Below are 144,179 nucleotides of genomic sequence, written 5' to 3' on the forward strand. Positions count from 1 at the left end.
TTAAATGATGAACATTGGATTATGGCTATGCAAGAAGAATTGAATCAATTTGAGAGAAGTAAAGTATGTACATTAGTTGAAAGACCTGGTAATAAATCTACTGTAGGTACTAGATGGGTATTTAGAAATAATCTTGATGAAAGTGGTAATATAGTGAGGAACAAGGCTAGACTTGTTGCTCAAGGCTATACTCAAGAAGAAGGCATAGACTATGATGAAACATACGCTCCCATAGCTAGGATGGAAGTAATTAGAATTTTATTAGCATTTGCATGTTTCAATGAATTTAAATTATATCAAATGTATGTTAAAAGTGCATGTTTAAATGGTTTTAGAAAAGAAAAAGTGTATGTGGAACAACCTCCAGGTTTTGAAGATTCAAAATTTCCAAATCATGTTTTTAAATTGACAAAAGCGTTGTATGGTTTAAAACAAGCTCCTAGAGCTTGTTTTGAAAGATTGTCAAATGTTTTAATTGAAAAAGGTTTTTCAAAAGGGAAGGTAGACACTACATTATTTTTAAAGAGAAAAGGTAAATATATATTAGTAGTTCAAATTTATTTTGATGATATAATATTTGGTTCTACTAATGATGTTCTTTGCCAAGAATTTTCTAAGCTAATGCAGAGTGAATTTGAGATGAGCATGATGGGGGAGCTCTTATTTTTCTTGGGACTCCAAATCAAGTAAAGAAAAGATGGAATATTCATAAATCAAGAAAAATACATCAAATATATGCTGATAATGTTTGGACTGGAAAATGGAAAACCTCATGCCACTCCAATGAGCTCTTCTAAAAAGCTTGACAAAGATGAAGGAGGTAAATGTGTGGATGTTAAATTGTATAGGTCAATGATTGGATCTTTACTTTATCTAACGCAAGTAGACCGGACATTATGTTTAGTGTTTGCTTATGTGCTAGATTTCAATCATGTCCTAAGGAATCACATTTACTAGCCATTAAGAGAATATTTAGATACCTTAAGGGCACTCCTAGTTTAGGACTTTGGTATCCTAGAGATTCTAGCTTTAGCTTGCATGCTTTCTCTGATGCGGATTATGGAGGATGTAAAATAGACATAAAAAACACCTCCGGTACTTATCAATTCCTAGGAAATATAATGATTTCATGGCTTTTTAAGAAACAAAATTGTGTTGCATTATCTACCACTGAAGCGGAATACATTTCAGCCGGTAGTTATTGTGCGTAAGTTTTATGGATGAAACACAACTTTTAGATTATGGAATTGAAGTTAGTACCATACCTATCAAGTGTGACAATACTAGTTTTATTTATCTCACTAAAAATCCCATCCAACACTCTAGAACTAAGCACATTGAAATTAGACATCATTTCATTAGAGATCATGTCACAAAAGGAGATATAGTTCTAGAATATGTTGATACTTTGCATCAATTAGAGGATATTTTTACAAAACCTTTATATAAAGAGATATTATGGACACATAGAAGAAAATTAGGTTTAACTAACCTACCTTGACTTAGTGTTTAACATAATTTTAGCACTTTTAATTAGTTTTTGAAAAATTCTTATAAAAATAATATTTTTAATTGCATTCCTTGCTAATAGTTAGGGGGAGTTTATGATTTTTAGTGAAATTTAACTGTATGTTCAAATAAATGATGGATTTGATTGAACATTGTTAACTTTCGATATATGAGTTGCCAATATCACTAGAGCTGATTAATTTAGCATTTTGAATAATTAAAAACGGATTTTAACATTTTTATGTGCAATGCATCGATACACTATGATAGTGTACCGATGCATCCCTTGAATATGCATCGATACACTATGAAAGTGCACCGATGCAGTCCTTGAATGTGCATCGATACACTCTGCAGTATACCGATACACACATCAAGTTTTAGGCTTATAATCCCTAAAATTTGTTATTTTGCCAAAACCCAAAACAAACACTCTCACCCGCCGTACGCCTCCTCTCATCCCCTAATTTCCATTCTTGTTTAAATCAACAAAATCTAGTTGGAATCTTTTTGTTTTTTAACTCCTAAACCTGCTACTATCAACAAATTCGTGCAAACAACATCACATTCTCACACAATCCGAATTTTCAAGGTAATATTTCAAAAACCCCTGTTTTATTGATTTTTGGACTTAGAACTAGATTTGATTAGTTCTAGGTTGAACTATATATCGGGCATTGATTATATGATGTTTCTAAACTAGATTCTTCAACCAATTTCATCAAAAACACAAGATTTTATCAAATTTTAAAAATTTTGAAAAAAAAAATATTTTTTATTTAAAAATTGTTGTTTTTTATTTAATTATGTTGTTTTGAAAACTCCATATTGATTTTCAAACATAGTTTTTCAAACATAGTTTTCAAAATTGCCCATTAGGATTTATTTTAGAGAACCTTGAAATATTGAGGACTCATTTGAGTTTTGGGATTGATATTGTTGCATACATATATTTTAAAATTACAGGTATCTATCCTATTTTGATTTCTTGAACCATGTCTCACTCTAAACGCCCTAGGACGTCATCTAGTCGTTCAAACCAAAACCGACCTCCTATTCACCTCCACCTCAAAATCCAAATCCAAACAACCCGAATATGACCATTTTAAACTCATGTTTTAATGTGTCTGGTCGTAGACAAGATCTCTACCATACATAATTCTTTTGAGTCATATAAAATCTGGGAAGAGCGTATTCCCTCTATGTAAGAAATGGTTGATATAAATTTTCAATATCTTCATACCCTTACATCCAGAAAATTTGATAAACTCTTTCACCTTAAACCGATTTTCTATCACCAATTAGTCCGCATTTTCTATTCTAATGCGGTGTGTGTCCAAAACGAGCGTTGAACTAAAACCATAGGAATTCGATCCTATATTATAGGTCAATACATTTATATTGACTCCGACACTATTGCTAACACCTTTGGACTAGACAATGAAGGTTTAGATAACGAGAAAGAGATGGTGGCTATGCCTTATAAAGCCAAAGCTAGTGCTAGTACCTTAAGGACTTTTCACGAGCAGTTCCTTCACTTGATCATCTCTTGGTAGTTTAGACAATCCGAAGGTAGATTTTTTACGCTTATAGTACTAGACCTTTGGTGGATTCATTGTATCCAACATGAGAAGAAAATAAATTTTCCACATATCATTTTCGGTGAATTAGTAGATACCGTAAACACTGTCCCATCCAAAAATGTAGAAACTTTAGCTTACGGTTATCTCCTTGGTAATTTGTTTATCAAAATCGATCTTAGGGTCTCGCTTGATATTCCCATCCCTCTCAAGAACCCTATTAATTTCACATCTTTAAAGAAATCAGGATGGACCGGAGACAAGGATAATTGGGTTCGATCCGCCAAGAAAACACCGGGAGCTAGCTCTTCATGAGCTCCTCCGGCACCGGCAGCTGATGATGATCCAGAACTTCAAGAACTATTTCAAGATATAGACGATTATGTACCCGAAGACAAGCCGACATAGCAAGAGGATCAACTGCCTCCATACTTTCAATCATTTTTGGAGTCATTTGATCTGAGGTTTGCATTCATAGAGTCCCATTTAACTTCTATGGGGGCTCAACAATTGGAAATTCAATGGGAGATGCGCTCAAACAATAAAGCTATGAATGAACTATTAAATACGCTTACACTCGAGATGCGAGCACATTATCCTCCTCCTCCCGATCCACCTATGGATGATTAGACCTTGCCTTGCTTTGTTTTCTTGGATTGAACTTAGGATTTATTGTTAAAACATTTTGGATGTTTTTGGATTGATATATTTTGGGTGTTTGAATGTTTGAATTTGATATGGATGTTTGGAAATGTTTGAACTTGAATGCTTATATATATATATATATATATATATATTTGATTTGGTTGAATTTTTAATTTGAATTTAATGTTTTATTAGTTTTTGCATCATTTACATATTAGTTGATATATGACAATTACTATTGCAAATTATTTATGAATATTGATTTATGAAACTAATGGCTAATCTTTCTCTTATTTGTGATCTTAGCAGCTTAAGCTTTCAATTTTAAATATCAATTGGCTAATTTTCTTATAAACTTGTTTAAAAATGTTTTATGTAGTCTTTTTTATTTAACAAAAGGGAGAGAATAAAGTAAGGGGGAGTAATTTCAAAAATTGATGAAATAAAGTAAGGGGGAGTAATTTCAAAAATTGATGATTTCAAAAATGATTTTCAAAGAAATCTTAAAATTACTTTAATGTTTTGTTATATCAAAAAGGGGGAGATTGTTAAAAACATTCTGATGTTTCGATATAACAAATTAAGTGTTATTGAATTTTAAGATTGTGTAATCAGTTTTTTGAAGTATATTCGATTAAATTATTTGAATATCAAAAATATTACTCCAAGTTTTTTAAAGGTCATTTTTAATCCCTACTTAAGTGTAAAATTGTGTTTGAAACTTAAAATATTTTTGAAACAATTTTTACAAAGTATTTCGAACCATAATCGAGCCAAAAATCAATTTTACAAAGGGATGTATCGATACATTATTGGATATATCGATGCACTCCTTATTTTATTGAAACATCGAATGCATTTTATGTACCGATGCACAGACCATGCATCGATACACTCCTGGCTCTTTTGAAACATCGAATGTAATTAGTGTACCGATGCACCCCAAGTGAACTGATGCACTAGGTCAACTAATGGTCGAAATATTTGAATTTTACACATAGTTTACCGATACACCCTTGAGAGTGTACTGATGCACCTACGCTCCGAACCGAATTTTTAAATGATAATTATACCATAACGGCTCCATTGACTTCACCAATGATCCGCAACGTTCAGAAGTGATTCAAGGACTATATAAACAAGTTCTGAAGCCATTGATCAACAAGAATTGTGATAGAAACAAAGAGAAAGCCTTAAACATCAAGTTTGAGCAATTCAAGCCAATTTTCATTCAATTTTCATTTTTGCTTTCAAGAACACACTTGTACTCAATTGTATTCAATCTTGAGTGTTCTTTCTTTGTTATAGAATTGTGCAAACATATTACCTAGTGAGGTTTTTCTGTAAGTTTGCGAAATTTGTATTCTTCTCTTTGGGAGAGAGTGTTCTCAAGAATTTGGGGTATAATTCTTGAGGGAGTTGTAAGGTTACTCTTTGTCCTCAAAAGAAAGAACAAATTAGTGAATTTGTTGGAAAATCCTTAGTGTGGATAGCTAAGGTAGTGGACGTAGACTTTGGTTGAGAAAGTCAAACCACTCTAAATCGCTGTGCAAATATTTTCAATTTTCTGCAAAAGCTTCCACCAAAATTTTAATTGCCAATTCACCCCCTCTTGACTATTTCGTCGATCGATTAACTTAACACTACTTCATTTTCTTATACTTTTTCCTGTTAAAAGTTTGACATGTATTTACAAAAAACACTCTTTACATTTATATAAATAAAAAGTGGTATTGTTAACACTCTTTTGTAAGCATCCTACTTTAAAATTAAAAACATGTAGTTTAACTTGAAAAATAAGAGATCACCATGTATTATTGTGCAAAATGTTTTGGAAAAGCGTAGGTGTTCTGAAGCTAACAATGGTTTTAGCATGAGACTTACATGATGATGGCTATAAGAAATTAAAACCTTGGGCTACATAAGAAGTTTCAACAAGTTGAGGATAATCCAAGACGTTAGTCACTGATAAAGCAAATGGTCATTAATATTGTCTGGTTTCAAGAAAGGAAAAACAATATCATATTCAACCAAATTATATGTGATCAGGATTGTCTGTTGGGGTGAACTAGTGGTGATTTTTGTGCCCAATATTTGATTGAATCATAAGGCAGTCAATAAGATAGGGTTCTCTTATGAAGATGAAAATATACTAAAAGTTACATCATTACATACATGTTAGGCATTAATAGGATCATGCCATTCATAAAATGCATGATAAAGATAAATGCAATTGAATACTTACAGGTCTTCCAAAAGAAAGTTCAAGGTTAAAGATGTTGAAACCACGATAAAAGTAACTAGTTCAAAGTCCCCAAAAGGGAGAGGTTCAACTAACACCCAGGTCAAGACAAATTCCCTTATTTGGTGGCTACGAGACAAGTTTCCATAAGATTAATCGGTTTTCAAAGATTCTCTTGAATTACAAACCTTCAGATTTGATTTTCTTGAAGACAAGAGAAGTAAATCAAACTCAATTCAATCTTCCCTTAAACGTAGTGGAGTGAATCAATGTTTTCATATCTGATCTACCCTGAAGAGCAACGGAGTAGATCCCTTTTTCAGATTTGATCTTCCTTGAGAAGCAGTTGAAGAAATCTGGCTAGATTCAATCTTCCCTGAAGAGCAGTAAAATGAATCAATGTTTTAGATCTAAAGAGCAACAAAGCAGATTCCTTTTACATATTTGATCTTCCCTGAGGAGCAGTGGAACAAATATGGCTCGATTCAATTTTCCCTGAAGAGCAGTGAAGTGAATCAACATTTCCAGATCTGATCTACCCTGAAGAGCATAATATATCTCTTTTTAGATTTGATCTTCAAGAAAAAAATCTCTCTTGAAATGTTGTTCATTTCCAGTCTCATTTGAGACAATATCAAATATCAAAGTACAGATTCGACCGGACGAAATTTCATCTTTGTCTTTGCCTTATTCTTGTTAACACGGGAATGGGAAAAGATGGGTAGCGGTGGACATTTGTTTTTGCCCGATTCTTTTATTTACCTATTTTTTTTTTTTTATGTTATTATTATTATTGCAAACCAAATTATAAGTCCAAATTGGGCCCAAAGATAATTCAAGGGCCAATAGGCCCAAACCCTATCCCAACAAAGCAAAACCAGTAGGGTTTTCAACCCTAAGGTTTTCAACCGCCACTGTTCCAGCCACCGATTCTCATCATATGACAGTCGTCGTTTCAACTACCGATCATCATCTATAGTAAAACAAATAAAATATATATCATTTACTAAACCAAATCACCAAATCCCATTAAAAAGGGGATTAAATCCCAAAAATCTGGAATGATTAAGGATCGAGTTGAAGTCATCATTCCCCTTAGTTCTAGGTTCCCCAAACATGCAAAGGAAGAAAATATAACATAGAATGAGGAACTATTTCGAGGGGGAGAAAAAAATAAGAAAAAACGGTGATAAAAATTCATTTTTCAAAAAAAAATGATGAGAAAAAGAGAGATTAGAACCGAAACGAAAAAAAAAGAAAAAGTAATAACTTTTACCTGTGGAACCCAAAGATACTTGCATAACCGGAGGAAATCAAATCAAAAAGCTTTAAGGTAGTCTATTTTGTGTTATTTTATGGTAAGGGTTTTGAGTCGAGTTTGAGGCTAGGTAGTTTAGAGGTTTGAAAAGTTGGTTTTTAGGGAGCAAGTAGAGGGTGATTAGACCCTCATCAACCCCTCGCCAGAGATTTGAAGAGAGACGACCAATAAGAAGTTCATTTTCTGTCTCGGTTGGAAAAGAAGAAAAAGAAGAAGTGAGAAAAAAAATGGCTGAGATGAAAAATGAAAGGGGTTAGGTTTTTTTTAAAGTTAAAAATGGTACTTAAACCCTCCAAAACGATGTCGTTTTGGCATTCTAGGGCAATATGTGGGTTATGAAATAGGCTATTCACGCAGGGGGTCTAATTCTTTGTAATATTTTGTTCTGGTCACTATATGGAGTTTTTATTTATTTATTTATGTTTTGAGCTTTTAATTTTAATTGGTTTATATTTTGATCACTATTCTAATTAATATTATTTGTTTTTGTTTATTTACGTGTTTGGTTCTTACTCGAGGTTATTATGTTTCTGATTTTAGCCTTTTATTTCAATCGTGTTACAATTTGGTCACTTTAAGTTATTTGCTTTTTCTTATTTTAATTTCTTGCTTGTAATTTTGAATACTTTCATTTTGGTCTCATTGGCTTATTAATTGTGCTTCTGTTTCTTTTAATTTCTGGTTTGTTATTTTAAATACTTTTATTCTAGTCCCAAATATTTATGGTTTATTTTTATTTCCTAGTTTTTGTATGTTATGTTATTTACATTTAGATCCCTATCCTTGCCATATTTGTTATTTTACCTTTAAAGTTTCAATTTCTTTTTATTTATTTAATCATAAAACTATACATTTGATTTATATACTATTTCATAAACTTATTATATTATGCATATTTATATGATTTTAGTATAACATGTTTATATATATATATATATATATATATATATATATATATTATATATATACATATATTTACATTTATACTAAAATACATACTATGTTATAATACTTGTATTTCTGATTTACTGTGTGTGTAATATTTTTAAATTTACATAAATTACTTGTATATGATAAAAGTTATATTTATGTTGTTTTAAATTTTTATTCTATTTACGTAATATACTAAGGTAATGTATAAGTTAATTTTTATTACATATTTTATGTATAGGTTTATTCTTAAGTATTATATATTATTATATCTATGCGATGCATATACATACAAAGTTTAGGTTTTAATTTAAATTAAATTGCATGATATCCTCATAAGCGCTACTTGACTCGAATCAAAATAATTTGATTAAGAGTAATATCCGTTCATTGTAGGATTATTGTGAAGTGATTGTCTTAACTTATAAGAAAGTTGCTTTCGATAATTTCAAAATAAAAGTGTATCCCATTAAGTGAAACAAATAAAATTGATTACATTTAAAATTTGGGATTGAGAAAAAAATTATGTTCTTTTAATTAAATTCACCAAGAAAAGATTGTTAGATCGGATCTAAGGTCTAGTCTCGATGTATTTAAATAATTGAGCATCCTTATTCTCATTAAAGGTTGGTAAATAATTAATTAATCGTATTTGTTTGATATATGTTTTTAATTTTCGTTTTATTTTATGTGTGTTTTAATATGGTTTCAAAATTAAATCGCATTCGAATTAAGAATGAATTTTAGGATGAAATAGTAATATTTCTTTATTTTGATTGGAGTAAGAAATGATTGCTTTAAGGCATGAGAGGTTGTTTCTTCTCGATATAAAATCATTAAATATTTCCTTTTTCCCTCCTAAAATTTGTTTCATTTTATTTTATTGTTATTTACGCATTTAAAGTTGGAATTAATAATGAACTTTAGGATGAAATTGTATATTTTTTTTTATTTCGATTGAAGTAAGAATTGACTTCTTTAAGGCATTCGAGGTCGGTTCTTCTCGATAGGAAATAATTAAATATCATCGTGTTTCATCCTAAAATTCAAAGAATATTATTTGCATTAGATCTTAAATTAAATTAAACTTGAATTCGTAAATTTCATTGCGAAGACAACTAATTAATCAACTAGGTATCGATTTAGGGCGCTGTGGGAGTGCTAATCCTTCCCCATGCATAACCTATAACACCCCCGACCCGTACCCGACCCGGATACGACTCTGAGGTGTCACATTGACTTTTGATATCACTTTGACTATTTTAAAAAGTGACTAAAATTTTTCTTTCACTTTTATTTGACAAAGAAAAATGAAAACTTAATAATATATTAGAGCATCTACAATTTAAAACATTTTTAGTAAATACCAACAACATTTCAAATAACAAAAGCATATACAATTCACATTTTACTGATCTGATAGTCTTCACAGGTATGATGTCCTATCTTTGCTTAAGCGACTTACTCCTTGAAGCTCTTTGAACCTACGTGTGAAAACAATCACACGCTAAGTCTATGACTTAGTGAGGCAATACTGAGTATAATAACATAATAAAACAATTACGTAAATGTATATAAAAGAATCATGAACTACTATAACAACATATTGTTCATAACTTATAACATACACCGTTACTCATTGATTAATTTATATACCTTTTATACTTGCTTATACAATTCTTTGAAACATTTCGTATAAAACCAATAGACATTTCATTAACATTTTATACTGTTACTCATTGTTCAAATTATATCAAGTGTGTTTTATTAGCCCAATGTATATTGCTGAGAACTCAAGGTATGCGAGTACATTGAGGTTGTGCATAAATGCAATCACCACTACTCATATAATTTGCACCGAAGTGCCATATAGATTTTTCCCGAAGGACCACGTAGAATTTGTCCCGAAGACCACATAGAATTGTCTCGAAGGACCACATAGATTTGTCCCGAATGACCGCGTATAACCCTCGACTATTGGCATGCCAACTATACCCCTAATTCTCATAAAATATACTTTGGGCTTTAGTTTTATAATTAGTTTTAAATACTTTATTTTAGTGTCTTTTGTCCACATAAAACATTTGCACTTTTATTATTCAAGTATATTTTATTCACATAAAGGATTTACGCATAGCATTCCTTTTAACATTTTTCACTTAACCTTTATATTCCATAAAACATATCCACTTAGCACATATTCACATAACATTTCACGTAAAACATTGTCAAATAGCATTATCAAATTTTATTATTTATTCACATTCAAACAATTACTCATAGTATTTCATTTCAAATAGCATTATTCAATATTTTCATTTAATCACATATAACATACATTCATAGTGACATAATTATTTCATGTTATTTATCGTTATTCAACTTATCCATTTATTTATATAGAGCATATTCACATAGAAAATCTTCACATATACTCATAGTATTTCATTTTGTTAAAAAACATTTGAGGTTGGCTCATCACAAGCCGTCCTCCAATCATAAATAAATTAAGTAAAAACACTCACCTTTGCCTCACTTAAGCCTCAAACAACTCCTTCTCTCTTTCACTTTAATTTTAACCTCATAGTATCGATATTTCACTTATTTCTCTTCAAATTTTACCCAAACTTCACTTAAATCTCTTACTTTTAACTCCATTCATACCTTTAAACTTATTTACACTTATTACCACTAATTTATATCCATTAAAACCCTTTACAACCCTAATTCTCCATAAAACTCTTGAAACTAAAAATCATACCGATTTTTCAAACATGATATCAATCATTTCTAACACTTAAAATTTCTTATTTACACCTATGACAAGTCAAATATGCTTTTAACAACAACAACAAAACCCAATTCCCATATGTATAGGGTAAGGGGGAGGTAGGGTAGTAGGCTGCCCCCAACGCCAGGTTGAGAATACCTTCTGTGGAAGACCTCCGACAGTCAGAAAATTAAAAATATAGATAAAATGTAATGCATGTATAAATAATTACATAAATACATAGCTAAACAATATCCATATGCAGTCATTAATATCATATGTGCTTCTGTAATGGGGAGTAATCCCTGCAAAATAATCCCTGTGAAAGAATCTCTGCATATAGACAGAAACATAAGACCCGGCTAAATTTAACAGAGGAAACATGACGAGAATGACGAGAATGATACACAGAAGTCAACGATAGCAAGCCCAGTTCTAATCTTTCATAAATACCAATAACAGAAAAGTATAAGAAGTAAAAGTCATGGAAATTACTACAAATGCATTAAAAGAAGACAGAGATGATACACCCTATAGATGTGACCCACATTACTCGACTACCCTAGTCACAAGCCTCCATAATTTCCTATCATAGGTCATGTCTTCGGTAAGGCCTAAATCCATCAAATCAGATCTCAAGCAGTCTTCCCACTTCTGCCTTGGTCGTCCTTTCCTTCTGGCACCGTCGACTGTAATCGACTCTACCCTCCTGACCGCATCCGACGGTAGTCGCCTAAGGATATGCCCAAACCACCGTAGTCTTCCCTCCCTCAATTTTTCGGAAACAGACACCACCCCCAAGGACATCCTAATAGTAGAGTTTGTCGTCATATCCCACAGAGTCCTACCACATGTCCATCGAAGCATTCTCATTTCTGCGTACTCTATCCTCCTTACGTGATCCTTCTTGGTTGCCCAACATTCTGATCCATACAACAGCGCTGGTCTTATTGCCATTCTATAAAATTTTCCCTTAAGTTTTAGAGGCACCTTCTTGTCACACAAAACTCCAGTAGCGGCCCTCCACTTTAGCCATCCCGCCTTTATACGGTGTGTAACGTCATCATCTACACCCCCATCTTTATGTATCATAGACCCTAAGTACTTGAAACAATCCTTTGAGGGAAGAACGTGTCCTTCTATGCATACTTCTACATCTTCATCGTTTTGGTTCCCATTGAAGTTTGAACATAAATACTCTGTCTTTTCAATATTGATCCTTAAACCTTTTTCTTCCAAAGCAGTCTTCCAGGTAGCCAGTCTACTATTCAACTCAGATTTTGTTTCAGCAACTAGGACAATGTCGTCAGCGAAAAGCATACACCAAGGTACACCGTCTGGTGTCGCACAATAGATGTCGTCCATAATCAAGGCGAAGATGTAAGGGCTAAGAGCCGACCCCTGGTGGAGTCCGATTTCCACCGGGAAAGCCTCGGTGTCGCCAACTGTAGTCCTGACGTAAGTAGTAGATCTACAGTACATATCACGAATCGCCCGGATATAAGCAGTTGGGATCCTTCTCGTTTCCAAAGTATTCCAGATCGTATCGCGGGGAACGCTATCATAAGCCTTCTCAAGGTCAATGAACGCCATGTGAAGATCTCTCGACTTTTCCCTATATTTCTCCATAAGCCGTCGAAGTAGATGAATTGCCTCAGTGGTAGACCTGCTTGGCATAAAGCCAAATTGGTTTTCTGAAACCCTAGTAACTTGTCTCAACCTAGCCTCTATCACCCTTTCCCATAGCTTCATGGTATGGCTGAGTAGTTTAATACCTCTGTAGTTACCACAACGTTGGGGATCTCCTTTATTTTTATAGATTGGTATCACCGTAGACTCTCTCCATTCCTCTGGCATCTTGGCAGTCTCTAAAATAATATTAAAGATGTTAGTCAACCACTTAACTCCCTCTTCTCCTAGGGCTAACCACATAGTGATAGGAATTTGATCAGGACCGACAGCTTTCTCCCTTCCCATCTTTTTAAGAGCCATTTTGACTTCCTCAAACCCAATCCGACTTGTAGGGCAGTCATTGGCCGTAGTATGATGGTCGCCTGACCCATCAACGATATTATCTCTACATGGAGAGGCACCGTCATTAAATAAGCCAAAGAAGTAACTACCCCAAACCCTCTTAATATCATGATCTTTCGTTAAAAGAACACCATTGTTGTCCTTAATAAACCTAATGTTACCTAGATCCTTTTTCCTAATCTCCCTAGATTTTGCAAGTCTGAAGATGCCATTTTGTCCTTCCTTGGTGTCTAATCTCTTGTACATTACCTCATATGCCTTATCCTTTGCTTTAGCTACCGTTTTCTTGGCTTCCCGCTTTGCCTCCTGGTATCTTTGTTTAGCTCTCGACCTTTCTTCGTCATCATTGCATTGTAGAAACTCCTTGAAGCAAGTTTGTTTTTTCTTCACCTTAGTTTGGACTTCGTCGTTCCACCACCACAATTCTTTATGTTCCTTGGCCTTCCTCGTCGACAACCCAAGGGTGTTTTTGCCCACCTCTCTGATGGAATTTGCCATATTTTTCCATAACATATCTGTGTTATTTGAGTTTGTAGTTTCAAAACCTTCCAACTCATCTTTAAGCTTTATTAAGCTTCTATATTACCCAAAGAACCAAACCAAATTCAAAATTCAAGAAACAACTAACTTCCATTAACTCCCTTAGCCATGGAAGCATACGGTGGAAGAGAAGAAGAGAAAACCAAAGCTTCGAGACTTTTCCTTTCTTTCTTTTTTCCTATTTATCACATGTTATATAGCCTTTAATAATAAATTTTAAATTCATTCATGTTAAAAGACCTATTTTCCCTTCCATTCTTCCATCTTTGCTAATAAGTCCTAAACACAAATTCCAAAAATCAGTCCTTAAACTTTTCAATTTATTCAAATTAAACTGCCAAATTTTAAATCCTTACATTTCAATCACTGACACGATGTTTGGGGTATTACATAACCGACTCCCAAACTCAAAGTTTTGGTAACACAGATCATAAATTTGTTGTTTTAGTTAAAATTAATATTTTTATTAAAATGAAAAATACGTTTTTGGGTGCCCCATCACACCCTAATCAAATATTGGTGGGGATTCATCGAACCATGTTTTATTATTAAAAGGTCACCAAATTATTTGAGACGGAATCTTTTAAAAATCACTTAAAAAAATAAATTTGTGTATTTCTAAGAAAAATCGTTTCGACATTCATATGCCAATTGCCAAACCATTTTTCATATTATTATGTGTTCAATGAGTTAAAAACTAATCATTGTGTTAAAAACATTTAAACTTCACCATTCAAAATGATTTTCGTTTTTTCCCATTCCACCTTAATGATTGTCATTAGATCATTCCAAAGTGTTCCCTTTTGTTTCAAACATATTCAAGTGGTTTCCTTTTAACTTTTTTTTTAATTTCCCTTTTTATGTTTCCTGTTGTTCTCCATTCGATTTATTCTCTCGTGCGGAAATTATCTGATATTGTCGAACTTTACATACGAGATTTAATAGGACGATACATATCAATTAAAATATGTTTTAAAATAAAAAATAATAATTAAATGAATTATTAAACCATCTCTTAATAATGTTTGTAAAATTAAAAGTACAAAAATTATCGAATAATCCGTGGACATCTAAATTAAAAGTTATAATTTTTGTATAAACGATAATGTGAGAGCAAGGAATCTAGGGGTAGCACATAGGAACAACATAGCTGATGTACTACGCAAATTTTACCAGGAGACATTTGGACTTCATTATAAGATTTTTTTTTCCTTTTACAATATTTAAGAATTTCGACTACATCCATGTAATTGACTTAGTAGCCACACGTTTTATGGAAAATGAATTCAGAAAATAATATATTGGAGTTTTTGCTTTAATGATAGAAGAATAAATAATTGAAACATATAAAGTTAATATGCCAAAATTAGCTTTGTACGTAAATTTGTTAAAATATAGTTTCTTTTTATATTGTTTTGTGAGGGGACGGGAAAAATTATTCAGAATTTAAATTTTAATATTAATTATAATTAAAATGATGTTTTTTATAGGGTAAAGTGCATAAAGGGTCCCCAACTATAAGGTACTGCTTTATTAAGTCTCCGACTATTAAAAATTATAGAATGATCTTCTAACTATAGAATGTTACTTTGTTATGTCCCTCAACTATTAAAAGTTACAAAATGATCACCGACTATTCATTATGTTTCAAATCCGTCATTTTCTATTAAGAAATGAAAATATTTTTGGAAGAAAGATTAATATTATTAAATTGATATAGTTGTAATATCATAGTTCTTTTTTTGTAATATTATTAAATTATATATATATATATATAGTATTACAAAGAGGTGAAAGATCAAAAGTTTAAATTTTTAAAAAAATACACACAAAATTGAAATTCAATTAAAAGTTATTTAAAAATGATCAAGTATCATGAATGAAGTTGTATCATTGGTTAAAAGAATAATTATTATCGTTAGAGACCTCAAATTTGATTACCATAAATTGTAAGGTTGTTTGAACTTTATTCAAATAATTTTAATCCAAATCAACATAAATCCAACAATTTAATTAAAGTCCACTAAAAGTTTAAAAATAACATTCAAAATTTCAAATTATTTTAAAAATATTAATTTATACTCGAACGAAGTTAAATGTAAAAATTATAAACTATTTTTTTGTAAATATAATTTTTTAAATTAATGTCATATCATTCCTTCAACGATAACTAATTACAATTATTTAAAAACAAATAACAACAAATGATGATGAAGTGCTCATTTATTATATAACTTTAAAAAAGTTTAATATAAAAATAATTTAAAAAAATTTATGATTACTTTTAAACTTTATCCTACAATTATTTATGTTAAGGTTCGTACATGGATTAGACCTTCATTAGATGTGGCCTTTGATGTTTTATTTGACGTCGTCATAGCACATTTAGAGGTCTAAATATAAATTAGAATATGGGTAAAATATGCCCCTCCATGTATTCTTTCTTATAAAAAAATTAAAGTGTATTTTGTCTATCAAATTTTCACCGAAGCTGTAACCTCTTTACCTGATCTATAAGAAATAGGTCGAATCTAAAGAGTTCAATTGAAATATTTTCCCTCATGAAAAACGTGTTCGTTCCAAAACTTAAAAATTTAACGTTGCAATAAAGAAACAATTCCACAATCCAATATTTCATAGTTTTACTGGAATAAAATATTCGAGAAAAATCCAATATATAAACACCGATAATAATTATTCTTAAAACATGCAAAAATAGTATGAAATAATTATAATGATCAAGTTCCAAATTACTTAAATAAAATAATACCGGTAATAATAATAAAATAATAATAATAATAATAATCAGAAATGAGAAATCCAATTAAAGTTTCATACTGAATGAAATAGTCTTAATTTGAAAAACGTAGTAACACTCCAAGTATCGGGTCGCCTAAAAACGAGTATTTGAAAAAGAACTAGAAGGGTGTGATATGTTAGATATAACATTGTTCACCATATAAGTAGTGACGCCAAATCTTTAAAGTAAACACTACTGCAACCAACTCCAAATTATGAGTAGGATAATTTTTTTCATGAGTTTTGAGTCGTCGAGAAGCATATTCTACTCCCTTCCCTTCTTGCATTAATACACACCTCAAACCATTATAAGATGCATCACTATGTACCACAAAATCTTTTCCAGATTTTGGTTGTACCAAAACAGGATCTTTTGTTAATATATTCTTTAGTTTTTCAAAATTTTCCTGACATTTATCTGTCCAAACAATGACACATCCTTTCTCTATAGCTTAGTAATTGGAGCAACGATTATTGAAAAGTCTTTCATGAATTGCCAATAATAACTAGCTAATCCCAAGAAACTTCTCACCTCAGAAACATTCTTATGAGTTTTCCACTCAATCATTGCTTGAACTTTTTATCCCTTTGGCTGAAACTATATATCTAAGGAAAACTACTTCAGACAACCAAAATTTACACTTTGATAGCTTTGTATATACTTTATTTTCTCTGAGGATTTGAAGAACTATTCGAAGATAAGTATCATGATCCTTTTTGGTTTTAGAATAAACTAATATAACATCAATGAATATCACCACAAATTGATCTAATATGGTTGAAATACCTGATTCATTGGATCCATAAGAGCTGCTGGTGCATTCTTAAGCCAAAATGGCATTACTATGAACTCATAATGCTCGTATCTAGTTCTGAAAGTTGTATTTGATATATCCTCTTCTTTGATATTCAATTAATGATACCCCAATCAAAGATCAATTTTAGAAAATATTGTTTCTCCTATAATTTGATCAAAGAGATTATCAATCTTAGGTAAAGGATATTTATTCTTCATTATCACTTTACTAAGTTGACAATAATCCACACATAATCTCATTGATTCGTCTTTCTTTTTCACAAACATAACTTGGGTTTCCCAAGGTGATATAATAGTCGTACAAAATCTCGGTCTAATAATTCTTGTAATTGAGCCTTCAATTCTCTAAGTTTTGTAGAAGCCATCCTATAAGGTTCCATTGATATTAATTTCGTTCTAGGAAACACATCAATATCAAATTCCACTTCTCAATCTGGAGGTAATCCCGACAATTCATCTGGGAATACATTTGGAAATTTTCGTACCATTGGTATATCCCCCATATTTATCTTTGTTTCCCTAGTATTTACCATATGAGATAAATATGCTTCACACCCATGTGATAATAACTTTCTAATAGTTGCATCTGATATCACATTGCTCAGATCATTCGACCTTTCTCTTACTAATATTATTTCTAAGCCATTTGTTCCGTTTAAGATTTTCAACCTACATTTAACTGTAGCATCATATGCCAATAACCAATCTATTCTTAGAATGACTTCAAACTCCTGGAATGGGAATTCCATAAGAACAACTGGTACTTCAACTTCTTGAATCTATATAGGACATTTTTTGTATATTCGACTTACTTTGATAGTTTTTCCTATTGGATTAATAGCAACTACCTCACTATAAATTAGTTCTACTAGAATTTTTTTTAAGTATTATTTTAGAACTAATATAAAAATGTGTAGATCCTGGATCAATCAATACAATCTCTAGATCATCTCGATCAATAGTAGTCTTGATATTATATACTTGAGCAATAGTCTTGCCTTCCAGATTAGATGCTACCTTAGATGCTCCTTATTTGCCACTTTTGTTACCTCTACCTTTATGAGGTGCTGCCATTAATTGATATGGGTGAAGTCTTGGATAATTCTTTCTAAAATGACTAGCTTGGCCGTAATGATAGCATGTTCCTTCAGCGAACCAGCACTGACCAGAATGTTTCTTTCCACTGTGTTAGCATTTCATAATAGGACGAAATCCCAAACCTCGAGTACATACATTAGCAATATGAGCCTAGTTTGACTTTCCTCTTAAAAATCCTTTTATAATTGAAGATGCTGACATTTCAAGATTTTTCTGTGTAAATCCTTTAATGTGTTTGAAAGATGGCGCAGTAAAAGAACTCCCAGGCATTTTACTTAACTAAGCCTTTTTCTTTTCTTTTTCTTCGAGGTATACTTTTTCCATGGCCTTTGTTCGATTAACAGCTCTTGAAAAGCATTAAAATTGTGAGAAATCAATATCCTTTCATATTGATCTTTTAACCTAACAATGAACCTTTCAACTCCAGATTTTCGGTTGAGAGGAACTCTAGTGCAAATCGACTAAGCCTGTTTAACTCACATTCATATTCATAGATCGATCTGTCAGACTGCTTCAAGTTTAGGAACTGATGTATCATTTCATCAATGAACACGTCTCCGATATATTTTTCTTTGAATTTTTTCAAAATGAATTCCCACGTAATTTTCTATAGAGGAACTTGTACAGTGATTATATTCCACCACACACTAGCTTGCTCTATCAATAGTGATATGACTCCTTAACTTTCCTTGATCATCACAAGGACTCTTAATATAATTTTTATATCATTCAACCAGTAATCAGCAACAATCGAATTTGCATCGATATTGCCCCAAAATTTTGGAGCTTTCATTTTCCTCAATTTCTTTGGAACTGATATTGGTGCTCAACGATTTATGATAGCATCCAATGCATGTAGAAATAAACCTCGATCTTGTACAGACATATTTTACTGATCTTGAGCAGTTACTCTACTTTCTGCTAAGTTAGAGGCAGATTTTAATTTACCTTATTACTCTCATTCTGTGCAGGAGTATCATGCTTAGTTATCTTACGAGATTCCTGATGATCTGGCATTTGTATATAGTTACAATCATCTAACATTAGTAAGGAGTAACTTTACTAAATAATAGGCATCATAGTATATATATATATATAATTTTCAGTAATTATTACATCTTAGTGGCATGTATATAATCTCGACTCATTACAGACTCAGTTCATGTCCGAAATCGACTAAACTTGTAGCTCTGATACCAATAAATGTAACACCCTTACCTTATTCAATTCCTAAATACGAGTCAGAATAGCACAAACTGAATTACTAACATTAACTAATAACCATTTATCCAAATATTACTCATTACCACATATTCTAATATAAGTTCAATCACCATTAAATAATTAATCAATTTATCTTGCAAAATTACTTTCTATTTATTTATAATCAAACTAAATTCAATTTCAGACAACTTAGTAGTTCATAACTAATAAACAAAAATATGACTACCTAAATTCAACCTTAACCAGTTTTTCCATTTTTATTCTATTGTTTATCGGATATTATATCTGTAATTCATTTAACCATTTTCAACACTAACATAACTATACATCATTCAATTTAATAACATAAACTAGTTTATAAACTATTACAACTAAGTCTAAACTAGTTTATGATCATTCATTATTAACATATACATGCCAACTAGTAAAATCAAAATACATCAAACAGATGTAATTACTAATACTGTAGGTATACTCCTAGATAGATAGGATGTCAAGTACTCCTTACTTCAATTTCTTTTTTTAAATCCGTATGAAAATCATCACACGAGAAGTATAAACTTAGTGAGATAATCAAAGTAATAGTCAATGCAATACAACACATAAATATAACTAAATAACAATACTCAATGCATTATGATCACTTTACTTGTATTTCATTCATTTTACCATATGTTAACATAATATAAACTAGATATAAAATTTCTTACTAATATAATTTCCATTCATTCCAAAAGTTCATAAGCTTATTCACCTATTTATCATTTATTAACCTATAAATCATGGCCAAAATATAACCCTAAGAGAACCTTGGGTATACGAGTCAAAATACAGACCGAAGTGATAATACACATAAGGTCATTCCTACCATATGCACTAAGTGTCCTTTATATACACTACAGTGCTAAATCAAATATGCAACCTATTGTTGGACTCTATGGCATGCCAATTATACCAATTCCCTCAACGACATACTTGGGTATATAGTCTATATTTATTTCGTCCATGGCAATGTATATCAACACAATTCAACATTGGGCAGTTCATATCCAAAATAACATTCATGAAACAATATCATATATAAACTAGTGATCAATGCATTTTATATTAACATTTGACATATTTATAACATGTCAAATATATGATAAATGACATAAATATCATGCCAATATAAACAAGGTAGACTCATCACAAGTCTTCCTAATGATGAATAAACATCCATGTATCACGTTATGTATACATTGCACTCACCTTGACAATTTTTATACAAGTCAAAATATAGGCCTCAATAAGCTTTAAGCTAGATCATTTTCCTTTCCTTAGTTGCTAGTTTGATTTTAGTTTTGATTGATATCTATAAATACATCGAACATATAACACAAATAATCAAAAGCGCATGTTAGAATCCATTCATGCGCATATAGTGTAGGAAAAAATTATAAAATTTATTCCAATGCAACATTGTAATTACAATGTTTCCTACACTTCATTTCCACCTTAACTTACTTGAATGCACATTTAAAACCCAATTCCACCTTAAGCCCTTATTTTCTCCTTTTAGGCTTTAAGTACTAATCATATAAATTTCACATTTCAATTCTAAATCCAATGATTTAATCACCAAATAAATCCTTGAAAGATAACAAATATCATAAATAAGTCCCTTGAAATTTTCCACTTTTTTTCTTAAGAAACCTATATGACCGAATATAATCCATCACCATCCAGTGTGATTTCAAGCTCCAAACAACACATTTAAGCATGTATTGAATTCTCTTCCATAAGCTTCATTAATTTCAAGTTTAGAATATAATTCCTAAACTTTTCCTGAAGTGTCATTTTGGTCACTATTAGGATTCATCCATTTTTCCTCATTTTAAAGCTTTAATAAACATTCTAAGATATACAACACAATGTTCTTATCATATCTAATAGAAAAATCAATTCAAAACATAAACCCCTTAACTCTTCATCTTTTTTTGAATTGATCCATCAAGAAAAACTAATAGTTTTTTTTTCATAATTTAAAGCATTAAATCAACGTCACAAGACCTCTTTCATCATTTTCGATCCTTGAAACATCAAATTCCATCATCCCCTTCATACACTCTTTTAAAAATTTATGGTTACAAGCAAGAACAACAAGAACAAATGGTACCAAATGAAAAAGAATTCAATAGAGAATAAAAATGTATTTCATGCCTTAAGCTTAAAACCAAGAAAAAAGCAAATAAAGTGGAGAAAATCTTGAATTTTCCTTTATTTTATTTTAGTATTTTTTGGATTTTTATAAACTTAATGAATTTAAAATTCATTTTAATCCAAAATGACTACTTTACCCTTAAGATCCAAAGTTCCTAATCATTTTAAATGTCAAATTTATTATCCAAGGATTGAAATTAAACCATGAAGTTAGTAGTTATGAACTTTGCCCTTGTAAAGTTCCAAAATTATAATCTTGTCCTTTTTAATCCAATGACTAAGATTTAACATGGAAATCAACTTAAATCCAATTATCCAAATTAAATCTTATCATTTTAAAACATGGAAAAGAAAATTTTTCCCATGCCCTATCATATAAAATAGTTTCCTGCTTTTTTTATTCGATTCAATTATCCAAAGTTTCCTCGAAGTTTCACCCTTTAAAGCTTTTAACACAAACTTCGTACTAAAAATCCGAGTGACACCAAAAACGTTACTATAGAGGGTAACTATTCATTTAAGTGACAAAAATATATACTCTTGAAAATTACCATTTACTCCCTAAACCTTCTTAATTTTTATTCTTTAGCCACCAAACTTTCATTTTATTCATTTTGGTCACTAACCAAAATTTTGGGGTATTACACCTGTAGAGTTGCTTATGCTTCTCTAATCGTAATCGATTGTCGAACCAAAATACCCAAATACTTAGACCCACCATTCTTGTTAAAGTTTTATTAAATTTATTTAAAATCGTTTTTCAAGGTATTCGACCTACCCAACCCAAAAGTCGATAGCGACTCCAAACATTTTTAAACACTTCTAAATGTTTTCTATTTTCTTATTTATGACTCCCAAAATACCCTTTTTTGATAAAAAGGTCACTTGAAGGGGTTTTTTCCCATTACCCCAGGCGGCTAAATTAATTGGCCCAATAAGCAATCCAAATTTATTTTATAATATACGAAAAATGCTACAGTGCAACACAAACTTGCCACGTCAACATGATTAGACGTGACGAGTTTTATGGAAAAAAAAAATTAATGGTCTCATGTACATGGGCCCCACGTGGGTCAATATTATAATATATTTCTAGAGGCATCACATCGACATAATGAGTTTTTTAGAAAGTTAAATTTTTAATATTTAAAATTCAATACTTATTTTAAAAATTAAAATAAATTTAAAAACTAGAGAACTCATCACATCAAGGTGATGAGTTTCTTTTAATTTTAAAAAAAAAACTAGACTTTTATAGCTGTTGTGCCACAGGCAGCTGCAACAGTCAAATTTCAACGGTTAAGGAAAAATTCGTCGCTTTGAGTTGATTAGTTCGGTAGGATTTTTGAAAAGTATAGTCGTTTATAGTCATTGGGTTTGGGGTTTTAAGATTTTTATCTGTATTGTTTAAAAAATTGAGAAAAAAATCATATTTTTTGAAGAATTTTCGAAAAATGTGTACTCGAGATGAAATATTACGCCTTGATGTTATCTATATTTCTTCAGTTGAACTTGTTCGGAAGAAGAACGAGGCATTCATTAAAGAGGAATGACACTAATAGATATGCATCAACGGATTAATATATATCTACAATAATTCAGGTTGTATACAACCACATTTCTGCGTGGTTTTAAGGTGAACCCGACATTGATTTCAGTTGTAATTAAACGTTAGAGGCCCAAGATGTATATTTTCCATTTTTCGAGTGGTGAAGTTACGATTAATTTGTAAAAATGGCGCTTACCAACTCAGTGTTTCGGTTATTGGTGTGGCACTAGTGAGGCATAATGATTTCAACTGATTCACTATTGTTCATGCAGTTTTCAGAAAGATGCAACCACTAGAGATCTTAGATGGGTACTGGATACGAATCCCATGGTTGTAGTTCAAATTTAATGTGACATAATGACTCTATCGAGGAGGAGGTTATATTTGCAACCCAAACATATATTCTCTAATTGATTGGAAGGATATTGTTACCAGATAAATATGATAATTTTAAAAACATTTAGTATCTTCCAATATTGTTCGTAACACTAGTTGGGGCTCAACTATTTTGACATTTTATAACAGGAACTTTACAAGGCTACAATCTTCGAAAGGGGGTAAAAAATCGATGTTGCATGTTGTCTAGTCTTGCTATAGTCTTGGGCGTGGTACTGATTACCCTTTTTGATACCAATTAAATCAGCCCCCATTGAGTTTCCTTTTGCTAAAAGGTGATTTTATAACTTTAATTTTTTTGTAAATTTTTAAATTTATTTATCCTTTTTTTTAAATTTTATTTATCATATTATTTAGATGGAGACATAAAATTATCGAGACCAAGTTGTCAGGTGCAAATAAAATTGATATACAAATGAGGATTAATATCGTTGGTTGAAATGTGGTAAATTAATAACTTTTATATTATTTTTTATAATAATTTTTTTATTTATGCTAACTTTTATAATTAATGTTTATAGTTTTCTTGGATTCCATATTGTGACGATGAGATCCAACGATTACTCCCACTGGGATTTTCTGAAGGGTTGGATTTGTGGTGTGCCATTACTTCTTCGCTAAACTTTGCAATTGTCGATATGCACGTCGTATATCGAGTGTTGCAACTGTTTCCATCTCATCAACCAATTCTTACGCAAATATTTGATATGGACATGGAAACATAAAGATAATTGGTCGCGGAAGCATGCTATATATATATATTTAATAATGGAATGGTCGACATTTATATGTCCCCATGCATTTCGAAATTACAGTTGTTGACCTTGATTTCGACATTTCTATCTACCTCCAAAATTATGAAGCAAATAGGAAATCAGTTTTAACAACACCGGAAGAGTGGGAACATGTAATTCCCAAAAATTTTGACTAAAATTTTGACTACTAATCAAAATGAAATTTTTGAATGTTTAGTGGCCAAAGTATAAATTTAGGAAAACTCATGGACCAAAGTGGTAATTTTCTCATAAAGAAATTTTATCTCATAAATGAATAGTTTACCCTTGAGAAGTATATATATTTGTTTTCCATATTTTGACCTGAAGTTTGTATTAAAAGTTATAAAGCGATAAATTTTGGTAAAATATTCGGATAATCGGATCGAATCAAAAATTCAGGAAATTTTGAAGGAGGAAATTAAAATGTTAAAAAATGTCATTTTCATATTTTTAATTGGTGAAATTTAACATGGATTAATGGATTTAAATTGATTTTCCATGTTAAACAGAGATTATTGTATTATAGTGACTAGATTGTAAATTCGGGAAAATACAAGGAAAAAGTTGTAAAGAATGGATATTTTTGTTCATAATTGACTTTTATGGTGTAAGATATAATGTGAAAAGGATGATGTCATGATAATGGCATGGTAGTAATTATCATGAATTTTTAATGGTAAAATGGTCTTTTAGCATAAAATGAAATTTTAATTTATTTTAATTAGTTTTAAGAAAAGTTTATCGTGATTTTTTTGATGGAAAAATCAAGAAATTTTCTCTTCTTTCTCCTCCAAACCGTGGTCTCCATAACTAAGGTAAGAAAAAATATATTTCTCATTTTAAGACATTTTGTTAGGTTTTTGGATTAAGCTGTGAAATAGAGAATTAATCTATATCAAATTTTTTATCATTTGGTATAAAAATTTCATTGTTTTCTTGCTTGAATCATTTTATTGGTTATCAGGGTGGATGAAGAACAAGTTGGATTTTAATGATTTAAGGTTGTATTTTGATTTAGTAGATGATGTTGAGTTGTTTCCAAGCATGTGTGATGAATAAAATCAATTGGAAAAACATGTATAAGGTTTTGGCTAAGGCTAGGGTTTGAAGGAAAAATTGATTTTGGATTGAATATGATATGGAAATAATTGAGATTGCAAGGGAAAGATGCTTAGAAGATGAATTCTTGTTTGAATCAAGTTGAAAATAAGCTAGATACACTTTATTATATTTGACCATGAAGAAAAAATTAGGGAAAATATTAAAAATTTCCCCTAATATTATAAATGGTATCATAATGATTCTATATGCTTTGAAATGTGATTTGGACCAAATTGGAAAATTTTGAAAGTATAGGGGTCTATTTGCATATTTTGAAAAAATTTGGTTTGATCTGTACTTGTTCAATAGTTGTTTTACTTTTTTGGAATTTAATGTTAGAATGTTGAATTTGATGTTATAATGTGAAATTGAACCATTTTGGAAAGTTGGAAAAGTTTGAGGACCAAATTGAAAATATAAAAAGTTGTGAATTTAAGTGAAAATTTTGTAATTGTTGAGGTATTATGATGGAATTAAATGGTGGAATTTTTTATTAGGTTAATTGAAGTGAAATGGCAAAAAGGACCATTTTGAAATAAATTTGAAAAGTTAGGGTGAATTCTAAAAGAATTCATTTCATTGGTAAGAATGTGAAATTGAGATGAATATGGGGGATTAGTGAATGAATGTGGATAGTAGAGGATTGAAATTGTATTTTTTAAAGTATTAAAATAAGTATTGAAAATGTGAAATGGAGTTTACTTCGAATATGCATTAATTACATAATTAGCAATTTTTATATTAATATACGCCTATTATGTTAGTGTAGATACTAACATATGCTTTTAATTTTATATGTTCATAAATTATATTCGTGTAGATTTTACTTAAGCTCATGAGATGAGTAAGCTTAAAGTAAGGAAAAGTACGAAAATAAGGCATATACTGAAAATAGGGGTTTACCAGTGAAGCATTACTAGGTGAGTGTATTCATTACATCAGAATTAGGCTATAGCGGCATTATTAACAACATTTTGAGGTAAACGCCACTAAATTTAAACATATTACGACGTTTATAGTCAAAACTCCACAAAATAGTAACATTAACGATGTTTTTAAATAAACGCCACTAAAAACTCATTCGTTAGTGGCGTTTTTGAGACAAACGCCGCTAAAGACTCATGAGTTAGTGCAATTTTTTAGAAAAATGCTACAAGAGATTAAATATATAGTTGCATTTTTTTATAAACGCCACAAGTGTTGAGTCTTGTATAGTCCCATACTCTTTAGAGTCATTTTTTATAAATGCTGCTATAACTCATTCTTAGTGGTGTTTTTGAGACAAACGCCGTTAAAGACTAATGCGTTAGTGGTGTTTTTTTATAAACGCCGCTATAACTCATTCTTAGTGGTGTTTTTTAGACTAACGCCGCTAAAGACTCATGTGTTAGTGGCATTTTTCTAAAAATGTCATAATAGATTAAATATATAATGGCATTTTTTTTAAAACACCACAAGTGTTGAGTCTTGTATCGTCCCATGCCCTTTAGTGGTTTTTTTTAATAAATGTGCGTTTCAATGCCTTACTGGCGTTTGTTTTTACAAACAATACGCAGTTTGAGTCTTATCTCTCAGACCGTTTAACCCTTTTTCATTTTTCCCCTTTATTTTCTGAAAGGTTTCCTGCCGCTCTCATGCCATTGTTGCTCTGCCTAGCGATTACTGCTCTACTGCCACCGTTTCCCAGTTAAGTCCAAAGCAACCATTGAATCAAATAGTTCTGATCATTATCACCTTTGGTATTCAAACAGACTCTTATGCTGCTCTGCTCTGCTGCCGACGGTCTCTTCTTCTACTACGAGGGGAGCTTTCGTGAAGCGAAAGAGGGTAAAATTACTGACGCTGCCGGTAAAACCATCACATCCTTTCTCGCTTGGTATATAAATAAATTTCCTCGAAATCTCTCTCTATTTGAGGTTAGTGGCTTCTTCTTCCTCGAATTTTTTGTTTAATCCTTTTTTATTCAATTGAAATAGTTTCATAATTGTCATAACTTGACTCTGCTTCGATCGATCTTTGAAACCAAGTATATTTACTATTTCTGTTGATTCTACGAATGTTTCCTGTTTAAATAATCCAAGTATAGCGTTGCCCCTTTTTTGTTTCTCCTTTTTTACTTTCTTTGTGAAATTCCAATTCTCAACCATTAAAATAGCTTCAATGTGTTCAACGTAATGCCAACTAAATGGAATGTACTTTATATTTAATTGAAACAGATAGTATTTCAATTAAAGATTGTAATTGGGAATGTTTCTTGCTTTCTTCACTGATATAAAACATGCCTTTGATAGCTATAGATATTATTTTTAAGAACCTGTAAAATTTGTATCCTACATATGCACATGGACTTTATGGTTTCTACTTAATATCTATTTAACTTCATTAAATTTATAAGTGACTCCTAATTTTCGGATTCAGATTTATTTGGTAATACAATGGCTTTTGCTTATAAGGGGAACGAGACTATTTAATAAAATTTTAGTTTTGAGTCAATTGCTTTTGTGGTTAATAAATGCTGATAGTTAAATTATTTCATGTAGTTGATGAAACAGATCGGCTGCTCAGAGAATCATACCAATCTTCGTTGCCAATTGTACTTCAGTTGACTCAATCTAATGATGAAAGCCTCTTTCCTCTCGCTAATTCGTTTTTTCATCTACCTTTGGTTCCTTAAAAACCATAAGGAGATTGTAAGTTCTATGCTCATAATCATTTCTCAAAACCAGGAAGAGCTTATGGATTGTTACGGAGTGGTGGTTGATTGATTTTGCCTTAAGATTTCTTAGGTTAAAGCTTTGTTTATTATAGTAAACATTGATGAACGACTTTATATTTCAGTTGGATGTTCGTAAACTTTTATTTATAAATTTTTATGTATTTTTACTGAACTGGAATCGTAATTATATTTCAAGGTTGTTATTCGATATTGTTACAGGTTAAATTTGGGTAATAAAAAATAGGAAAAAATCATAGAAAATTAGTTGTGATTAGTGGCGTTTTAGAATGAAAAATGTCACAAATAGAGTACAAAAATTAGCGGCATTTTGTACAAAAACGTCGCTTCACAACCATATTATTGCGGCATTTGTATTAGAAATGCCACTATAAAATTTGACATGTTGCAGCGTTTGGATAAAATATGTCGCTATAGAGCTAGACCAGGTGTGGTTTTATATAAAAATGGCTACATAACCTGACTAGTTGTGACGTTTGTATAAAAAGGGCGCTATAGAACCTGACCTGTTGCAGCGTTTGTATAAAAAACGTCATTATAGAACATGACCTGTTGCAACGTTTGTATTAAAAAACGTCGCTATAGAACCTAACCTGTTGTGGCGTTTGTGAAAGTAAAACACCACTAACGTTTGCAGTGCCAGTTTGGCCTGCGTTGTTTTAAGATGGGGGTAGTTTTAGTGGCGCTTTAAAACACTGCTATAGAACAAAAAAACCCTCTATAGACCTAATTTGCTGTAATGATTATTGTTTTTATGATATCGTATATGATATGAGAATGTCTTGCGATAAGCCAACCTCGAATGATTTGGAAAGAAAAGAATTTAAATTATACTATGATTTATTTTTATATTGTTTACAAAAATGATATTCAGATGATTTAAGTATAGATTATTCAATACATTTTTATATGATATTTTATTTAATAGTATTTGAATAGTTTCTAAAAATAGTTCCAAAATGATTATATGGTATAAGATATTGAAAGTATTTTATACGATATCTAATATATGGTTTTGGATGATTTCGGGTATTAGTTGCCTAACGCACTTTTATATGATATTTGGATATAATAGTATATATGAATACATTGGATATATGAATGACATATGATTTTGATGTAAAAGCCTATTGTATTTGCATTGAGAGTCGTACGTACAATTAACATGCCATGAAGTAGAGTGATTACTGATTACAAATTACTGAACTGGTACCTTGGGGTACATTACATATGGCACTGTTGGTGCAAGTTATAAGAGGCACTTTCGAGTGCATATTCCTAATGAGGCACTTTCGAGTGCAATTGATATATGATGGCACATGGAGTGGATATTGCACACATTCGTCTGACTCACGTACCTTGTATTCTCATCTAACGTACATTCGACTATACTTATATGAAATTGAAAAGTACAAGTTATTTGATTTAGATGAAAATAAATGGTTCACTATGTGTGATGATTCTGGAATGATATGTCTTTATTGTGATAAATAGCCTATACATGTTATATGGTTTGGAAAAATGCTAAAGTTTTTCTGAATACATTGATTTGACACTATATGCCTTATGCATATATGTGAAAGGATGGTTTTATAAGTTACTATTACCGTATAAGGAAAAAGGTTTGAAGTATCAATTTTATATATTTTTATATGACAGTGGTAGCACTTTAGTTATGTATAATCTTTTCATAGTTTAAAATATCTTACCTTAGTTTATATGGCCCACTATATGCCTTATGCATATATGTGAAAGGATGGTTTTATAAGTTACTATTACCGTATAAGGAAAAAGGTTTGAATTATCAATTTTATATATTTTTATATGACAGTGGTAGCACTTTAGTTATGTATAATCTTTTCATAGTTTAAAATATCTTACCTTAGTTTATATGGCCCCCTAGTGAAATTTTAGCGTGCAATTGTTTTACGAGTAGGTAAAGGAAATCAAACGGATTAAGGAGTGTGGTTTGGCATTAGTTTTGAAGATCGTACCAGCTCAACAGTATCAATATGTTATTTTATAATGTTTTGACTTTTCTAGTTGGCATGTATATTATTTGAGTGTTATGTTACTCTAATATGATAGTTATAAGTTGGTTTCTAAACTATTAAATAGACCGACTAAATATGGATACTACTTGGCATAATTAATAGATGCATGAACAATAGTTTCCTAGTTTATGTTTTAAATACTAACAATATGGATTTTATAGTAAACAGTTTTTAGGCAGTTTTACTCTTATTATAAAACAGTACCAAACTGTTGCATTGCTGCTTAAAAATAAGTTTTGAAATAAATGATAAAATATTAATTTTTGATTTTTAGTAATTAAATATTTTAGTGATTGAAATAAATTTGACGATTTTAAAAGAAACAAAATTTTACTGAGTTTTCATATAAGAAATGATTTACAAATATTGTGTAACATCTCTAACTTGTATTCGGGATCGAATACGGGAAAGGGGTGTCACATTTATTGGTATCAAAGTTGCAGGTTTAGCCGATTCTCAGCCTAAACCAAAGTTATTTTATGTTGAAAAGTGTATACATTTCAATAGGATGACAAAATTATTGATCTAGTGTGAGCGTATATATGATTTGATTGATGCCCTCCTTACTAATTTATTTTGAAATGTGTTTATATTAGATGTCAAAAATGGAAGGATCGCCTCCAGCAATAGATTAGGAGTTTCCTGATGAAACTGATAGTAAAAGTAGTGACTTTGATAATAACTCTCATGCTTAGCTTGAATATTGTGACGAGCTGGCATGACAAAAAGTGTTAATTCTAGTATTAGTTTTGGAAAATGTTAAGAAGTAGGTTGCATTTGAGTGAAGTACATGGAAAAAGACTTTAGCACATCCTCGTAGAAAGAAATTAATGACGTGAAAGTTTTTTTCTCCATCTTGTGGAATAAATGTTCCATCTCATAACGATAAGGAACATGTTAAACTACTTATCTCTTTGAAGAACAAAAATATTATAATTGAAAAGTTTACTTTTATGTCTCAAGACTGTGAAGAAGATCCTGAGATCATTACAAATACGTTTATCTTTTTGATAAACTTGTATTTGTTTTGACTGAGTCTAATTCTGCACATTTGTATATAAGTACTAAGTAATTAAAAAAAGATGTATTACATTGGAGCTTATTTCTAGTTATATAGTGATGATTACTCCTCTAGACCGGAGAGCAATAGTTAGTTGAGAGTATATAAATTTTCCTGTTAAGGATACAAGAAATTTAGTTTTGGTAAACTTGATAGAGTTTCCTTTTTGAAGAATTTCAGATAATAGTAGTTTTTATAAAGGTAAATCCCTTATCCAAGATCATTTTTGTTGTTCTAGCTAAGAAATTATTATTATAAGGTTGACATATTTTCTTTGGTGGATACTTGATTATTTTGGGATTAAGTGGGAAGATATTATGAAATTTGGATATTTTTTTGGATGAGCCACTAGGATTAGAGGAAGAGTTATAGTAGAAGTATTTCTTGGTACCATGTTTATTTCTAAGGTTTGTATTGAATAGTTTTGACTGAGTTCAAAGAATTAAAGATACAGTTATAAGAATTATAAGATTGGAATTTTATCAGATCAAGTGTGTTACTTTAAGGCGTATCAGTGTTGTTAGTGAAAAAGAATGACAGATCTTTGTGATCACTCATAAATTATGTTCAGCTGAATAATGTGTTGGTGAAAAATAAGTGTATTCTTTCAAAGATCGACAACCTTTTTGATTAATAAAGGTACAACGGTGTTTACTAAGATCGATCTTCAATATGGTTATTATCAGTTAAAGATAAAAAAAGAAGATATTACTAACAATTTTTAGAATTTGATACAGCCACTATGAGTTGTGGTGATGTCGTTTAGATTAATGAATGCCTTTGTAGTATAATTGGATTTGATGAATTGGGTATTTAAGTTGTACCTCAATTAGTTTGTTATAGTATGTATAGATGACATTTGGATCTATTATAAGACAAGGCATGATCATAACAAGCGCATTGTAACACCTTAAACCAGATTGGGCCTAAAGTGCCATACTAGGTGGGCGAGGTAACTCATGATCCTCAAAACATATTCATTTTATTTTCAAATGTATTAAATGGTATCATAATAAAACATGGATAATTGTTATAAAACATTTTACAAAATCGGAGCTCTGTGATGCATGATTTAAATCAAAATAATACACTTGAAGTTTACAACTCAAACACATAATTAAGGTTCTATTAATACACATGCCCAATAAAGCTACAATACAATACTCTGTAGAGATGTTGGACGTCCTACGGCGACGGTGCTCTACAAACTGCTCAAGCTATGGACCTGGTAACGATAAACATCCGAAGGTTGAGCTTACAAAGCTCAACAGTATAATCACTAATCCAGAGTAGCATAAGAATTTCATAAACTAAAGCATGCTAGAGACATAGTACTAAGTAGTAGGTACAAGCAAGATTCTAATAAGTGCTACCCACGTACAGTCCTCCAGTTCTATCCCTCGAATCTACATCTCATGTTTCCCTTAGTCTTTGCTAAGGGCCCTTCCATGAGTATACAAGTACTAAGTCTCTAACCTCATTATTATCTTATAATGAATCACCATCTCAAACACAATGACAATACCTAATATCACAGAGACGTTGGTACTATCACTCAACAATAAGTAAGCATCATGGTGTAGCTCGGGGTCACATAGCATCACGAAACTCACACTTCTATGTACCTTAGGAAAACCTGGGTCACACAGCATCAACATCTCCCAAGTATCTCGAGCGAGGTCCATGTCACATAGCATCGGCACCTACAAATAACTTAGGCTAGGTCCGGGTCATATAGCATCGGTGCCCTGTCTGGCTAGTCTACTCCTCTTGAGTACTCGGAATGTTTCTGGGTCACATAGCATCAATACCACGTTCAACTAGTGACTAAAGTGCATCTTACACTGACTTGGATATATCCATATATCCTATGCACACAAGACGACCGTCTTACTACTAAAGTAACTCGGGTGTCCTCACCGTTTCTCGAGCTGCACACAAGGGCACAAGTCTTATGGAATTTTACCTCATAAGGCTCTTTTGGTTATCACACAATTATTATTATCTCATTATTATTATAAGGCTTTCATCTAGAGCTACGCCTTAACACGCGTCAACTGATGCCACACTACAGCAGGTGAAGTAGCTTGATCACTCGTTAATGAACTTATTGAAGTCAGTTGAGGTCATATCCCCTTCACCCAAGACTATATTTCTCGTCCTCTCTCCTAGGATGTTATGGGATTGATATTAATACTTATAGGGTATTTTACTCATTTATACCTCCGGAGAGGTCTCTAAGTATTTCATAATTTTCCGATGATTATGGTGCTTGCAGTACACTGGCTGATTCACTGGTTAGATCAATACCTGACTCGGGCTCGTTACTGGTAACAATACTCCTAATGCTCTTATCATACTTCTCCCAATACCCCTTGAAGTAGTGGAACAACTTATCCATTTTTTGTTTACTGACATTCTCAAAGCACCATGCTCTTCGTCGATACTGAATCTGACATGTTTATCATACCGCTCGTCGGGTATATCATGTATTGATCCTCAATCCCAACTATTTGTATACATTCTCGATTGAAGATAATTTAGTGTATTACGCTTAATATGGTTACACCTAATGTAACCAACTCTTACTAGTGTTTTAGGTATGTTTAGTCATTTATGTCCCTCACAGACAAAGTCTTACTAATACGGATCACCCTTATAACTTACGAACCATAAACGGGTCAAAAGAGCATTCAACAACACTTAGGACCTTTAATGAATCCAATTCAATCCTTTTCCATCGAGCAACATAGAGAAAGGATCAATCCTTTCTTTTGACGGATCGATCATTTTCTCCAAGGGATCAATCCTTTCTCCTGAGGGATCGATCATTTTGAAAAGCGATCGACCCCTTTGGTCTAGAAATTGATCCTTTTTCTAGAAATAACTTGCTTAAGCTCGAGAATCACTCAAAAATCACCCCAAATGACATGGTTGGTTTCTAAACTTATTCAAAAGCTTTAGTAGGTTATTTATGGTCATTATGCAATACTAAAACATGATATTAACACCTAAAATGTGATTTGGTTGAGAAATTAAAGAGAAACCCTAAAATGGTCAATCATCCAAATCTTAAAAAGCACCAAGAATTTATGAAACTTTAATACTCCAAAGGATTAGAAATACACTACCTTGATGCTTGAATCTCGAAATGAACCTCATTTGGCCAGAAATCACCCTCCTTAAGGCTTGGATGGAGAAAACCCCTCATTTTCATGCAAACAAAAACCAAAGCTTGAATCTTCTAAAAAAATAAGATTGCTAGGTGTTTATTAGGACGAGATGAAGCAAGAAATAGGTTCAAGATCTTACCTTGAAGCTATAGTCACTTAAAAGCGATCAAGGGATAATAAATGAAGAAGAATAATAATGAAGAGAAAAGAAATGGGAATTAAACTCATAGCTGAGACCCTTAAAAACCCTTAACAATATCTTCCAAGAACAACAATGGTCTAATTACACTTTAGGTCCTTCATAATTTGTCCCATATTCAAAAATATTTTTTTATTACTACTTGGGCCCCAAAGCTAACCCAATTAAGCCCAATAACTTAATTTGTAATTTCACATGGTCTATTTACCTCTCGGGTAAACCTAAAAATACTAACCTGTAATTTGGGGTGTTACAACTCTCCCTCCTTAAAAGAAATTTCGTCTTCGAAATTTACTCGGTCCATATAATGACACAACCTTAGGTCAAACACTTAAGAACTTCACAGTGCTTAAACCTTATTAAAATAAATTTTCAAAGAAGAAGTCCCCACAATCTGACATGTAATTCAACTTGCAAATCAATCTATGATTTTTCTGAAAGCGTTACCAACACTGGACTTCACACGAAACCTTTAAGAAAGCACGACGCTAAAGAAATCATATTCTTGCTATCTGACAATGTACTCTCGGAAAGTTCCACAAGGATGACACTGCTCTAAGATTCACTGCTATCACCAAATTCATTTTCTGGTTAACCTTACTTAATCGAGTTAACTCGTTACATAACCCAATAACCTTTTTTTACTTGCTTAACATAGTCAACTCAACGTGCAATACCTTAAGATCTTATGACACTTGCCAACACTGTCTCAATATTGACTACTGAAGATACGACGGTAATCCTCGATTTACATCAATCTCTATGCTTTCACTGTGCAACTTTGGTTCACTGCGCAACTATAATACCTGACTGTTTCTCACATATCTTGAGACTCACATATTTAATGTTCACCTGATCGAGCATCTAAGGCACTCAAACTGAAAATCGACCACTTATCGAGCAGAATTAACGACATTTGACTCTCCTAGAGAGCACACATCACAAAGCAGAGATTTCACAAGGCTGAACTCTGACTTAGGGGTTTTGAGATTCTATATCTTGCATACGCTAATACTTATCATCGTTGAGTTAAACGATGACAACTAACGCTAGTCATACAATGCTTAACGAACTTGGTTTTCTATAACCCAAGGTACCCAAAATATGCGGCACTAAGCAACTTTGCATGCTATTGAGTGTGATACATAGCTCACGCTCACATACTACGCAAGGAAGCTATTGTCGAGTCTTGTCTCACTTAGTTAACTCACTTACCGATCGTGCACAAATGCACACTGACAAAATAAGAGGAAATCTTGAAACTACTTTATCGAAACATATACTTGACTAACTTACTCCTCGAGGGTACTTGGGGCATCTGCACCCAGTTAACAACCAAAGTGCTCTAGCATTGACTGAGACATATCCTGATGTTTCTAACAATAAACAACTGACATACTGATTAGAGCAACTTGGTATACTTAACTCTCATGGAGATCTTTATCTCCAATGCTAAACTTGGGATTTTGAATTTTTTTTCACAGGTCGATCACCCGAACTATCAAAGAATATCTGACATAACATTGCTCATTCTGCTAAGGCAGACCCACTCAACACATGTGTCCTCATTCTAAGATCCTCCTCACGAATACTTTTCTTACTTAGTTCACTGGTCACCACAAAAGAATGCGTACACATATGCTTACTAAAGTAACACGAAAACCTGAGACATCTGAAAACATAGCTGGCATCTCATCTGCGTCATCAACATCTTGACCCTACTCCTCTGCTATATGACGAGCAGGATCAAACCAAGTCGAACCAAAAACAGGTTGAATCACTGCTATACTCTCTTGTTCGAGCATAGAACCAACGCCAACCGAACTAGGATAGTCTTTCACCATATATTCCAAGGATCCATATCTATAGCACTTCTTAAAAAGCTTGAAGCACATCCCTTAATGATTTTTTCCATAATGCTCACACTCTGGATACCTCAAAACTCTATCACAACCACCAAAGTTCACTAAGGATGGGAAGTTGGCAGTCTCTTACGGGATTCTACACCTGCACTCTGACTTGGTTGGAGTAACAAAGCTGATGTCACTCTCCTCTACTCTCGTAGACCTTGGGTTCTCTCAGTCATTGACTGAAATCGGTCTACTAGCACAAGTCCTCATACTCGGGCTACCTGATTCACCAAACCAACTCTTCCTCATGGCTTGCACCCTCTCCATGGCCTTAACCTACCGTGACAACTCTGAAAATACTCTAGGTGAGTCCATTGCCAACTACTAATAGACATCGAATCAGAATCCCTCAACAAACCTCTTTCACTTCAAGGACTCAATCTCAGCTAACTTTGGGGTGTAATGGATTAACTAGAGGAAACTTCTCTAATACTAAAAAACTCAACTATCCCCCTGAACCAACTGAGAGAACTACATCCTCAAACCATCTATATCTGCTACATTGGCATATTTGCCTCTAAATTTCTCTATGAGTTGATTTCATGTAGGCAACCTTGGATGTAGAGCTATCTCTTTGGTCTCTTAGAAATCAATAGCATCACCCTTGAGTAAAACGATGATGCACTCTAACTTACCTTCCGGTGTAAGGTGCAGCTGACTCAAAGTACTTATGGTCTCCCTCAACCACTAATCAATCAAAATCAGATCATCGACGCATGAACTGTAAAAGTCAATGTGTTATACCCCCCTCAGTATCTCTAATAAAGATTCTATCAGCACTAACATACGTTGGGTGGTCGACTTAACAATTTCTGCTATAGGAATAACGTCCATTATCTCCCTGAGAGTGAAGGTCAAACCTCTGAAAAAGGTCGCCTTAGTGACTCCTGCGCTTAATGAGACCTTATGGTCCTCTGCTCTAGGCAATAACTCCTTGTTAATGTTATTGGGATGAGAGGCTTGGCTCTCCATCCTATCCTCGAGACCATGCTTGGAACTATCAACCGTTATAGGTTTCTATAACATATACTTAGAAAGTGAGGCACTATCAGGATTACAAACTTATACAAGTACGTTGAGCACCTAATGGCATGTATTCATTGACACCTTAGTAAAACCAACCACTGAGTCCTAAGACTAACTCAACATAATGCTCTAATACCACTAAATATAACACCCTAAACCCGATTGGGCCTAAAGTACCACAATGGGCTACCGAGACAACCCCTAATCCTCAAAACCTATTCATTTTATTTTTAAATTTATTGAATGGTATCATAAAAAACATGGATAATTTTTATAAAACAATTTACAAAGTCGAAACTTCGTAACGCATGATTTAAATAAAAATAATACATCTTGAACTTTACAACTCAAATATACAAGTAAGGTTCTATGAATACACATGACCATTAAAGTTGCAGTACAATACTCTGTTAGAGATGCTTGAAGTCCTACGATGGCGGTGCTCCACGAACTGCTCAAGCTACGGACCTTCCAACGAAAATAATTCGAAGGCTGAGCTTACAAAGCTCAGCGGTATAATCGCTAATCTAGAGCGGCATAAGAATTTCATAAACTGAAGCATGCTAGAGACATAGTACTAAGTAGTAGGTACAAGCATGATTCCAATCAGTGCTACCCACATACAATCCTCCAGTTATATCCCTCGAATTTATGATTCATGCTTCCCTTAGTCTTCTCTAAGGCCCCCATGAGTATAAAAGTACTAAGTCTCTAAACTCATTACCATCCTATAATGCATAACCATGCCAAACACAATAATAGTACCCGAAGTCATAGAGAAACTAGTACTATTGCTTAGCAATAAGTAAGCATCATGGTGTAGCTCGGGGTCACATAACATCACGTAACTCACACCTTTGTTTGCTTAATACAGGTACATTGGGTAGACCCTGGTCACATAGCATCGGTACCTCCCAACACCTTAGGCTAGGTCTGGGTCGTATAGCATCGGTACCTTGCCTGGATAGTCTACTCCTATTGATTACTTGGAACGTGTCTGGGTCACATAGCATCAGTACCACGTTCAACTAGCGACCAAAGTTCATCTTGCACTGACTTAGATATATCTAGATATCCTATGCACACAAGACGACCATCCTACTGCTAAAGTGAGTCGGGTGTCCTCCTCGTTTCCCAAGTTGCATGCATGGGCATAAGTCTTACGAATCTTACCTAATAAGGCTCTTATGGTTATTACACAATTATTTTTATCTCATAACAATTATTATAATGCTCTCATCTAGAGCTACGCCTTAACACATATCAACTGATGCAACACTGTAGCAGGCTAAGTAGCTCGATCACTCGCTAATCAACTTATTGAAGTAAAGTGAGGTCATATCCCCTTCACCTGAGACTATCCCGCTCGTCCTTTCGCCTTGGACGTTATGGGAGGGTTATTAATACTTATACGGTATTTTACTCATTTCTACCTCCAAAGAGGTCTCTAAGTGTTTCACAATTTCTCGGTGATTATGGTACTTGCAGTACACTGACTGATTCATTGGTTAGCCCGATACCTGACTCGAGTTCGTTACTGGGTAACAACACTCCTAATGCTCTTATCATACTTCTACCAATACCCCTTAAAGTAGTGGAACGACTTATCCATTTTTAGTTCACTAATGTTCTCGAAGCACCACTCTCTTCGTCGATACTGAATATCATATGTTTATCGTACTGCTCATTGGGTATCTCATGTACTGATCCTCAATCCCAACTATCCGTATATGTCCTTGATTGAAGATAATTTAATGTATTATGCTTAATATAGTTACACCAGATGTAACCTATTCCTACGAGTGTTTTTAGGTATGTTTGGTCATTTATGTCCCTCATGAACTAAGTCTTACTAATATGTATCATCCTTAGATCTTACGGACCTTAAACGGGTCAAAAAAACATTCAACAACACTTAGAACCTTTAATGAATGAAATTCCATCCTTTTCCATTAAGCTAAACAAAGAAGGGATCGGTCATTTCTTTCGAGGGATCGATCATTTGGAAAAGGGATCGATCCTTTCTCCCGAGGTATCGATCTTTTTTCTGGGAATGACTTCCTCAAGCTCGGGAATCGCTTAAAAATCACCCCAAATGACATGGGTTGGTTTCTAAACTTATTCAAAAGCTTAAGTAGGTTATTTAGGGTGATTAGGCATCATTAAAAACATGATATTAACATCTAAAATGTGATTTGGTTGATAAATTAAAGATGAACCCTAAAATGCTCAATCATCCAAATCTTATCAAACACAAAAAATTTATGGAATTTTAATACTCCAAAAGTTTAGAAATACACTACCTTGATGCTTAAATCCCGAAATGAACCTCATTTAGTTAGAAATCACCATCCTCAAAGCTTAGATTGAGAAAACCCATATTTTTCATGCAAACAAAACCCAAAGCTTGAATCTTCTAAAAAAATAAGATTGCTAGGGGTTTATTAGGATGAGATGAAACAAAAAAAAGGTTCAAGATCTTACCTTGAAGATATAATCACTTAAAGTATATGAAGGGGGAAGAAATCAAGAACAAGAATGAAGAGAAGATAATTGGGAATCAAACCCAAACCTGAGACCCTTTAAAACTCTCAACAATATATTAAAAAAAATGTTCTAATTACACTTTAGGTCCTTCATAGTTTATCCCTTATTCAAAAATCTCTTTTTTATGACTAATTGGGTCCCAAAGCCAACCCAATTAACACCAACAACTTAATTTGTAATTTCATATGGTCTACTTACCTCTTGGGTAAACCCAAAACTACTAACCCTTAATTTGGGGTATTACACGCATTGTACTTCAAATCCTGTGGAATAAAAAGCTATAGCTTAAATCATCAAAGTTCAAATTTTAATTAATTGAAGTTGTTTTCCTTAGTCATGTGATTTCCTTAGAAGAGATAAAAGTTGATGTCGATAAAGTACATGCTATAGTGGAGTGGAAAATTTCTAAAAATGTTTTCGAAGCTTGGAATTTCTTGAGAATTATTGGATATCATCAAAAGTTTGTGAAGAACTTCTTGATGATTTCCTTCCAATCGATCAAGTTACTAGGAAAAGATGTGTCATTTATTTGGATTGATAAGTACTAAGACATCTTTGAGATGTTAAAGGAGATTTTGATAGAAGCTTTAGTGCTAGTATAATTAGAAACTAGAGAAGATTATGTGGATTTTAACGACGTAAAGTGTTTCATAATGATTTAGGATATGTGCTTATGCAAAAGGAAAAAGTGATAGTTTATGTTTTGAGACAACTTAAGACACATTAGAGGAATTTTCTTACTCATGATATGGAATTAGTAGTGGGGGTACTTGCTTTACAGATATAACATCACTAATTTGGTGAGCGGTGCTACATCTATATTGATTACAAAAGTCAAAAGTTTCTATTTATTTGACCCAAAAAGAGTAGAATTTGGGACAAATAAGGTAGATCAAGCTTCCTAAAAGTCAAGTTATGGTTATTAACTACCATCCATGATTGGTTAACATGGTAAATGTTATGTCAAGCCAAAAGGCCTTTCCAACAATAAGAGTTCTAAATATTTGATTATCAATAAAGGAAGATGGTCCATTAATTGCCAAATTAAAGTTGGAGTATACATTATTGGATCAAATCAAGGGTTCTCAAAGAAAGGATAAAAAGCATAGGTTAAGGTTCAAGAAGGTATGAAAAGGCAAAAACAAATATTTTAAAGATTAAGTTAAATGGACATTTTTACTACTAAAGATAGGTTTATATTCTAAATGACGAGGAATTAAAGAAATATATTCTCTCCGAGTCATATTACAATTATGTGATTATGTATTCCAGTGAAAACAAGATGTATCACGACTTCAAGTGTCGATAATGGTAGTCAAGTATGAAAAGAATTATAACTGAGTTGCTTCTAGATTCTTGACATATCACTAAGTAAAAATAGAATATTAAGTGTTGTCTGGATTTTTTTTTTTTTGCAATCTTATGTTGTATTTTTTTTGAGCAGTTTGGAACCTCAAAAGGTAGATGATATCTAAGAATTGTGAGAACATTTCTTCAGAATAAAGTTTAGCTCTACTGAGACTCTAGATCTAATCCTCAAATATAGTTATTAGATATTCGAAGGTGAATTATTCCTCCTAGTTAAATGTTAAGTCGATAAGGGCATACTTTAAATGAATTCATTGGTAACGTTATTGTTGTGGAAATCATTTTTTGGAAATGGAAATGAGTTATGATAGCTTTTGCAATAAGGTTACCTTTGATACCCAACAAGAAAGTTTCAATTTGGGTGATAGTTGATAGGTTAACCAAGTTAATGTACCCCATTTAAGTTTGAATTAATTACTTTATGGACAAGTATTTTGAATTATATATTAAAAAGATAATTCTATTACATGAAGTGTTGGTCTCGACAGTATCTGACAGAGATCCAAACTTCACTTCAAGATTTTGGAAATCGTTGCACAAAACTTTGGGTACTCAATTCAACTTTAGCACAATTTTTCATCCTTAGATTGAAGGAAATTAGAGCAGACTATTCAGATTTTAGAAAATATGTTAAGGGAATGTGTGTGATTGAATTCAAAGGATTATGGAAAAATATTTTCCTTTAGCAGAATTTTCTTATAATAACATTTATCAAGCAAGTGTAAGATAAGTTGATATGAAACCTTATATAGACGAAACTTTTGAATATCATTAAATTAGTTTGAGCTTAAGGATCGAATCGTAGTTAGCCCTGATTGATTAAAGAGATGGAAGATAAAGTAAATATTATTCAAGATAATCTCAAGATAGTTATCATTTGACAGAAGTCTTATTCAAATTTGAAAAGAAAATAGATGAAATACCAAGTTGGTGATAAAATGTTTCTCAAAGTACCATATTAGGAAAAAATATTACAAGTTGAACAAAAAGGGAAACCGAGATTGAGAATTATTATTTCATATGAGATCATCAAAAGAGTTGGTTCAAAGGCTTATTAGCTAGTATTGGTTCAAAAGCTTATTAGCTAGTATTACCCCGAAAATGGATAATATTTATAATGTTTTTATGTATTGATGCTTAGAAAGTATTGATTAGATCCTTCACATCTTATTGCATCAGAGGAAATTGAGATTCAAATGGATTTGATATACGAAGAAAAATTAGTAAAGATTTTTAGCACATGAAGTCAAAGGATTAAGAATAAGATAATTCCACTTGTTAAAGTTTATTGTGGCAAAACACAAGGTCAATGAAACTATCTTGAAAAGAGAAGAAAATATGAGGAAGTAGTTTCCTCATCATTTTGAATTATATATGCGTTGAAAATTTGAGGAAAAAATTTCTTAAGGGGGAGAATTGCAATACCCCAAAATTTTAACTAGTGACCAAAATACAAATTTTTGAAAGTTTAGTGGCTAAAGTATAAATTTAGGGACCAAAATGGTAATTTTCCCAAAATTAAATTTTATCCCATAAATGACTAGTTTAACCTTGAGAATGGCATCTATGTGTTTTTAAAGTTTTGACCCGAAGTTTGAATTAAAAGTTATAAATCAATAAACTTTGGTAAAATATTCAGATAATCGGATCGAATAAAAAATTCAGGAAATTTTGAAGGATGACATTAAAAGGTTAGAAATGTCATTTAAATATTTTTAGTTGATGAAATTTAACATGGATTGTTGGATTTAAATTGATTTTCCATGTTAAACATAGATTATTGGATTATAGTGACTAGATTGTAAATTCTAGAAAACTACAAGGACAAAGTTGGAAAGAATGGATATTTTGGTTCATATTTGACTTTGATGATGTAATATATGAGTAAGAATGATGATGTCATGATAATGGCATGGTAGTAATTATCATGAATTTTTAATGGTAAAATGGTCTTTTAGCATAAATGAATTTTTAATTCATTTTAATTAGTTTTAAGAAAAATGTATCATGATATTTTGATGGAAAAATCAAGAAATTTGCTCTTCCTCCTCTAAATCGTGACCTCCATAGCTAAGGTAAGAAAAAAATTATTGTTCATTTTTAAGCCATTTTGTTATGTTTTTGGACTAAGATGTGAAATAGACAATTAATCTACATCAAATTCTCTATCATTTGGTATAAAAATTTCATGGTTTTCTTGCTTCCATCATTGGTTTGGTTATTAGGGTGGATGAAGAACAAGTTGAATTTTAATGATTTAAGGTTGGATTTTGATTTAGTAGATGTTCTTGAGTTGTTTCCATGCATGTGTGATGAATAAAATCAATTGGAAATATATGTATAAGGTTTTGACTAAGGCTATGGTTTGAAGAAAAGATTGATTTTGGATTAAATATGATATAAAAATAATTGAGATTGCATGGGAATGATGTTTAGAAGATGAATTCATGTTTGAATCAAGTTGAAAATAAAGCTAGATACACTTTATTATATTCGACCATGAAGAAAAAAATTGGGAAAATATTGAAAATTTTCCCTAAGCCTAAAAATGGTATTAATTCTAGATGCTTTGAAATGTGATTTGGACCAAAGTAGAAAATTGTAAAAGTATAGGGACGTATTTGCATTTTTTGAAATATTATGGTGTTGATTTTCAATTGTTAACTAACTGTTGCACTATGCTGGAATTTAATGTTAGAATGTTGAATTTAATGTTAGAATGTGAAATTGAACCATTTTGGAAAGTTGGTAAAGTTTGAAGACCAAATTGCAAATATGAACAAGTTGTGAAGTGAAATGGCAAAAAAGACCATTTTGAAATAATTTGGAAAAGTTAAAGTGAATTCTAAAAGAATTCATTTCATTAGCCAAGAATGTGAAATTGAGATGAATATGAGGATTAGTGGATGAATGTGGATAGTAGGAGGATTGAAATTGTATTTTTTAAGTATTAAAGTAAGCATTGAAAATACAAAATGGAGTTTACATCGAATATGCATTAATTGCATAATTAGCAATTTTTATGTTAATATATGCCTATTATGTTAGTGTAGATACTAACATATGCTTTGAATTTTATACGTTGGTAAATTATATTCGTGTAGATTGTACTTAAGATTGTGAGAATAATAAGTTTAAAGCTAAGGAAAAGTACGAGAATAAGGCTTATACAAAAAAAATAGAGGTTCACTAGTAAGGCATTACCAAGTGAGTGTATTATTGTTTTTATACTATCGTTTATGATATGATGACTGCTTGAGATGAGCCAACCTCGAATGATTTGGAAAGAAAAGTATTTACATTATATTATGATTTATTTTTATATTGTTTACAAAACGATATTCAGATGATTTAAGTATAGATTACTCAATACATTTTTATATGATATTTTATTTAATAATATTTGAATATTTTCTAAAAATGGTTTCGAAATGATTATATTGTGTGAGCTATTCAAAGTATTTTATATGATATCTGATATATGGTTATGGATGATTTTGGGTATGAACTACCCAACACACTTTTATATGATATTTGGATATGATAGTATATATTAATACATTGGATATATGAATGAAACATGATTATGATGTAAAACCCCATTGTATGTGCATTGAGAGTCGTAGGTACAATTGGTATGGCATGAGGTGGAGTGGTTACTGATTACTAATTACTGAACTGGTTTGAAAAAAAGCTAAAGTTTTTTCTGAATACACTGATTTGGCATTATATGCCTTATGTATATATGTGAAAGAATGATTTTATAGGTTACAATTACCATATAAGGAAGAAGGTTTAAATTATCAGCTTTATATATTTTTTATACGACAGTGAAAACTCTTTGGTTACGTATAATCCTTTCATAGTTTAAAATGTTATATCTTACTTTATATGTCTCACTGAGTGAAAACTTAGCGTGCAATTGTTCCACGTGTAGGTAAGGGAAATCGAACGAATTAAGAAGTGTGGTTTGGCATCACTTTTGAAGATCGTACCAGCTCCCAATATCATTATGTTATTTTATAATGTTTTGACTTTTTTAGTTGGCATGTATATTATTCGAGTGTTAAGTTACTTTGATAAGATAGTTATAAGTCAATTAGTAAACTATTAAATATACCGACTAAATATGGACACTACCAGGTATAATTAGTAGATGCATGAACAATAGTTTCCTAAGTTATGTTTTAAATACTAACTGTAACACCCTCAGACCGATACGGATAACCCGATCCGATATAGAGTGTCACATTAGGGCCACCGGAGCGACCCACCGTAAAAATCTCAGAAAATTTAAAACTTTTATTAAAACATATAACCCATAATTGTTTTATCAGCATTCAGAAATAAAAACAGATTTTCAGACTCGTAAATAAAACAAAATACAATTACATGCCCCCTAATCACATGTACCATACTCTGCAAACAACGCCGGAAGAACTCCCTTATTGATATCAATAGTTGCACTGGTACAATTCTTTTAACCTGCAATGGTGAGTAATAGAGTGAGCTTCGGAAAGCTCAGTAATACAGAACAACCTGATGATGCTAAAGGACATGCAGATAAATGGAAAACCATAATTTCCTTATTTAATCAAACATATACCAGTTACGGAATAATCTGGGGTTCCATTAGTAGTTCATCAAGTAGATGTCATGAATCTCAGTTCATAAGAAACCTTTCATACTATCACGCTTTCATGAAGTCGAATAAGATGTCTAGTGTGTTCCAACAGTACGATAAAATCATGATAGGTACACTAAACAAATAATATCTCAGTAAAATTTTATAGTGGTTTAAAAACCCATCGTATAAAGAGTTAACCTAAGGGAACATCTTAGGGCCTGAGAGCCTACCCAAGAAAGTTTTGGGGCCATGAGGCCTACCTAAGAACACATCTTAGGGCCGCGGGGCCTACCCAAAAATAATCTCAAGGCCGTAGAGCCTACCTAAGAGTCACGTTAGGTCAATAAAATTTTCCAACTTGATCAGAGCTGTACTTTACAAATCAGTATCTCCAAGATACAATTTATACCGTGATACAAATCCATAAGCCATCACCATTAAGTCGGTGCATACATAAAACAATAACCATAGATTTCTGTGTACCTTATTTTAAAACAGATAAAACAATTATGTAGTACATAGGGAACACACTAGAGGATCCAAGTATTTTTAAAGGCCATTGTAGTTATCAGTATGGATAACACGAAACTTATGTAATTTGATCAGATTCCAGGAACGAGATCATATTGGAGAGAATCAATTACTAACTGATCTAATCAGCCATTTAATGTTGATACCTTAGAATTCCAATATGATTTATGTGCATCAGGAAAGTCATCATGAACCTTTATACCGAATGAATTTTAGATTCAGATTTATGGAGAGTGATTTCATTACTCAACCAATCTGGGTATCCAGATTCCTTTGCATCTGAGTTACTTGTACGAATCAGATATGACCGGAGTGATTTGAGCTGATAAAGGAGAAACGAATATTTTGGGCAATTACTATCCATGACAATCGATCGGATTACTGAACAACTTGAGCTGAACAACTCTCAGAACTGGTGTCTGTCGACCGGTCAAGCACTTCCTGGTATTCACTCTATAATACCAACAATTCTTGTCCATAAATCATTTCAGAATCATCGCTAAATATACCTTAAGGAATCGAACAAGCATCCTTATAATCTTTATTTTCTTTCCACATTACAACAATATCAAGAATTAATTACGTATTTGATTCTTAGTTCATATCCATAGAGACCGTACATCATACAAGTTTATTATATTTACAGACTCATCCAATTACTTACTAAATTCTCCGTCATTAAGGTTCGTTGGTTCTTTTAGCAATTAATGTTATCCCGGTTACTTCAAAGTTTTCCAGAGAAATTCAAACACTTATGAGTTTCGGATACACGTACTTTCGTTCAGTTCACTTTGGTCATATACTAAAATCATTTTGGTATTCGTGATTGATTTATCTCACAAATATTCATTTCTTAATATCGAATGCACTCTAGCTTTGAGCTGAGCTGAGTATTTCCATAATTATCATCAATCCCAACTTGAGAATACGAACTAGCATTCAAGTGGTACTTATGCCATTCAAGTATTGATATAACACTAGCATTGTTTGACCGGCTTAAGTTGCGTTTCATAACTTCAAATAGTAGTACAACATCCATGTTTATTTGGATTCCTTAATTAATCCAACATCTACTTAATCTAGGTCATAAGGGTATTTTGGTCATTTTGATGCTCAATGTTTTTTTCCATTCATTTCAAAGCTTGAGGATGTCCATTCATTCCTTGGCTTGGTGATATTCTTGAGTCATTTCCATTACAGGGGTATTTTGGTCATTTTATAGATTCAGTGTATTTCTATCATTTCCTTCCATTATGTCTTATTATTTTATTCCAATTTATCATCTATTTCAGTCCCTTCGAACAATTATGATAAAAGAGCACCCTCTGATAAATTTTTCTTCAGGTATTAACTCATAACTCGGATATTTCTGGGTCAAGTGCCTTCTCAGATTTAACAAACATAGTATCATGAATTTTTCTGTACAAAGACATGATCTTAACAATTAAATTCATACTTAATCGAATTAAGTACGAATCCTCAAAGTACTTTCTCATTCAGGGTCAACTCAGATTATTTTACATCTTAAGGGTATTTTCGTAATTTCTTAACCAGATAATTTCAGTATTTACTCTTAACAAAAATAAATATAATTTAGAGATCCTATGGTTAATTTCTTTTCGGAACATTCTCAAATCTTGAATGATTCCTTAACATACTTCTAGTATCGTGCATAAACCCTCTTGCGGTTAAAAACCTATTAACCGAATTTTCCAAGCAAAACTAGCATTTCTTATGCACATCTGTAAATTTATCAGATCAATATGCCTTTTCAGAGTTATTAACCAACTTCCAGGAACAATTCTTGTCCTTATTACAACATAAGGGTATTTTCTTAATTTTACCTAATCAAAATATTCTCATAATTATCATCCAAGTACCTTTAATGAGATAAATTGATGATAAATTATAACCTACATATCCATGGTTGATTCCTTTATCACTTAATTCCAACTTTACTCCAATTTCTTATAATAGTCATCTGAGTCATATTCAGTTACTTATTTTCAACTGCATTCGTATCGAGTATAGAATTTTATTAATTACACATATGAGCTCAAACATTTCCATTCATGCATTTACCAATACCAACATGTTCTATAAAGCATAAAGAGGTAGTAAAGTATTACCTCGATTTCTGTGCCATACTGATCGACCATTAAATTCCATTCGAATGCCCTCGATCTTGAAATCATATTTCAATATTTCCTCGGATCCATATCAACAAAAATTACATCAAAAACGGATCTTAATTCTGAAAAACGGATCGAATCGGATGATAAATCAATGAAAAATAGCTTACCGGGCTCGAATTTGGCGAAACAGACTGCGAAATCGAACTCAAGATGTCGAGAAAAACCCAAACAATAACTCTTGAATTTAAGCTAACCAACTCAATTTCTAGCTTCTAATCTTTTTCTCAATAACTCGAACCTTTAAATATCGAACTTAAATTCCAAAATAAATTTCCTAGCCATAAAAATATCTTATTAAAAATCTTTTCTGTAATATAGGGACATAACTAAAAAAATTAAGAACTCAAAGGGCCAATTTAATACTTAGCTACCAAGGCAAGTGACCAAAATAATCTTATTCAAACCAGTAGACAACATTCATAATTATATAAAAAATAGAAGACAAGGTTTAATTCTCACCAAACTTGGATGACTCCGATTGTGATTTACCCTTCATCCTTTATTAAACTTTTCCTACAACCCACGTGATTTGCTTCTTCATTATTTATCAGTTTTGAAGGGTCAGGCATTGGACTTTCCTTTGCTCAATTACATCGTCCTCCTCTTTTCTCACTTCCTTCTCGATGTCCTTTAACTCTTACTCATTAGCTAGGTCATGTGCTAATACTAGCTTCCGAATTCTTTCAATTGAATCACGCTCCTGTCTAACACCACTACTCTCATCACGTGTTCTATCGATATTTCCAGGATCATACATGGAGTGACCATAATACCTATAGGAGTCCATTACAAGAATTATTGCTCCACTCTTAAAGACATGTTCTTTAGTAAACTTGAAAGCTTGCTTCAAAAAGAGAGAATCCATACCATCCACCTTCAAACCAGGAACAAAATCCCCATGTTTGTAATATGTTGTACTCTTCGAAGCTCTCCACTCGACTGTCCCCATTAGCTCGGCAAAAACTTCCAACAGGGTGCCACCGCGGTCCATGAATATGCAGTGATCACGATAGGCGTTTATGATGAAATCCCTTTTTTTCATTCTTTCCATCACCCAATCGCTGCTCACCTTGATAGCAGGCCAAGCTGCCTCCGAGAACTCCACTTGGACGGCGGTGTCGCGATTTGAAATAGTCGTCACCTGAGTTATCGTTAGCGTCTCGCCAACCAGACAACCTTCGGATTCTTGTACTCCTCTACCATTCTCTTTACTGATTTTAGCGTTAAATTTTATAATAATTTTGGAGTGGGTTCAACAAAGCGCTCATTATTCGTCATTGCTAACATGAGTTTTTGAGTAGTTGAGCGTACCAACTCTTTTGAATAGACAGATAGTAAGACAAATAAAATTGTCTTATTCTATCAAATGCACCCACCACCATTATTATACTAAAATCATAAAATAATGAAACTCTCCCCACTTATGGTCTCCATTATTCACATTATAAAATTAATAATAATAAACAAATTCACATCAATCAATAATGTATAGAATTCACGTGAATTCTAGAGTTTTTGAACCCAAAGAAAGGCAAAATTATACTTAGAGTCCTCAACCTTCTCAAAATTCCTTGATAGCCAAAATTTTAATGAGACCACTTCTATAAATATCATATGAAATTTTAACTCATAGATTGGGGTGTTACAATTCTCCCCTCCTTATAAGAATTTCGTCCTCGAAATTCATTCATGTCACATAATTGCAGAAATGAAAATTCCATCAATTCTTCCATATCTTCAAGTAGCTTTTACAGAAGTATGTATCCTCTACTAATCCTTAACCAGTTGAGTTTACATTTTATCTGAACTCTCCCTCAGTCCAATAAAATAACCCGATCTAAAATTTCCATGAGTAATCAATTTAGTCTTGGTCATGAGAATAGGCTCATAGAGTAGTAGAATATCACAATTTCATTTCCGTAGTCGAGTCATAATTTCCCAGATAATTAACTCTCACATGGATCAGGGGTACTTTACAACGTTTAGACAGATGTTACTGTTATTCCTTTTTGTACAAGTATAGCCTTAACAGATAGAAACTTTGGTTTACTAGTTACAGATAGGGACTCAGCCCTGGAGTTCCGGCTCAGAGAGGTACGATTACAGTCTAGGGGCATGTACTGATCAGACATATTTTGATATTCGACCAGCCGGTCTATCTTGAAATTTTTTGACTCAAACCATAGCTCTGATATCACTAAATGTAACACCCCAGACCGATGCGGGTAGCCCGATCCGATATAGAGTGTCACATTAGGGCCACCGGAGCGACCCACCGTAAAAATCTCAGAAAATTTAAAACTTTTATTAAAACATATAACCCATAATTGTTTTATCAGCATTCAGAAATAAAACAGATTTTCAGACTCGTAAATAAACAAAATACAATTACATGCCCCCTAATCACATGTACCATACTCTGCAAACAACGCCGGAAGAACTCCCTTATTGATATCAATAGTTGCACTGGTACAATTCTTTTAACCTGCAATGGTGAGTAATAGAGTGAGCTTCAGAAAGCTCAGTAATACAGAACAACCTGATGATGCTAAAGGACATGCAGATAAATGGAAAACCATAATTTCCTTATTTAATCAAACGTATACCAGTTACGGAATAATCTGGGGTTCCATTAGTAGTTCATCAAGTAGATGTCATGAATCTCAGTTCATAAGAAACCTTTCATACTATCACGCTTTCATGAAGTCGAATAAGATGTCTAGTGTGTTCCAACAGTACGATAAAATCATGATAGGTACACTAAACAAATAATATCTCAGTAAAATTTTATAGTGGTTTAAAAACCCATCGTATAAAGAGTTAACCTAAGGGAACATCTTAGGGCCTGAGAGCCTACCCAAGAAAGTTTTGGGGCCATGAGGCCTACCTAAGAACACATCTTAGGGCCGCGGGGCCTACCCAAAAATAATCTCAAGGCCGTAGAGCCTACCTAAGAGTCACGTTAGGTCAATAAAATTTTCCAACTTGATCAGAGCTGTACTTTACAAATCAGTATCTCCAAGATACAATTTATACCGTGATACAAATCCATAAGCCATCACCATTAAGTCGGTGCATACATAAAACAATAACCATAGATTTCTGTGTACCTTATTTTAAAACAGATAAAACAATTATGTAGTACATAGGGAACACACTAGAGGATCCAAGTATTTTCAAAGGCCATTGTAGTTATCAGTATGGATAACACGAAACTTATATAATTTGATCAGATTCCAGGAACGAGATCATATTGGAGAGAATCAATTACTAACTGATCTAATCAGCCATTTAATGTTGATACCTTAGAATTCCAATATGATTTATGTGCATCAGGAAAGTCATCATAAACCTTTATACCGAATGAATTTTAGATTCAGATTTATGGAGAGTGATTTCATTACTCAACCAATCTGGGTATCCAGATTCCTTTGCATCTGAGTTACTTGTACGAATCAGATATGGCCGGAGTGATTTGAGCTGATAAAGGAGAAACAAATATTTTGGGCAATTACTATCCATGACAATCGATCGGATTACTGAACAACTTGAGCTGAACAACTCTCAGAACTGGTGTCTGTCGACCGGTCAAGCCCTTCCTGGTATTCACTCTATAATACCAACAATTCTTATCCATAAATCATTTCAAAATCATCGCTAAATATACCTTAAGGAATCGAACAAGCATCCTTATAATCTTTATTTTCTTTCCACATTACAACAATATCAAGAATTAATTACGTATTTGATTCTTAGTTCATATCCATAGAGACCGTACATCATACAAGTTTATTATATTTCCAGACTCATCCAATTACTTACTAAATTCTCCGTCATTAAGGTTCGTTGGTTCTTTTAGCAATTAATGCTATCCCGGTTACTTCAGAGTTTTCCAGAGAAATTCAAACACTTATGAGTTTCGGATACACGTACTTTCGTTCAGTTCACTTTGGTCATATACTAAAATCATTTTGGTATTCGTGATTGATTTATCTCACAAATATTCATTTCTTAATATCGAATGCACTCTAGCTTTGAGCTGAGCTGAGTATTTCCATAATTATCATCAATCCTAACTTGAGAATACGAACTAGCATTCAAGTGGTACTTATGCCATTCAAGTATTGATATAACACTAGCATTGTTTGACCGGCTTAAGTTGCGTTTCATAACTTCAAATAGTAGTACAACATCCATGTTTATTTGGATTCCTTAATTAATCCAACATCTACTTAATCTAGGTCATAAGGGTATTTTGGTCATTTTGATGCTCAATGTTTTTTTCCATTCATTTCAAAGCTTGAGGATGTCCATTCATTCCTTGGCTTGGTGATATTCTTGAGTCATTTCCATTACAGGGATATTTTGGTCATTTTATAGATTCAGTGTATTTCTATCATTTCCTTCCATTATGTCTTATTATTTTATTCCAATTTATCATCTATTTCAGTCCCTTCGAACAATTATGATAAAAGAGCACCCTCTGATAAATTTTTCTTCAGGTATTAACTCATAACTCGGATATTTCTGGGTCAAGTGCCTTCTCAGATTTAACAAACATAATATCATGAATTTTTCTGTACAAAGACATGATCTTAACAATTAAATTCATACTTAATCGAATTAAGTACGAATCCTCAAAGTACTTTCTTATTCAGGGTCAACTCAGATTATTTTACATCTCAAGGGTATTTTCGTAATTTCTTAACCAGATAATTTCAGTATTTACTCTTAACAAAAATAAATATAATTTAGAGATCCTATGGTTAATTTCTTTTCGGAACATTCTCAAATCTTGAATGATTCCTTAACATACTTCTAGTATCGTGCATAAACCCTCTTGCGGTTAAAACCTATTAACCGAATTTTCCAAGCAAAACTAGCATTTCTTATGCACATCTGTAAATTTATCAGATCAATATGCCTTTTCAGAGTTATTAACCAACTTCCAGGAACAATTCTTGTCCTTATTACAACATAAGGGTATTTTCTTAATTTTACCTAATCAAAATATTCTCATAATTTATCATCCAAGTACCTTTAATGAGATAAATTGATGATAAATTATAACCTACATATCCATGGTTGATTCCTTTATCACTTAATTCCAACTTTACTCCAATTTCTTATAATAGTCATCTGAGTCATATTCAGTTACTTATTTTCAACTGCATTCGTATCGAGTATAGAATTTTATTAATTACACATATGAGCTCAAACATTTCCATTCATGCATTTACCAATACCAACATGTTCTATAAAGCATAAAGAGGTAGTAAAGTATTACCTCGATTTCTGTGCCATACTGATCGACCATTAAATTCCATTCGAATGCCCTCGATCTTGAAATCATATTTCAATATTTCCTCGGATCCATATCAACAAAAATTACATCAAAAACGGATCTTAATTCTGAAAAACGGATCGAATCGGATGATAAATCAATGAAAAATAGCTTACCGGGCTCGAATTTGGCGAAACAGACTGCGAAATCGAACTCAAGATGTCGAGAAAAACCCAAACAATAACTCTTGAATTTAAGCTAACCAACTCAAGTTCTAGCTTCTAATCTTTTTCTCAATAACTCGAACCTTTAAATATCGAACTTAAATTCCAAAATAAATTTCCTAGCCATAAAAATATCTTATTAAAAATCTTTTCTGTAATATAGGGACATAACTGAAAAAATTAAGAACTCAAAGGGCCAATTTAATACTTAGCTACCAAGGCAAGTGACCAAAATAATCTTATTCAAACCAGTAGACAACATTCATAATTATATAAAAAATAGAAGACAAGGTTTAATTTTCACCAAACTTGGATGACTCCGATTGTGATTTACCCTTCATCCTTTATTAAACTTTTCCTACAACCCACGTGATTTGCTTCTTCATTATTTATCAGTTTTGAAGGGTCAGGCATTGGACTTTCCTTTGCTCAATTACATCGTCCTCCTCTTTTCTCACTTCCTTCTCGATGTCCTTTAACTCTTACTCATTAGCTAGGTCATGTGCTAATACTAGCTTCCGAATTCTTTCAATTGAATCACGCTCCTGTCTAACACCACTACTCTCATCACGTGTTCTATCGATATTTCCAGGATCATACATGGAGTGACCATAATACCTATAGGAGTCCATTACAAGAATTATTGCTCCACTCTTAAAGACATGTTCTTTAGTAAACTTGAAAGCTTGCTTCACAACGAGAGAATCCATACCATCCACCTTCAAACCAGGAACAAAATCCCCATGTTTGTAATATATTGTACTCTTCGAAGCTCTCCACTCGACTGTCCCCATTAGCTCGGCAAAAACTTCCAACAGGGTGCCACCGCGGTCCATGAATATGCAGTGATCACGATAGGCGTTTATGATGAAATCCCTTTTTTTTCATTCTTTCCATCACCCAATCGCTGCTCACCTTGATAGCAGGCCGAGCTGCCTCCGAGAACTCCACTTGGACGGCGGTGTCGCGATTTGAAATAGTCGTCACCTGAGTTATCGTTAGCGTCTCGCCACCCAGACAACCTCCGGATTCTTGTACTCCTCTACCATTCTCTTTACTGATTTTAGCGTTAAATTTTATAATAATTTTGGAGTGGGTTCAACAAAGCGCTCATTATTCGTCATTGCTAACATGAGTTTATGAGTAGTTGAGCGTACCAACTCTTTTGAATAGACAGATAGTAAGACAAATAAAATTGTCTTATTCTATCAAATGCACCCACCACCATTATTATACTAAAATCATAAAATAATGAAACTCTCCCCACTTATGGTCTCCATTATTCACATTATAAAATTAATAATAATAATAAACAAATTCACATCAATCAATAATGTATAGAATTCACGTGAATTCTAGAGTTTTTGAACCCAAAGAAAGGCAAAATTATACTTAGAGTCCTCAACCTTCTCAAAATTCCTTGATAGCCAAAATTTTAATGAGACCACTTCTATAAATATCATATGAAATTTTAACTCATAGATTGGGGTGTTACACTAACGATATGATTTTATAGTAAGTAGTTTTTAGGCAGTTTTACTCTTATTATAAAACAATACCGAACTGATGCATTGTTGCCTAAAAACATGTTTTGAAATAAATGATAAAATATTACTTTTCGATTTCTCGTAATTAAATATTTTAGTGATTGAAGTAAATTTGATTATTTTAAAAGAAACAAAATTTTACTGTTTTTTCAGATAAAAATGATTTTCAAGTATTTTGTGACATCTCTAACTTGTATACAGATCAAATACGGGAAAGGTTACAACAATGGGAACAAATGAAGGCCAAGTTCGCAAAGGGTAAGAAAACATCATCATCATCGACATCTCGTCTTCTGCTTCTGCCAAGTATTTTGCATCTTAGACCAGTTATGGTTTTTATCCTCAATATCATGTTTCAATGGAGAGTAAGCCTAATTGGGTTGGAGGTTCATGGGATGCAATGCAAAGCACTCAAGCATCTTCGACAAAACATGCGGGTGGAGGTGAATAGGATCATATTATATATGGTCAACAAGGTACTTATTTCGGTAGCAAGTTGATTCAATGACGACAATGACGGGATCAAATACCTTAAGTACTCCATCACTGTATAGGTGGATCTCAAATTGGAGTGATGTTCATTACACCTCCTGATCAACAAACAAACGAAGAAGAAGATGACTAAGGAAGATGACCACGACGTACTTGAAGAGCCCTCGCCATTATGATTCGACCACTCCTCGACATCGTAAAAAATTACAAAAATATAAATAAATTCTATTATGCATTGTCATAGTTTGTAAGAACATTTATTATTATTTTGTAATAAAATTATCTTTTATGTATTAAACAATTTTTAAAATTATTTTTTAAAAATCAAATTCGACGAAACTAGTCACGTCGACATGATGAGTTTCAATGGTTAAAATTTTTAAAATTCAAAATTTTCCAGTTGTCCAACGACTATTTTATTTTTAAATTCCTAGGTAACTCGTCACCTTGACGTGACGAATTTTTTTAAAAAAATATTTTTAAAAAAAAATATTTTTAAAATTATTTATCGAATTAAAAAAAATACTTCTCACGAGACTTATCACGTCAAGGTGACTAGTGTCTAGAAGTATACTATAATATTGACCAACGTGGAGCCAACTGATTCGAGATCATTAAAAATATTTTTCTACCAAATTCATCACGTCGACGTGACGAGTTTGTGCTATACTGTAGCATTTATCATAGATTGCAAAATAAATTCGAGTGACCTGTTGGACCAATTAATTTAGTCATATGGCCTAATGGGGAAAAACCCACTTGAAGGGACTTGATGCCATTTTTCCTCCTTCATATTCCTTCAGTCCATGCACCTTTTGTAACAATAAAAGATGTCCCTTCATAGGATCTACTTTCGTTGCTAACGTCGATGTTTAATACTTACTTTAATGCTTAACATTAGGCATCTGAATGATTTAAAAAAAAATTGGGCACCTATTTAGGAAAAATAATATAGTTTTAGCATTTATTTTATAATCAAGCCTATTTCTTATTATGTGTTTAGTTTATAATTGTGATCATAAACCTTCATTGTAATTTGACTGTTTTTCCTATTTTTAATAAAATTAGTGGCTTTTATCTTATAAAAATCTACACCCTAAATTTTAAACTGTAAATAAGAACTCTAAACCTTAAATTTATTTTACGTGATATATCTATTTTAATCTTAAAATCTAAATTTAAACCCTTATAAATTCTGAACTACAAATATAACATCTAAACCCTAAAAATAGACGAACATATATAAACTAAAATTTACATAATTATATATTAAATAAATTTCTTTGAATAAAATTTATTTTACATAATATATCTATTTAAATTTTAAATTTTAAAATTTTAAATAATAAAACCTAAATTCTAAATTTTAAAATCTAAGTTGTTATAAACCCCAAAGCTTTAAATATATAAATCTTGAATAATAGATATATATCCCACAAATATTAAAATAAACATGTTTATAAAAACTAAAATTTGCACCACTTGTGTATCAGATAATTTTTATAATTTTCATTTAAATAAGAGTTATTATTTGATAACATATTATGTATAATTTATTTTATATAATATATCTATTTTATCTAAAATACGAATCTTAAAATCCTAAATTTTAAAATTTAAATTCTAAAATTTAAATAATAAATTATATATTTTAATAACTAGACACCTAAACTCTAATTAATATCATTAGAAGGGTTCGAAGTTATCTCAATATTCAATTAGAGTATCACGACTGGTTACACAACTCGCGGAGCAAACAACCTCACTAATGCTTTAGCTGATTTTGTACATTATGTACAAAAAGCTGGGGTTTTCCATCTTACAACACTCTTCTATTTAAGCCTAAAATATTTTCGCTTCTTATCAAGTTGTGCTGATAAGAATATCGAGACACTGTTAACACAGTGGCCAATCCTTATAACCAAAAAAAAAAAAAAAAATTGAATTCTTAATACAAGATAACTATCAAGGGTAGTTCTGCTATACGGGCTAAGGAAAGACTTTATCGAAAATGTTAATATTTTTTTAATATTTTCAGTAAAGCGTTACTTAAAATATTATTTTTTTACCGAAAATGTTAATTTCATTATCTAATTTTTGGTATAAAAAATAACATTTTAGGTAGTGCCCAATATTAATATTTTCGATAGAAAAAAAATAACGTTTTAGGTAGCGCTTAACCGTAAATGTTAAAAAATATTAACATTTACAGTAACGCCTTTCCTTAACTATATATTAAGACTGTCATACCTGACACATCCCCTAACTATCACATAAACATAATATACTTAATAAAATAAAATATCATAATAACACATACAACATGATACAAGAAATTCAACACAAAAATAATATAAGCAGATGAATTTATCATAACATATATAATTATTTAATATCTTTTGAATAATTTAAGAATTTGAGTTGTAAATATAAAAAAAAATGAATCATCAAGTTAAATTTCAGATGGAATATATTAAATTCATTTTTTATAATATTTAATTTAAATTAATCAAATCAAATATTACTAATTATAAAAACATAAATGAATCTAACATTTCTGTTAATGTTTAAATGAATAAGTTGAGTAATTATACGTATAACATGGAATAGAATTATCCAAAGAAACAAACAGCCTCCAAAGTAACAAAAGTTTTAGTTTAGGTATCATGAATATAAAACTTATAACATTTCGGCCGTCGTTTATCCCACTCTCGTTGTTGTTCTTCGTTCCATCCTCACTCACTCAAATTTCACTAAGGGGGTTGTAAAATTCAATGGAAAATATGAAAACGGTGTTGATTGCATCCTCTTCTACACCTCCAAAGCTTTATCTCTTAGGAAACTCTAATAATAATAATAATAACCCTATCTTTACTCTGAAAACCCCTACCAAAATCTTCACTTTTCCAACTTCCAGGATTGCTCGTCGTCGTTCCAGAATCTCCTGCTCCGCCCACGCTACTCCTCTACGACGTCTTCCCCAAATTGGTTTTTTATTTTCTCTTTGGTTCCCTCTCTTTTTTTTCCTTATTTTTTTAAGTTTATTATATTTGATCTTATTCTGCTCCTCTTAATGCAGTTTTCAGAAAATCTGGAGACGAAAGGTTTGCCAGCATTTCTTCTTCAAGCAATCGACAAACTTCTTCGGTTGGAGTCAACCCTTATCCAGCTGTGCCACCGCCGTCCTCTCAGATGTAATTCAATCCGTCGTTTTCCTTGTATTATCTTTGGTTTCTAATTTCTGCTTTTGAAAACGGGATAAAATGAGCTAACTTTTCAGGAAAAAAAATCTCTTCAACGCATGATTAGAAAGTAGTAGTCTATATTAAAATTAATTTTTCATTTTAGTTATTTATCCATTTTTAATTTTTTTCCTTAGTAACTCATTAATGAGCAAAAACCGATTATAAAACAGAGCCGTAGTTTTCATGTATAATGAAATACTGTATTATTTTTCTTGTATATGAAATAGCTTTATATGAATTGATATCAAACTTTAATAATCTATACTTTTTTTTAGGGAAATAATTGTAGTTTTTAATTGTTTACTTTTACTTTGTATCAGTTTTGGGTTAGTGAAAGAGAAAGTATTGATTAGACGGACATTCCAGATATATATTTTTTCTGGTGTGTGTATATTTTATGAACATTTATTTCTTTGCTTAGTTGTTTGTTTGTTCATGTTTTGCAGAGGGTCCCCGCTTTCTGGATTGGAGTAGGCATTGGGCTCTCAGCACTTTTTACATGGGTGAGCACAAAGCTTCTATTTTTCTTTTCGGTCTTTTTGAGTGATATATAGTGTTATTCTATTAATTGGAATTTGTTATTTTGTATATATCATAATGAAGTTGATTGAAATGACAGGTAGCTTCAAGCTTAAAGGTGAGGGTTTCTTTCCTGTGAGGTATGGTTATAATGTTTTTCCTGTAAGTTGTATGATTGATTCTTATGTTATAGGTTTGGACGTAGAATTGGTTACTTCGATGAAGCAATGAAAATTGCAAATGGATAGAAATCTATTTAGTTTGCATGGTTTGGATGCTTTCTACTATTTGAAAGTGTTCATTACGCTTCTTGTAACATTCAAATACAGAAATTGGTACGTGAATGGGGAAACTTTAGATCAAATCGGCTATTGTACCACTTTTATTTCACCAAATTATTATAAGTGGAAGTTTGTCTTTCCATTTCCTTTTAAAGTTTCTCTGTCAAGGTGCCGTCTTTATCTGTTAAAGTTTCTTTTTGGAGGGATATGCAGCAGTACTAATTTGAACAAATTATTTGGTTATGTAGTTGATTCTATTCACTATACATTCTTTGAAATACAATAATCAATGCTATAATAGATAGTGATAGTTCAAAACCAGATAGGAGAATACTGGTTTTGCTTACAGGGCCTATAGTTATCCTGCAAAATCATATTTGGACATTTGTAAAACTCACTTCATCCATACCAAAGGTAGATGATCCCTGCCTAGGATGCATGGGGTGGGGGCGTTGTGGTTCTTGCTGACAATAAAGGTTTTTTTTAATGGAAATTATAAACCCAAGGTGTAGAATCCAATCCAGAAAGTAAGAGCTAGTTGTATAATTTGTGCCTCCTAAATTTCTGTCAGATCTTAATTTTGGATATGTTGAGAAGTTGACCTCATGGGGGCAGCTTACATTTACATGATCTTTACATGGCATGACTCTATGTCCTTCTATGTTATGGCACCAGGACAAGTACTTGTATCTAGATTACAATGGTATGAGAAAGAATAGTAATATTTGCTGTAGCAGAATTTTTAACAGAAAAATGGATAAGATACAGAACAGAATAGTTATATTTATTAGTTGTACCAGTGTAAGAATCTTGACACAATTACAACCAATAATCTTGAAATTCAAATAACAGAATCACATACGATATGTATAATAAATAACCTGGACTATTTTTTTCTGGAAAACATAACTAAATACCTATAAAGTAGGAGATAATGGATAACATGGCAGAACTGAAGTTATGGAAACATGGAGAACATACAGGTTGTTAAGGTAAGACTTGCAACTCCGCTTTAGCATCATTTAGATCATGGGAATTGTGTATTCCAAGTACCTTAGAAAGTTGGACTTGATCTTCCACTATCTGCTCCTTGTTTTGTGTTTTCCATTTTCTCCTTGAATAGGTCTGCAAGGGTAGTGGAACCGCAGTATGATACTTAGATTCTGTGTTTCTGTAAGTTTCTTGGTTGTCACATCAAAGCCGTACCATGGTTTGTTAGAAGTATAACTCTCTTTCATGGCCTTTGAGTTGTTACTGAGTCGTGCCTTAATATGTCTATATTTATCATTTGTATGGTTAACTTTTTTTATGTGCTTAAACTGACACCTGGCGGAGGAGGTCACTGAATACCTTTGTTATTTCATTGATTTGTGATATCCACCTTTCCATTGTTCAGAAATATGCAATGCATCAAGCTTTCAAAACAATGATGGGCCAGATGAATACACAAAATAACCAATTTGGCAATGCCACTTTTCCATCTGGATCCCCTTTTCCTTTTCCAACACCTCTGTCACAAGGCCCTGTCACATCGCCTTCTCCACCTCAAAGAAGAGCTACAGTTGATGTACCTGCGACAAAAGTTGAAGCAGCCCCGACAACTGATCCAGCAACCAATGGAAAAAGTGAAACAGAAACTACAGAACCTAAGAAATATGGTAAAATAGAACTTTTACTGCCACCACATGATGTATATTGTGTAATTCTTCCTTTTTTGAGTAAAATGGAACATTATATGGCACATTCATGCATATGAAACATTAGTAAAACTACCAAATCTTTTTTCTTTCTTTCCCTTGAATAATGGGTTTATTTAATATGTAGAAGTAAAACTCAGGTGCAGTATCAACATAATTTTTTACTTTAGATTCAATTAACAACTCATTTCATTCCAATTGTAGATTTTCTCGAGATTGTTTCTTAAGACTGATTCAAAATTCTGTTTGCAGCTTTTTTGGATGTTTCTCCAGAAGAAAGCATGCAGAAGAATGCTATTGAAGATGTGGTAGAGATAAGTTCATCAGACAATGCTCAGATAGGATGTAAGTTTTTTAACCTTTTACTGTGAGACTGGTTTTATGGATTAATTTCTGTAATATCAATGCATCTATCCTGGAAAATTAAAATTTTGAATGATGCCTGAAGGTTTCTGACAATGGAGCTGCATCAAAGCAGGATGCTAGTGCTTTTGGCGGTTATCAGTCATCTGGTATGTAAAGAGCCAGTTGTAACGGACATCAAATGGTTATTTGAAATGAAAGTGTGACACGTTTTGGTTTGTAGTCATTGTAATAACTGTCTAAAGAAAAGTATAAACATACATGGACTTTATAATTTTGTGGGATGATTTTATGACTAACTCTTTGATTTGGAAATTCATTCCTAGGGCAGTGATGTGGTCAGTCTGGAAATGTAGAAATGAGATTATCTTTCAGAAAGGAAAGCTGGATTTGGTCAGATTATCCTTCATTGTTAGATTTAGAGTGGCTTCCTGGTTTAGTGCTCGTTTCAAGGATGTGGGCATTCCTTTAGATTCTCTAGTAGGTGATTTGAAACTTGCAGATTCGGCAGGCAGATCAGGAAAGTGTTGCTATCAATCAGCTTGCTGGGTTCCTCTACCGGATGGGTTTCTAAAGTTAAATGTTGATGGAGCGATGGTTTTGGGGTGGGAAAAAGGAGGTATTGGTGGTCTGATTCGGGATAGCAGTGGACTATTGCTACAGTGGTTCTCTGAATCAGTAGGGGGTGGTCCTCCTATCTTGACAGAGTTGTTGGCAATTAAAAGAGGGATTTGTCTTATGGAGGAGTTGGATTTTGTCCCAAATCAGAGATTTATCGTGGAATCAGACTCATCTAACGCTCTGAAGTGGATCCAAAATCCGGGTTTAAGCCCCCCTTTACATCTATCCTTGGTAAAGGATATAGTTTCGAGTTTGACTGGAAAAGATATTATATTTAGGCATATTTTGAGGGCGGCAAACTGGGAAGCTGACAAACTAGTTAAAGATGGGATAGGGTGATTTTTGGGTTATATGATCGTGTTGATTAGCAAGAATTGTATTTTCCTGTTTTTTAGGTGGTTTGTTTTAAGTCTTATGTTCTTCAGTTGAAAGTTTAGGAGTTTGTTCAGTCGTTGTAATTTTGCTCTTGTGAATAAAAGTTTCTTGGCACTCTTTTCCTCTGTTCCGTCATGTTACCTTCATAACACGGCAGGGCTTGAAGGAGGTTTTTAATGAGGCCTACTTTCTATCAAAAAACAATAAAGCACCAGGGTCGGATGGTTTGAATTTAGTTCAAGAAATTCTGGTCTAATTTGAAAGAAGATTTGATGGTGTTTTTTAAGGAGTTTTAGCAAGGAAAAGAATAGGATAGGGAGGTGAACCATTCCTTTATCTCTCTTATCCCTAAGAGAGATAACCCAGAAGGAGTAGGGGATTTTAGGCCTATTAGTCTTGTTGGAGGATTATACAAAATTTTATCCAATGTCTTAGCTAGAAGGCTAAGCAAGTGCATTAACGAGATAATAAGCCCGACACAATTTGCGTTTATACCGGGGAGACAGATAATGGACTGTTCGTTTATCACTAATGAAGGCATCGATTTCTGGAGGAAAAAAGGATTGAAGGGGGTTGTGTTTAAGGTGGACTTCAAAAGAGCATATGATTTGGTGGATTGGTCAATTTTGCTGAAAATTATATGTGAAATGGGGTTTGGAGACAAGTGGTGTTGGATTTTTCAGTGTGTCTACAACAACCATTTCGGTTCTTGTAAATGGGTCTCCTACGGAGAAATTCCATACAAAAAGGGGTCTAAGACAGGGTTGTTCACTTTCTCCTATGCTTTTTAATTTGGTTGGAGAGTTGCTACACTTGATGCTGGCCAAAGCAGTGGAATTGATTTATTTCTCTCTTCTCAATGGACGGTGAAAGGAAGACTTGTGTTAGAGAGTGATTGCTTAACGACAGAGGAATGGATTTTGAGGCCTTTTTTTGCCCTTTCGGTTTTTAGTTCGTTGGTTGGGGAAATCGGGGCCTTAGTTTCTGTTAAGGACATTATGGTTAGATGGATCCCTAGGAGCTGTAATTGGGAGGCAGACAAGTTAGCTTAGGAGGGGATAGACTGATGGTTTACAGTTTTATTGTCGTTATATTATGTCTTATCTAGGAGGGTTAGTGTGTAAAGTGTATCTTATGTAATTCTGGTTTATTAATAAATTGAGGTACTCTTTTCCTCCTTTATCTCTAGTTGGCTCTTCATAAGAGCCAACTATGAGGGAGGTTTTTAAGGAGGCCTCCTATTCTTATAAATAAAAGTAGTGGAGAGGGGGCTATTTTCGGGCTTTGAGTTAGGAAACCATGAGCGTTCTTTTTTGTTGTCGCATTTTCAATTTGCGGACGATTTAATTATATTTAGTAAAGCCTCTATTCGAGATTTGAAGAACATTAGAAGGGTGCTAATTATTTTCGAATTATTGACAGGTTTGCAGTTCAAAATCTTTGGAATTAATGTGGAACCATAAGTGATATCAGGTTGGGCAAAGGAAATTGGCTGTTCAGTGGGGATTTTTCTAGCAGAATATTTAGGATTACCGTTAGGGTCCAAGAGGAATTCGGTTGCTTTGTGGGAGCCGATTGTTCAAAGATTTTATTCGAAGTTGGCTAGTTAGAAGGCTAGTTCCTTATCTCTTGCTGGAAGAGTTGTTTTTGTAAAATCTGTGTTGTGTTCTCTTCCTACATACTTTCTCTCTATTTTCCGGATTCCAGTGTGGTTAAGAAGTTAAACTCTATTATGGCTGCCTTCCTTTGGACGGGTTCAACAGAAAACATAAATATTCACTGGATTAATTGGAAAATGGTGTGTAACCAAAGAGGTTGGGGGGTTTAGGAATTCCTAATTTGGTTCTATTGAACAGGGCACTGTTGGGCAAATGGGTCTGGAAATTTGCATCAGAGAAGGATTCGTGGTGGAAAAGAGTTGTTTGCTGCGTGTATAATTTGGATCCGAACTCGTGTGTGATTAGGAATTCGTGGCCTAACCGTGCTTCGTGGATTTGGAAAGGAGTTCTAAAGAATTTTTTTGCCCGTGATGATTTTGGGGACTGTTTAAGGAAAAACTTTTGTTTGAAAACGGGAAATGGTGAGACAGGGCATGATTTTTGCTCTCTCGATTAAAAAAGGGGGTAAAGTTTCTGAGTTCAGGGTGAATTCTTCTTCAGGTAGTTGTTGGGATATACAATTGAGGAGAAATTTGGTGGATTGGGAAGTGGAACAATGGCTTCAGCTTATGTCATTGTTGAGTAGTCTTTCATTGTCACCTTTTCAAGAAGATTGTTGGGTGTGGACAGGGAATGGAGAAGGATGTTTTACAGCTAAATCATGCATTAAGTGCTACTTTGATGGGACTAGTACTGATGTTAACGAAGATATTTGGGACAACTTAGTATGGGTTGGGGTTGCTCCGCCAAGGGTGGAATCATTTATTTGGCAGGTTCTTCATCAGAGAGTGGCAGTTAGGGAAGAATTGTTGAAGCGAGGAGTGATAGGGATTGATGGGCAGTTAGGGAAGAATTGTTGAAGCGAGGAGTGATAGGGATTGATGACTCTTTGTGTCCGATATGTGGCAAGTGTGTGGAGTCGGTTGATCATCTCTTCTTGCATTGTGAGGTGGTTTGGTGTTTGTGGATCAGATTCTTGTCTTCTTGGAATGTATCTTTTGTGGTTCCGTAGAGGTTGTTGACATTCTTCACGGTTTGGAATAGTTTAGTTCCAAGTTTCGTTATATGGAAATTTATTCCAAGGGCGGTGTTGTAGTCGATTTGGAAGTGTTGAAATGAAATTGTTTTTGAGAAAAGGAAGGTGGATGGTTCGTTTTTGTTTTTCATTGTTCGGTTCAGAATTGCTTCATGGTTTGTGGCAAGATTCAAAGATGTGAAGATTAATTTTGATTCCCTAGTGTGTGATGTTAAACTAGCAGATTATGTGGCAAGGAAGAAGGGTAATTCTTTATCATCCTGTTGGGTTTCTCCCCCTTCAGGATTCGTTAAATTAAATGTGGATGGTGTGATGCCTAAGGATTGGGTTAAAGGAGGCATAGGGGGTTTGATAAGGGATTCTGAAGGTCTGCTGCTAGGTTAGTTTTCAGAGAGGATAGGGAGTGGTCCTCCTATTCTTGCAGAGTTAATGGCTATCAAGAGAGGGCTGCTGCTTATGGAGGAATTAGTTTTGGTTCCTATGCCACGGGTTATCCTTGAATCGGATTCCCTTACTGCACTTAAGTGGATTAAAAATCCAGCTTTATGTACTGTTATGTTTCAGCCTTTGGTGAAAGAAATTACAACGCTTCTGGATAGTGAAGACATTATCATTAGGCATATTTTTAGAGCTGCTAATTGGGAATCGGATAAATTAGCTAAAGAAGGAATATGCTGATAGGATATGGGGTAGGTTGTTATGTTTTGGAGTTGGTTGTTTTTGTGGTGTTAGTTTGCTGTTTAAGTGTTATGTTGTTTCACAAGTTTGTAGGATCTGGCTTTGTATTATTCTTATATTAATAAAATCTTAGGCACTCTTTTCCCCCTTCCAATGTCCTTCACGTTACTGTTGTAACATGGAGGTTATGAAGGGGGTTTTTAATGAGGCCTACTCTATTTCTATCCAAAATAAAAAGTAACAATAATCAGAGGCACTAAGCAACGAAGTAATAGGGAAGTTCTTGTCGTCACTTGATTTTTCATGAGTTGACATACATATAATTTTCACAGTAATTAATGCTATTTTGTTCAATTTTAGCCCTTTTGAAAGACATTCGCTGATGCATGTATTAACATAGCTAAACGGTGACCAAATAGGTGGTTCTATTACCTCTTTGATACAGCTGCATTTCTTCTGCTCTCTTATGTTGCACTTTGGTTGCTTTATGATTAAATTATACATTGTGCCTCTTTACCAGTAGTGCATAGCCAACAATTTAGTCATGCATGTACACATTTTGGGCATGCTTTTAGTTTCTTGTGCTCTCTCTGTAATATTTAATAAAGCATTCTGTTACATTTGCAAGAAGAGCAGGTCCTGTCTTATCTGTGGATGCTTTAGAGAAAATGATGGAAGATCCAACAGTGCAGAAAATGGTTTATCCGTAATAGAACTTTCCTCAAATATTTTATTTTTTTCTGATTTTTTTATTGATGCCATATCATCTTTGTGTACCCGTGTTGTAGTGTTAGCTTATGCTTCTTTCTTAATATCCATTCTCTCATTCTCAATCTTTGGAATAATTATAGAAGTAACAAAAAATTAGGTCAATGTTATATCTTTCCAACATTTAAAATCTTCTGGGCTTGGTATCTCAAATGTTGTGATGAATGAACATGGAACTAAATTACAGCTTTAAAATTTCAATCTTTTAAAACTAGTAGGCTTTCATTAACTTTTTGAGTACATGGAATGACCTGAATAAGATATATTAATGAGATAAGTCCACAGAAACCCCCCCAAAACCTTGTAAGCTCTAAAGCACAGCATAATATTTTTCTCTTAAAACTTAGATAAGCAAACCCAACTTTCCATTGCTTCCTTAACTGGTTTTCACGTCTGGAAGTCATTTGTCATTCTACATGTGGGATAAAATTCAACCCCGAGTATTAGGAATTGGATTATCTAAAGATCAACTGTAGTATTAGAAGCCGTCTGTCTGGCTGTTTTTTAAGGTTGATATAACTACAAAGAGAAGGAAAGTATAAGGAGGGGGTGTATGGATGGAAATTGATATATTCCACTTTACTACCTTCAGCTGAGTCCTAATAGCACCTCTAAAAATAGAATTCCTCCAATTAAAATCTGTGTTTTAAAAATTCTTTTATGCATAGACTTCTTCCTGGTGCTCGAGTAGTTATTTTTTTAAGGGAATTAACCCTTTTATTGCAATCTGTTATTTATTGATAAGGAAATTTAATCTTTTATTTAATCATACAGATACTTGCCTGAGGAAATGAGGAACCCTGAGACATTTAAATGTAAGTCCATGCTAACCACTCTTTCCTTCTTTGTTTTTCTGTTTCTGTTCTTTTCTTTATGGATGAGGATTGGGGAGGATGGGTGGGGAGGGTGGAATAAAGAATGGGTTTTTGTGGTCTATAAAATTTGTATGTTAAAAGCATTGATGGTGTTGTCTCCAGTCTGGTTAAATATGATATCAGACTTTACAGCTTTTGAAAAACCTTTTTTTTTATGCCAAGGGTTTTGGTACCCGTATATCATGTTTAGACTCGGTTCTAAGTAATTTCCCCAGCTTCTGAATCCTGAAATGCTTGCTTTTATTCCCCTAATGGAGTTATTTGCTTTTTTAAAAGTGATTTCTTTGTTTAATATATAAGCATGCTTAAATTTTATGGATGATTTTTTAATATATAACAATTTTCTTTCTGTTGCACATATTTTTTTACAGGGATGCTACAAAATCCTCAATACCGTCAACAACTGCAAGACATGCTGTAAGCTTTTTCTGACTTCTGCAGTTGATTATTTTTATGAGCCTGTCTTTCTCACGATTTCGAGTTTTAAGCATTGACTCCGAAAAATTAACGTGTTTGCTTCAGATTCTTGTTCAGTTATAATATTTTATGTAAAATGTTTATTGTTGCATGATTCCTGGTCTTGATGTTAGAAATTAGAATTTCGGATAGATGGTGGAGCCAGAATGATGCTGGTTTGGTACAATTTTAAGATGCTATTGATTTCTCATTAGCATTTTCCTAAATGTTTATATTGTGCTTGAAGAGTAAGAACTAGGAATGATAAGTATCTAGAGTCCACATTTGAAATTAGCACGACACTGTAGTGAAAATCGGCTTTCTGATTACCCTGTAATGCACATTCATGGATGCCTTTCTCAATCCTTTGTTTCTATTTTTCTGTTGTCACATCTCATATTTTATGAATTTATTGGATTCCAGGTCTTTAGTTTTACGTAATTTTTCTTGATTTTCAATCAATCAGGAAGGCATAATGTTTGGGGGTTCATTGATGCTAAAATAATTATTCATATTATGCATAAAGGGAACCATAATGTACTCTTACACTGCTTGAAAAGAGTCAGTATTTGTGTAAATTATTCCCTACCATTCTGCTCGAGTTTTTTGCAAATGATGTTGAAAGATAAGTGTTGTGATTTAAGGTGAAACTTATTGATTTGAATTGATGCTGATCTATTTATTTTCTTCTATTATATGTGTTAAGGTTACTATTAATTTTCTTGTTATTTAGAATTGGTTGAGTTTATAGTCAATTCACACACTTTTTTTTTATAGAAGTTGGAGGTCTCATTAAAAACTCCCTTCGTATTCGTTCACATACTAAAGGTATGTTAACGAACATTGGAAGGAAGAAAAGAATACCTCAAATTTTATTGATAAAATACCCGATATAAAAGACAGCACGGAATATCCTCTCATGGTGATGTACACCATTACAACAAACACCTAACCTCATATGACCTCATCCAAAGCCACAGTCAAATCACCTTCTAATTACACCACCAGCAGTAGGAATAAAACAGCGCAACAGAACATAATACAAATTAAAAGCAACACCTACAACCATATAGACTAAAACAACCACAATTGAAGGGACAAAATCTAATGAGACTCGTCTTCTTCAGGAGCCCAAGAGTTTGGTTTGAATGAAGGTTCTATCTCATGCACCATGACCTTGAAGAAGTTGTCACCAACCTTCAATTCCACCATCGCATCAATTCTCGCATCAGCCTTTGTGAGGACTTGAATTTTTGCCCGATCAAAGGATGATGGAGACTGACAACTTTCGTCGATAGCTAGTAATAAACCCCACTTATCATCAATGTTCTTGAAAGTATCCCAATTCCATGCGTGAAAAGGAACACCCTCGCAAACTAACCATACTCGACGACACTCCATTACCAAACTCTTTGACCAAGCTTCGACTATGGAGAACCACTCTGCGAGAATCTTTGATTTATCGTTCTTCACGCTTCTCAATGAAGCATTGTCTTCGAAAATCATTAAAATCGCATTACCAGCGGCTCTCATTAAGGTGAAGCCAATGAGGCCCTTCGCTTGCATTTGTCTGGCGAGATGACCAATTTTGACAAAGTTCTTGCACCACTCCACTAGACAATTGCTCAACACCTGAAGCTTTTCTTCATCTATAGCACCTTCAACTTTATAATGATTCTTCCTCGAAACATCTTCCATCCCGAACTTGCGAAGAACACCTGTCGAGGACTTTCTCCAAAAAGATTGTCGAGGCTTGAATTTAGCGAAATAAACACCAATTTTGCTTCCGTCAATATGAGAACCATTCATTTTTGAGATCGTTCTCCTTGCTTCATCGATAGTTGCGAAGCGAATGAAATCAAAGAGAACTCCTTTTGAATTTCTTTTATTTGGAATAAAAGCATCAAGAACCCGACCATGAGAGCGAAATAAAGATCCAAACCTCTTCCAGTGAATGTTCTCTGGTAAGTTATCAATAAATAACGTATAGCATCCAGTCTTATCATAACTGCACCCCTTTGAGGTGGACTCCAACAGCATCCTCTCATATTTTTCCCCCGTCGCAGTCCTACACTGCTTCTCTTTGGCCTTTTCCACTATCTTCAAAGTCGGCGCTCGCTGCTCCACTCTCTGTTTATGAAGCTCCGATTCTGTAACCTTCGGAACCAAAATCTCCACTCGATTCACCTTATCCGGAATTTTCAAACTTTTTCCAATCTCTTTATCCCCACTATTAGACTGACGACCAGCCTTAGCCCCGAGAGCTACAGTTTCAACCCTCATCTCATCTTCTTCCTCGCATTTCTTGGTCACCTTTTCCTCCAGCACATGGACATCATAACTTGATGGACGAACTTCTTTAGGAACGGAAGATGAATCTACTGTCTCCCTCCCAGCTGCAAGCTTGTCATCGACAGATTTCTTTAAGGTTTCTGCATCTTGCACAACTTCTCTTGCTTCCCTTAGTTCAGCTGAAGACTCTTTAACGAGCTACTAAATATCAAGCCTTGTCTTATGCAATTTGTCACGTAATTCAGCGGTGTCTTTAAGTGAACCGAGGGAATTAACAAGGTGATCAAATGCCACAATAGCAGTTTGTATCTTGGAAATCCCCGCCTCCACAGACTGCGAAGCCGAAGCATGTTCTGCAGCTAGCCTTGGCTTTTGCCGAGAGGACTTGTAATGGAGAGGGGTAGCAAGACCCACTTCAAGTTTCCGAGAACTCATTTCTTTTGCTTTGCTTTATCGTTGAAGAAAAGCAAAGGAAGAAAGAGTGATGAACAGAACCAAAACTGCAGCTAAAGATCAGCGACGAACGTGGCTGACTTGATTGCTTTGTGGAGAGACGACAGACGCAAGGAGATGGAGAAAGTAAAGATAATGACTATATTGTTGTTGTATATCGCGCCGTCGTCGGAGAAAAAGAAAGAAGCGTCGCCAACAGCTAAAAGTCGAAGGGCCACGTCCAAGATCCACTGAGTTGTAGGCTCTCCCTGGTGAAACGAAGCCTAGATCCTTGATGCTGGCGTCGAGGTGAAAAAATATGGAAGTTTTGATGTTCAACGGCCACCGGACGTGACGGCCAGCGCGGCGTCTGACGGCGGTGGACAACGGGTGTAAGTCGGAGGAGAGAAAAAATTTCAAAAACGCCTGGGGGAATTTGAAATTTGAAAACGCGGGTTAGAGAGAAGCTGGAGCTTCTCTCACTAACACGTGACACCCCTAATTGAAATTAACAAGCTCGTTTCCAATTCACACACTTTTGTGTACGCCTTGATAATATTTTTCAGAAATAATATGGGTGGAAGTTCTGAATGGGACAATAGGATGATGGATTCCTTGAAAAATTTTGATCTCAACAGTCCTGAGGTAAAGCAGCAATTCGGTAAGTCTGAACCTCTTATTGAAGTTTTCAAATGCTTGGGATAAGAATTTATTGATGTATATTTTTATTTTTTTTGTGTTATACACAGTGTTTTTAGATGGTCTAGTCCTCACATGGTAAAATATAGTTTATTACCTGAATAGGGGTTCAATATCTTCCTTTTCCATTTGCAGATCAGATTGGGCTTACACCTGAAGAAGTGATATCCAAAATAATGGCCAATCCAGAAGTTGCCATGGCGTTCCAAAACCCTAGAGTTCAAGAAGCTATAATGGATGTATGTTCTATCCGGTTTATTGATGAATTGTTAATTCTCTTTCAATGTCATGCATGAATACTATTTCTTTAGTATTAATGTTCTTTTCTCTTGCTGCTTTTCCCAGTGTTCACAAAACCCATTGAGCATTGCAAAATTCCAAAATGACAAGGAGGTACATCTAGGCCTTCTATCCACATTTTATGTTATTGCATCTATCTGCCCTTTTAAGCAAAATTCTCTCCTTTCCTTAATAAATGTATGTTGTCGATGTTTATAAGTCCAGTTTATTTGAACCGACCGAAAATGGCCACTTCTTTTTGTTCAAAGATCAGATTGCTTTTTGCTTTTAGTCCACTTGTCTGATATACGTGTGAAAACCAACATGTTCACTTGCATGCAAATGTATTGCTTTTAATGTTCCAATGAGGGTTGCAGAGAATTGGTTAAGATTCCCTCTTTGGCACATCTGATTATTGTTTAATCTTTGGTTCCATTTTCTAGCTCTTTGTCATAGATGATATGGATTTTAAAGTTGATTTTTCGGTATGACTTATTGTTGATATGTTTTGTTTTCGCATTTCAGGTTATGGATGTATTCAACAAAATTTCAGAACTCTTCCCCGGAGTGACTGGGTAACCTTGATTTAGTTGTTCACTGAAGTTACTGTTTTCAGAGTATAATGTCAGATGGTTGAGGTGATCGAATATTGGGAGTATAGAAATCCAAGATTGAACACAGATCTTACATTACTTGTTCCCGTTTCGTTTTTAGTTTTAGAGTGAACGATATCAATGGGTTGTATTCCAAACATTCACCTTTCTGTATAATCTAAGAGGTTTCATTACCTGTAGTTGAATGCTTATTTTCACAGCTGGCTTTATGCTGAAAATAAATGTAAATGGTTGCCCTTTATAAATAAAGTTAGTTTTGCCACATCGAGATAAGATGCAATATTTTTTTTTAATACTTCAATACGATTATAAGATATTTTTATTTAGTTTATTGATATCGTGTACGCATCTTGCAGATCTAGTTTAAACCCGAATTCTTTAGGGAGAATAACATTATCAATATAGAGGCAATTGCTCAAGGTCCTTATTCAAACTTGCTGGATGTTGTCTGTATGAACTAAATTTAGTTGAAAGAAAAAAAAAAAAAAGGAATCCCCTAGCTAACTGGGAATTGGCTTCAATAGCACAAAGAACAAGTAAAAAGAAAAACTACAAAAGTCCAGTCATAGTTTTGACAAAATATCGTTGAGAGCAAAAACAATCTTATCATAGCACTGCAAAACCTGGGATTCATCTTCATCCCTTGCTGCATAATCCAACTGAAATGTTCAAAAACCAAAATAATGAAAACCCAATCAAAATCAAAGCAAACACACAAGGGAAGAATATAATCTTTACTTTGGTAACACTGTTGAAAAGATTAGAATAAAGCTTCCTAAGTTGAGGCCTTTGATTTCCAGGTTTCCCTTGAATGATAGTATAAATATCCTGCTTCAACAATGAAGAACTCCTCCTTAACTCCTTCTGAGCTTCACGCCATGCCTTGGATTCAATTAAATCTTTGACTTTCAGTAAAGCTTTTGCATGATTTTGAATCCCATTTTCTGCTTCTTCAACAGTCTGGTCTGGTGCCACCATTCTTAGGTCAAGTTCAAGTCCACACGCACTATTCTCTTCCCTCTTCAATAGTAAAGAAGAAGCCATTGTTGCTATGAGTATGACTCCCACCCTTCTGTTCATGTTTGAGTGGATAAGCTTTTTTGCAGGCATTTCCTTGCAGTGTTTCAGCCCAGTGGGTTTTCTGTAGCTGGTGATTAAGGTTTGTGAGCAGTATGGTGGGTTATACTTTGAAACTAGAATTGGTCTTAATCCCATCATTCCTTCAAACTATACCTTGAATTTTAGATACTTGGTGTATTATTTCTGCCAGATTTGGAGAGCAATAACAGGTTAGGCCTAAGACATTTTCGACATAAAATATTGGGCAAAAATGAGAAATGGGAGTTTAAAAAGAAGCAGCAGCTGCTGGGGATATAAAACTATACTTTTGATTCGTAAGGCAAGAGCGGGGAGAAGAAATTGCAATAGGAAGAAGGTGGGGTTGGAGTTGAGTTTGAGGTTGCTGGTGATGATGATGATGATAATACTGTAGTGAATGTGACCTCTTATCCTTTCATGCTTTTGTTTTCTTCCATTGGGGAAAACTATGAGGGGAATTCGTCACAACCTTAGGTAATTTGTATGATTAATAATAGGAAAGGATTCGGATGATTATCATTTCAAACAGTAAAGATAACATTTTTGCATCAGCTCTGTATAATCCCTGCATTACAAGAGTGTACCAACAAAAGTTCTATTTATTGACCCTTATTAGAAATTTAAGTATGATATAATTTAAAAAAAAAGGTAAATTACAAATTTGTTAACTGAACTTTATTGCGTCTCCTATTTCATTCACTATACTTTAAATCTTTCAATTTTCTCACTAAACTTAATACATTAGGTTTTTTCGGTCACTTTACCGCTAAATAGTTATTGGCGTTAAAATGGGTTTATAGATACAAAATGACGTCGTTTTGGTGAAAAATTTGTATTTTAAAATAGCATGATTTTTAACGTCGCTAACTATTTAACGACTGAGTGGCCAAAATAGGAGATAATAAAGTTCAGTGACAAAAAAAACTCAATGTGTGAAGTTTAACGAGAAAATTGAAAACTTTTAAAATTCAGTCAATAAAATAGGGGAGAGAGTAAAATTCATTGAATTACCTTTAAAAAGGTATGATACCACTATAAATTTAAAATGGGAAAATAATTAAAGCAAAATTAATATATAATATATCACACAGAATATGTGAAATTTAATGTGCTTTAATTTTTTCATACCTTCATGAATAAGAAAACCAATATAGATCACAAAAAAACACATACATGGAATTCTTTTATATCTCAAAACTTGATATATATCTAAAATTTAATGTATCTCAAAATATTATTTCCATATTCTTATAAAATTTAGTGTAAACTTCAAGATTAATCACTTCCATTTTTATTTAATTAAGATTTAATCACTTTCATCTTTATTTAGTTAAGACATGGTCACTGAAGATTAACTGTTGTTATTAGACCTTTAAGGATTGTTAATGTGGCACAATAAATTTATAAAATAAAAAAGGGTAAATTACATAAATGATCATCCAGCTCAGTTGGTAGAGCACAAGGTTCTTAACCTTGAGGTCGTGGGATCGAGTCCCACGGAGGGCATTTCATAATTCGGAGGTCTCTTACGGAAGTTGCTCTCAACCTGGGAAAAAGGGACATCCATTTTTGTTTTCATCATTAAAGTTTCAAAAAAAAATTAAAACATCAAATAGGTCATTGAACAATTATTTTATATGTAATTTATTCTAAAAGTTTTTTCATTTTTTTATCAATCGAAATATTCGATTGCATCGTGTAAAAAAATTAATTTCTAATTTTTATTTTTAAAAGGTTTAAATGCATCATTGTCCCGTAAAGTATATAATTTATACCGAGTTGTCTCGTAAAATACTTTTCAAAACATTTTACTCCCTAAAGTTTAAATCATTACTTTGTTTATCCCGTATCATAAACTCAGTTAAATAACAAAATCAACAACCAATTAAAACACTCTAAGTCAACCCTTTATTTTTTTAATATTTTTATCTAAATAGAATAAAAACAAAATAAATGTAATTTACAAAATATTCCGTTAACCTCATAATTAGGTGCTAACCAATTAAAACATTCTAAATAGAATTTATAAAATTAAAAAGTTTAAATTTCATCTAAGTAAGGTTTTGAGTGCTTAGAAGATCCTTAGCGGTTTTAACTTTTGTGCAGTTGAGTTTAAAGTGCTCGATGATGGTTTACAGTGGTCGATGGTTATCCGACGTATTTATTTTTTAATATGTTTTTTTAGATGTACAATTGTGTTATATATCAACATATTATATTTAAATATATTTAAAAGAAATTGATGGAACTTATTTGAGTTAGACTCGTGGAAAACCCACTTTACTAGATCAAAAAAATAAAATATATTTCTATTAAGTATTTATATATTTTACAATTAAATTTAAATAAAAACATTTTTTATCAAATATTTAATTTCTTTATATAAAAGATGAAAATAAAAAAAATCAATTAAATAATTAAATAAATGAAAATTTTAAATACATTTATTAAATTCACAGAGGAAATTTAAAAAACTTCTAAGACGTTCCTGTCGACGTGGTTCTTCAGAGAAGAAGGAACACAATGAATTTGCTGCCAAGAATGACCTAAATACAGATGAAGAAGTTGTGCATACAACGGTTGCACAGAATGCATCAAAGTCAGAAGATTTTTGTAAAGATGCCATAGGAAGTTCTCAATTAGAAGTTGCTATTGGAAGTCATAAATATACTCTCTTTGATGACAGTGAAGACATGAATGACTCAGACTGGGAAGATGGTTCAATTCCCAAATTGGATACTGTTGTTCATTCTCCAAATGAGCGTACGAAGTGGATGACTATCGAATTTGATGAACCATCAGGTTCAGATGGGCGGGAGCCTGTTCGTTGAGCTTCTGCCAAAGATAAGGTGCATTACATTTCTTCTATTGATACTAAACATTGGATTTAGTTGATGAAAATTCTTTGCAGTTTCATGTTTTGAACTCAAAAAGATGTCTTCTTTTCCAAACAGGAATTGGCTGAACTTGTGCGTAAGGTTCACTTGCTTTGTCTACTTGCAAGATTAATTGATAATGCCTGTGATGATTCTCTTATTCAGTTTGATTTTCTGTGCCTTGTATTATGCCTCAAGACAATTGTTCGAACAGATTCCAGTTTCTGAAGAATTCTGATTGCATTGACAGGCTTCTTTACTTTCTCTACTTCCTACTAACTTATTGAAGATATCGGAGATCTCAAATATAACTGCAAATGCTTTGTCTCCTTTTGCTACTTAGGTGCGTGTTTTTTGATTTTATTTAGAGACTACTTTGATTATTTATTTAGCTATTTATGTGATTGTGGCCGACATAAAATTTGCAGTTCCATAGTAACTTCCATGTCAGAAGCTTGGTTCGTGCTGAAAGAACATTTCGTACTGCTTTGGCCATTGCTCTTGAAACTCATGAAGGGACTTCAGAAGAGGTAGTTTCATCTTGTTCTGCACCATTTTTACCTCACTACCAGCAGCCTATCCACGTTACAGTTCCAGCAGCTTCCAGCAAATGCCAGCAGCCACACATGCAAGGAGAAAGGAAAAATCATCTTCGATTCTCATTTTGTAACGATTCTTATTTTGTAAACTGGGGCTATAAAAACCCCAGAACAATATGTAAATTTTTACGAAAAAATCATCAGAATAAAAAGAGAAAATCAGAAATAAAATCACAGCAAAGGTTCTTTACATTTTAGCTTTACATTTTATTATTATCTTTTTTTCCGAAATAAAAAACAGTAAAGAGGAGTGGCTTTACCTCGTTCTTGTTTCTTCGTCGGAATTTAGGTCGCCGGCGAAACATCGGAGGAAGACTTGAGTTTTTTCAAGTCTCATGCTTGGTATTTTAGTCCCAAATCAGGACTGAAAATGTATGAAGGGGAAATGTTTTTTGTTTCGGGTTTTTGTTTGGGGTGGTCGGAAGATTGAACAGCCACCGATTTACGGTGACCGACGGCGAGATGTCACTTGGGTTGCTCGGCCGGTTGTGAAAGAGGAAGAAAGGAGAAGCTTTGGCTTCTCTCGGTTGAGGGAAAAGAAGAAGAAAATAAAAGTGACTAGGTTAGCCAAAAAGAGGGAAATAATCATATATATATCTTATGTTTTGGGTAAAATATCCTTAGGTACTCTTAGCTTACCCATATTTTATATTTTAGCCATTAGTTATAGGGTTAAATCAAATTTAAGTCATTGTATTTTTGCTGAATTTTGCGTTTTAGTTAATAGGGGATTTAATTTAATTTTTGGGGTAAATCACGCTAAAATCCTTAGACTTTTAGCTTGTTTTTATATTTAAATGACTAATTAGTGGGTTAATCACCCATAAACCATTATAGTTTAGGCGTGTTTTCCGTTTTGGTCACCAGTATTCTTTCTTTATTTTATTTTGATTTTCGCATGCTAATTTCTATTTTATTTCATGTTATTGATTAATTAATTCTGTTATTATTTTATTTTTGAATATGATGTTATAGTTTTAATTTCTTTTATTTTGGTCATGGTTTAATTTTATTTTATTATTATTATTGTCCTTTATTTTTTGATATTTTAAATTTAGTACTTTAATTATTATTATTTATTTTATTTTTATTTTATATTAATCATATGAATATATATATGAAAGGCTAATATTTTTAATATTAAGAAATGAGATGTCTTAAAGTAACTAAATGTCCTTTTCTGATATTATTAAATAAATAAAAATCCTACTTATAATATATATATATATATATATATATATATATTTACTTAAATTTTATATAAAATTTATAGGAAAAATTATTATATTTCAATGATATTTATTTATTTTTATATTAAGAAAGGAGTTGTCTTAAAGTAACTAGATGTCATTTTCTGATATTTTTAAATAAATAAATATCCTATTTATAAAAACCTAATATATATATATATATATATATATATATATATATATATATGTATGTATTCTTTAATTTTATAAAAGTTATTTTTATATATTCTCTTAGAATTTTCCTAGTAAATTTGAAATAACAGGATTATAAATTAAATATATATTCAAATTCATAAATTTCCAATAATAGAGACAATTTATAATTGATGGGCACCAATTTTGGGCGTTATAGGGGTTCTAATCGTTCCCTAAACGTAATTGACCACGAATTTTTTTTTATTACTAAAAAGAATGAATTTTGGTTAAACGCGGACCAATTTATCTTTTAAACTGATGTTTTCTTAAAAACTCTTTTAAAAGATGATATTTAAGTATTCGATCTACCTAACCCAAAAGGTTGATGGCGACCCCCAAAACAATTCCTAAAAAATCCATTTATTTATTCACATACTTTTCCAGCCAAGGAAAATTTCGTGTCCGGTCGAAAACCGATTACGACAGCTTGGCGACTCCGTTGGGGAGCTGGTCAAACCTAAGTCAATTATATATTGTCTCTATAAGTTAGAAATTAAGAATTGAATTTTATTTAATTGATGATTCTTTTGATTTCTTTTAATTTAGTTCATACTCTTGTATATTAATATTTGATTGATTGTAGGATTTAATTTTTTTTTGATGCTTTGTCAAAGGTTTGAGATTTTCTCCTCACACACAACAATTGCATTGCATAACATAAGCTCTATATTCGAGCTCTTTTCCCTTTTAAGTGGGAGTGAAAGCGACGTCTTCGTGAGAATTTATTCTCCGTGTCAGACCTAACAAGTAGCTTTCGGGGTTCATATGCTCTATGTCTTCGTGAGAATTTATTCTCCTGTCAGGCATAGGGAAATATGTGAATTGAACTCGATCCGCTTAAGTCTATAATGGACTAGGATTGAGGGTTGGACAGCCCAAGGGGGCATCAACAAGGACAATTCGAGTACCTTTACTCTTAGAATCGAAACCCTGCATATAATAAACCCTAGAAATTCACTCGATTTTAGACATTATTGACACTCTGTCCGTAGATGTACATAAAGGAGAAATAAGTTCTAATTTTTTTAATTAATTAATTAATTTATTTTTATTTTTATGCATGCAAACTAGTAATCATGCGGTTAGGTAAATTTTTCCAAACAAAGCATGGAACTAGAAAGCATGAGGTCAGGATTTAGATATCATAGAATCTTTTCTTTCCATTAATTGGTACTAACTATTTTATTTATTTATTTTTATATTTATTTTGCTCTAACTTGTTTATATTAATTTCTCTTTTGTTTGCATTACATTTGTATTGCTCAATACATTTCCAAATCATGCATTAAAACATTCATTCATTAAAATAAGGATTTTGACCGAAGTGATCTTGGTTCTTACTTGTAGCAAGAACGCTTAGCACGACAAAAGAAAATGTCTAAAGAAACTGAGGATAGGCTAGCCAAATTTGAGATAGAGCGAAAAGAGACGCAGGAAAAATTGAAGAGCAAGTTGGCACAAATTGAAGCTAATATCACAAATTCTCATATCGATCTACTGAACAATATGAAAGAAATGATTGGGAAGAATTTGGCCGCTAGAAAGAGTCTTGTTGAAAACCCCACAAATCCTCTGGGTGTTACACATGTTCACATTCCTGAGCACACCTCTATACATCAGGAAATCCAACGACCAGTTCACTTCACTGTTAAGAACCCACAATATCAGGCTGGAGCTTCGTTCCCCACTGATTGTCCTACTGCTTCTGGGTTGAAGCCAGATGAATTTTGTACTGATAATGAGATCTCTTACCCAAATGAATTAGGTTAAGAAGAAAAAACTCATCAAACGATTGAAAAATATAGAAGAGGTGATAAAATCTAGAGAGATTGTTGAGTCATTTTATGGGTTTGACGCCAAAGAGCTAAGTTTGGTCCCCGACCTGGTTATCCCACCAAAGTTCAAGGTTCCAGATTTCGAGAAGTATAATGGGACCACATGCCCTTCATATCATATCACAATGTATTGTTGTCGCATGATTGGCTATGTAAAGAATAAGGAGTCGTTGATCCACTGTTTTCAAGATAGTTTATTTGGACCTGCTTCCAAATGGTATAATCAGCTCAAACGTACTCAAATACATTCTTGGAAAGACTTATCTAAAGCCTTTTTGGGTCAATACAAGCACATGACTGATATGGCCCCTGATCAAACAATCTTGCAAAACATGAATATGAAGTGAAATGAAAGCTTTCGACAATATTCACAACGATGGAGAAACATTGCTTCTCAAGTGCATCCACTATTGACTGAAAGGGAGTTCACTACTTTGTTCATCAATACATTAAAATCTTTCTATATTAATCACATGATAGGGGTTACGACTAATAATTTCTCTGACATCATTATGTGTGGAGAAATGATAGAAATAACTATCAAGAATGGAAAGATAAGAGGCTCCAATAGTACTGACGTTGAGAGAGAAGCCAGGATCAATACAGTGAGGTCTTATTCAACTAATCATGGGACCAATTCTTATAGAATGACCCGAGAGAAGGCTCATATCGATGAAATTCCAATGACATATGAAAAACTGCTCCCATTACTAGTTCAACAGAATCTCGTGACTCCAGTTCAGTCTAAACCAAAAGAACCTCCATTTCCTGAAGGGTATGAATTTGATGCAATATGTAGCTACCACAAGGGAAGCACAGGGCATACTACTGAGAATTGTGGGGCATTAAAGTGCAAGGTTCATAATTTAATTGAATCAGGAGAATGAACATTCGAAGAATGATAGGGCAAGCCCAATAAACAAGTGGAAGTTGTTTTCTACCACTGTAGTGTCTTTCTATTTTCAGCACCTTGTTTGAACTTGTTTTTTGTTCCTTTCTCTGCCTTGTTGTGATAAATAATTTTTTGTTGCTTTTATGGTTATGAGCAAGGAATCAAGTTTTAATCTTGAATTTTTTTAGTATCAAGTAAATTAAATATTCTTTTAATTTTTCAAGAGTCGTAGATATTTGGCAAGTGGTAAAAAATTATACCTTCCAGTCCCATCCAACGCCAATTACTTGATCCTTACAAAAACCAAATACTGACACTACAATTATTTGAGACTCTGAAGTAATGTCTCTACCTATTTTTGAGACACCAAATCAGATGTTTACCTTCTTGGGTAGAGTTGATAGGTTTATAACATTCCACCATATACACGACTTCAAAAGTCACACATTTTTCCTTCCAGATAAAAAACAATCATACTGGTTAAACCAAAAGACCTCAAAAGAACCATACTTTAAATTATCCGTGAATCTTCCTACAATAAGAGACAAGATGAGGCATTATGGATCAACATGTCGAAGAGAATTTTGAGTAATTAGGGCATGCTCGAAGCAAGAAGAAAAAAAGGGGATTGAGTTAAATAATTATATCATGCATTAATTACATTGATTTCATGTAAATAAAGTTAATCCTGAATATTCAACCACATGGGGATACCTCTTTTTACAAAGACTTCTGTGTATGAAATGATTTTCTTCTAATTCAACCCTAACCAAGGATCACCCACCACATTGGGGGGCAAGGTGAAGGATATTTCCTCACAGGAATAAAGATTGTCAATCTAGTTTTATTACGAAGGCAAATCTTCATGAAATAAAGAGAGTTTTGAACTACAAGGTAGGTCAAATACAAAGTTCTTGAAGATCAAATCCAGACAAGACGAAACAATTTCTGAAATACAAGAGGAAAATGAGGTTCTCAAAGCAATTGAAGTCCTATACTCATTAATCATAAAAAAGAAGAAAAAAAAGAGAAAAAGAGAAAAAAAAGAAAAAAAGAAAAGAAAAGAAAAGAAAAAAGATGAAAAATAAAATAAACAAAAATTAAATCAAGATGGGTGACTCATTGAACCTCAAGCTACAAGGTTGATCAAGTGCAATTAGTTCAAATATTCCTATTCAACAAGAAGTGTGAGAAATGATGAAGATATGAGAAAATGGAAATGAACCAAAAAATTGACATTCTAGAAGGATCCAAAAGAAGAATGACAAATAGCAAAGCAGATCCAAGTCAAGCAAGGTAATATTAAAGGCATCAGAATGAATTTTTCATTGATTCAATTACCCTTAAACACTTTTTTGAGCCTTTTTATCCCTTTCTTTCATAACCATAAGCCCTGGACTACGTTACATACATGAAAAGTCCATTATAATCATACATGAATTTCTATGTGAAAGAGACTATCTTTATATTTCATTTCGCCTCTCAGGATTGATTTTTATTTGCAAAAATTGTTTTTTTTTTAAAAAATATTTAATGCATGATATGAAAAATGATAAAGGGGGGGGGGTTAAAGATGTAAAATTTCTAAATAACATCTTGAAACCAAAAGGGAGAATTCGAGTTGAAAACCTGAAAAGGCGGCTCTAATATCGGAATGGTGCAACAACAACATAAGACACGATCTTAAGCTCTTGATGAAGCACCGCACATCCCAAATACATTCCTGAGATTCTGAAATCAAGAAGTATCTCTATAAGATGAATACAACAACCATTTCTTCAAGTCAGAGAAAGCTCAAAGAGACATATATGCTAGAATAACCTGAGAGACCTTACTTTACCAGAATCAACCTACACCTTAAATCAATCAATAATTTTGACATTTTCCATAGGACTATGATTTTTTTATTTAAAAGTTTAGTTGATTTATTTGATATTCATTAAATTCATGTTTTATAATTTGATTCAATTGTGAACCTATAATGGGCAATACTTTACAAAATTCTTTCATTATTCGATAAAGAAATGAGGAAAAACATTTTCAAACAGGATAGTCTCAAATGAGAAATATTCTTGAAGCAAGTTGTTGCCTATTCTACCTCTATTGCAGAAAAAGAATAAACGAGGCTAGAATGATGAAGCATTTCACATTCTTGAAAGCAAGTGATCCAAGAAGCCAGAAACCTAGAGAACTAAACTTGTAACACTATCTTGTGACATTAACAACAACCTGATAAGAAGAAGATGGTCACATCATTCAGAAGATGCACATATCTCAGACATTTCTGTCAGAAATATTAATCACTTCTTAAGTTTGTGACAACATGAAGATAATTCCTCAAATTACTTAATAATAACACTGTTGTTTAGTGACACCAGCATGAGAGTATTCAAGATAAACAAATTTGGGGCACGAATAATGCCACTAATAACCTCAATGGGGCATTAGCAAAATTGGACCTCGCGGGGACCATGAGATTCAAATCAAACAAACATTGAGAGTAAGCCTTATAGTTTAGAATATTGGGGCATTTTGAAGGCCCAAGACATATCCATGTGGGATATCTTGAAGGCCCATTTCAAACCAGAAATAGAATATTAAGACATTTTGAATACCTAATTCAAACATAAATGATCTATGTGGGGCATTTTGAAGGCTCACGGCAATATGAATATTTGGGCATTCTTGGAGGCTCATCTTAGCAAGAAGTAATGTTGAACGCATTTTTAACATCTGTATCAGCAAATGTTGAGGCATTTTAAAGGCCACTTCTTACAGATCCATGTGGGGCATTTTGAAGGCCCATATCAGTATAAAAAAACGTTGGGCATTTTGAAGGGCCACATCAGTATGAATATTTGGGCATTTTTAGCAAGAAGCAAATGTTGGGGCATGCTGAAAGCCTATTTCAACTCGAAATGATCCATGTGAATAATTTTGAAAGCTCACAACAATATGAAAATTTGGGGAATTTTGAAGGCCCATTTCAGAAAAAAATGACCCATGTGGGGTATTTTGAAGGCATTTTGAACATTCATATCAGCAAATACTGGGGCATACTGAATACCCACATCATCATGTGTTAAGATCATTAACTTGAGCAAATATTTCCAATGATATAGAAAGTTATGAAGAATGAAAATGGTGAAACAGTAACAGTGGAACTGATTATACATATTTACTTTGTTCATCATACAGTTGAATTATTCTAGTCATTTGATGCTGGTAAGCAAAGCATCCCATTTGTATTCCCACTGAGTTTTGTTCTCAAGTGGTCTTGTGACATCATACAAAAGTTTAAACACTATGAAAGAGCTTCACTGACGAGAATTAAAGCAGAAGCCACATGAAAGGATGAATGTGTTGTCAAATGTTTTACGAACATCTGGGCAGAAACCACAGGAAAGGATGATTGTGTTGTCAAATGTTTTATGAACATCTTTGCAGAAGCCACAAGAAAGGATGAATGTGTTGTCAAATATTTCACGAACCAGAGATTATAGTGTTGAACAAATGTTGCAATCATGTGGTGTTTCCATTTGTTAAACCAAGATGAAGTTTGACTTCTTCGACCCCAAGGTTAGAAGTTAGATATGATGAAAAGTTATTTCCACAGAAGGGAAGGTGAAATTTTAACAACAATAAACTAGTGGAGCCAACTAAGATTGAACAATATATGTTGTTAAATATCTCGACATGATATGATCTGAATGCCTTGTTTGAGATCTGATTAGATGTGGATACATGAAAGGAATTAGGATAAATCCTCATTATGATGTGTTTTAAGAGTCAAATCAGAACATATATTGTTCTCCTAATTAATCTCTGTTGAGTTAGATATATCTACATCTACATTCTTCAAAGATGATAGATTCTCTTCAAAGATGATAAATTCTCTCTTCAAAGATGATATATTCTCTTTTTAAAGATGAAAGCTCTATTGGATTTCTACACAAGTCCAAGCAAAGAAAGTTGGTGTATCCACGATAAAATGGGACAACAAGGTTGTAATTCTAATTACGACAAGAAGCCCATAAATGAAACATTTCTTCTGAGACTTTAATGAAACAAAGAAGACACAAAGATGCAAGTGGATCATATGGTTCATCAGAAATACCAGCCTAAAATGACATTTTGGCTAAGTAAAGGAAGGCTGAGTTCACCACTTTGAAGTCAAATAAAGATGGATTCAACATTCATGCATTCATAAGAACATCATTTGCATAATAGAAAATGCATTACATTGATACATTTGATTGCATTCAAACATGAAGTTTTATAGGTTTTCATATGAAAAAAGAAGATTCATGATGGAAAAAACCTTACAAGTGTAAGGTAGAATTCAAGCCTCAAGTACATGAATCATGCAAACATATGAAGAATAGATGGATACAATCCATAAATGAAGTATTATTTTGAAGTTGGCGCATGTTACCCAACTAAAAAGTTATTTCGAAAAATGAGAAAATAATTTCCAAAGTTTCTCATTTAATCTTTTCTGAAAATGAAATTGTTGAATAGTAAGAAAACAATTTCCAAAGTTTCTTACTTAGTAAACTATTTCCCAAATTTGTAAGTCCTACGGGCCATCCATAAGACCTTTAGTGCATGATGTTTTCAAATAGCAATTTATCTCACTTGAGATTATTTTTCTTAAAACAAATTGTTTCTCGCTAGAGAAAGTTTCACTTGAAATATCAATTTATCTCACTTGAGATTATTTTTCTTAAAACAAACTGTTTCTTGCTAGAGAAAGTTTCACTTGAAATAGCAATTTATCTAACTTGAGATTGTTTTTCTTAAAACAAACTATTTTTCGCTGGAGAAAGTTTCACTTGAAATAGCAATTTATCTCACTTGAGATTGTTTTTCTTAAAACATTTGAATGAGTTCATATTCTGAAGAACTCGGCTGAAGAGGAAGAAGGAGTTCATAATCTGAAGAACTCGTCTGAAGAGGAAGAAGGAGTTCATAGTATGAATAACTCATCTGAAGAGGAAGAAGGAGTTCATAGTCTGAAGAACTCATATGAAGAGCAAGAAGGAGTTTATAATATGAAGAACTCGTCTGAAGAGGAAGAAAAAGTTCATAATCTGAAGAACTCATCTGAAGAGGAAGAAAAAGTTCATAGTCTGAAGAACTTATTCAACCTTTTGCTTGACTTTATCGCAGAAGGAGATAGAGCAACAAAATATTTCCAGAAAGGAGTTCATAATCTGAAGAACTCATCTAAAAAGGAAGAAGAAATTCATAATATGAAGAACTTGTAACCTTAGCTCGATTCATCGTAGAAGGAGATAGATCAACATCAACATTTCTATACAGGAGTTCATAATCTGAAGAACTCATCTAAAGAGGAAGAAGAAGTTCATAATCTGAAGAACTTGTTCAACCTTAGCTCGATTCATCGCAGAAGGAGATAGATCAACATTAACATTTCCAGAAGGAGTTCGTAATGAGAAGAACTCATTTGAAGAGAAAGAAGAAGTTCATAATCTGAAGAACTTATTCAACATTTTGCTCAAATCTATCCCAAAAGGATATAGATCATCATTCCCAATGGAAAAGTTCATAATAAGAAGAACTTGTCCGAAGTGAGAGAAAAATTCATAATGAGAAGAACTTATAGCTCAGAAGTTTGAATAATTCAAGCTAAAAATGGTGCTTTATGGCTTTGCTCCATTCATGTTCCAGAGCAACGAGCAAAGAAGGGCAGCTGTAATAACCATTCCACGCATACCAACAGCAGCCACACATGCAATGAGAAAGGAAAAATCATCTTTTCTTATCATTTTGTAAACTGGGGCTATAAAAACCCAAGAACAATATGTAAATTTTTACAAAAAAATCATTAGAATAAAAAGAGAAAATCAGAAATAAAATCATAGCAAAGGTTCTTTACATTTTGTTTTTACTTTTTTTAGCTTTACATTTTATTATTATTATCTTTTTTCCGAAATAAAAAAACAGCATGTTAATAATAATATAAAAAAACAGTAAAGAGGAGTGGCTTTACCTCATTCTTGTTTCTTCGTCGGAATTTAGGTCGCCGATGAAACATCGATTGAAACATCAGAGGAAGACTTGAGTTTTTTTAAGTCTCATGCTTGGTATTTTAGTCCCAAATCGGGACTTAAAATATATGGAGGGGAAATGTTTTTTTTTTGTTTCGGGTTTTTGTTTGGGGTGGTCGAAAGATTGAACGGCCACCGATTTACGGTGGCCGACGGTGAGATGTCACTTGTGTTGCTCGGCCGGTTGTGAAAGAGGAAGAAAGGAGAAGATTTGGCTTCTCTCGGTTGAGAGAAAAAAAGAAGAAAATAAAAGTGGCTAGGTTAGCCAAAAAGAGGGAAATGATATATATATATATATATCTTAGGTTTTGGGTAAAATATCCTTAGGTACTCTTTGCTTACCCATATTTTATATTTTAGTCATTAGTTTTAGGGTTAAATCAAATTTAAGTCCCTGTATTTTTGCCGAATTTTGTGTTTTAGTTAATAGGGGATTTAATTTAATTTTTTGGGTAAATCACGCTAAAGTCCTTAGACTTTTATCTTGTTTTTATATTTAAATTACTAATTAGTGGGTTAATCACCCATAAACCATTCTAGTTGAGGCGTGTTTTCTATTTTGGTCACCAATATTCTTTATTTTATTTTGATTTTTCGTATGCTAATTTCTATTTTATTTCATGTTATTCATTAATTAATTCTGTTATTATTTTATTTTTGAATATGATGCTATAGTTTTAATTTCTTTTATTTTGGTCATGGTTTAATTTTATTTTATTATTATTATTGTCCTTTATTTTTTGATATTTTAAATTTAGTACTTTAATTATTATTATTTATTTTATTTTTATTTTATATTAATCATATGAATATATATATGAAAGGATAATATTTTTAATATTAAGAAATGAGTTGTCTTAAAGTAACTAGGTGTCCTTTTATGATATTATTAAATAAAATAAAAATTCTACTTATAATATATATATATATATATATATATATATATATACACTTAAATTTTATATAAATTATTTATAGGAACAATTATTATATTTTCATTAATATTTATTTATTTATTGTATTAAGAAAGGAGTTGTCTTAAAATAATTAGATGTCATTTTCTGATATTTTTAAATAAATAAATATTCTATTTATAAAAACCTAATATATATATATATATTCTTTAATTTTATAAAAGTTATTTTTATATATTATCTTAAAATTATCCTAGTAAAGTTGAAATAATAGGATTATAAATTAAATATATATTCAAATTAATAAATTTCTAATAATAGAGACAATTTATAATTGATGGGTACCAATTTTGGGCGTTATAGGGGTGCTAATCCTTCCCTAAACGTAATCGACTACAAATCCTTTTTTATTACTAAAAAGAATGAATTTTGGTTAAACACAGACCAATTTATCTTTTAAACTGATGTTTTCTTAAAAACTCTTTTAAAAGATGATTTTTAGGTATTCGACCTACCTAACCCAAAAGGTCGATGGCGACTCCCAAAACATTTCCTAAAAAATCCATTTATTTATTCACATACTTTTCCAGCCAAGGAAAATTTCGTGCCCGGTCGAAAAGCAGTTACGACAACATGAGTTGAATTTATTATTTTATTGTTTTTCATTGTAGCTAATGAAGTATAGGATAAAAAGTTACCTTTACAGAATCTTCTTTGTTTTGCTGAATGTCATAGTGTGCACTTATGCATGATAGAGCAGAATTGGCTGGTGTGATCAACTCTTTTTATGGAAATACTATAATTTATGATACATCTATGCGCTATGTAACACCCCAACCCGTACCCGACCCGGATATGAGTATGAGATGTCACATTGACTTTTTAAAACAATATTCTTACAAAATATCAAACATTTGAACTTATATTAAGAAAATACAATAAATACTATTAAATTATGCTTCATTATAAAAATTTAAGTCAAAAACTTATTTATGAACAGTACTATACGGTATGAACAGTATCGTAAACATTACTGTGAACAGTACCATGAACAATGAAAACTTTCGAATATAAATTGTGTATCGATGCACTTCTACAGTACTACTACAGTAACTTCCGTAAAAATACATATAAATTCATAAAAACTTAAGCTTCCATCCGTATAAAAATTACCATTTACATATACACGTTTAAAACATTACAAAACTCAATCAGAGCATAAATACTTAATTTATCGACTTTGTTTACATGCCAACCATTATCATTCTTACAAAATACATATTATACATTTTTTTCTGATATGATCTTTGGAAAGGAGGAACTGACCTGTCTTGCATAACTTTTATCAATCTTCTTCTTCTCGAAACCTACATGTGAAACAATCACACGCTAAGTCATAGACTTAGTGAGGCATATAAAACATATAATAAAACTTTAGAACATTTCATATAATAAAATGCATACATGTACATATACCATCATCATCATAATCTCTATTTATCATATGATTTTGTACTTATCATTTCTGTATATCATATAAAACACATAACATCATATAATTCATGTAACATATTTTACATCACCAAAACATATACATCATATATATTGTATTTGTTATTGTCTCTTTATTAGCCCATGTACATTTTTGAGAACTTAAGGTATTCGAGTACATTGAGGTTGTGCACAAATGCTATCACCACAGCTCGTATAAATTGCACCGAAGTACCACATAGAATTTGCACCGAAGTGCCGCGTAGAAATGTGTCATAGTGCCATATAAGATTGTCCATAAGGACCACATATAAATTCCTTAAGAATCATATGCATATACCAAGGATCAAATAAGTGTCTCAAAAGACCTCATACATGCTCCAAAGAATACATATACAAGGACCACATAGAATTGTCCCGAAGGACCGCGTAGACCCTCTACTCTTGGCATGCCAACTATACCTATAGCTCTCGTATAATATAACATGGGCGTTTTTCTTATGCTTCATAAATTCATGTTCTCATATCATTGCTCTTATGATCACATATTTCTTTTCTCTTCTGTCACATATCACATGTGCATATAATCATGTAGTTTACTTTCATGTAATTCATGTCACTTTTCATATGATTTCATGTTCATATTCCACATAGCTCATAGAATAACATGTCAGACATAGCTCATGTATAATGATGCATATAACATATAATCAAGTAGGTCATGTCACATAAAAATAACATATAAACTTATATAAGCTCATGTCTCAGGGTTCTTTCACATAGTTCACTATCACACTTTATATCATATCTTATAATAGATTCATATTATCACTTATTTCCTTTATACCTATTTACCATCACATTAACATGTACTCACACATATCATTTAAAATATACACTCATAAGAATCACCTCAATCATATAACATTTTAGGAGTTACTTCTTACCATAGTAACTTCGTCACTGGCTCCTCGCAAGCCAATGTTTGATTAATAACATAAGTACAATTAAATTGCACTCACCTTAGCCTTGCTTTGATTCGATCCTAATTCTTTTATTGTTCCGGAACTTGTTTAGGCTCAATATCTACATAAACATAAATTCTGATACGATTATCAAAAGCCTAAACCTTATAACTTGATGTTAATAACTCAAGCTAATTTAATTAACCAAAATTCCATTTTTCCTTTAGGGGTATATCGATGCACTATGGGTGCATCGGTACACAAAATAGCTTCAAAATTCCTATGCATCAATGCCTACCAGTGTGCATCGATGCACACTGAATAATTTCTGGAAATTTACCCTTGATGCATCAGTACATGTTGAATGTGTACCGATGCACACTAGTCCAGAATTCCCATTTATGCACGTAAATTACTTCCTTCTAATTTAATTATGCCATATTTCAACCCGTTTCATATCCTTAACTCACATACACATGCTTAAACTCATTTATATCCATTTATCTCATCTTTAACCTCAAAATTCCATCTTTCATGTGGAAATCAATAATCATACCAAATTTCCAAGATGCTCTAAATCCAATTCTATCACTTCATATCTCTTAATTAAGTTGATGACAAGTCAAATTTAGTTTCCAATTCAACTTATCAACTCTTTTCCAAAAAATCACTTAAAAACCCATTTTCTTTAATCTTTCATAGCTTCTTAATCTTTTGATTTTAAGACAACTTAAGCTTTTCTTAAGCTTAAGTATCATCTAAGGATCATAACCCAACCTTTAATTCAACAAATAATCAACTAATTAAGAAACTCACATTTGCTTGGAGCTTCACGTTGGAGAAGAGAAGAAGATGAAAAAGAGAATTGTCTGAAACTTGTTTTCCCAAAACATATGCTCCACATGGGTATTATAATACCCATTAATTATTATTTAATTATTTTCTTTGTTCAATGACCTATTTGCCCTTTGACTCTTTCAATAATTACCAATAACCCTTCAGATATTGTAACACCCATAACCCGTATAATTATACCTATACAGATTATAGATGTTATCTGGATTTCTAAATCCATTTCCAATTTTCTATTGCGATTTAAAATTTATTTTCTTAAAATGGTAAGTGATATTATAAAAATATCATGTCATAAAAATTAAGTTTTGTTGTAAAGAATTTAATTCAAAATATTTTTTTATGAATAGTGGACAGTGGCGATGAACAGTAGGGGAATCGGTTCCCTGTTGGGGGGAATCAGTACCCCAAAATCATTTTGAAAATTTTGCTTAAAAACGTAATTACTGTTCATGCTACAGTAACTTCCGAAAATACATATAAATTCACAAAAATTAACCTTTCATCACTATAAAAATTTCCAAAATTTATTCAACAAATAAATTGATCATTTTCAAATTACATGCCACTATCTAAAATCAAATTCTATCTTAGGATGTCTTACTGATATTAAAACAGTTAACAGTGCAATACAATTAATGCATGATTTTCAATGTCAAAAATCAATTTCCATAAAATCATTTTACTAACATATCCAATATTTTACCATGATCAAAATAATATAAAATCTCTTACTATTTATCCCATAAGCTCGTAAGATTATTTTACCAAACTACTTGCCATTTAAATTCCATAAGCCGTAAGCTTATTTTATCAATATACTTGTCATTATTCATAAGCTCGTAAGCTTATTTGCATACTTACCATTTATTAACCATTAAACCATAACTCATAGCCCATAGTATAACTGTATGAGGAACCCGATATAGGAGTCAATTATTGCACCGAAGTGCTGAGGTCGGGATTTACCCACCTAGTACACTGTAGTGTTTGTACCGTGTCTTCACTAGACACTAAGGCCTGCATTATGTGCCTTCTCTAGACACTCTAGTGCTACCTAATATTGCAGCTGCTAGACTCTATGGCATGCCATTAATACCACTGATCCTCAATAACATATTTGGGCATATAATCAATTTTATTTAATCCATCCATGGCAAAGTATATTATCATAATTTAGCAATGGGGCAGTTCATACCCGAAAACATTCATGGTAAAATATCATATTTCTCATAATCAAAGCATTATAATTTCATCCAATGACATCTCAATGTCATGTCAATTTATAAAAATGACATAATAAAATGCTGTTATAAACGAGGTCGACTTATCGCAAGGCTTCCCGATGATGTAATAAAAATGACATAATAAATGCTGTTATAAACGAGGTCGACTTATCGCAAGTCTTCCCGATGATGTATAAAATCCATATATATTTAATGCATGTATTGCACTCACCTTGACACTTTATATCTACAAAATATTTGTGCCTCACTATTGTCCACAATCTACCCTTTTTATACTTGACTTGCTTCAATTGCAAATCAACAATGATCTGTATAAATCACAAATTTATAACAATACATATGTTAGTATTGTACTAACATAAACATATCCCAAAATAATTCTATAGCATACTTCAAACTCATTTCCACCAAATAATTCAGTACTTATTAATTCCTTTTAACATTGGAACCCACTTGTCCATTTTACTCAAAATAGTCCTTCACCATTTTATCACTTAGACTCTTAATACCAAAAATTCCAGTACCCATACAAAGGCATAATTAAAATAAACACTCCCAACAATTCAAAATTTGTATTACAATCACCAAACATTCTAAAATTTCCATAATCCGACAACTTGCACCGCCTTTAAAGAATCAATATTTTATATTGATATACACACTGTAATTTAATTACGTTTCTTCCGTTGAAAACTAGACTCGAATAATAATTTATCCATATAAAGAACTTCTTCTAATTCATTATGTACAATTTATGGTGAATTTTCAAAGTTGACCAATAGAATCTATTTTGCATAATCTGCTGTCCGATTTTTCTGACATTTCCTTGGTTAAAAATTCATATCTCTTTGTATACACCTTGAAATTGATTCCCGTTTGTTTTAAACGAAACTAGATCAATATATGAACATAATATATAAAAATACTCTCGAAATTAATTTTATATAATTTCTGGTAAATTTTTGAACCTACTACCAAATTCAAAATCCAAACTGTTTTCTTTAACTTCATTCTTAGGCTCTTCATCAATTCTTACAACCAATTCTTTAAAATCACTAACTCTTCAAACCTATAACACAAGAACCCCTTTCATCAACTCAAGATGAACTTGAACAACCAACAAGATTATCATGCATATTGGTACCAAATGATAGCGTTTTTCCCATATAACAATTTCCTATTTTCTGTATACTCAAAATCCTAAGGAAATTGCTTGAAAATGAAATTAAAGCTTGCTCTTACCTTGGAAGAAGCTCACGTCTGGTTTTGGAGAAGAAGATGAGAAAATTTTGTTGAAATGTAGAGACATATCATATTAATTTACCTTAAATTCCACTTAAATGAATAAAATATTCATTTAATTGGGATAAGACCAAATCACCCTTAATGAATCTTCTTAATTACCATAAAACCATGACAACTCATCCTTATCATATTTCAAAGTCAAAGCTACCATAAAACCATGACAATTCATCCTTATCATATTTCAAAGTCAAAGATGAATTATTTTGACTATTAATTCCGAAATTCCCCTTGAATTTTTAAAATTTGTGTTTTAGTCTCTAAATTCCACTGTTTCGATTAAATCTAAAAAAATTGCACAATTCAAACCCAAATTTCTCTGATCTAAAACCCACTCTCAAGAGTAAACATCTATTATGGAATAAAATTCTTTTTAGGAAATTATCACTTAATTCCCTAAACATTTTCCCAAATTTCTACTTTGACCATCAAACTTTCAAAATATGCATTTTGGCCATTATCTAAATTTTTGGGTCTTACAGATATTATTTTTAAATAAATCATTGAACTTTTCAACTTTTCCACTTTAATCACTAAATTCTGAAATTTTACAATTTAATCACTAACCCGTAGTTAAGGATGTTACAGGCTACATGTCACATAAGAATCCTTATAACAGCTATATTGATGAGTACTCACAGGTTGTTTTCTTGTAGATTGCAGCTTTATCTGTGGCATTGTCACATAAGAATCCTTATAACAGCTATATTGATGAGTACTCACAGGTTGTTTTCTTGTAGATTGCAGCTTTATCTGTGGCATTATTCAGAGCTTTGAAGTTTACAGCACGGTATTGATGAGCCTTCTTTTTGGTCTTGGACAGTGTGCTCTTTTCTTTGTTGTTGTGCAGTCGTTTGTAAAGTTGTTTACGGTGTCAATCTTTTCCGTTCAAAGTCCAGATTGTAGAGTTGGTTGAGGTAAAACAATGCTCATTCTCATGTTATTCATATAACCTCTTTCAGGTTTGTGTCCATTTTGGATGTTGCCTCCTTAAAACCTGAGGCTGATAAATATGAAACTTCAAGCCAAGAGGGAGACAGAGTGGGTGGAGGGATATTCAGAACTTCAACATTGATGGTGGCTAATCCAAAGGAGCTTCTGTTGCTGCTTCTCCAGTTAAATCATTCCCATGTAGTGAGAAAGATCATCGTGGGAGTTCACAAAGAAGTAAGGGTGTCTGCTCAACGGGCAGTACCACTCAATCCAGATGTTCTACTTCTGTTGATGAATTGACTGATGGAAAATCAATCTGTAATGTGACTGATGGAAAATCAATCTGTAATGTGCAGTCGGATACATCTTGACAGTCAGTTCCTTTGAATTCTCAGGGGTTGAAGAGGAAAGGGGATTTTGAGTTTGAGATGCAGTTGGCAATGGCTATTTCAGCTACTAATGTTGAAACTCAAGAAAACATTCATGGGTCATCAGATGTGAAAATATTAAATGGTAATAACTCATTAGAAGCATCTACGCCTACAAAGAGATGGAAAAGGATCGAAAGAGCAGAATCTGCTTCTTTCTCCCAAGGACTTTCTACATCACTTGGATCAAGAAAAGTAGGGTCTCCACTGTTTTGGGCAGAAGTGTACTGTGATGGTGAGAACTTGACTGGGAAGTGGGTGAATGTGGATGCTGTGAATGCTATTATAGATGGAGAGCAGAAAGTAGAAGATGCAGCTGCTTCATGCAAAACATCGTTGAGATATGTAGTTGCGTTTGCAGGCAGTGGGGCTAAAGACATGACCCGCAGGTTTTGATTCCTTCCAAGTTACACGTTTGCATTTTAGATTGGGATGCATGTGGCATTCTAAGAGATAGAATTTTGGTAATTGTTTGCTGTGTTATATATATATATATATCTTCTAATTCATTCTTTTGAAGTTTTCATCTATTTCAGTTCAAATGACATTCTGACTACTTTGCTGCTCTTAATGGATAAAGTTAGATCCTCAATGGACCTCTCTTTTTGAATTGCATGCAATGTTATATGAGTGATATTGCATCATTCAGAATGATCTAATTACTATTTAAGTTGGTGAAAGAAAATCATTCATGGGCTAATACCTTTTTTAGAATCACGTCTATATGTTTGATGTGGAAGCAAATTCGTGCTGATTTAAATATGTTTTGATCCTTGGAAAGTTCCTTGAGAAGATGAAGTTGACATCGGTCGTTTTAGATTAGGTACAACTAAATACCTTCAAACTTGTTATGCGTCTAACACTAGGATCAAAATGGGATACATGAGTGAGTTGGTTAAGTGTGAGAAAGCTTAGAGCAACCTCACCGTCCCAAAACTTGGTACCTTTACATTGTCTTAGAGAAGAAAATGACTATAAGGATGGAGTTAGTAAAGTAATTAGGAACAAATGTGTAAAAATAAACTTAGTATCTTGTTAAAAATATTGGGTTAGGATTGTACTAAAAAAGACTAAATTTTATTAGATGCTAGAATTTTTTTTATGCCCGAATTAGCTAAACTATCTGCTTCCCCATTAATACATCTCTTAACAAGCCTAGTTATTACATTGAATTCTATCACTGTCTTAGCAATTGCTTTAACCAAATGAACATAGAGAACCGGGCATGTCTCGGATTGTTAATCCACTTCAACGCAATTGAGGAATCACTCTCTAAAATAAGACTCCCCTAATCCCTCCACACCGAATTCAAAAATAAATCTAAACCAGCTTGAATTGCTTTGATCTCGGCAAGGATCGGGGGGCCTAGTCCGGACGCTTTTGAGAAAAACCCAACATCTAACTTTCAGCATCCTTGAGCACACCACCAATATCACTGCACCTCCAGTCAAAATTAACAGCCCATCCACATTCACTTTAAAGAATCTCGGGGGGGGGGGGGATGCCACTGTGGTTTAGTCAAAACAATCTTCAAAGGGGAACGATGCAAATCAGCCAAGGTTAAGTCCCCCAGAAGGTAATCAAGAGGGATAGTGATATTTGAGTCCTTAGCCAACAACCGTGAAGCCACCCTATACCTAACCAAATAGAACAGATGTTAGAAAATATGAATACTGCAAAATATTATCTTTAGCATTGACAAGAAAATAATAAAATAGGACTGGGGGATTAGTATTTATCAGAAAAGCTCTCAGATGTTTTTGCCTACCACCCAGTTAGTTGGCCATGAAAGGGATTTCGTTTACTTTTTATTTTATTACCAATTGTATTTGCTAATACATTTATAGTACAGGTATTGCATGAAGTGGTACAAAATAGCCCCAAAACGAGTTAATCCACTTTGGTGCGATTCCGTGCTGGCACCTATGAGGCAGTTAGAGTCTGGGGCAACTGGGGGTACAATTAATTTGAAAAAGCTCCATAATAATACCTCAGATGAGCAGGAGAAAATCAAAGCATCTGAATATTCAGGTGATAGTCGTTCGAACCATGTTATGTTAACTGAGAGATCATGTCAAGAAACTTCCACAGAATTCGGTTGTAAGATCGAAGTTGAATCTTCTGTAAAGGACTCTTTTGTTACCACCAGGAGCTCTCTGGAAGATATGGAACTCGAAACTAGGTCACTAACTGAGCCCCTTCCCACTAATCAGCAGCTATAGTGGTTGCTTGGTCCAATCAATGTAGTTCTTAGAAGTTTCCAGCCTAGATGTGCTTTTCTAACTTTCTTCCATACTTCACAGGCCTATAAAAATCATGCATTGTATGCACTTGAAAGATGGCTTACCAAGTATCAGATTCTACATTCTAAAGGTCCTATTCTTGGTTTCTGCTCTGGTCATCCAGTTTATCCTCGTACCTCTGTGCAAATTCTCAAGACAAAAGAAAGATGGCTGCGCGAAGGGCTGCAGATTGAAGGCAATGAGATTCCTGCAAAGTTTTGAATCTATGGTTGTAATTGGTTCTGCATTAATTTTCATTTTGGTTGATCTGAATAAATTACAACTCGCAACTGATTTCCTCAGATATTGAAGCGTTCTGCAAAACCAAAGAAAGCTTGAGTTTCTGAAGAAGATGACTGTGATGAGATTGATTCCAAAGATATTGAACTTTATGGGAAGTGGCAGCTGGAGCCACTGTGCCTCCCCCATGCCGTTGATGGAATTGTGCCGAAGGTGATTGCTGTTACTTTCTTGTGGATGCCATGGAAGTGCATATTCGAATAAACCTTTAACTTAATCATTTGTGTTGATACCTCTGCAATCAATAAACCTTCATTCAAGCAATCAATAACTGGTTGCTAATTCCCATCCTTTTATGGTTACTTCTGCAACTGCTATTTTCCTATCGTTCTTATATACTAAATAGCCAGATTCATTTCGATGGCAGATGAACCATTTCCTTTTACAAGAAAATATTGCTGCAAAACAAATAGTTTTCCAGAATTTTCATCTCAATGTTTAAAGACTCAAGTCCTATCCGAAATTAATTTGAAAACGAATACGGCACTCAAGTCATTCCAGTCCACATAACCATTAATCTTAGAAATTTATTTGGTTTTCCTCTTTAGTTTTTTCGTATCTTTTTTTTTTCTGACGTTGGATCCTTATGTTTGATACTAGAATGAGCGTGGCCAAGTTGATGTGTGGTCTGAGAAGTGCCTTCCGCCAGGGACTGTTCACTGTTAATGTAAATAAACATTGTTCAATTTGAGTTTTTGAGGAGCATTGATCATGTTTGTGCGTCTTGAGTTTGAAGGAGGTTTGAAGTTGAAGATTGCAAGGGGAATGTTAGTGTATGTAAATGCATGGCATATAAGTACACGGTCAACTACTGTGCATGATGGTTGTGCAGCTGAGGATTGGTTTACTGCAGCTGATCAGTTGAAGCAGTTAGTTTGTTGTGAAGTTAGTTACATCATCAGTTATAGTACTAGCTATAAATACTTTCCTTGAGAATTGTAATACACACTTAAAAATAATGAATTTCAAAAGATTTGTTTCTCGTTTGTTTTCTCTGTTCTTACTTACATAGATTAGACATCTATTGCTAATCTTTACATTCACTTAAGGTTGCCGAGGGTATTTGCTGTTGCCAAGAGGCTGGAAATTGATTATGCTCCGGCCATGGTCGGTTTTGAGTTTAGAAATGGTCATGCTACTTTTGTCTTTGATGGATTTGTGGTCTGTAAAGAGTTCAAGGATGCAATACTAGAGGTAACTACATCGAACTTAATGATTGAGATAAATTATTAGACATAGACCTATCAAATCTTACTTGAACTTGGAAAATCCATTCAAACTTGATCCCTAATTCATAGTCGTGGTTCCTCCCTTTTTCCTCTAAACTTATGCCGAAGAAGAGGAGAGAAGAGCCGCTGAAGAGAAGAAACGGAATGAAGCACAAGCTATCTCAAGATGTTATCAGCTTCTTTCGTCTATTATAACTAGACAAAAGTTAAACAGCTATTATGGAAACAGTTCGTCATCACAATCATCATTCAGAGATGTCCAAGATACGAATAATGAGATAAAAGCTCCAGTCGAAAGCAGCCAGGATGGTAGGCAATCTACAGGCCATCTGAAAGGAGATAACATAGGTACTATGTATACCGCTTCATCGGGAGCAGTAGAGGTGAGGCATGAACATGTATATTTAACCAAAAATGAAAGTTTTGATGCGGAGAACTCAGCCAGAACAAAGCGATGCGAGTGTGGATTTTCAATCCAAGTGGAAGAAATATATCATGTTCGGTGGTCAATCCAACAGTGGAAGAAATGTCGGACACCAATTTTGCATATAAGTGGACCAAGACTGTTACTGGGAAGCTGCCTATTTTGACAACCTTAAATTGGATATTGCTTTCTGGTAATATAATACCACATGGATAATTTTCATTATTTGCTTTAGCTAAGCTGTTGTAAGTAATCATGGGCCATCTAAACGTTGAAGACGAGTTTTGTTTTTACCTTTGTTCCCCCAGGTGAGCCGAGTTTGGTGGTTTTACAACAATCTCCCGCTAGGATGAATGAATGTATTGAAGATGCACATATTGGAAGTAAGAGCTTGTTGAAGTTAGAACTAGCTCAAAAGTTTGAAAGAAGCATTCGATTATGTACATATTGGAATGTCAGGAGCTTGTGTCGTTTCTTGTAAATAAAATTCGGATAAAAATGGTTATTATATTAATACTAATATAACGACTCCTTATCTTACTATGATAACCTCATTTCAAGATGTTACTACTCATTATCATGAATAAGATTTTACTTTTTTTTAATAAAAAAAAGCCAATAAAACTCCCTATTATTTATTGTATTAATCATTATTATATAATGCAATTTTAATCCACCAATTTATATTTAACACGTAATTAATCCATCTACAAGTACGGTCTCAAACTTTTGGCCAGCACAACAATTTTCACCAATTTTTAACCATTTACTCTTCACAAAGAAGTGAGTGATATTGCATAAACTTCTGGATTAGAACATTTAATTTTGTTAGTGATTTTACTACTCATAATCAGATGTCAAAGAAGAGAATGGAATAAAACACACTAATAAGAGTCTTCACTAAGGAAAAAAAAAAGTAATGTCTGATCTCGCATAAAATTCCGGATTAATACAAATTTCAACTTGATTTATTTGAGAGCTTTTAAGTGGAAAAAAAACATTGGATAATTCAAGCAAAGTCGACAGATTTTCCAGGAAGTAACGAATTCTAACATCAAACATTAGATGAATTCATCACTTGCCTGCAACTAGTTAAAACCTGTGTGTACATATCTACAATATAAATTCCATTTTTATATTGCTCCTTAATTTTCATCTCCATCATCTCCATCTGTGCTATCCGATGGCTTCTGATTCATCATGAACCTCCAGCTATCTCCTTCCTCTATTTCCCATTTGTTCTTTAGTTCGTAGATCGCTTTGGACACCGCTGCAGTGACAGCAAGGTTGTTATCTTTCGCCAGCCTCTACACAGATGAATCCAAACCAATAATACCAACTGTTTGTATCGGGGTTAAAATTTGGCAAAATTACCTGTAATGCGCCCATGCCGGCGTTTCCTAGAGTCCACATGGATGGAGCTGCTGCCAGTGCATTAGCCAATGCTTGTCTGCATCACATACAAAACAGAAACCAACCACTTTATGTATAGGAAAGGTGATTTATCAAATGGCAAGCTCCACAATGGGGCAAACTTTAAGGCTTCACCAACGTTTAGAGGGAAAAAAGAAATGGAAAGCAACAGTGGAAACTTGTCAATATGAAAGGAACTTACAATTTGTACACCTTGCTCACCATCATGTCATGAATATTTTTCATAAACTGCACAACCAACAAAATCATACGAACATAAATGCTCCATGGACGCATAGAAACATAGAATTGATTACCTTCTTTATCGAAAATGTGGGTTTTATTCAGACAAAGTGCTGAGTGCATTATTCAATATTACATCTATTTTATAACTATGATTCAGATCTAATCTTATATGATCCAACAAAATAATCAGCATAATATTAAAAAAGTAGTTGTCCCTTACCTCCAAAGCCATTAAGGCCTCCTCCATTGCACGCTGCTTAGCACGGAAGTCAGCACGGCGCAGATCAGTCTGGAAGACAGCACCTCATATATTTTATTATTCATAACCAGTAGACTACATTCTCAAGACACATTCAACACACTTGCAAATTAATTAATGTTTTGCCTTCCTGAGATATAACTAGAAATTTAGTTCTTCAACCTTTCTGTAAATGGAAATGAAATTAAGTGGTTACCAAATATAAGCAACTAATAAGCTAACAGTAAGAAAAGATATTAAAGAATTACAATAAGGCATGATATAAGTACCTCCAATGCACCATCACTCCAATGTTTATCAGCTGCAGTTTTCAATCTAGATTGTGCCTTGTCTCTTAAGACCTGAAAAGATATAAGGTTCTTCATGAAATTAAATCCATGATACCTTCCTGGAATATGAACCTACTAATTAAATACACATACAGTGGCAATATGATGAAGACATTCAGCCCTTTTGGCAATATGATGAAGACATTCAGCCCTTTTTCTTCACACCTCGGTCGATCTTTTCCGTATCTTCTCTTGCCCTAACTGCATACCATAAATTCAAATCATGATGAAAAACAATGTTGGAAATATCACAAGAATTCTGTGCACATCATAAAAATGAAAAAGTCAATCTCAGTTAAAACATTACCAAATAAATTCGTTTCACACACAGCCTCATTGAGAACTCCCTTAAATAATTTACGTAATTACTACATTAAGAGCTTACCATCGAGTTTAAGAAATCCTGACCCAAGAATAGCCACATCCCGACGAGCACGGGCGTCCAACCTCATTATTCCACTGAAGAAAACAGGAAAACAGCAAAACAGTAAGCTATAGTATACCCAACATAATAAATAAGGGCGTGCGAACTTGAAATGACAACAAGATGTGATTAACCAACATCTGATTAAGTTCAGGGGTTTTGCGAAGTTTGCATTAGCACTGAAATAAATGTTAGTAAACTTATGCTAAGAATATAGAGCACGTCAACATGAATGTAATACTAAACACGAGAATTACACCAACATCTGATAATGATGGCAAGCTATTTTGACATAAATACGGAATTGCTGATTATTACCGAGATGAGCAGAACAATGTCATTACGGGCCCTTTCATTTACTTATCGCACGCAAATCTACAAGCTTCAGCCAAGCCTTGACTTGAGTGTATTTTTCTCCCATGCATGCCTGAATGACCAACTTCATCTTCTGCAATCTGTGAACTTACTCGCAACTGTATGCATTCAAAAAGTTCAGGATGGGCCATATCAAGAAGCAAGAAAACGAGATATTACTTCGCTAAATTACAGTTAGTGCCTAATTTACATTGTTATAGCTCGAGAGAAGAGAGAATAGTAGAGAGAAAGTTAGCAGAAAAGAAGGAGAAAATTAAGAGGAATTGGAGATTTCATTCATTCAAGTCATGAGGAAGATGGCCTCAGCATTCAAGTATTATTTAGTTACAATTGTGTATTGAGAATCTAAGGATGCCAGGTGGCTGTCCTTACTAACTAACTCATTCTTATCTTTTCTTCTCTTTTGCAGGTACTGGGCTTTCGCACTTGGGTTGCTCCAACTCAGAAGGGTAAGTTACTCACTGCCCCTCACATGCTTCAATTCTCAATTCATTCTCTTCAATCCCTAACCCTCGCTCCTCAATCCCCCAATTCTTTCTCGTTTCCTTGTCTCTCTTCTTCTCCTACTGTGACAATACCTGCCCCTTGAGACGATCCTTGTCTCCAAGGATCAAATACTGGAAATTGACCCTTGAGAACCAAACAATCTTCCCAAGTATCATTTGCTTCATCCAGATTCTCCCATTGAACTAAAAGCTGAGTCATGGGTTTGTTGTTGCGATTAATAATACGCCTGCCCATTATCTTTAATGGTTGGATTTTGAATTGACCATCTTTATCTACTGCAGGAGGATTTATTGCAGAGGTCGATGATTCCCCAATGTGTTTCTTCAGTAGGCTCACATGGAATACAGGGTGCAGTCGTGATGTTTCTAGTAAGTCCAATCAATAAGCAAATGCTCCAATTTTTTCCACTATCTTGTATGGGCCATAATACTTGGCTGCCAATTTCAGATTCTTTCGCAGGGCGAGTGAAGTTTGTCTTTAAGGCTATAATTTTAGGTAAACCTTGTCCCCAATTTCGAATACTCTTTCTGATCTTTTCTTGTATGCCTGTTGCTTCATTCTATTGCAAGCCAATTCCAGCTACTGTTTGACAAGTTGTCGAATTTCCTCTCTATTATTCATCATTTCATTCACAGTGTTTACTTGAGAGTCTCTATGCCAAACAATAGTTGGGGGTTTGTATCCATATAGGGCCTGGAAAAGGGGTGAGTCGTAGGGCAGTGTGGTAGGTGGTGTTGTGCCACCACTCTGCATGGGATAACCACTTAGCTAATTGTTTAGGTTGAAAAAAACAGAGTCCTCGGAGGTACTGCTCCAAACACTGATTGACCCTCTTTGTTTGACCATCTATTTCTGGATGGTAAACATTATTAAACAGAGTTCTAGTGCCCAGTTGTTTCATCAGTTCCTTCCAAAATACACTAGTGAATGTCTTATCTCTGTCTAAAATGGCCATTTTAGGCTGACCATGCAGTTTATAAACATTTTCTAGGTATAATTTAGCTACCTCAGCTGCAGTATAAGGGTGAGATAGTGCCAAGAAATGACTGTATTTGGTAAATTTGTCTACTACAACTAGGATGCAATTTTTCCTTAGGGAGATAGGTAGGCCCTCCATAAAATCCATTGTAATTATTTCTCAAGCTTGGTTTGTAATAAGCAGGGGTTGTAGCAAGCCAGAGTTTGCTATATGTTTCACCTTAGTTAGCTGATAAACTGCACAACATGTCACATAAGTAGCCACTATAGCCTTAAGTCTAGGCCAATAAAAATTAGACTTTATCTTATGATATGTAGCTTGTGCTCCTGAATGACCTCCATGTGGGGAATCATGCAAAGTTTGAAGGATTTGCAGTCTAAGACCTCCAGCAATCCCAATATACACTCTTCCATTGTATCTGAGGACACTCTTGGAATATTTCCATCTAGTGTCAGTAGTAGGACTGATAGTCAGGATTGAAATCCATTCCTTAGCTAGCTTGTCCTCCTTCTAGCTGTCTTCTACCTCCTGAACCTAGCTATGTATTAATAATGTTACTCTCATAGCAAAACATTGAGCTTGATCTTCCCATTTTCTGGATAAAGCATCTGCAACCTGTCGACATCGTTTTTCGCCTAGGCAGGGAAAAACTTAGTACTACTTAGGGGTTTTTCTTTGAAAAGGTTTTGAAATGTAAGGAGTCACCATCGACCGTTTGAGTTAGGTATGTAGAATACTTAAAAATTTTCTTTTAAAAAGAGTTCTTAAGAAAACATCATTTTAAAAGGTAAACAATGTTTCCCATAATATTTGAATCCCATGTTGTCATTTTTAGTAATATAGCCCCTAAAATCAGCTATAGTGTTGTAGAGGGTTATTGACCCTGAATAACAATCTGCTCTCCTTGGTGGTCAAAGCTTAATGTCATATTTTTGAAATTCATTAATATTGGACTAAATAATTTCATCCAATCAACCCCTAAAACCATGTCACTTCCACCTAGTTTAAGTAGTCTGAAATCATGTATAAAAGAGTGACCTTGCATTTGTTATTCAACCTTGTTGCATCTAGTTGAACTGAAAAGCTTTTGTTCATTAGCTACAGTAAGGGCCAAAGGGTAACGTGTAGTGATCTGTATTCCAGTATCAGCCCATTGTGGGGTCAAAAAACTGTGGGTATTACCACTATCAATTAAAATATTCAATGGTTTACCTTGAATAGTTCCTTGGATTCTCAATGTATTATGGCCAATGCATCCAGTAATAGCATTCATAGCAATTTCTAGGTTCTCTTCTTACTGTATAAGTTGATCTAAATCATTAGGAAAAACCTCTAAGGGAGTAGTGGTATCTTCTTCATTAATCATGTTTAGGTGTCTCTGTTTACACTGATGACCTGGAGCAAATTTCTCACCACACTTAAAACATAGATTATTTAACCTTCTGTAGTCAGTGTGGTTCTGTTTTTGTGGTAGTAGGAATGTTGTCTTGGGAGGTAATGATAGTCAACTTGGCTTAGAAGCAGTGACTGGTTTGGGTTGGGTGGGTTTTTAAAAGAAGTCTGTATTCTTCTGTTCCCAAACTCAACAGATAATTCATAAAGCTTAGCTTGCTTGCATGCTTTAGACAGAGTTTTAGGATCTAGAGCTTTAACTTTGAGTTTAATGTCTTCCTTAAGCCCACTGATAATAAGTGATACAAAGAAATCCTCAGTAAGGGTAGGATTTTGTAATAGCATGTGAGGTTGTAGCTCTTCAAATCGTTCTTGATAATCCTCAACAGAACCTTTCTGAGTCAACTTTGTAAATTCCTCCACTATATCAGAAAAGGACCAGTCAGTGAACCTGTGACAAAGATCTGCTTCAATCTCATGCCTCGTCACATGGTGTTTCTGCATGATATAACCATCGAACCAAATCTCTTCCTTACCCGTTAGATACATGTGACTACTTCTACCCTCTGATCTGGAGGTACACTACAGAGGGAAAAATGTTTAAGGCATTTTTGGAGCTACCCCTAGGGTTATTAACCCCTTTGAAAAATGGCATTTTAATCTTAGGTCGATGCCACATCGAACCTGAAATATTAAAGGAACCCCCTTGGCCTCGTTTATCAACTTCAGAAACAAACAAAATAGGTCTATATTTACTATTTTCACCCATTTGATTATCAGGCTTAGAACTATTCTTAGGAGCTGTAAAATCATCAGGTTTAGCCTTCAAAATCCCAGGTTCATCAGGTTTATAAGTAAATCGAGACTTATCATTAATCATAGTAACCATAACAGGTTTCTTTCCTTCGTTTTTAGAAGTATTAGGATTTTGTACCTGTTCACTAGCAGAGATCTCTTGATCACCATTTTTTCCCGCAAAAAATTTCAAAATCTCCTCTACATAACTTTGGTTGGTGGTCATCCTGGATTCCAATGAATTGATACGGTTTTCTTGACTCTCCTACCATTTAGGGGATTAGTTTCTTCTTGGGCTTGTTTCACCAACGTAGTTAAATCTTCAATCTATTTTTGTAGTGCAGAGAGGTCAGTGTCAGCCAGATTCTGATTCTTCTTTGGCATACCCACTCAAAAACTTGCTAGAAATTGAGGTTCTGGATACCAATTGTTATAGCTCGAGAGAAGAGAGAATAGTTGAGAGAAAGTTAACAGAAAAGAATGAGTAAATTCAGAGGAATTGGAGATTTCATTCATTCAAGTCATTAGGAAAATGGCCTCAGCATTCAGGTATTATTTAGTTACAATTGTGTACTGAAAATCTAAGAATGCCAGGTGGCCGTCCTTACTAACTCATTCTTATCTTTTTCTCTTCTGCAGGTACTAGACTTTTGGACTTGGGTTGCTCTAACTCAGTCGGGTAAGTTACTCACCTGCCCCTCACGTGCTTCAATTCCCAATTAATTCTCTTCAATCCCTAACCCTCACTCCTCAATCCCCAATTCTTTTTCATTTTCTCATCTCTCTTCTTCTCCTACTGTGACATATATCTGATAATGCAAATAACTAGTGTCATAACCATTTTTTTATAAAGAATACAATTAAATATTATTTTTAAAACGATTATGACTTTAATTTTGAAAAATTGGGGAATTTGGAATTGATTTGGAATAAATTTGATAGGGGTTAAAATGGAGTCGCCATCGACCTTTGGGTTAGGTAAGTCGAATACCTAAAATGTCTTTTAAACAAAAAAACAATTTTAAGAAAAATCATTTTTTAGACAAAAAGGTGGTATGCATTTACAAAGATTCAATTAAAATGGGCTCGGGAGTCGATTACACGTGGGAAAGGATAAGAACCCCCACAACCCCCAGAATTGGTACTGTGTCGCTTATACGTTGTCATAAATGGTGGAAATTACGAGTCGAATATAAAGTTACAATGTGATCCATTTATCGAACATTGATTAATTTGCTTTGAATTAATTAGAGAAAATTATTTAACTCGAAAAGAAATCTCAAAATTAGCAATCCACCGTCGGGAAAGCTAACTCGACCACTACTCATTCGTAAAGAATATTCCCTCTTCGACAAAACGCGAATCGAGTATAAATTTAAAATCGACATTTCATAAAATGGAATAAATTGCTATTTCAAAACATGCATGACATTGTTCGATTTAAATATGAAATGAATTAATTAACAAAATAAAGTTCATTGATTTCAAGTTCACGTTTTGTTAAAATGTCGTATTGGATCGCATCACTTCGACCAAGTGAAGCTTTCCACGCTCATTCTACAAATTGGTTCTTGAAATTATTTGAATCACACTAAATTATCAATATCATTTACAAGAAACATGCATCGTAAAAAAACATTCCATATATCCAATTAAAATGAGTAATATAAAATAAAACTAATAAAGGTGAACATTAATATTAAGTAAATATAACTACATATATGCCACAATAACAAAACGTTTAACATTTAACAACATAAATAAAAATATATATATATGGTTTGAACAAGAATAATAAACTAATATGAAACTTGTTGACAAAGTATTAAATTAAAGTAACTAAAGATTACAGGGGCTGAAAATAAAATTCTACCAAACATTATGCAAAGAACAATGACTAAAATGAACATAAGAGAAAAAGTAAGCCCAAACAATATATTAACCCCATCGAACCAAAGGCAAACATAAATGACCGAAATGAAAATTACACACAAACTAGAATCATAATCACATACATCAAACATATAAGGTATTGGGAGTAAAAATAATCCAAAAACAATATTGGGATTAAAATATAATGAAAGTAAAACATACATGTTAATTCAGGATTTAACCCAAAATACAAAACAGTGACCAAAATGGAATTTTCATACACAACAAGATCAATGTCTAACATTTACAATATATATAATAATGGTCAATAGACCAAATTACAACTTTATAAATGAAAGGAATAAAGTCTAAAACAAATAAATTACAATCAGTGGCCAAAATAAAAATTTCACAAATTCTATGGCCAAATTTGAACATCAAAGAAAATACACAAAGCACGAGATTAATGACTTAAATGAGACAATATAAAACATGGTGACCAAATTCGGATAATAACAAAAATATATACATACACGTGCTTGAAGGCCAATAAGGACTAAAATGAACTAAATAGAAATAAAAAGGGGCTCAACAATAATTAAACAAAATGTAAACTAGTGACTAAAATGAAAGGTACTTAAATATCACGGCCAAGTTCGAACCTTAACAAAAATACCATACACCATAATAATATGACTAAATTACAACATATAAAAATCAAGAGATCAAAGTAAAAATAAACAAAAGTTTATTAATGACTAAAATAAGAAATTACAAGATAGAGAGGACCTTTCTTGTGAATAAACTACCAGTGAAAATACATCCCAGGTCCCCTCAAAATGCTACCGTTTTAATCTAATTATAAATGGCCCAAATAACTCAAACAAGCCATTGTTTCCATTTCCCACAAGAGAGAAGAGAGAGAGTAAAAGAAAGAGAGAGAAAACTCTCTCCAGACTTCAACCGAAGCCCAGATTTTGGTGGGGGTTCCACCGTGCAGACCGCCACTAATCGACAGCCGCCGCCGTATGCTGGTGCTGGTGCTGGTGCGAAGAGAAAAGGGCACTACTCGAAGCACCTCAACACCCTGGTCCCGAATCCGGGGTTAGTTTCCTTTGGAAATGGCTCACACGCTGTGAATCTACGAAGAACCCGAAGGGTTCTTCGACTCTGGCGACCTTAGCTTTCAACGACAAAACGAGGTAAGGGTTTCTCTCCTCGGTTCCTCTCCCTTCTTCCTTTTTGTTTTCCTATATTTTATGTTTGGGTTTGAGTCCCTGTTCCCCAAATCCCCTTCGATGTTTCCCTTTTTTTCCAGTGCTTTCTTCTATTTTTTAAACCCCGAATCTCTTTCTTCCTCCCCCTCCATCGTTCCCTCTGTCTGATTATATGGTCCTCCGTCGCTGTTAATGGATTAGACTTGCTTATGTAGGATCATAATATCCTAGATTTCTAGGATAATAATTTCTTCAGATTTTCTGACTTGAATAAGCTTTGAGATTGATTTCTATCTCTCTGTCACTGTTGATGTAGATTTACGGTCACTGTTGTTGATCCATTCTGATTGGCTCCGATGGAAGCTTGGGAAGCTCGACTAGGAAGCTGAAACACCAAGACCTGGTGGCTGAGCTGATGTTCATCAGGGTGAAACCCTAGTTTTAGGGTGATCTGGACCGTTGATTGGGTTCAGATCCAACGACTTGTTGGAGGCGGCGCTGGGAAATCATCAGAAACCCTAAGGGATTTTGGGTTAGATGTTGGGCCTGGATCTTGGGTGTGAATCGGGTCGGGATCCAGTGTTGGGTTTTTCTTTGTGGGCTGTTGAACCAGGCCTAATGGGTTAGCTGTTGGGTTGCTTGGGCTTTAATGTAATTTGGTTTGGGCTCCAGGATTGGCCTGTAAAACAAAACAAAAAACAATAATAATAATAATAATTTATAATACTAATAATAATAATAATAGATTAAAATTAAATAGAAAAGACCCGGATAAAAATGGGTGTCTACAACTGCCTCTCTTTGCACACTCTTGTGTTAAAAAGAATAGGGAAAAGATGACAAGACATCACATTTTTGTCTGGTTCTCTCCTTTTTATGGTTAGAAGTTGGATAATGTTGGTTGTTGGGGAAGACACAGCTCATACGCGTTGAAGAGTTCTGGTCGTCTAAGGGTGACATGGTTCCTACGTGATGAGGAAATCTGGTCGAGGGATGACACGACTCATACGTGATGAAGAGTTCTGGTCATCTTTAGGAAGGGTGATAACTCGGTTCCTACGTGATGAGGACACTGGTTATCTAGGGGTGACACGGCTCCTACGCGATGAGGAGATCTAGTCGGGGGATGACACGGCTCATACATGATGAAGTGTTTTGGTCATCTTTTGGAAGGTGATAACTCGGTTCTTATGCGATGAGGACGGCTGGTTATCTAGGGGTGACATGGCTCCTACATGATGAAGAGGTCTGGTCAAGGGATGACACGGTTCCTACGTGATGAAGAAGGCTGGCCATCTTTAGTGATTATGGTTTCAAGGGAAACCGACTCAAAGATTTGTTTTAAAAGAAACATACTCAAAGATTTGTTTGAAGAAAAACAAACTCAAAGGTGATGTGTTTCAAAAGCAATTGTCTCAAAAGAGACAAAATTCATTTCAAGGGAAACGACTCAAAGATGACGTTTAAAGGAAACTGTCTCAAGCGAGATAAAATTTGTGTTTAAGGGAAATGTTCTCAAAGATCGGTGTTTCGAGATAAACAAACTAAAAGTTGTTTTTGTTTCAAGAAAAACATACTCAAAGATTTTTGTTTGTTTTGTTTCAAGGGAAACAAACTCAAAGATGGTAAATTTTCTTTCCAAGAAATATACTCAAAGATTTTTCTTAAAAGAAACTGTCTCAAAATAGACAAAATTTTATTTCCAAAGAAATAAATTCAAAGATTTTTCTTCAAAAGAAACTGTCTCAAGGGATAAAACCTTGTTTCTAGAGAAACAAAGTCAAAGATGATCTTTTTTTTTAAGAGAAAATGTCTCAAGAGTCAAAATTCGTTTCAAGAGAAATAACTCAAAGATGGTTTTATTTCAGGAGAAACAAACTCAAAGATTTTGTATTTCTTGAGAAATTGCCTCAAGGGAAACAAAATTTGTTTTAATAGAAACGATCAAAGGTGGGTGTTTCAAGAGAAACTAACTCAAAGATAGGTGTTTCAAAAGAAAGGACTTAAAGATTTTTCACGAACAAATATTTTAAGCGAGATAAAATTTGGTTTCAAAAGAAAAATACTCAAAGATGAGTTTTGTTTCAAGGGAAACATACTCAAAGATTTTTCAAAAGAAACTTTCTCAAACGAGATAAAATTTTGTTATCAAAGACACATACTCAAAGATTTTTTCATTTTGTTTCAAGTCGAACAGACTCAAAGATCCTTTGTTTCAAAAGAAACGACTCAAAGATGATGTTTGTTTCCAGTGAAACAAATTCATAATTTGGAAAATTGTCTCAAGTAAGACAACATTTGTTTTTAGAGAAATTGTCTCAAGCGAGACAAAGTTTGTTTTTGAGAAAACGATCTCAAGTGAGATCAACTTTGCTTAATGTGAACAAATTCAAAATTTGTATTCTCAAAGGAAAAATGTCTCAAACGAGACGAAATTTGTTTTGAAAGAAATAACAATCTCAAGTGAGATTAATTTTTGTTTCAAGTGAATTAAATTCGAAATTTGTATATCAAAGGGAAAAATGTCTCAAGCAAGACGAAGTTTGTTTCAAGAGAAATTTTCTTAAATGAGACAAAATTTGTTTTAAAATTCTCAAAATTTATGGGAAATGTCTCAAGTGAGAAAGAATTTTGTTTCAAGTACAACAAATTTAAATTTGTATCAAGCGAGACAAAATTTGTTTTAAAATTCTCAAAATTTGTGGAAAAATGTCTTAAGCAAGACAGAGTTTTGTTTAAAGAAAAACACCCTTTAAGGCAATAAAAAGTCTGCTTGTTCATGCATGTTGAGGAAATGTCTTGATTGTTGACTTCAGGAAGTCAAATCATTGTTTCTTCAAGTTAGAGACATCTGGTAATTTTCGAGCTTTGATTTCCTGAGAGATCAAAATGATGCATTTTTTACTAACTATCTTGGATGTTATGATGGATGTCAAGATGAAATTCATTTGATTTTTTATTGAACTTTCTTCAAGTGAGGAAATGATAAAAATATCTCAGGTTATTATTTTTGGTCAAAGGTATGAGATTCTTATTTATTTACTGTTCACTGATCTGATTAAGTAACTTCTGTACTCACTTATTGGAAGTGTTCTCTAACTCCAGTTTTCATGATCTCAATTGGGTTGTGCGATGCCTTATTAAGGGATTTGTGTGATCGCCTCCTATGCAACAGCTACACAATATTCATATTCGAGCCGCCTTTTCAGGTTTTCAACTCAAATCCTCCTTTAGTTTCAAGACGTTATTCAGAATTTACGTCTTGAACCCCTTTTTTCTTATTGTTTTCTCTATCATGCATTAAATATTTTAGAAAAATTTTATTTTTGTAAATAAAAGATTAATCCTGATGGGCAGGATGAAATCTGAAGACAGTCTCTTATGTTTAGAAATCCATGTATGATTAGAAGGGACTTTTTAGGCATGTAATGTAGGTCATGGTTCACGGTTATGAAAGAAAGGATAATTAGGCCCAAACAAGTGTTTAGGGTAATTGAACCAAGGATCAATTCATTTTGACGCCTTCAATCTTGTCTTGTTCAATTTGGATATGCTCGTATGTGTTCTTTATTTTCTCTTGATGTTCCATGATCTTCGAGTGAAGTGATTATGGAGTGATTTTGCTTGATCAATCTCACGGTTTGAAGCTCGATGCGTCATTTGAGTCGAGGGACTCATTGTCTGTGCTCTTTGTCATATTTTTGTTCTTTGCTTTTTCTTTGTTTTTTCTTTTCTTTTCTTTTCTTTTTTTTCCTTTGTTTTCCTTTGCTTCTTTTCTCTCTTTTTTTGTTCTCTTCGCTTTGATATGATCTTTGCACTATGTATTTGGTGGTTCACCTTTGGTATCTCATCTGAATCAATGTCTTCACTCATGCGAGAAGATTTCCTCTAACTTGCCCCCCAGTGTGGAGGGTGATCCTTGATTAGGGTTGAATTAGAAGAAAACATGATTTAGGCTCAAAGGGGGCACAAAGAATATATTTTCTCATGTTGTGAAGGGATAAAGAAAGAATTTCATTCATAATCTCATACACAGAAGTCCTTGCAGAAAAGAGATCCCCAGGGGGATAGATTTTCAAGATTAATTTTATTCACATGAAAAAATGTAATTAATGCATGATAGAATTATTTTGAAATAATTCTCTTATTCTGATTCTTGCTCTCAGCATGTCTTAATTGCTCAGGCTCTTCCTAAGAAGATCACTTCGAGATGCCCCCACATTGTTTCTTCTCGAGATGCCCCACATTTTTATTCTGGTAGGAAGGTTCATGTTCAAGTGAACATCTTTTACTCAATGCTTGTAGGTTTTATTGGTCGAAAAATATGTCAGTTTTACGTCTAAGAAGACGATGGTAACTTTATTGGCTCAAAGAAAGTTATAGGCATAACTTTTTGTGACTCAAAAAGATAAAGGAAATGTTTCAAGGTCAGAAAGAATGTTTCAAAGTCTCAAGGATAAATGCAATGTTTCAAGGTCTCAAAGAAAATGAATATCACAATTTGGTTCTTTGGTAACGACCATGAATGATTTTGGGTAAAGAATCGAGAGATTTTATTTTGGGGTTAGACAGGATAAGAAAGGTATAATCTTATCATATGTCAAAAATCTATAATTCTTGAAGAATTAAAAGAATCCGTAATTCATTTGATATTCAAAGAACTGAAGATTAAAATTTGTTCAATTATTCAACCTTAGAAGGTAGCATAAATTCAATCATTAAGGTTAAAAATATTTAAACAAATATTAAAGAAAAAAATGAGTTCAAACAAAAAAATCTCTTTAGATGCAAATGGTAGATGCAATGCCCTCATATTTCTTCAATTTCCCATGCCCTTGAATCCATCAGGTTCTGTATCTTGCGTTTCAGTGCCTTACAGTTTTCAGCGGAATATCTGGAACTTTCAATGTGACATCAACATCATGGACCTCTTGGAATGGTGACTCTTTTCTTGGATCATCCTAGAAGGTTCAACACTGCAACCAACCGAACAAGCTCCCATCTTTCTGATTTCATCTTTTTGCTTCTATTATCAATGCGGTTAGGACCACTTCATTGAATCCTCCGCTAATTAATGCATATGAAAATGCATAAAAATAAAATATAGATGCAAAATGAAAATATGTAAATGCAGATGAAAAAATATTGATCCCAACGATGAATATCATAGAATAATTTTCACCAGAAGTAAAATCTTTCACATTACAAGACAATCCACTTTACAAACATGCCTTCGCTTAGATGGTGAGTCTGAAGTGGATCACTACTTTGTCTCAGATCTTCGTCCTTGAAAACGATGTCCCTCAGGCGCTCTATAAACTAAATCGGTTAATTCCCCTATGGTGGTGAAGTCAGTGTGCCACCCCTTCGCGGTTAGCTATGAAAGAATCGTAGATAATAATCTACTAATGGATTATTCCTCTGATCAATGGATCATAATTTTGGTCTTGAATGTTGTACTATCTTCAAACTCACTGCTTCATCTCGGATCTCTGTATTTGGAACTAATGCCCCTCAATGCTCTGTAAAATAATTCCATTAATGTCTCGGCAGTGCTAAAGACATTGCATCGCTCCTTGATGACTAGCAATGACATGATTGTAGATAAGATTCCACTGCTGAATTACTATTTGGCTCAATGAATCATTATTTTAGTCTCGAATGATGCATGATCTTTGAACAAACCTCATTCTTGTACTATGAACTTCTTTCAGCCCTTGATGCATGTCTGTGTATGCGACTGCTTGATTGAAAACTTTTACCCCTTCTTGTAAAAATTTTCTCTTGAATATCCCCTTGCGGATCAACACTCTCGCATTATGTTATGACAATACAATGCAAAAATGATGAAAAATGAGAATAAATTAGTGTACACAAACAAAAGAAAAGAAATTAGTTAGTACATATAAGACAATCGATACAGATAAAAATGTTATTCAAAGATGAATATAACATCTACCCCGACATGATATCTACCCGAGCATGCTTTCAATAGATAGCAATCCTACCCGGACATGCTTTCTACCCAAAATGATATATTTTCAAGAAATTGGTCATAACCACATGGTATCTAGTTCGCATGTTATTATTTAACAGAATTTAAAAATAAAAAGGAAAGGTTTAGAAGCGCTCATACTTTGTGTACACATATTTTGGGTACCTACTGATGGACAGAGATTCAGACTATCTATACCTAGGGTGAATGTTCTACGGTTCACTATATGCATGGTTTCGGCTCTAACAGGAAAAGGGAACTCGAATTGTCCTTGATGTCGGTGTCCCCTTGGGCTGACAGACCCTCGATCCTCACCTATTACAGGTTTCGAATGGAACGAGTTCAATTCGAGGTGATTCAATGCCTTATACCCATATGAGGAATAAATCCCTACGAATGTATAAAGTATGTATCACATGGGTTATTTGCTAAAACTCATACGAAGAATAAATTCTTACGAGAGTAAAGCATTCACCCCGACTAATTTGGATCGAAGTTCGAGTCTAGAGCTTATGTTATGCAAATGTATGTGACCTGTGTGAGGAGGAGCGCACCTACCTTCGACTCAACAATAGAACAAAACAAGGAACAAACTTGATAAAACCTTGACGAATCTGAAAATAGAGATTAAACTGTTAATATGACAGATAAAAATGAAGCAAAAACTTCAATAAACGAATCAGAAGTTAACTAAAGACTCGAACTCATAATTTCGACCACAACGACAATGTGTAAGCGGCCTACAACTTGGCTCTCTAAAAACTCATCCCCAGTGGAGTCGCCAAGCTGTCATAACCATTTTTTATAAAGAAAACAATTAAATATTATTCTTAAAACGATTATGACTTTAATTTTGAAAAATTGGGGAATTTGGAATTGATTTGGAATAAATTTGATAGGGGTTAAAATGGAGTCGCCATCGACCTTTGGCTTATGTAAGTCGAATACCTAAAAACGTCTTTTAAACAAAAAAAATTAAGAAAATTTTTTTTAGAGAAAAAGTTGGTCTGCATTTACAAAGATTCAATTAAAATGGGCTCAGGAGTCGATTACGCGTGGGGAAGGATAAGAATCCCCACAACGCCCAGAATTGGTATTGTGTCGCTTATACGTTGTCATAAATGGTGGAAATTACAAGTCAAATATAAAGTTAAAATGTGATCAATTTATCGAACATTGATTAATTTGCTTTGAATTAATTGGAGAAAATTCTTTAACTTGAAAAGAAATCTCAAGATTAGCAATCCTCCGTCGGGAAAGCTAACTCGACCATTTCTTATTCGTAAAGAATATTCCCTCTTCGACAAAATGCGAATCGAGTATAAATTTAAAATCGACATTTGCATAAAATGGAATAAATTGCTATTTAAAAACATGCATGACGTTGTTCGATTTAAATATGAAATGAATTAATTAACAAAATAAAGTTCATTGATTTCAAGTTCACGTTTTGTTAAAATGCCGTATTGGATCGCATCACTTCGACCAAGTGAAGCATTCCACGCTCATTCTACAAATTGGTTCTTGAAATTATTTGAATCACACTAAAATATCAATATCATTTACAAGAAACATGCATCGTAAAAAACATTTCCTATATCCAATTAAAATGAGTAATATAAAACAAAACTAACAAAGGTGAACATTAATATTAAGTAAATATAACTATATATATGTCACAATAACAAAACGTTTAACATTTAAAAACATAAAAAAATAAAAATAAAAAAATAAAAAATATGTTTTGAACAAGAATAATAAACTAATATGAAACTTGTTGACAAAATATTAAATTAAAATAACTAAAGATTACAGGGGCTGAAAATAAAATTCTACCAAACATTATGCAAAGAACAATGACTAAAATGAACTTAAGAGAAAAAGTAAGCCCAAACAATATATTAACCCCATCGAACCAAAGGCAAACACAAAGGACCGAAATGAAAACTACACACAAACTAGAATCATAATCGCATACATCAAACATATAAGGTACTGGGAGTAAAAATAATCCAAAACATCATTGGGATTAAAATATAATGAAAGTAAAACATACATGTTAATTCAGGATTTAACCCAAAATACAAAACAATGACCAAAATGGAATTTTCAAACACAACAAGATCAATGTCTAACATTTACAAAATATATATAATAATGGTCAAGTGACCAAATTACAACTTTAATAAATGAAATGAATAAAGTTTAAAACAAATAAATTACAATCAGTGGCCAAAATAAAAATTTCATAAATTCTATGGCCAAATTTGAACATCAAAGAAAATACACAAAGCACGAGATTAATGACTTAAATGAAACAATATAAAACATGGTGACCAAATTCGGATAATAACAAAAATATATACATACACGTGCTTGAAGCCCAATAAGGACTAAAATGAACTAAATAGAAATAAAAAGGGGCTCAATAGTAATTAAACAAAATGTAAACTAGTGACTAAAATGAAAGGTACTTAAATATCATGGCCAAGTTCGAACCTTAACAAAAATACCATACACCATAATAATATGACTAAATTACAACATATAAAAATCAAGAGATCAAAGTAAAAATAACAAAAGTTTATTGATGACTAAAATAAGAAATTGCAAGATAGAGAGGACCTTTCTTGTGAATAATTTTCCGGTGAAAATACATCCCACGTTCCCTCAAAACGCCATCCGATTATAAATGACCCAAATAACTCAAATAGGCCATTATTTCCATTTCCCACGAGAGAGAAGAGCGAGAGTAAAAGAAAGAGAGAGAAAACTCTCTCCATGCTTCAATCGAAGCCCAGATTCCGGTGGGAGTTCCACTGTGCCGGCCACTACTGATCGGCGACCGCCGTCGTACACCGGCGCCGGAGCGAAGAGAAAAGGGCACTACTCGAAGCACGTCAATACCCTGGTCCCGAATCCGGGGTTAGTTTCCTTTGGAAAGGGCTCACACGCTGTGAATCTACGAAGAACCCGAAGGGTTCTTCTTCGACTCCAGCGACCTCAATTTTCAACGTGGAAATGAGGTAAAGGTTTCTCTCCTCGTTTCCTCTCCCTTCTTCCTTTTTGTTTTCCTATATTTTATGTTTGGGTTCGAGTCCCTGTTGCCCCAAATCCCCTTCGATGTTTCCCTTTTTTTCCAGTGCTCTCTTCTATTTTTTTAAACCCCGAATCTCTTTCTTCCTCCCCCTCCATCGTTCCCTCTCTCTGATTATATGGTCCTCCCTCGTTATTAATGGATTATATGGTCCTCTCTCTGATTTTCTGACTTGAATAGGCTTTGAGATTGATTTTTATCTCTCTGTCACTGTTGATGCAGATTTACGGTCACTGTTGTTGATGCGTTCTGATCGGCTTCGATGGAAGCTTGGGAAGCTCGGCTAGAAAGCTGAAACACCAAGACCTGGCGGCTGAGCTGATGTTCATCAGGGTGAAACCCTAGTTTTAGGGCGATATGGACCGTTGATCGGGTCCAGATCCAATGGCTTGTTGGAGGCGGCGCTGGGAAATCATCAGAAACCCTAAGGGACTCTGGGTCAGATATTGGGCCTGGATCTTGGGTGTGAATCGGGTCGGGCTCCAGTGTTGGTTTTTGCTTTGTGGGCTGTTGAACCAGGCCTGATAGGTTAGCTGTTGGGTTGCTTGGGCTTTAATGTAATTTAGTTTGGGCTCCAGGATTGGCCTGTAAAACAAAAAAAAAAAATAATAAAAAAAATAATAATAATAATAGATTAAAATTAAATAGAAAAGGCTCGGTCAAAAACGGGTGTATACAACTGGAAAACGAAATAAAAACACAAAAAAGGTGTAGGATGAAACTGAACTTGAGGATAAATAAAAAGGAACAGTATTTCCCTTGATGTAGTACATGTAGCAATGAGGTATGCTGAGATAAATTTGTAGTTACTGAGAAAAATGAAGATTCGTAATAAACACATTATTGCAACAATAATTCCTAACATGAAAAATGACGGAGCATGAATTATCACTTAGCTAATTAAAAATAGCACATAATTTATCTGGTCCTGGAATATCAGAATAAAAAACTCTTAACAAAAGTATACCAATGAGATATTACTCAACTAATGTTCAAGTATCAAGAATTATGATGTTAAAGAAACCAAAAAAAGTCTTACCCAGATGCATCAGGGCAATCAGTACAAGGTTTAACAGATTTGGTAGCTTCGGAATTACAAGTTCTTGAAGACAAGCATATAATGGAAGATCCTCGTGTGATAGCAGAACCACCTGTTTTCTCATATATGCTTCCCGAACGTTCACTCGGGAAACTCAACTTTGCCAACAAAAGAGGTGTATTTCTCAGTGTCCGACGCTCGAACCCTCGACTTATAGGATAGATTCTACTATGCAGCCTAGTGTGAACAAAATTCTTAGTCACAACCGAGCCACTTGGGACCTTGCTTGAAGTAAATGCCATTGAAGGAATCAACACAGAAAGGAAGTAATCCCACCCAGAAACGCCCTTTCAACAGCTCAAAGCCAAGGTAAGCAAAACATCTAAATTAGGGCTACATAAAATATCTTTAAATAGTCAAGTTGAATCATTTTGAAAAAGAATACTAGCGCTAGGGTAAGAGATTCTCTTGTTATATAAGAACTAAGATAATCAAATGATTCAATCTTGACTGAAACAATCAATAGATTAGAAACAATTATTCCAATTCTCTAATAATTCGATTCCCACTATTGCCATCAGACAATGAAAAACACACACCAAAGTTAGCAATAAGTACTTTTTCTTTCAACTTGCACAGACACACAAACACAGAGAGCTTCACAAATTCACTGCGAAAATTGGGTAGAGAAAAGGGGGGAAACAATGAAAACCCACTACGAAAAAATGTGTAAAATACCCAAAAACTATCAAACGAAGAGAATTAAACCAACCTGCTGAAAGCAAACTGACTTGCATGACCTTGAAAGATTGAAAACAAAGAGAGAAAGACAAGCAAAGCAAAACTGATTTTAAAGAGAGAGAGAGAGAGAGAAACAGTGGCCAAGGGAATTGAGTAGTGAAATGAGAACCTGTGAAGCACGGGGACGACAAAAGAATCCCGTTTCAAGTATTCGATATGTTTCAGGTACGGACACGGTATAGAGACGACCGGGGTACATACAGAGACGTGCCACGACGGTAGGTACAACAGATCGAATTCAAGGACGGTCAAAGTTTATTTGGGATGTTTCGGGGACGTTTCTAGGGTAATTACCACCGACAAGAATTGTTCGGGCGAAGAAGAGGAAACCACTAGCCGAAGGCGAAGGAGGAGCCATTGGAACCCTCTTTTGGATTCGAACAAAAAGCAAAACGGGAGTGATGAGACAGACAGTGGGAGCAAGAAGAGGAAGTCACGATGGGCAGATGAGCCTAAGCCGATGATTCAACTCCCTATTTCTAAAAGGAAGAAAAGAAACAAAAGGAAGAAGAAGCTGTACCAGGTGGAGAAAGTAGATTTATAGAATTCTTGGTATAATTGCCATTTGATCCATGATCTTCTTAGGGATTTCGAAGTTGGAAGTAATATTTTCATTATTTTTCAAATTGGACACTAAAACTAATTTAGGGGTTTAGAAAAAAACTTCTCAAATGTTAGGAATTTAATTAGAGTTAAATTAACGTGTTACACCAATTGTTCTATAAAGTATTAACTTTATTTATAATTTTTATATCTATTTATAATTTAAAAAAATGCTCAAATGTTAGGATTTTAATTAGAGTTAAATTAGGATGTTAACAATGTTTGATTTGAGTTTAATATTTTTGTACACTTAATATTATAGTTTGAAATGACCATCCAGCTCAGTTGGTAGAGCACAAGGTTCTAAACCTTGAGGTCGTGGGATCAAGTCCCACGGAGGGCATTTCATAATTTGGAGGTCTATGCTCTCAACCTGGTGTTGGGGGCATTATCTTACCTAGAGTTAATATTGTGGTTTGAATATTAAAATTTAACATTAATATTGTGGTTTGTTTATGGATTTTAATGTTCTAAACTTAATATTATAATTTGAGTCTTGATATTTGACTTTATTTATAATTTTAAAATTATTATATATGTCGTATGCTTGTCGTCCTATAATTTATAAAATTATCGTTTCTCGTTTTTATCTGTGTTACCGTATCTGTATCAGTTCAACATAGATGAGAACCACGAGTAAAGCATGTGGCCCGAAAGAGCCAAAGATCGGGACTAGTGTAAGATCTTAAAAGGAAGAAAAATTTGCAAGGGTCTTTTTCTGACAAGTATCATACCTTACACAGGTGTCATGGATTTGGGTTGCAACAGAAGCCATCGTTATTCTCCATTTAACTTTGTTTGGGTAATTCTTTTAACTTTGTCGGTCCAAACGAAGCATGCCTATCCAGTTCGGATAAACATGCAAGCCTTTGTGTTTCTGAAGCCACTGGTTTTTCTATGCAACAAAATTTTATCTTCTTAAAGTTTTCCTGTGTTTTGGTATTACCAGATTTGAACTGCAATTCCCTTCACTACCTCGACATTCTTATACTTGGTTTTGAGTGAGGAGTTCTCTCACGTTGCTTATCTAAATATATCTAAACATGTATTAAAAAAAAGCATGTATTATACAATTATTTTTTAAAGAGATTCTCACTAATACATTTACCAGAAATTATAGAAATTGTGTTATCGATTCGGCTCACCACGTAATCTATGGTTCTAATGAATGACAATCATAAATTTTAAAATAATTTTTAAATAATCACTCACTTTTTTATTTACATTAGAAAAGAAGTGAAGATTAACCTCCAAAAAAAATGATGTAGATAAATATTATTGGTTGGGACTATGATGACGTGATAAACTAGGACTATCTAATAATTTATCCAAAAATTGAAAGAAAATTATAGAAACATAGCTAAATGCTTGCTAACTCACCAACATCCTATTAAAAGAGCTCCAAGGAGATGAGTAACCGAGAGTAAGAATCTATTAAGTATTTAAAATTAAAATTTACGAAGAACAAAGATTTTATTTAATTAATATTTAAATTAATAAAAAATAATATAATTTTAAAGGTGAATTATTGACTTATAAATAAAATCATTTTGATTGATATAATCTTTAAAATAGACGTTGCCTCTAAAATTAAGACGACATTTAGGATTCCATTAGAAGAAACAATTGAAGATTGTATAATCAAAACGTTCCATAATTTCAATAAGAAGTTTCACACAGATAAAAGTAGTCTATAAATATCACAGAAGGTTTCTGATTCAAGATTAAATCTTTTAGAGACCATCTAAATTTTCTTCAAAAAGATTTCACACGCACGATATATATATATATATATCAAAGACACGCAATCACCACACACCGGACTAACAGAAAACAGCGGGAGTGATGTGAGAAATATGTTCATCAATCCCAACAAAAAAGAGAAGGGAATGGTATTTTCATCTCCCATGTACGATTAATTCTTAGCATTTCTAACAATAAACACATAAAATATTATCCTATTAATAAATTTGAGGCTCTTGTAGTAGGAAACAACCCAAACTAAAATACACTGAAACAACGTCTGTTGTTTAATTAAGTAGGTGTATTGAATACAATTATAATATGGATTTATATTTAATGAAACACCCTAAACTAGTACGACACACATTTGACCAATCATAATGCCATATGGAATCACCAGAGTGGCGAACCAATATTTTCTTTTAAATTTTTCTGTTTTTTTAAATGACCATTTGTAATCACACATGTTAAAATAAATCAACTACAATTTAAATAAAATAGTTTACATTATGAGCTCCCAAAATAATATTTAAATTATACATACCATAGTTTAAAATGAGTTACGACTCATATAAAAATATACAAATTGGGATTTACAATTATACATGCCCTTTAAAGATGAACTTTAGACGTACTTTGTACTATTTGGGTCTGGATCATTGCTGTCAAAAAGTCCTCGGACTGCTCCTGGACTAACTTGCATAAGGAAACAAATTCCAAACACCGAGCTAACTAGCCCAGTGTCACACTAACAACTAGGTCATACTGAAAGTGTTCATGTCATGCTCAAGCTAATTGATAACTACAATAGAGAGTATACTCGTATACTGCACTCTCTACTTTATGGTAGAAATCATGGTGCGGCTGAGGGTTCTGCATCTTAGAGCTCACTGTCCGCGAATTGTGACTACTAAATATGGTCGCGAAAATATGTGCAAGTATACACAATAGAACAAATAATACAGTGATGAGTGGATATCGTATCCACAGGGATTGAAGGAAATATATAAGTTCAATCACAACAATTAACTATTTCACCTAAGTATAGTTAGTAATAGTATATACAAATGAGAATGTTGTGGAAAAATGAAATGGATGTTGGTGGGAATGAAATGATGGTGTAATGTAATATGGTAGCAAATGGAGATGGAGTGGCAAAGTGGATGAAAATGTCTAGGCAAAACTAAATTGAGTGTAGTAGAATCAATTGAAAATGTAAAGGCAAAACGAAATGTAAACACTGGATTTAATTAAAATGACTTTAGACTCCTCACACAACAAACTACTACTGGAATGAATGATACGAGTCACTAAGGAAACTTAAGTCTAACTTCTCAGGATGGTCTTACTTCTATGCCTTATTTTCCCGATATAGTTTACTAATGGTACCCTATGTTATCTCTAGTCAAGGGACTCGACAGGTTGAGGATGCCATGTTAATACCTCTTGGCGTTAGCAGGTGCAGGGATCCTATTGGTTCAGATAACTGAATATGTCACAACAATATCATTCAGCATCAACACTAGCATCTAACCTCTCGACCGAGCACAACTCCTTTTAGTCAATTGAAATCCTAGCCTTATGTCTAAGGTTGGTTTAGGTCTAGTTACAATCTAGAACCCCTTGCTTATGTGTATCCTCCATAGTTTCTCTTAAACACTAAGGATATGCTACTTAGTCATTCTCTCGAACACTAAGCATTATCCTAAGGAATGACTACTCTCATAGCTCCTACAACCTTAAGGCATTAAACATTATAAGCAAAACAACTAACAACATACAAAAACAACCATCCATTAAAATAAAACCTAGGTATCCATAAGGAACTCCCACAAAATAAGACTAGTTCATGGTAGGGTTCGAATATTCCAAATAACAAGGCATGGAATTAATTCATTCCATACAACCCAACTAAGATAAATGAAAGCAAACAACAAAAGTATGGAGGAAAAACCTTCGACGTGCATTGTAGGAGCTTTCCACGGCCACCACGAACTGCCCTAGCTCGCTAGCTCCTCTTGGATGCCTAGCTCGCCACAACCTCTACTTGTTAATGAAGGAATGCCATGAAAAAAATGATTGACGAAAAAAATGATAGACATTTTTCTTTCTGAAATTCAACTCAAAACGGCATGTAAAGTCTTTTTTTTATCTGGTGGCTTCATCTTCTATTTATAGGGGGAATAAACCTAGGAATTTGTGTTAAAATTCCTAGGATACCCCGAACTGGTCTCTTTCACGTGAGGGAGTGTAGCAGAGCTGGCAGTGGTCCCCTCCTAGGTAGCTAGGTGTGGTCCCTCTTGGGAAGCTTGTAGCTGTGCGTACGTGACGACAGGATTAGCCGACCCAAGTGGTAGATGTTCCCTCCTATGTGACTAACGATTGAGGGCACGTGAAGACAGGGACAAATGGCTCTTGAAAATATAATCTTTCATCTTTTTCAGTTCTAAAATGTCGTCCAAGTTGGAATTTGCATTCTACTCAGTAGTCCCAGCATGTCACGACAATTCCCTTTGCTTATCCTTGCTCCCAAATCCTGTACATAATCAAACAAAACACCTTCCCCATAAAGTAGCACCGTTTACAAAATAAAATGTCATAACAAATTATATTTCCACCATATACAACTATATGCTCCTAAGTGCATCTATATGATCCTATATGAACTCTTAGATAGTCAATAAATTAAGTGAAAAGGACCTAAATATGACATTTTTATGGAGTTATCATACCCTCAAACTTAAGCTATTGCTTGTCCTCAAGCAATGGATAGTATAAAGCAAAATAAAAATATCATGGCAAGTTCAAGTTCAATATAGTCATATAGGATAAAATTTCAGCCCTCAGCACAGTTGGCTTCAACATGCTATACTAGTTTGAGAAATCTAGTACTATCCCTATGGAAAGATCCTTTTTGTGAGTGTGTGTGTACTTGTATCAAGTTCATGCTTAACAAATCTACAAAATTTCTAAGCAAGATATCTTTTTTGTCACGATATTTACAAGTTTACTCTCACATTGTTTTCTTCTTTTTTTAACACTGATACGAGGGGAGTCAGCCCATCACACCTACCATTCTACACTCTAGGTGAAAGGGAGAGTACCTTCCACCCCCGAGCTAGTCAGGTAGAGTCATCTCGTGACTACTTTCATTCACTCATATGTCGTGCTTACCATTTATTTAAATGCATTTTCCAGGAAATGTCGTGGCATAGCGGAGTGTCCCTATACAAATATGTCGAAGTATTTATTTGTATCATTTTTTTAACATGTGAGGTTTTCATCATTCAAAGACAATATCAAAGATTTATGCCAAGGCATGCAAGAGTTCTCTAATAAAAAAAATTCTAAGTTCCTTAAGCATAGAAAACATACAATCGTGTATCAAAAGTTACAAAGAAGCAAGTCCTAGAGTTGGTTCTCTCATTCTCAACAGTCATATACATTAAATTCTAGCCATAAAGAGTTCATCATCATCGGACATCATTAATTTATTCCTGAAAACTAAATAAAACACTTACTAATGTCATGGCATATTCATTCTACTAATACTATCATGCAATGACTTGGGAACCCTACCTCCCTCAAACTTGAGAGAAACATTATCCTCAATGCTAAATGAAAATAAGTTAAAACTAGACTACATGCTATGCAATGCAATGCAAAGCACTTTGACTTGTTATGTAGGTGGTGGTGCGACAGCCGTGCGAGACAGGCGCTTACACAATGGTGTGGGGCTGGAGTGTTCAGAATCTAATGGTGGTGCAGTACGGGGTCCTAAGGCCTTCAGGGATAGAGGGAAATTTAGGCTCCTCACGTCGAGATGCCTTTTTCAACCGGTGTCGAGTCATTCGTAGAGGGATTTATTATGGTATTTCTGATTGTACATCATCAACTGGCTCTGTGGGTTATAGGGGTCCTGGTAAGGTTGAGAGTTGGATATCAGTTTCTTGACATTCGATTGTTGGCCCTGAGTGGAATGGATCAGGATCTGTTGGCTCCTCATCATCAGTAAGCTGGCGAGCATCTTCAGATGCCTCGACATTCCTAGATGGGCACAAGAGCGTATCAGGGAAGACTGGGATATCAAGATTAACGTACGGGAGGATCTCCATTAAAACATTTTCCACAAACACATCTTATCACTTTACATAGGCAAAGAAGGTTATCATATTGTTGGTCAGTTGTTCTACGTGATCTTTGGTTCACTTAGTGACCTCCTCTAGAGCATATAGTTTTACCCTGGAATTTTGGGTTGTGTCAGCATAGGAAGTGCTCTCCTTTTTTTCCTTGCCCTTGTTTTCCTTGAATCCTAGAAACATAGGTAGCTTGGCTCTTGTAATACCAGATAGCCCAGGCAATATCTCATCAAACTGCTCCTCTGGTACATTCTTCTTATGAGAGAGTGTCATAATGAGGTTTGGAAATACCAAGGCACGGGCGGGTCACTTCAAACAAGTATGAATTTGTTCCACAATTATCTTTCGTATGTCAATCGAATGCCCCACCAAAATAGAGTGCAACAGAAGCATCCTCTTCAGTGAGACCGTGGTTTTGTGGGCATTGGAGAGATGCTTGTGCTTCATAAAATGATTCCATAACTTAGCCCTCAGTTATAGCCTCTCGCGATCCACCGATCGTCAGCTGGCTTGTTACCATTCCACTTTGTGTTTGAAAAACACAGGTCTTCCAATATGCCATGTTAAGTCTCATTATATGCCTCTTTCGTGAATGTGTGTGGTTAACAATAGTACCCTGCAAGTTAAAGTAACGATTAATAGCCGAAGAGGTAAAGTGAATAGAAGTACCACGAACCACCACGACATATTGATTTAGGTCAGATAAGTTAGCATAAAACTCCTTCACAAGAGAGGCATTCACGTTCTCTGGATGCCTAGCAAATTTTTGCCACTAGTTTTGGTGAAAAATGTCTATGACATCGCCACCGAGGTCGGCATCTTCAGCGTCAGAGAAGATGAAGCCTAACTCAAAGAAAACCCGATGGTTTTTGAGCCCTTAAAATCATTCTTGCACCGCTTCATCAATGAAACACGAAGGAGATGATGGAGCCATGCTTGAAGATGTGAGTGCACCATTGTTTGGATAAAAAATTAAAGAAAAGATGAAAAATCTTGAAGCTTTTTGGCTATGGTGTGCAGTTTGAAGGAGGGAAGAAGAAGAAAATAAGAAGACGAAGTAAGAGAGAGAAAAGTTATAAATAAAATAAAAAGTTAAAAAAGGGTTATTTAACGGGTGAAAGAGGTGTTGGTTGGGGAAAAAACAAAAATAATAAATAAAAAAGCAAACCATAAAAACTTCAAAAAGTAAAAAGGTAAAATTTCCCTCATATTTTATCTTGGTGTCGCCCACTCTATGTCCTCAGCCGTACGGGTCTCACATGCTTTCTACGTGAGTCCCTAAAAATTCAAATTAACTTTAATTAATCCTAAAATAACTGAATAAAAAGTAAAATAGAATAAAATAAACATTTCTTTATGCACATGAGTAAATTTAAAATGTCAATGCATCTTTAAAATGTTTAGCAGATTTCGGTATCTTGCAAGAAGAGTGTCGATTTGTCACGCAAGGGTGGAGCTCCTTGATAAGCCTTCAGACGCTGACTGTTAACTTTAAAAATGGACCCATTATATAAATTCTTAATATCAACAACACCAATAGGGTAGATATGGTGTACTTCAAAAGGTCTGGACCATTGTGACATTAGTTTTTCGGGAAAGAGCTTCAACCTCGAGTTGGAAAGGAGCACTTGCTGGCTAATATGAAAATGCCTTGGCAAAAGCATTCGATCATGTCATTTCTTGGTATTTTTCTTTGTAAATATTGTCATTTTCATATGCTTGTGCTAGAAATTCTTCTATTTCATTATGTCGAGTAATCGTTGCTCCCTAGCTAGTTGTGCATCAAAGTTAAGATTCTTGATAGCCCAATATGCCTTATGCTCTAACTCCACATGTAAGTGGCATGCTTTACCATATACCTATGGAATTTAGCATATTGAACATGACATGTATGAGCTCAAAATGGGTTGTCTAAATCTCGGGTGCCACAATTCCTAGATTTAAGTTATCTAAGATAGGATTTAAGTGATCACAAATAGCACGAGGTCTGGCTGCATTCCCAGCATTCAGAATTAACTTGACATTCTAAGCTTCCTCATGATCAATACCTTGATTTCCAATTTGATACATGTTTGCTCGTTGAAAACGTATTCTTTGCCTAAACAACCACTCAATCTAAAGTTCAATTTGTTCTAATGGCTCGTCAGAGTGTCTTATGGTCATACACCAAGAAAAACTTGAAAAAGACAAAGAAAATAACAAGTAAAACTATATATAAAAAAATGAAAAAGTAAAATAAAATGCTATGACAAAACTAATTAACTTTCAGTTGCCAATCCTCGGATACGACGCCAAAAACTTGTCCGCGAATTGTGACTACTAAATATTGTCGTGAAAATATGTGCAAGTATACACAATCGAACAAGTAATACAGTGATGAGTAAGTATCATAACCACGGGGATTGGAGGAAATTTATAAGTTCAATCACAACAATTAACTATTTCACCTAAGTATAGTTAGTAATGGTTTATACAAATGAGACTGTTATGAAAAATGAAATGGATGTTGGTGGGAAAGAAATGATGGTGTAATGTAATATGGTAGCAAATGGAGATGTTGTGGGCAAAGTGGATGGAAATGTCTTGGCAAAACAAAATTGAGTGTAGTATAATCAATTGAAAATGTAAAGGCAAAATGAAATGGAAACACTGGATTTGATTAAAATGACTTTAAACTCCTTACACAACAAGTTACTACGGGAATGAATGATATGAGTCAATTAGGAAACCTAAGTCTAGCTTATTAGGATGGTCTTATTTCTTTGTCTTATTTGCCCGAAAAAGTTTACTAATGGTGCCCTATGCTATCTCTAGTCAAGGGACTTGATAGGTTAAGGATGTCATGGCAATACCTCTTGGTGTTAGTAGGTGCAGGGATCCTATTGGTCCAGATAACAAAATATGTCACGGCAATACCATTCAGCGTCAGCACTAGCATCTAACCTCTCGACCGAGCACTACACCTTTTAGTCGATAGAAACCTAGCCTTATGTCTAAGGTTGGATTAGGTCTAGTTACTATCTAGAACCCATTGCTTATGCGGTTCCTCCCTAGTTTCTCTTGAACACAAGGATATGTTACTTATTCATTCTCTCAAACACTAAGCATTCTCCTAAAGAATTACTACTCTTATATCTCCTATAACCTTAAGGAATTAAACATCATAAGCAAAACAAATAACAACATACAAAAACAACCATCCATTTAAATAGAACTTAAGTATCCATAAGGAACTCCCACCAAAAGACTATTTCATGGTGGGGTTCGAATATTCCAAGTAACAAGGCATGAAATTAATTCGTTCCATACAACCCAACTAAGATAAATGAAAGCAAACATAAAAGGGATGGAGGAAAAGCCTTCAACGTACATTGAAGGAGCTCCCCTCGACCACCACGAACTGCCCTAGCTCGCTAGCTCCTCTCGGACGTCTAGCTCACCATTCCCTCTAGCTTGTTAATGGAGGAATACCACGACAAAAATGATTGACGGAAAAAGTAGAGAGCTTTTTCTTTCTGAAATTCATCTCAAAACATCATGTAAAGTCTCTTTTTAATCTGGTGGCTTCACCTCCTATTTATATGGGAGAATAAACCTAGTAATTTTAACACAAATTCCTAGGATACCCCGAACTGATCTCCTTCATGTGAGGGTGTGTAGCAGAGCTGGCAGTGGTCCCCTCTGGGAAGCTGGTCGTGGTCCCTTCCTGGGCAGCTTGCAGCTAGGCGTACGTTCCGACAGGATCAGTCGACCTATGTGGTAGATATTATCTCCTAGGTGACTAGCGGTTGAGGGCACGTGAAGACAAGGACAATTGTCTCTTGAAAATTTCATCTTTCATCTTTTCCGTTTTCAAAATGTAGTCTGAGTATGTCACGACAATTCTCTTTGTTTATCCTCGCTCCCAAATCTTGCACATTATCAAACAAAACACCTTCCCATAACACAGTATCGTTTACAAAATAAAATGCCACGACAAAATATATTTCCACCACATGCAACTATATGCTCCTAAATGCATCTATATGATCCTATATTAGCTCTTAGACATTCAATAACTTAAGTGAAAAGGCCCTAAATATGGCTTTATTTATGGAGTTATCACTGTCACACCCCCTCTAGTCTATTGAGGTTGGTTGCCTGAAATATCTACATCCGTTAACCCTCTCAGATAACCCACGTCTTGAGTGTCGGACCTTGCGCCCAGGCTAGTTAGCTTTAAGTACCTTGCGCACTACCTAAGGATATATCCGGACTGAATCTATACTTTCGATAATGCTAGCATTTTCTAATGGAACTCGAGTGTCTTGATCGTTTCCCGAGCATCATCCAAGGCTATTTTTATGTCATTCTAATTAATCTTATTTATAAATGTAATATTAATATCATCAATATTCTCACTTGCAGTCTTATTTGATGATAAAAAGAAATGTTTGGTACATCGACTCTATTTCCCTTAAAAACTAACATTTTTCCCAAAAAACTGACTGAAAGTATCAATACTAGCCCAAGAGAATCGATACTCCTACAAAAGTTCCGATACTTTATATAAGTATTGATACTTTTAAATTTTTTCTTCCGCCCAGTTTAAAAACTTTATGGGAGTTTCGAAACTATGACCCAAAGTTTAGATACTCTTGCAAGAGTATCGCTACTCCTACCCATAAACTCATGGATTTGCCCAAAACGAAGAAACAATATCGATAGTATCCATATAGTATTGATACTCTATCTGCATAATTCATAAAACACATGAAAATGCTATATTTCAATCACAAAGACCCTAGTGAGGTCCCAAACATTCTTAAAGTTTTATTTGATCAACAAGGGTGATAATAGAGGCTTTAAAAGACATTTATAACTCAAAAACAAGAATTTCACCATGAAAATGCTTATCATGCTCAACTCAAACATTTAAACTATATTGAACTTCTAATGACTCACTAAGAGTATAGAATAATTGTAAAGGTGTTACCTTGTTCCTTGGATGGCTAGAAACTTTCTCAACTCACTTAAGATTCAACTTTTCTTTTCCTTTAGCTGTTGAGCTTTCTCCTATCTCATTTACAAAAAAAAAAAGAGAAAATGGATTACCAATCCATCTAGGGGTTGAATAACATCTAAAAAAACTCCCGATAACTCAAAACTTAGCTAGAATCCATAGATTCCCACAAATCTCTCAAGACCCATTTTTGGTTCTATGCATAAAAACTAATGAAAGGGAGCTCAAATTGAAGCTACAAGGATGAGGTTTAATAATATTATATTGGATGAATCCAACTAGGCTTAAATTTCTTTAAGATTTATACCTAAAAAAGACAAAAGAAGAGAAAAATGAGAAGATATAAAGAGTGTTTGGTGAGTTGTGTAAGGGGGTTTAGTTCTCGTTGAAAACATAAAATAAGGAGAGATTTTCAGCTTCCAAAATGACTACTGGCTCAACTTGGTCCAACTATACTATAAGGTCTAATGACTCAACTTTGGGCTTCGGGTTGACCTAAAATAACTTGGGATTCAGCGTGTTACAACTCTCCCATCCTAATAAGAAATTTCATCCTCAAAATTTACCTGGATAGAAAAGATGCGTATACTGGAGCTTCATATCTTCCTCTGTTTCCCAAGTAGCTTCCTCGACCTCGTGATTCTTCCAAAGTACTTTTACTAAAGAGGTCTTTTTGTTTTTCAGCTTTTTCACTTCCTTGGCTAGAATTTTGATTGGCTATTCCTCATAAGACATGCTAGGGTTCAACTTGACTTGTTCTAAAGATAGGATATGTGATGGGTCAGAATGATATATTTGAAGTATGGATACATAGAACACATTATGAATATGCTCCAACTCTGGTGGTAAAGGTAAACAATAAGCCACTGATCTTATTCTCTTGAGCACCTCGTAGGGACCGATGAAATGCGAAGTCAACTTTCCTTTGCTTCCAAACTGAAATATCTTTTTTAACGGGGACACCTTATGAAATACCTTGTCTCCCACTTCAAACTAAGTTTTCTTACATTTCAAATTTACATACGATCTTTACTTATCTAAAGCATCCTTAAGTCTACTACGAATTACCCTGACATTTTCTTCAGTTTTTAGGATCAGATCAGGTCTTACAATTTTCCCTTCACTAAGCTCGGTCTAATAAGGGAGTTCTACAATTGCGCCCAAACAGGGCTTCGTACGAGGCCATCTGGATGCTCGACTGGTAGCAATTATTGTAAGTGAATTCCACCAATGGCAGGTGATCTTCCCAACTACCTTCAAGATCCATAACAACGTACATAAGCATGTCCTCAAGAATCTGGATTACATGATTTGACTGATCGTCTATCTAAGGGTGAAACGTGGTGCTAAAATAAAGCTTATTACCTAGGGAATTGTAAAGAGCTTCCCAAAACTAATAAGTGAATCTAGGGTCTCTATCTGAGATGATCGAAGTTGGTACTTCATTCAACCTCACTATCTCCCGAATATAGAGCTATGCTAGCCGCTCTAAAGTAAAGTCCATTTTAACCGGTAAAAAGTGAGCAGACTTGGTCAACCGATCTACTATCACCCACATATAATCATACTTGTGTCTTGTCATCGGTAATATCATCACGAAATTCATAGTACCTGTTGGCACACCAAACACTTTTCTACAAACTCAAAAACCTCTCTTTTCATAGCCACCAAAAGTACAACGGTCAAAGCTGTTGGTACATCTTATTGCTACTATAATGGATAGAAAATGAACTACAATGGGCTTCATGAAGGATATTTCTACGCAATTGCTCAACATCAGGCACACATAATCAACCTCTAAAATATGATACATCACTATCTCGCTCCTAAGACCTCACGTCGGTGGACTTGCGTCACACGAGTTCTTATGCGACTATCAGAACTTTGAAGTTTGTTGACTTCACCCACTAACTCAGGTTCTAATCTAAGTTTAGCTAATAAGCATCCATCTATGGATATACTCAAGAGTGCTAATAAGACTCTAAGCTCTGACATTGACTTTTGACTTAGTGCATCACCCACAACGTTTACTTTTCCAGGGTGATAATCGGTAACACGGTAATAATCCTTAAGTAATTCCACCCACCTAAATTACCTTAAGTTTAACTCCTTTTGGGTAAGAAAATACTTTAAACTTTTGTAATTTTGAAGACGTGGCATTTCCCCCAAACAAGTAATGCCTCCATATCTTGAACGCGAAAACAACCGTTACAAGCTCTAAATCGTGGGTGGGGTAATTCTACTCATGAGGCTTAAGCTGACGAGATGCATACGCTACTACCTTTTCATCTTACATCAAAACGCATCCCGGACTGTTTAGCAAAACATCACCATATACGGTAAACTTCTTTACCGACTCAGGCTGGGTTAAGACTGGGCCTTGCGTGAACAAGGTCTTCAGTTTCTTGAAACTATACTTATGTTTCTCACCTCACATAAATGGTACACCTTTTTAAAGTAACTTTGTCATCGGTCAACTATCCTTTACGAAGTGACGATAATAGCTTGTGAGACCTAAGAAATTACGTACTTCGGTTACGTTCTTGGGTGGTTCCCACTCAAAAACTGCTTAAACTTTTTGAGGGTTAACACGAATATCATCCACTACTACTACATGCCCCAAAAATGAAACCTCAGACAACCAAAACTCGCACTTTCCAAATTTAGTGAACAACTGACGGTCTCGAATGTTCTGAAGAACTATGCGAAGGTGCTGATCATCATCATCTTCTGATCGCGAATAGACTAGAATATCATCTATGAAAACCACCGTGAACTAATCAAAATATGGGTGGAAAACTCGATTCATGAAATCAATGAATGTCACCGGGGCATTGGTGAGTCAAAACGACATTACCAGGAACTCATAGTGACTGTATCTTGTCTTGAACATCATCTTTGCTATATCCATTTCCTTGACCTTTAACTGATAATATAAGGATCTCAAGTCAATCTTGGAGAAGACAGATGCACCCTTGAGCTGGTCAAAGAGGTCATCGATTCTAGGTAAGGGATAACCATTCTTGATGGTCAACTTGTTCAACTGTCGGTAATCTATGCACAACCGCATCGACTAGTCTTTCTACTTAACGAAGAGAATCGGTACTCCTCATGGTGAGATACTTGGCTAAATGAAACATTTCTCCAGCAACTCTTGGATTTAAATCTTCAACTCTTTTAGTTCCGTCAGTGCCATGCAACAGGGAGCAATGGACACGGAGAGGATCCTGATATTACCTCAATGCCAAACTCTAACTCTCAATCCAATGGTAACCCTAGTAACTCTTCCGAAAAAATGTTTGAAAAGTCTCTGACTCAGATGTCCTCAATCCAAAGAACTACTACTCTAGTATTGATTACATGAGCTAAGAAGGATTCACAACCCCAATCCAACATCCTTTGAGCTTTAAGAGTCGACACAATCCTTACGTACTATGGTTTTTCGCCAAACATCACAATCTGCATCTTGTCATCTTTCGTGAGTTTAAGCCATCGAAACTTGTACCTCAAGCTTGTGTCATGCTCTGACAAATTTCATGCCTAAAATTAAATCAAACTCTTTGAAAGGTAGCTCTATAAGGTCAGTGGCGAAGGTTTCACCTTGAATTTCAACAGGGCATCTATGGTAGACCTTGTCTATTAGGACATCTAATCATAAAGGGCTAGATACTCTGAACCCTATATTAAGTTTATCGATTAGGATACTCCTATCTTGAACTATATCATAACAAATATAGAAATGGCTAATCCTGGTTCGAACAATGTAATAATTGAAAGAGAAAACATTGTAAAAGTACCTAAGATGACATTGACAATGTCGCAATCCTCCTAGGCTCGGACTGCATACTGATGAGGAACAATGGTAGGCTCTGCACTGGTCCCAGATCGGTCCGCACCTATACTAGTCTGACCAAATATTGAGCTACCACCCTTATGGAAACCTCTACCCCTTGGAACTGATGGGGGTTGACCTTTACGTCGAAGCTGATACCGCATCTCTAGCCTCTGGGCACGCCCCTGAATGCCTCTGACCACAAACTAAATAGACAGACTAAGATTGTGCCCTCGATAAACCTCCTAAGCTCGCTACTAAGGTAGTGACTAAAGGTCTCTTGCGCTGATCAGATCTACAATCTCCTTTGCTCGCCTGATGAGCTGGTCTTCTAGATTGGCCCTGTAAAGCTATTTAAGAAACCTAAGAGCCTTGCACTCCCTTTGATGGTTGTGATGGTTCATATGACTCTGTAGCTTCACTGACCTGCTCAGGGGTAGTACTCACAACAAAAACTCCTCTTCCCAGTACCCTCTCTAAGGCCTTGGCCTGGCAGACCAACTCGGTAAAAACTCTAGGGGGATTGGCGGATAGATGGGTGAGGATATCCTGGCGGAGGCCCTCCTTGAATCTTATACATCAAAAGTGTTTTGTCGATACTAACTTTGGTGCGTACCGACTGAGTCGAAATAACTCAACCTCATACTCAAACACATAACAATCTCTCTACTTTAATTACAAAAATTGATCCCTGAGATCGTCTATATGAGCCTCACCTATATACTTTTGGAGAAACTCCTTTATAAACTACCCCTAGGTAGGTCGTTCGGGCTCCACGGGCATCTCGACTGTATCCTACTAGTCTATTGTGTCACCCTTCAGTAAGGAGGTGACACACTCAAGCGTACCTTCGGGGGTGAGGTGTAGCTGGTGAAGGGTCCTCTGAGTCTCCCTCAACCACCGATCAGACGTTACTGGTCATCATCTCATGATCCATGAAAGTATGTGGTCTAATACCTCTTGAGTCTCTCAACAGGGGACTCATGCAAGTGCTACAATAAATGGGGCTGAGTGGAAAGGTGGGGCTAATGGAGTACCGGGTAAGGCTCTGGCTATGTGCCTCAGGTTAACAGTTATCTCTCTAAAGAAACATGTCTCTTCAACTTCCGCATCCCCAGGCTCCTCAAAATCTATCTCAGGAACGAAATCATCAATGATATCGCCCATGAGGGAAGCTCTACTCTAGTCCCTACTATCTTGATTATGACATGGGCTCTCATCCATATCTAGCTCTAAAAATTTAAACAATAAGAGGAGTTACCATCACTATTTCAAGAGAAGAAGTACTCTTTCCATCTTTAAAGGCATGTATACTCATAAACTTTTACTGACTATGACCTGCAGGTCCTAGGAACGTCTAAACTTGATGCTTTGATACCACTAAATCTAACACCCTAAACCAGTACGACATACAGCTGACCGATCAAATGCCACATAGAACCACCGGAGTGGCTAACGAAATATTTCTTTTAAGTTTTTCTTTTTTTTAAATGACCATTTGTAACCACTCATGCTAAAATAAATCAACTATAATTTTAATAAAATAGTTTACATTAGGAGCTCCCAAAATAATATTTAAATCATACAAACCATAGTTTAAAATAAATTATGACTCATATAAAAATATATAATTTGGGGTTTATAATTATACATGCCCTTTAAAGATAAACTCGAGACGTACTCTGCACTATCTGGGTCTGGATCACTGCTGTCAAAAAGTTTTTGGACTGTTTCTCGACTAACCTGCGTAAGGAAACAAATTTCAAACGCTGAGGTAACTAGCCCAGTGCCACACTAACAACTAAGTCATACTAAAAGTGTTAATGTCATGCTCAAACTAATTGATAACTGCAATAGTGAGTATACTCCTATACTGCACTTTCTACTCTATGGTAGACATCATGGTGCGACTGAGGGTTTTGCATCTCAAAGCTCACACACCCCTCTAGTCTACCGAGGCTGTTACCCAGAATCCTTGCATTGGTCAACCACGTCGACTAGCCCACTCCTTAAGTGTCGGACCTTGTGCTCAAGGTAGTTAGTTTTAAGTGCCTCGCACACTACCTAAGGATATATCCGAACTGAATCTATACTTATGATAATGCTAGCATTTTCTAAAGGAACTTGGGTGCCCTGATCATTTCCTAAGCATCATCTAAGGCTATTTTTATGTCATCCTAATTGATGTTGTTTCTAAGTGTAATATTAACATCATTAATATTCTCACTTGCAGTCTTATTTGATGATAAAAAAAAGTGTTAGGGACCTCGAGTCTAATTCACTTAAAAACTGACATTGTTACCCAAAACATAATGAAAGTATCTATACTAGACCAAGAGTATCGATACTCTTAAAAAGTTTTGATACTTTATATAAGTACTGATACTTCTAAACATTTTGTTCTGCCCAGTTTTGAAACTTTATGTGAGTTTCGAAACCATGACCTAAAGTTTTGATACTCTTGCCTAGAAACTCATAAATTTGCCCAAAACGAATAACAAGTATTGATAATATCCCTATAGTATCGATACTCTACCTACAAAAGTCATAAAACACATACAAAAATGCTACATCGCAATCACAAAGACCCTAGTGAGGTCCCCAAACATTCTTAAAGTTTTATTTGACCAACAAGGGTGATAATAGAGGCTTTAAAAGACATTTATAACTCAAAAACAAGAATTTCACCATGAAAATGCTTATCATGCTCAACTCAAACATTTAAACTATATTGAACTTTTAATGACTCACTAAGAGTATAAAAGAGTTGTAAAGGTGTTACCTTGTTCCTTAGATGGCTAGAAACTTTCTCAACTCACTCAAGATTCAACTTTTCTTTTCCTTTAGCTGTTGAGCTTTCTCTTATCTCCTTTACTAAAAAAATGAGAAAATGGATTACCAATCCATCTAGGGGTTGAATAACATCTAAACAAACTCCCTATAACTTAAAACTTAGCTAGAATCCAAAGATTCCCACAAATCTCTCAAGACCCATTTTTGGTTATATGCATAAAAACTAATGAAAGAGAGCTCAAATTGAAGCTAGAAGGATGATGTTTAATAATCTTACCTTGGATGGATCCAACTAGGCTTGAATTCCTTTGATATTCTTACTTAAAGAAGATAGAAGAAGAGAGAAAGATGAGAAGATAGGAAAAGTGTTTGGTGAGTTGTATAAAGGGGGGTTTGGTTCAAGCTTAAAACATAAAATAATGAAGGATTTTCAGCTTCCAAATTGATTACGGGTAAACTACAATTTTAGTCCCTTTACTTTTATTTCATGATTTACTCATCCCCAAACAACTCTCTTGGGCCCTAACTCAAGCCCACAAACAACAAACTTGGTCCAATTATAAGGTTCAATTGCTCAACTTTGGACTTCGGGTTGACCCGAACTACTAACCCGTGATTCGGGGCGTTACATTTAACGCTACTGATAAGTGAATCATAAATCATCGCATGTTAAAAAATATAGTTTTCAATAATTTAATTTTTTTTATTAAACCTTAACTATATCAAATACGAATGAAAAATAAGTAATTTATGGAGCTTAATATGTCAAGGGCATTTGGGACCTCCTTGTTTGGTCTTACGGTTGTTGTAGCAAGGGCAGAGCTGCTTGTTGCCGTAAGTGCCGGGTGGGACGCATAGGCACTTGGAGCAGCATTTCATGCAGAAGAACATCCACGCTTCTTGTGCGACGTTGCCGAGCAACGGTAACTGCACCTCGGCTTGCATTCTACAAATTCATGCTTATACCTCATTTATATATATACACACATCCAAAGCTTCTACTGTTTATGCAACCCAATTCAGGGGGAAATAATATATGGTTTACCTGATGGACGAAGCTTAGCACCACAGTAAACCTGAAAGGAATGAATAAAGATAATAATACGATCGAAGTAAAAGCTACAAACTCCGAAAACAGAGTATAAATGAAATCCAAATTTGATTATTAGTTCGTTATCGAATATCGGTCGTTATATAATTATTTTGTTGTTGTTCGAATCTGTTATAATCTGATAGTGATACTCACAATAACCGTAGTAGCTCACCTTATATATGAAATCACGATAAACGCAAAACAATTTAAAAGGAGATCATAGCTGCAATTTAAATCTCTGCTTTGGGTACACACCTTAGCCACCTTGGAAAGATAAACTCTAGTTTTTCGTGAGTTTATATCCCACCTGAAACATGGTAGACTTCAAAGATAAGAATCTCGAAAAAAAGAGTTATATCTGATGATGATATTATCGAGAAAAGTAATAAATTTTAAAAGATCTACTTAAGAGACATTAAAAATGACTAAAATTAGGTAAAAATCTTAGGTACCTAACAATAAAGAGATCTCAATATATCATATCTAGAAATAAATGGAACTAAAATAAATTGACGGTAATAATATATTCACCTGCAATATAGTAATAAAAGTTTTAGATAAAAATGTGTATCATGAATCATTTTCAATTTGATAACGTCAAACATAAATGATTGATTAAAATAAAAAGAAACAATTGATGTGGAGCTAAAATCTCTTATAAAGAGAGAATCTTTGTGTGTATAGTACATACATAAGAATATGTAAAACTCAAGGGATATAAATAGTTTTTGTGAGAAAGAAATGAAAATAGAGAAATTATGAGATCTAAAATGTGTTTAGTTGTACAAGGATTCTCACAAAGATCCAATATTATTATACGAAGATATACTCTCTTATGGTTGATGCATCGGCTTTTAATTTTTTTATTAGTCTGGAAATAGAAGAAGGGATTACTTTTCGACTAATGAATTTTATTACAACCTATTTATATGACCAGTTAATCATAAAATTTTTGGAAGACTTTAGACTACCAGAAATATTCAATTCGAGTTCTCAAGAACATTATTCTATCAACTTCAATATTTCTATTTATGGATTGAAATAATATAAGAATAATTTTATTATTTTCGTGTATTTTTATTAAGATTTTTGAATCAAGATTTGTCACAATTGATGTGCAGATGATTTAAATATCATTGAGACTCTTAAAGAGATCAATATGACGATGAAGTACTTATAAATTTTTTTTATATGAATGACGTTGGAAAGATAAGATTTTATCTTGTGCTGCATATTGAAGATCTAAAAAATGAAATTGTTGTACCAAACGACACATGATAAAATTGATAAGACGATTTTATATGCATAATGCACATCAGTTAAGTGTGCTAATGCTTGTTAGTTCACTTGATATAAATGAAGATTTTTTTCTTTGAGAAAGCAAATAAGACCTTTTTAGTCTTAAAGTATCATTCTTAAGTGTTATTGATGCATTGATGATCTGATATATCATTTGCTATAAATTTATTAGCAAGATTTAACATATTTCCAAACTAAAGACACTGAAATAAAATTAAACATATATTTTATTATTTTCAAGGTAATAACGACATGAGTTTGTTTTTTTTTCTTCTAATTTATCCGAAATTGATTTGGTTGGTTTTGCAGATGCTTAGGTAGTTATCTAATTCTCATAATGTTTGATCGTTAACTAATTATGTTTTCTTATATGGTGGTACTACAATTTCTTGACATTCTAAAAAATAAACAATTTTTTTTCATTTCCAATAGTCATGCTAAAATTTTTGACTATCAAGGAGGCTAACCGTTCATGTAAGTGGTAAGGTTTATAATACATCACGTATGAGAAGATTATGGTCCATGATCTAAAAAATAAGGTCCGACAGTCTATATGAACATAATACAATCCATATTACACAATTTAAAGAATGATACATACAGGATGATAGAACAAAACACATATCATTAAAAGTCTTCTTCACTCCTGATTTTAAAAAGAATGGAGACATAAATGAAGAGGGCATCAAACGATGACAAAGGTGATAAGACGATTTTATAAACTCTTTGGGGAAAAAAACACGGGCGAATTCCTGATCGGTGGAAGGAAGCGATTGATGAACTGGATATTTGAAAGTTCTGGATGGATGACGATTTTGAATTCAAAGAATCAAACTCTGAAGGAAGATCAGGGGGAATTGTAGTGATCTGGGAAAAAAGTCGATATTCTATGTGGAGTCAATCTCCAATTCTAGATACGTGCATTTGAAAGGCTGTTGGTCATCAACAGGTACGAAGATGTCTGTTATCTGTGTGTATGCCTCGAATGTTATGTCTGATCAATTTAATCTATGGAGAGAATTATTGGCTTTAAGGGCTGTTGATTCGTCTAAAAGGCCAGAGGGAGGGGACTTCAACGCAGTAAGAGATAGGAGTGAACGTAGTGGTTGTATCAACCCATCGTATGGAAGTTTGGAGTTCAAAGAATTCATCTTCAATTGTAAGCTGATCGACTTACCGATGAAAGGCAATATGTTCACCTGGTCCGGACCACGCAATAACCAGAGTAGATTTGACATATTTCACATTTATGAACAATGGCTGGTGGAATTGGGAGACATCGAGCAGCGGGGCTTAAAGAGAAATGTCTCGGACCACGTTCCAATACTGCTCTCAAATGAATAGTTGATTGGGGAGTAAAACCATTCAAATTCATCGATGGATGGTTGAGAAATCCTGAGTGTGGAAAATTGATAAACGAAGTGCTCGAGGAGAATTTGGGAAATAAGTTGAACATCAGCGAAGGCTTTATTTGATGGTTTTACTCCCCTAATCAGACAAGACCGAGACCAACAAACGCAACAACATAGATATAACAACAACATAAGCACTCAAAAATCATTCGAAGGCTTTATTAGAGATCTTAAGAGGATGAAAAGAGTGATATTTTGCCTCTTCATGAATTATTTTAGTTGTAAGAGGAGAATATGGAGAAGTATATAGAATCTTGAGTTCAAAAAAATTTCAGAATCCGATTCAACATTATTGGAGGCGCCATTCTCATTCTCATTGGAGGTGAAGATGGCTTCGGGTGGAAAAGATTCGCGAGGAGTAATTCTCAAACTAGATTTCTCCAAGGCATATGACCGTGTTAGATGGGATTTTCTGTTAATGATTCTCTAGAAGACGAGTTTCGGTATTGTTTAGAGATCTTGGATTTGGGAATGCGTATTGAAGATACTAATTTTTTTTTATCCATATTATTATTATATTATATTATTATTATTATTATTATTACTATTACTATTATTATTATTATTATTATTATTATTATTATCATTATTACTATTATTATTAAATATATTAAAAACATATATAAATTACAGACCAATTACAACTGGACCGGCCCAGTTACAAACCAACCAGAACCGGTCCAAATCCAACCAGAAACCCTAAATAGTTGGGTTTCCAGTTAGGGTTTCCTAACCCTAATTTACCCAGCCGCCTCAGCTCACAGCCGTTGGATCTGGCAAGATCCAACGGACCAGATTGTCCCAGATGGAAACCCTAGGGTCTGATACCCTAGGGACACGCGGCCGCCGTTGCTATCTCACCGCCTCCGCCGCTGCCACGTCCCCAACCGAAGACTCCAGAAGATAGAATACCAGCCGTCCACGCCATGGCTACTCGGTGAGTCACCA

General features: G+C 33.8%; 6 protein-coding genes, 1 long non-coding RNA gene and 1 pseudogene across 10 annotated transcripts; 3 read left to right on the forward strand and 5 right to left on the reverse strand.

Moving 5' to 3' along the window:
* Positions 1 to 49,408: 49,408 nt before the first annotated feature.
* LOC120171048 lies at positions 49,409 to 50,336 on the reverse strand. The gene is made up of 3 exons (XM_039178856.1): positions 50,266 to 50,336; positions 49,822 to 50,165; positions 49,409 to 49,727 (listed from the first exon to the last, which is right to left on the reverse strand). The coding sequence occupies exons 1-3, from the start codon at positions 50,334 to 50,336 to the stop codon at positions 49,621 to 49,623; spliced, it is 522 nt and encodes a 173-aa protein (XP_039034787.1). The 3' UTR covers positions 49,409 to 49,620.
* Positions 50,337 to 54,772: 4,436 nt separating this feature from the next.
* Positions 54,773 to 55,631, reverse strand: LOC120171012 (pyruvate dehydrogenase E1 component subunit alpha-1, mitochondrial-like). The gene has a single exon (XM_039178832.1). It carries the CDS (start codon positions 55,296 to 55,298, stop codon positions 54,945 to 54,947), a length of 354 nt encoding a protein of 117 aa, XP_039034763.1. The 5' UTR covers positions 55,299 to 55,631; the 3' UTR covers positions 54,773 to 54,944.
* Positions 55,632 to 59,364: 3,733 nt separating this feature from the next.
* LOC120171014 (protein TIC 40, chloroplastic-like) lies at positions 59,365 to 73,556 on the forward strand (the record flags this gene model as incomplete). Its single annotated transcript, XM_039178833.1, has 14 exons — positions 59,365 to 59,489; positions 59,581 to 59,695; positions 60,193 to 60,249; positions 60,366 to 60,383; positions 61,943 to 62,204; positions 62,496 to 62,585; positions 62,684 to 62,759; positions 67,606 to 67,680; positions 68,517 to 68,557; positions 68,989 to 69,034; positions 72,364 to 72,458; positions 72,632 to 72,735; positions 72,842 to 72,889; positions 73,301 to 73,556. Coding segments are annotated over 14 exons (1,206 nt in total), but the record flags the coding sequence as incomplete, so codon positions are not given.
* Positions 73,557 to 73,858: 302 nt separating this feature from the next.
* Positions 73,859 to 74,849, reverse strand: LOC120171025 (psbQ-like protein 3, chloroplastic). Its single transcript, XM_039178839.1, has 2 exons — positions 74,128 to 74,849; positions 73,859 to 74,048 (listed from the first exon to the last, which is right to left on the reverse strand). Exons 1-2 carry the CDS (start codon positions 74,605 to 74,607, stop codon positions 73,953 to 73,955), a joined length of 576 nt encoding a protein of 191 aa, XP_039034770.1. The 5' UTR covers positions 74,608 to 74,849; the 3' UTR covers positions 73,859 to 73,952.
* LOC120171049 lies at positions 74,720 to 98,562 on the forward strand (annotated as a pseudogene).
* Positions 98,563 to 99,633: 1,071 nt separating this feature from the next.
* On the forward strand, positions 99,634 to 100,760 carry LOC120171051 (DNA repair protein RAD4-like). The gene is made up of 3 exons (XM_039178857.1): positions 99,634 to 99,791; positions 99,972 to 100,116; positions 100,250 to 100,760. Exons 1-3 carry the CDS (start codon positions 99,634 to 99,636, stop codon positions 100,739 to 100,741), a joined length of 795 nt encoding a protein of 264 aa, XP_039034788.1. The 3' UTR covers positions 100,742 to 100,760.
* Positions 100,761 to 101,580: 820 nt separating this feature from the next.
* On the reverse strand, positions 101,581 to 102,107 carry LOC120171099. The gene is made up of 2 exons (XR_005520844.1): positions 101,950 to 102,107; positions 101,581 to 101,882 (listed from the first exon to the last, which is right to left on the reverse strand). It is a non-coding gene; the product is annotated as an uncharacterized LOC120171099 (long non-coding RNA).
* Positions 102,108 to 102,133: 26 nt separating this feature from the next.
* Positions 102,134 to 121,345, reverse strand: LOC120171098 (senescence-associated protein AAF, chlorolplastic-like). Of its 4 annotated transcripts, none has more exons than XM_039178891.1 (8): positions 121,286 to 121,341; positions 120,515 to 120,877; positions 103,208 to 103,281; positions 102,975 to 103,023; positions 102,916 to 102,943; positions 102,763 to 102,834; positions 102,455 to 102,523; positions 102,136 to 102,237 (listed from the first exon to the last, which is right to left on the reverse strand). In XM_039178891.1, the coding sequence occupies exons 2-8, from the start codon at positions 120,814 to 120,816 to the stop codon at positions 102,187 to 102,189; spliced, it is 645 nt and encodes a 214-aa protein (XP_039034822.1). In that variant the 5' UTR covers positions 120,817 to 120,877; positions 121,286 to 121,341; the 3' UTR covers positions 102,136 to 102,186. The 4 variants fall into 4 exon arrangements, 3 of the variants coding, with proteins under 3 accessions (XP_039034823.1, XP_039034822.1, XP_039034824.1); XM_039178893.1 differs by lacking the exon at positions 121,286 to 121,341 and adding an exon at positions 103,565 to 103,708 and having other exon boundaries at positions 102,137 to 102,237; positions 120,515 to 120,654; XR_005520843.1 differs by having other exon boundaries at positions 102,191 to 102,237; positions 102,774 to 102,834; positions 121,286 to 121,344.
* Between the last annotated feature and the right edge of the window lie 22,834 nt (positions 121,346 to 144,179).

Source organism: Hibiscus syriacus, unplaced genomic scaffold (genome assembly GCF_006381635.1).
Source record: "Hibiscus syriacus cultivar Baekdansim isolate YM2019G1 unplaced genomic scaffold, ASM638163v2 tig00111810_pilon, whole genome shotgun sequence".
In the NCBI taxonomy this organism is placed as follows: domain Eukaryota; kingdom Viridiplantae; phylum Streptophyta; class Magnoliopsida; order Malvales; family Malvaceae; genus Hibiscus; species Hibiscus syriacus.

Excerpts from the sequence above, each read along its gene's own strand:
- LOC120171048 (XM_039178856.1), bottom strand. The coding sequence starts at position 50,336 with ATGGTGGTGGGTGCATTTGATAGAATAAGACAATTTTATTTGTCTTAC. Across the intron at positions 50,166-50,265 it reads CTGTCTATTCAAAAGAGTTG|TAAAGAGAATGGTAGAGGAG; the intron begins GTACGCTCAACT and ends CGCTAAAATCAG. Across the intron at positions 49,728-49,821 it reads TCCTGGTTTGAAGGTGGATG|GTATTATGGTCACTCCATGT; the intron begins GTATGGATTCTC and ends GGACTCCTATAG.
- LOC120171012 (XM_039178832.1), bottom strand. The coding sequence starts at position 55,298 with ATGGACCGCGGTGGCACCCTGTTGGAAGTTTTTGCCGAGCTAATGGGG.
- LOC120171025 (XM_039178839.1), bottom strand. The coding sequence starts at position 74,607 with ATGATGGGATTAAGACCAATTCTAGTTTCAAAGTATAACCCACCATAC. Across the intron at positions 74,049-74,127 it reads TTTTCAACAGTGTTACCAAA|TTGGATTATGCAGCAAGGGA; the intron begins GTAAAGATTATA and ends TGAACATTTCAG.
- LOC120171098 (XM_039178891.1), bottom strand. The coding sequence starts at position 120,816 with ATGGCATTTACTTCAAGCAAGGTCCCAAGTGGCTCGGTTGTGACTAAG. Across the intron at positions 102,835-102,915 it reads GTCTTCATCATATTGCCACT|GTCTTAAGAGACAAGGCACA; the intron begins GTATGTGTATTT and ends ATATCTTTTCAG. Across the intron at positions 102,238-102,454 it reads AGGCCTTAATGGCTTTGGAG|TTTATGAAAAATATTCATGA; the intron begins GTAAGGGACAAC and ends TTGGTTGTGCAG.
- LOC120171051 (XM_039178857.1), top strand. The coding sequence starts at position 99,634 with ATGTTTGTGCGTCTTGAGTTTGAAGGAGGTTTGAAGTTGAAGATTGCA. Across the intron at positions 99,792-99,971 it reads GCAGCTGATCAGTTGAAGCA|GTTGCCGAGGGTATTTGCTG; the intron begins GTTAGTTTGTTG and ends CATTCACTTAAG. Across the intron at positions 100,117-100,249 it reads TCAAGGATGCAATACTAGAG|TATGCCGAAGAAGAGGAGAG; the intron begins GTAACTACATCG and ends TTCCTCTAAACT.